This window comes from Pholcus phalangioides, unplaced genomic scaffold (genome assembly GCF_987345545.1).
Source record: "Pholcus phalangioides strain wild (caught in Gottingen) unplaced genomic scaffold, Ppha-v1.0 ptg000015l_1, whole genome shotgun sequence".
Taxonomy (NCBI): Eukaryota; Metazoa; Arthropoda; class Arachnida; order Araneae; family Pholcidae; genus Pholcus; species Pholcus phalangioides.
Genome location: NW_028301608.1, coordinates 57,846,268 through 57,990,446, shown reverse-complemented (window position 1 = coordinate 57,990,446; position 144,179 = coordinate 57,846,268). Strand labels below are relative to the sequence as shown.

Sequence of the window (144,179 nt, the reverse complement as noted above, 5' to 3'; positions counted from 1 at the left end):
GCGTTTTTGTAGTCTTGAGATGCGTCAGAGAAATTAAGACTAATTCACTTGTAAATTATTAATCGAACAGCCGCAATGCTTGAAATGATCAGTTTTTATCTATATTATAAAGTTCTATTTGCAACAAGGTTTTTTGAATTAGTATCGAGCTAGTATTATTTGTTTATTAGATATTCAGTTTTGGTTTCTTGTATTAGGCCAAGCATTCAGGTTGCCCAAATTCAATTTCTTTCTAAACGAGTTCAAATACCGCACAAATTAAGCACAAATCGGTATTTCTTACCGCAAGGGGTTCTTAACCTTTTTCAGCCGCGACCCAAAATCATGAACATGGCCATTTTCGCGATAAATCGGTCTATCTAATTTTCGAAATCAGTTAAACTAGCCCATGACTCTGGGCCAAAAGGGGGAATGACGACAACAGGGTGCCCAAAATTATTGGAAGTTTTCATTAATTCTGAGATAAATTCTTTCATATTAATTCTGAACTTTCATTATTTTTAAAATTTCATTAATTGTGAAATTTCATCAATTCTTGAATTGTTCTCATCAGTTTTTCAATTACTTTTCATTAATTCTTCCATTATGTTATCTTTTGTCATAGATTCCAAATTCTCACCAATTCCGAGTTTTCAGAAATTTTGGTTCAGTTTGTTCCTTATATTTGGGACAATATTTGGCACACACCGCGACATCTGTCTCTCCCTAAAATACTTCATATAAAATCACGGCTCAACAGGGCTTGAAACATGTGTGGGTCCCACCCAAGTAGCCGAAATCGTCAAGACTATCTGAAACAACCAGCACAACAAATAGATTTATAACCGTATTATAAAGTGTATTTGTATGACCCATCTCAGAAGTCCCTGCAACCCAGATAGATTTTTGTAAGTCCTTAGTATCAAAATGTGCGATGTGTAAGCTTTCCGCTTCTGGGACTCTGTGATGCGTTGCTACATTTCCCGCGTTGGCCTATCAGATAGAAATTCCTTGGAATATGAACAGGGCCGTCCGATCGGCCAGCGCATGCGACACAATTCTGGGTTGCGGTCCATATGTTAAGGACTCCTGACACACTGGATATACAACCATTAGACATTTCTCTTTCCGCAATTATTTTTACAAACATCGGCCCAAAACATAAATGACTCCATTATTGTCAGACCGTGTAAGAGTAGACATTTTGTCAATATTTCTCGTGCTGGCTTCATATCTCTCGTGCTGGCTTCATAGCTCTCGTGATTTAATTTGATCTTGAAATTCTATAAGGAGAACTAATATTGGCTTTCAGTGATGTGATTGTGCCTAAGTCCTGATTGTACATAAGTCCTGATGTGATTGTACATAAGTTCTAAAGAATGGGATGAAATTCCATACGTTGCCAATTAAAATTTCTTGTGCAGGCTAATTTCAGCTGCAATGGTACAATTGTTCTATCGTTTCATCTATGTGGCGTACAAATCGCAAACTGGGTCATCAATTTCAATCAAATAATCATAATAGTTGTATTTTTTATTTGATAGGTGACAGCAGTAGTTTCAGTTCCATGATGTTTCTTAAATTTGATGTATATACAGGGTGATCACTTAATTCCGCTTGCCGCGTTCTACAGGCGAACCGTTTATATTTTAGAAGCATACTTCCAGTTAGAAAAAGTATCCAAACAACGTGTAGAACTTATATACGTTATTCTTGTTGCACGGGGTTGTGTAGTTATTAAAATATAAAAATTAACTTTTCCTATGGATACTCTGTCCTCAAAAACCGAATTAGAAAGTCGTTGCCCTCTCTACTGAGGCCAACAAAAAGAAAGAAAAAAGAGTTCCATATTTCTTAGTGCAATATTCTGAGAGATATATGAATTCAAAACCAGAGGGGGAAAAAGGTAGAGAAAACCCAGCATAAACTAACGAGCAATGCTTCTTTCTCTGATTTATGCTGTTAAAACTAAAAATGCAGAACAGCTTTGAGAGTATCAGTAACAAGAAAGTTTTTTTTTCTTTTAAAGCTCTCCAGGTTTTTGGATTTTTATGGTTTCCGTGGCATTTGATCATGCGGAACCCCTAAAAAAAAGTTGTTACGGAACCCCAGGTTATCCGGGAAACACCAGTTTGAAACCCAAGTTTTAGGACAAGGTGACCAAATAGAAAGTTAATTTTTTAATTTTACTTTAATGATTATACATCCCTTTGAAATATGAATGATGTATCTGGGGTCTACACGTTGTTTGAATACTTTTTCTAATTGGAAATATGCTTCTAGTATCAACTATTCGCCTGTAAAATTCGGCAAAGGAACCACCCTGTATATTCGCAAAGCGCAAATAATGTTTTTCACTGGATTCCATATTATCCTACGATATACTGAATTTTCTTTGAATAGACTGGCCACCAGGTTCATTTGTATCGCGACCAATAGCTAAAGAATCCCTGCTTGTAAGTGGATTCGTACGACCCATATAGGAAGCCCCTGCGATTCAAATTTGATTCGGTGATCCATAGCTCGAGAGACCCTGATTGTAAGTGGGTTTCCACTACCCATCTCGGAAGCCCCTGCGAATCAGGTTTGGGTCAGAAACCAAAGCTCAAGAGCCCTTGGTTCTTAATGGGTTGTAGCGACCTAGCTTGGAAGCCTATGCGATCCAAGTTTGGATCGTGACGATTAAGTTAAGGAGTCGTGCATAAGTCCTTAATCTCAAACAATTAAACTTGGCCGTCTTTCTCTGAACATCTGATGTTCGCTTATGCATTGTTGTAAGAAAAATGCATGGAATTAAATTTAGAGTAACACGTATTGAGTTACGGATAAGCATAAATATTCGAATGTGTTTCACCGAGTTATTTTCATGGAACATTTCAAAGCGTTATTAGAAATCATATCAAGCCTTCTGTGTATTTCCGTTGGCCCTAACACTAAGTAAATCTCAACGCTTCAATATCTTTTCTCACAGATCTTTCATATAAGAATAATAGACTTTTCGAATTTAATCAATGGGATTTCATTTAGATTTCTGACGTCTGAAAACGAGATAAAAATTTTCATTTAACCCGGAGCGGAATTCCAGTAACGTTTCATTTCGGTGAATCTTCATCTAAAAAGCCAGAAATACTTCAACGTTAAAGGGTATTGGAAGCGTAATAAATACTTTTATTAGCATAAAAATCTATAGCTTCAAGTTTGGAAGGTAAGATTATGAAGAATGCTCGGGTATAGCCGATAGCTGTCAGGCTCGGAGTACTTTATCTTACGTCATGTCGATCGATATTTTTGATCACTTTGTTTTCCTGAGAAGAATACTCTGATGTAAAGATAAAAGCTTAGTTAATAAAAAACTGATAAGAAGGGGAATCATTCAATATATGTTCTCCTTAGTGAAAGATAAATTAGCCGAAATCTTTCTGAAGAATTTAAATAACAGATTTGTAGAATGATTTATTTGGATGACGTTAATAAAGATCTTATGTAGAGAAAGACGGCTAAATGCAATATATACGTAAAACTGGCGGTGTGAGAAGAGACATGTTTTGGATCGGAAAATTAATCTCTGCCCTCACGGGGACTCAAACCCTGGTCTCTCGTACGCCGGACGAGTTCTCTACTTCTAAGCTATGAAAGCAGATAGAATATTTCTTCCTTGGGGTATATGTATGTGCTGAATGGCCACGTGCGATGGACGAAAGCCACATTCTGCCACTAGCTCACAACTGACATCAATTCCAGCTGATGGCTGCGTATATTTAGAGGAAGACCTCTTTTTTGTAAACAGAAAAACCACTGAAAACTGGTGACTATTTGCAAGCTATTAGTCGGCGGCGGCAGCAGCAACGCACGAAGCCATTCATCACATATATCCGCTCCAAGAAAGGAATATTCTATCTGCTTTCACAGTTTAGAGCAGTGTTGGCCAAAGTCGGCAATATCTCCCCATGGTGAGCGATGGCATTGTCCGGAATTGGGGAGGGCAATAGAAGCTACAGGCAGGGGCGTCGGAAGTGTTTCGAACCTGTGTGTGCTCGTCTTGAGTTCCATGTAGGAAATTTCGATTTCTGAATCAATTCTGTATGTGCTCGGACCTGTTTTACAAATTTTCGTGGGTGCTCGAGCACCCACAGCACCTCCGGCTCCGACGCCACTGGCTACAGGTATAACTCCTATGGCAAGAGCGATCCTATGACTACGCTTAACTTGGGGGGCTATGGCAGAAAAATAATTTCTGCAGAAGGGGCGATGGATCATGAAGTTTGGGAAACAGTGGCTTGGAGGTAGAACATTCGTCCGGCATACGAGAGACCGGGGTTTGAGTCCCCGTGAGAGCAGAGATGAATTTTTCGTTCCAAAACATCATTATCTCCTCACATAGTCAGTTTTCCGTATATATTGAACAAAGATCTTGAAGTTACGAATTCACAATATGTAACTGGTTCCCGGTACAACGAATCCTCCATCAAAGGAACACGGAACGTCGTCATTTTAGCTGTGGAAAGGAACCAAGCGTGACAATGACCATGCAGATGGAGGAGATAGATTCCAAAATCAGGCTTTGGCTACTATTAAATTATGAAGCCCGAGAGAAATCTAGGTGATGATGTCGACCGCTAACATGGGTTCGCTTCACAAGTAGGAAAAACGGAAGATCTAACATGCGGTACTCATCTCTCATTTTCATTAGATTTTTTTAGATAGCCGTAAACAGAAAAAGAGGAACCATTATTTAAGGTTGGCTTGAGAAAATTTTTTTTTTCATGTGTTTAGACGAGATCACTTTTTGGAGCCTCTTTGGTGTACAAAGCAAACCAAAGAAATGATCCAGACACTCACAGAATCGTTTACGGCAGCGAGTGCGCAATCATTTCGGTTCACAGATCAAATATGCAATACTGATACCGCTCGCGGACCAGAAATCGGTATATATGTTACCGTAAATGTTATAAATCCGGTTATTATCATAATAGCTGATCATTTTGATAAGTTTGATAAATTTTCCTCAAAATTTATCGCTTTTACCGGCAATTATGCATAGTACCCTTGCGTCATAGGAAAATTTATCAAATTTTCTTAAATTAATCACTTTAACCACCTATTATACCTATTTACCACATAATTCTATTGATCTTTGTTGTAGAGATAATCAATTTTGAAATAAGGGCTTATTCGCTGATCACCCTGCATATACATATTATACTTAAAAAAGAGAAAGGAATTACGAATTATAATAATTAGTTAAGATTGCTTAAAGCGCGATTTTCGTTTAAAATTTAATTCATTTATTTTATATATTTTGTGTATACAGTCAAACTCCGTTTTAACAGCACTGAAGATTTCACGAAATTTTGTCGTTAAAATCGATGTGTCTTTATAACCAAGAGTTACGTATCCAATAATTTTTTAAAGATAAATCAAATGCAGATACTGTGCACGAGATTGCTATTTCATTATCATTAGGATAATAATATTTTATCGAGAAAAATACGGAAAATCAGTATTTCTCGCCAAAAATGTTGCTAATTGTCACTGTAATTGACAATTACCGATTATAAACAGTCCATGGTGGGAAATGAAGTGCTAAAGCAAGTCTGTGTTATGCAAATCAAACTATAAAATATGCGACACATGTTACTCTTTTCTCTTTTTTTCCGTATATAATATTAATTTAATCCCTTTTATTGTTGGACTCTGAACGATCTCAAAGAATTTTATCCATAAAAAAGTGAAGATAAAAAAAAGATCTCAATTAATTTCCCGTTTTCCTGTTTCCGGTTGATACGAATACAAATGCAAAGGCTACAATAGACAAAATGCCCAATGAGATGGCTGAAAAAAGATAATCAGGGAAAATATAAATTTCGAATATATATCTTAACTATATCAAAAATACAGCCACCCGATAAGAGCAATAAAGCAACCAATAATTATGATGAAATATAAATATACTACCCATGAAAAATTATGATTGTCTCTTATAAGAGTGAAGAAAAAAACCGGAAAATGAAAAAAAAAATAGAAAGAGTAGCTCTTTTGGAATTGAGTGACATTATTTAAAAAAAAATGAGTATATGATAAAATATATATAAAAAAAATTTAATGAAAAGAGAAATGGAACTCTGACGAAATAAAGAAGCATATCTGGATGAAAAGAATCAGTTTAATTAACTGTACACGCGAAGCTGATGATGAAAATGAAGAAACTCCAGTCGCTCATAACTAAGCAAATATTTATGCAGAAAACTAGATCGAATCTCTTCTCTGGAATTTGAAAACAAAATCTGTAAAAACAAAATCTTGGAGAATATATTCCGTAAAAATGTAAGAATATATAAAATCCGTGCTTTAGATGAACATATGCTAGAACTTGATGATGTAGATAAAAAGAAAAGCAAGCAAAACTTCCTAACTTGATTTTTTTCACTTTTCCTGAATATTATGAATAAATTTAACGGGATATATATATAAATACAGGGCAAAAATACCCTTTTTTTCTCCTTACATTCCTCTGAAAGAAAATTTTCTTGACGTTCTTTACTAGTTTAAGCTTTTTTGAGTTAATATATATATTTTTTTTTTCCATCATTGTGGGGCGTTAAGTGCCAAGTTTCGGTCCCAGGACATTAAATTAAAAAGATTAAGCAACCTAAATCATATCTCATTAATATTCAATAGCGTTTCAAAAGTGGTTATTTTAGTATATTTTTATTTTTCTATTTTTTTTGGTTGGAATTACCTATAAAGGAGAAAGAAATTGTTAATTATAATTATCGATTGGGATTTTGCCTTCGAGTAGAATGTTTCTTTCTTCGAAATTTAATTTATTCCTTTAAAATGTTTTGCGTATACTTTGTATGTTCTACGAGATTTTTATTGTTTACATTTTTATACTGTGTTTAATTATCCTGAAGAATATGAATAAATTGAAATTTATATCATTTTATTTGTTTGAAATAATCTCATAGTGCTGTCAGCGTTGCTCTTAGCGTATACGATTTACGGTAAATTTACCACCACGCAATTCACCGACGAACAGTTCACCAACAAATAAAACATCGCTAGGAAAATTCAGTGACGACAGTTCGTCACCAGTGTGTGATCGAGTGATTGAGCTAACGAATCAGTGAGTGGGTGATGACATGAGTGACAGTATGGGTGACCGAGTGAGTGAGTGGCCGTGCGAGTGATCAAAGGAGTCACTTTTTAAGTTAGTGAGTAGGTGAGTGCCCGTATGAGAGTACTTGAGTGAGTGCATGAATAACAGAGTCAGTGAGTAACCATAAGTGTGATCGAATGAATGGGTGAGCGATAGTGAGTAACCATAAGTGTGATCGAGTGAATGGGTGAGCGATAGTGAGTAACCATAAGTGTGATCGAGTGAATGGGTGAGCGATAGTGAGTAACCATAAGTGTGATCGAGTGAATGGGTGAGCGATAGTGAGTAACCATAAGTGTGATCGAGTGAATGGGTGAGCGATAGTGAGTGAGTGAGTAACCGTATGGGTGAGCGATAGAATGAGTGACCGTATGGGTAACCGAGTGTGCAGGTGACTTTGTGAGTAAACAGGTGAATGGGTGGATGACAGTGTCAATAAACTGGTGAATTAATGAGTGAGCGATTGAGCGAGTCAGTGACCGTGTGAGTGAGCAGGTGAGAGGGTAAGTGACAGAGTGAGTGTGTGACCGTATAAGTGACAGAGTGAGTGTGAGACCGTATAAGTGACAGAGTGAGTGTGTGACCGTATAAGTGACAGAGTGAGTGTGTGACCGTATAAGTGACAGAGTGAGTGTGTGACCGTATAAGTGACAGAGTGAGTGTGTGACCGTATAAGTGACTCGCTCACCTGCTCACTCACTCGATCATTTGCTGACCTGTCCACTCTCTTGATCATTTGCTTACCTACACTCACTCACTTGCTCATATATTCATTCACTAACTTATCTGTTCACTCACACTGATTTGCTAACTCATTTGCTCACTGACGTACTCATTTGCTATTTCACTCACTTGCTCATTCACGTGCTCGTTTGGTGTTCCACTCACTTGCTCATTCACGTGCTCATTTTCTCACCTGCTCACTTACCAACTCCTAGGCTCACTTGATCTCATCCACTCACTCACTATATCACTTCATCTATGAATTTTCCGGCGGTGAATTTTTCCGCACACACGAGTGTATTTGGTTCTCTTTTTGAATATCAATGTTTTGAAAATGTTTCGGATACTCGAATTTCCCCGGGTGTGTTAATGACATTTTAGCATTTCTGTGATGTCATCTACTTTCTGGTTTCAAGAAAATTGGTATCGCGCGATAAGTACTGCTTCTCTTAGACCGAGTTTTAAACCAAGTTTGTATGCATTCCGCATGGGTTACTTTGTTGAAAATAGCATTTTTAAATGAGTGCGAGAGATCCCATAGAAATTAAGAAGTACCGACTTGTTAAAGCATTTATAACTCAGGAGTGTGGATGGACGGCAAACTCGTTTAAACATAATTATCCGAAGCCGCTCGCAAACATAGTTTCACAAGGAACGAGGGTAGACAACATCCATTTTCGTAAACAGGGATATCGTTTACCCCCTTTTATCCAATGTGGTTGTAAATACAGAACTCGAGGTAGAAGACGCGGACGTGAGAAAAGGATGCGCCTCGTTTACCACTAAAAATCACTGCTTTCCAAATGAAGATTCACGCAAATGAGATAGGTGATGATGAAGATCGTGGAACATTCGAGAGAGAGAGAGAATGTTCTCGACGAAAGAAGAAGAGGATGAAATGTTTTTGGGAAAATTAGTACGGGATGTGGCTGCTTTTCGAGCTTCGACGGTCAATGTTGCATTGAGAGAGAAAGAGAGCAAAGGCAAAAATCAATTAGAAATTCATCTGTAAATTTTTAGTATGGGTTTCCCCGAACCTTCGGTGCGGAAATGGTAATTAAGAACTTTTAACGATGAAATTTTCAAGTGGAGTTTTAATAATTTACAGACGCGTTTATTGAGAGAAAGCAAATTACGTTTCGAAGTAGGATGAGTGTTTTACAAAACCCTGCGTGAAAACTCGAATAGTGTTTACTGAATTTTCTCAGTGCCGCTGTTTTTATGATTGTCGCTTCATACGTACTCTTTAAATTTTTAATGCTCTCCTATGTTTTTCCTACTTAAAGAGTCATTCTCCACGCTAACTTATTTTGTTGGCTTGGTTCCGGCTACGTTGGGAAATGCTCTAAAATTTATAATTTATTGTTTTAGCGCTGCAGTTAAGCAAACATTCGCGTTAAAAATTGTAAGTTTTTGAAAATATTATGCCTTTGAAGTCATTAACTTTGAATACATTTTTTTACCGTATTGATTCCTGTTCAAATTATTTGAATGAAACCAACTCAGCAATTTATAGAATAGTTTCTATTAATCGATATATTTTTAAAATTTTATTTCGTAACGGAAAATATTTGAAATTTTTTTTATTGTCAATCATTACAAAACTTTTTCATTGCGAATTGTGTTAATTTTTGGATTAAGGTCAAAATATAGACACTACTTCACCACACACCAACTCTGGCCACTTCGCTGCACTGCAACTTACTGCCAGTATAGGGTGGACCAACCCTATATCCCTTTAAAATCGTTGATACTGGTACAGTACCAACATTAGTTGGTACAAGTGGTTAACAGTACCACACACATTTTATTCATTGATATGGATTCATTCATTTTCTTACAACCAACTTCATACTTTACATACAATCGACTTCAAGCTTCATACAATCAAAACTTCTTACTTTAGATACCATCAACTTTATACTTTTTATAAAATAAACTTCATGATTTACATATATAATAAAGTTCATACTTTACATACATTGATCGGGTGAATTCTGGATTGGGTGTACAAAGTTGCGAAAACATGTCTAATGATCAAACTAGTCATTGAGAAACTTTACACAAAAAAAAAGAAGTACTTTTACTCGTCCTTGTGGCAAGTTCTTGGATCTAATTACGCTAAATACAAATACAATGCCACAACAGGAAAAATACCCAATGATGTGGCTGTTTCATCTCTAATCATTTGAATATCAGCTGGAGAAAAAAAACTCATGCCGAATTATGCAGCAAACTGACTTTTAGAGCTTTACTCTTTTTATATCAATGAGTATAGCTGCTTTCTTCACGTTGCTTTCGACTTGATACATGGTAAGAAAATATAATAGCATTGGTAAGCTCTTATTTGAAACCATTCATAATATCTGCCTTTGTTCCCAACCGAATTTTTTCTTGATTAAGAAAATTAAAATAATTAATTTTATCTCACTTCATCCCCATTTTGATTTAAGGTACCGATACAATTTATCTCAACTGTTCGTCTCCCTCCTGGAATTCAAAAATTTCTGTGCAGGTAAAGCAAAACAATAATTTTTTTCTAAAAATAAAATTAATTTTATAAAAAATTATTATTTTCGTAATTATTAAATTTAAATATAATTTTAATGTACAATAAATTAATATTTTTTTGTTTAATTCAAAAAAATTATAGAAAAAACTACTATAATAAAACAATATATTTAATATTTTAATAAATTTAACGGAGAAAGTCGAAATCTTCATCACTAGATTCTTAGCTTACAAATAAAGGGATAAATACATTTTTCAACATAACTAAGATGTCCATTGGTTACTTTATATCAGCGTTTCTCAACCTTTCTGAACCTTAGTATCAGTAAAATATCTGAAACAACTCGTCCGTACCAACCCGTCCAACCCGTCCACTAATGTCCCGTATTACGGGACATTAGTGGACGGTCGAGTTGTTTCAGATATTGACCGAGGTTGGGAATGTTGACAGGAATGTCCCGTATTACGGGACATTCCTGTATTTATGGTTGTTCCAATTTTTTTTATATACAATTGTCCCGTGTCTTCAACGATGTCTATTTGAATTAGTAATATTCACTAAAATCGAAAATAAAAAGAGTTTCCCTAACTTAATAAATTGTATTATGATTTTCATGTGGCTATAAATACAACAAATATTCATCTGGTGTATCTGACGGGATGAACTTTTTTCCCGTACACAGCATTTCAATTCACTGTGATTTCCAGTCACCCTCCATTTCCCCTTGCATTCACTGAACAAAGAATAATGCGTGTATTTATAGCACTTTGCCTGCCATTAGTAATTTTTCAGATATTTCAGCAACAGTTGATGTTTTTGCCAACTTATGGCAACGTTGATGGCAGCGTTTTTGTCCTGAATATTGCCGTATTAAATATGTCATCGGTGATTTTTGTCCTGAATATTGCCGTATTAAATATGTCATCGGTAATTTTTGTCCTGAATATTGCCGTATTAAATATGTCATCGGTAATTTTCTGCACACGAGGGCTAATTAGACCGGGACCTACACTTTATTGCGGATTCCAAAAACGACACTTTTTTATACTCACAGAGAGGTTGGTGAGCTAACTCCTCGGTGTGGGACTCCCCGCGGTAGTAACCCTTTTTTGTCGTCATGTCGCCGTTTCTGTTGTACCGCGGTGTCAGGAAAGTGTCTGACAGGAAGGAATCGAGAGTCGAACTTGCGACACCTCTAAACTTCCTTTGGTACTTCAGGCGAGTATCTTATCGATCTCTGGGCTACCGCACCCTACATTCCATTTCCATTTCCATGCATTTATTTCAATGAAATAGTCATCAGAATGTTTCTAACGAAATTATAATTGTGGTTTGTGATTTGCAGCAGCTCTTTATCTCCCCTTTTAATAATTTTAGCGGTGATTAGGAAATTTTTCGTAAAAATTGTATATTTCAAATGTGTTTGTTCCGTGTGTAGAAAGAATCTTAACTTCGTGCATTTTTTATCGGTGAGGTAAATAAACTTTAGTATGAAGGTATAATTTTAAATTCAACCCAGAGGGATATAAACGTACAATAACTGAATAATTTTCCGTTCAGTTAGAATCAAATCATCAAGTCTGTTTGCGCTCGTTTATGCCATCGTCGCGGACCATAGGTTGAGAAACGCTGCTTTATATGAGGAAAATTCGATCGAAAATTGAGTTAAAATAAATAACAAGATATACAGAAGACTGGATGTTGTGAAAATATTTATTATTAGAGATGTTAATTTTTTAAGGAAGGAAAAAACTCATCTCTGCCTCTAACGGGAGTCGAACCCGGGTCCCTCGATTGCCGGACGAGTGCTCTGACCACTAAGCTACAGAGGAGATAGAGATTTTCCTTCGCTAGAGCGTATATATGCCGAACGGAACCGTGCAATGGACGGTGAAACCGATCAGCTAATAGCTCATGGACGACGAGCCACCAGATGGCTATATATATGACATGAATGTCGCTCTCCACTTGTTAATACAAGATAAAAAAAAAAAAAAATTAACATCTCTAATAATAAATATCTTCACAACATCCAGTCTTCTGTATATCTTGTATTAACAAGTGGAGAGCGACATTCATGTCATAAAATAAATAAATTCACTCTCTGATAAATATACCTTAGAAAACATGGAGATCTTACACGTAACCCTTCAGATCCTTTGTGAAGAAATTATTCATTTTGTTCAATTTTTTTTCAACCGAGATGATACAAGGTATATTCATCCTCCCGTGCAAAATTTTTTCCCAGAACTTTACTGCTAAATGTAATAATATCACACTTTCGCCGGAGGCACTTTTTGCTGGAAGCCGTCATAGAGAACCCCTGAAAGTTCAACTTTAAGCCTTGCCCTAGGATGAAAGCCCAGAAAGTTCATATTCACCATATTTCTAACTCAAAACTTACATAATCCTTTAAGTCAGTGCTTATCTCTCTGTAGTGAAAAGGAAAACAATCTGCGGAGAAAAATCTAACTCACATAATTTGTGGCACCAGAGTCTGAATGAATGAACGCCAGAACTTTGCCACTGGACTTATCTCGTTGTCGAGATCTCTTCCAGCCTAGCTTCGTGACCGAGTCCGAAAAAATATTATTTATTTATTTTGCGTCAAAAAAAAAACATACAAAATTTTTACAACATATTTTTCCCGGACAATTGGGTACTGTCACGATTAACAAATAATGTGGCACCAGAGTGCAGTAGAATCTCGGAAATGCGGCACATAGACCAGGGGTTCGCCGGATTACCGAAAACGCCAGATTATTGAAAAATCTTTGAAAAAATAACGCATTCAAATTATTAAAACTACTGTATATCTGATTTTTACAAACAAAATCCATATAAAGCCAAAAATGAACTGAACTTTAAATATGAATTAATAATATTTTAATGATTTATTTTGTTAAACGAGATTATTAATGTTTTATGCTTTCGCTTTTCACTGCAAGGACATTGTACACTCAAAAGATTCAGAGATGCAGACTAGACACTATCCCAGATAAAGGACACCTTCAAAGAATCGAATCGAAGCAAAGATTGAACTGATGACCGTAGAGTGTCTTCTCCTTTGGGTTCCGGGGCAGACTTTTTCTTCGACGGGGGCGCATGAATGGGTAATGATTATGCAAAATAAATGTTAATGCTTTTTGTGGGGTACTAGGGCAGTGCCCCGGTCGCCTCAACCTGATCGAAGTGTATAGGATGAAAAGTGTGGGTAGTATATAGTGCCATGAGGCCACAAACACACGTCTTCCTCTTTGTCTGTCTATAGCAACTAAGTTATAGTTAACTAGTATTATTAACTAAGTTATAGAATATGTTTTTTCTGTAAAAATGTGGTTCAGCGAGAGAGCAAAACAACTGGCAGAGAACGTCGGATTACTGGACGGACCGGAGTAACACACGGCCTACTACCATGTACTGTATTTGATTGTAAAACAAACAAAAAAAATATTAAACAATTATGCAATTAAAGAAAAAAATCTAAAAAAAATAAAATTGATGGGATCAAATTTCGAAAATACACAAAACCTATTATTCTACTTAATGAGAAAAGTTTCAACTTACTCACATTGTGCATCTTTAAATTAATCACAGAAATTAATGATAATTTAGACTCCAAAAATCTTTAAAAAAAATTTATCCAATCTCAAAAATAAATAATAAAGAAATAAATACATAAAAACAAAAACACTAAAGGTAATTTAGATAACGAAATCATACAATTCAGGGTTTGCGTGTTGTTTTAAAATAAACTTAAATTGGAAAATTCCTTACTAAATTGGACCAATGCTAGCAAAACGGGGAGAAAGAGAAGAAAGAAAATTTGCGTACACACACACACAATATGTGTGTTTAAAAGATTCGAAACAGATGTTCAAAAGTTGTTTTTTTTCGTGAAAAAGTATAAAATTTTTCTTCGATACAATTTTTCTTTTCTCGCTCGTGTTTTAGGAGTGGTTTTATCGTTCTCGCTATTTTCCATGTCGGTTTTTCGTGGGAGACTGACAGCTGGTAAAATGGCCCCTCTTTTCCTTTTCAAGTAACACGGCTGGTTTTGATTAGAAAAATACTGGCATGAAAGCAGCAGTTGCCAAAGAGGAGAGACAGAGAGAAAAAAAAAATTAACGATGATCGGTGGAAAGGAATTTATAAAATTCCTTTTTTTCGCCTTAAAAAACGTGTACATACATACACATCCATCCACGTATATACATTTTGGTATCAAGAAGCTCACTCGTAAATTTTCTTTTCTTAAGAAGAAAAACCCCTAAAATCCATTAGAAGGAGAAGAAATAAAATAGGCAATATAGCACCTTGATGTAAGAGGTGGCTTTTGTAAAGCTTGTTACTTAGAAAAATCTTTAGATATTTTTTGAAAGAGACGTCCAACACTTGGACATTAAATATGTATGTGTTTCGTTGGCGTATACACCTGTCTTTTTTTCCCCTTTAACAATACCTTGGAGTAAAAAAAAAATTAATTGAAAATTTAATCCCAGTTTCTTTTTCTATTTAACGTTGAATGAAAAAAAAATGAAGATTGTGATTATAGTATGGTTAGTGGATACGTGAGCCATTAACGTTGACATTGAGTTTAAAATGTTTTTTCTACGATGTTGCCATTGAATGAAATACAAGGTTCGTGAAGAAAAGGTGTTTTTATTTTACTTTCAATGTATTTTTCTTGAAGTATTATAAATTTTTAAATTTGTAATTAGTTTAAGGTTTTCTGACTCTTGGCGAGCATGGGAGGTTTTTTTTTTCCCATTGAAAACTTATATGTGGACAAGGAAATGAATGGCGCGCTTCCTAATTTTTTTGGCTAAATTAGGCCGTTATTTTCAGGAGTCCGAGAAAAGGATTTCTCAAACACGTGTACGGATTATCTGGATGCATTGGGATAACCATTCCTCAACGTTAACTCCAGATGATGAAGATTTTTCTAAAAATTGATTATATGAATTTAAAAGTCAGCTCTGTTACAAAAACGGTAGTTAAGGGAGTAATGAATATATGGCAACAAAATAAGCACAGAATTCATGAAACGATGTAAAGTAATGTGATTCCAATAAGTCCCGACAGGACGGGCTTTTTATCTCTCTCCCTCTATCAGTGAAAACAACGCTTCTTCATTAGAAAATTTATTTGGCCATATTCAGTTGAAAATGTGAATTCATAGCACAATGATGTGGACGGTATTGCGAGTATTAACTCAACATGGCCAGTCACCTCGATCACTCATACGGTCTCTCACTCATGTGGTAACTAACCCACTCACTCAATCGCTTACTGGCTTGATAACTCACCAAATCACCTGGATCATTCATATGATAACTCACCCAATCACCTCGATCACTCATATGGTAACTCACCCAATCACCTCGATCACTCATATGGTAACTCACCTACGCACTCACTTGATCTTTCATAGTGCCACTCACTCGAACATTCATATTGTCACTCAGTCGAACATTCACATTGTCACTCACTCGAACATTCATATTGTCACTCACTCGAACATTCATATTGTCACTAACTCGAACATTCATACGTTCACTCATACGATCACTCTCACTAATTCTCTCTCACTAGTTCAATCTCTCGATCACTTATTAGTGTCCACGTGTGTGCTTTTTGGACTTATGGAAAATTATGAATGAGAAAGGAAGCGTTGTCCGATAGTTTATTCTGTTCTTTCTCAACTTTCCTCCGATATGTGAATTGAGATATCTCAGCGAATATTGCACTTAGAGACGTGAGCATTTTTTGTTGGCTTCAGGAGAGACAGGACAACAACTTCCCAATTGCGTTTTTTTGGACAGGGTGCCCATATAAAAAGTTGGATTTTTATTTTAATTTTTTGACACTATTTTCACTCTCAAAACTAGTACAGAGTGATTTCTGAACATATTTTGAGCATTTTTAAAACAGGGTGTCCCATCAAGACCACCCAAACTCTGCACAGCAAGATTCCTCGCTTGTAATACATAAAACATTTCCAAAGAACTGTACCTGTACGACCCATAGTTTCCGAGAAAAATACGATAGAAAAGTACGACGTCATATCCGTTGCTATATCAAACGACGGCGTGACGTCATGACACAGCGTGCGCATGCGTGCCTCGATATGAGCGGTGGACATTTTGCCCTTGCACCGAATGTTTTTCCTTTCACCGGATATGACGTCATACTTTCATTTCGCATTTTTCTCGAAAACTATGGGTCGCACAGGTACAGTTCTTTGGGCATTTTTTCTATGCATTCCAAGCGAGGAATCTAGCTGTGCAGAGTTCGGGCGGTCTTGATGGGACACCCTGTATATATATATATAATAAATAGGACTTACGGGACACCCTGTATAAGAAAAATATTACAAAGTTATTTTATATATAAGATAAATTCAAACGACTTTTTTTGTTGATAGTTCAAACCAACTGCATGCGTAGGTAAGTAGAGCTCTGTTCTATTTTGAAATTTTACGTTATAACACCATCGAAGAGAAAAATGAGCCTTTAATTAAATTTTTGTTTGTCGTTAGCTCAGCTGCTCCCGTTGGACGGTAAAGGAAAAGCTCAATAACTGTGTTACTTACATTACCTTGTTAATTATGATAAACCTTCCGCAAACAGTTTCGCAAACACCGTAATTTTGTGTGACTGCGAATGTCTCTCCCATTATCATTTTCGAAAAGCGTTTCTCCACAAACTAATCACGGAGATTATCGAAAAATGAATACTTTATAGATTGTTACAAAAATGCAAATATTTCAAATTATTCAGAAAATTATCCAATATTTACTCATACTTAGTACGAGGAATAATATATGAACTTTGTTTTTCTTAAAATTTGAGTTAGGAGTTGCTATTGAAGTTTACACTGTTTCTCTCCCGAAGATTACACAGAATTATTGCAATTTCGAGTATTGAGTGAGTATAATGTATGTGTTTGTTTAGTGGATCATAACAAGTTAGTTGCACTATGAAAGTGCCTTTCTGGGTACATGGAAATGAAAATTCACAGTCGATCCATCATCCGTGCAAAGCAAAAAGGGTTGGGGAGGGGGGGAATTGTTTAGAACAAGGTTGTTCAATATTTGACAGAGTGCAGACCACTACATTTGTTTGAAAACGTGTCGTGGGCTATTTCGTTTATTTAAAACGTGTGGCGGGCCATTCAAGGTATATGGAACAGCGCCGTAGGTCGTTTAAGTGATCTCTAAATGTGCCGCGGGTAACTTAAAGATACATATACATAAGTTGGGTATCATATGATCAGATGAATGTTCAGTAATTTGTACGGTGTGGTGAACGACGAACTAATCCTTTCTGAGCAGTTTAAACTGGATCATCGGGAGTCGGTTTTTCAACGAGCACAAAGGAAAGAAAAGGAACACTAAGGAAGTTCGGGTATACAAGAACGGATTAGAACTTCTTCGGGGTGAGGGGTCTTACCTGCATGTTCTGCTCGATAATGTATACGCGTCTTAAGAGATATGGACCTGCATGGTGGGCCACTTAGGTGCTCTAGAACAGTTATCCGGTTACTCAAATGATCACTAATTATGCCGTGCGTGATCTAGGAATTTGCAACATGTGGTTCATTTTCAAAAAAAAATTAGGTTTAGGGTAGCGGGCCACGTGAGAGGACACCGAGAGCTACATTTGGCCCACGGGTTATGGATTGACCATGTATGCCTTTAAGAAGTCAACAAAAAAAGACTAATAATGCCCATAAAATTACTCGATATCTTTAAAAATGAAACAGTATTGAAGAAAAAAAACTGTCTTTAAGAATATCAACACCCATGGAACCGAATGTATTTGAGAGAGTCAATTGAAAATGTGAACTGCAACCAACCATGTCTTTTGATTTATTCTTAACGGGTGCGTATATGTGGTAAAGAAATAAGTTATTTTATAGCTTGAATAAAGATCTTTAGATAACTCTCTTATATTACCAACCCTGTAGCAGAGATGCGGATAAATTGATTTTTATAAAGAGTTTAAAAAAGCTTTCAATCACATCTAACGTACGATATGGGATAATATTTTGTACCCACGTAACTTCATTGTTACAGTCTCTTGAAAAATACATGTATTTAAAATATATTTATAGGCCTTTGATTTAATCTATGTAAATTTTCCTGGAAACATTCTTGAATAGCTCTTGCAGAATGAAAAATAAGGTTTAATTATTTTCAGCACAGGCTTAAACTATTCTTCTTTGTAAACTAGCACAGGGGAAAAAAAAGTAAGAAGACCAGCAGCGAAGAAAGTTTACTACGAAAGCCATTTTTCCTGTCTTCGAAACTAAAAGAAGATAATATATGTAAACAGCATTCTCAAATTGAGTTTAAAGTTTCAAAGACGCTCCAAAACTCGCTTTTGTTGTTAGCGACGAGACAAGAGTTGTCAGCGCTTCTATTGTCCTGGTTTCCGAGATAAGTTGGAGGCAGCTCTAGTGTCTTTTGGAAGGCATCTTTCACTCATGACCATACACTACATACATAGAGACTGAGGAGAAAGATATTTTCCGCCATGGTAAAGCCAGTAATGGTGGTAGCAGTAGTAGTAGTCGTAGTGGTTGTAGCACAGCTCTGGGATCTTCTTCCGACTTCATTAAAATTTCAACGATTATTAACGCGACCGTGAATCTTGAATTTTTAAACTTCGCCTCGCTTATGTTTTGAGAGCATTAAAATTACATTCGCCATCTCTCTCGCGCACCCTCCATGTATCTCTGTTCGGCGTGTCTTTACTAGCACGTCTGTCTCTCACGGGCATCCTAATTACTGTCACCGAGATCAACATGTGAGTGTCGGAGGAAGAGTGTGACTATACCGTATGAACAAGATGTATGAGCATGTAGGATCGATGGGAGGAACTTTTTTTTTTCTGCGTTTTTGTAGTCTTGAGATGCGTCAGAGAAATTAAGACTAATTCACTTGTAAATTATTAATCGAACAGCCGCAATGCTTGAAATGATCAGTTTTTATCTATATTATAAAGTTCTATTTGCAACAAGGTTTTTTGAATTAGTATCGAGCTAGTATTATTTGTTTATTAGATATTCAGTTTTGGTTTCTTGTATTAGGCCAAGCATTCAGGTTGCCCAAATTCAATTTCTTTCTAAACGAGTTCAAATACCGCACAAATTAAGCACAAATCGGTATTTCTTACCGCAAGGGGTTCTTAACCTTTTTCAGCCGCGACCCAAAATCATGAACATGGCCATTTTCGCGATAAATCGGTCTATCTAATTTTCGAAATCAGTTAAACTAGCCCATGACTCTGGGCCAAAAGGGGGAATGACGACAACAGGGTGCCCAAAATTATTGGAAGTTTTCATTAATTCTGAGATAAATTCTTTCATATTAATTCTGAACTTTCATTATTTTTAAAATTTCATTAATTGTGAAATTTCATCAATTCTTGAATTGTTCTCATCAGTTTTTCAATTACTTTTCATTAATTCTTCCATTATGTTATCTTTTGTCATAGATTCCAAATTCTCACCAATTCCGAGTTTTCAGAAATTTTGGTTCAGTTTGTTCCTTATATTTGGGACAATATTTGGCACACACCGCGACATCTGTCTCTCCCTAAAATACTTCATATAAAATCACGGCTCAACAGGGCTTGAAACATGTGTGGGTCCCACCCAAGTAGCCGAAATCGTCAAGACTATCTGAAACAACCAGCACAACAAATAGATTTATAACCGTATTATAAAGTGTATTTGTATGACCCATCTCAGAAGTCCCTGCAACCCAGATAGATTTTTGTAAGTCCTTAGTATCAAAATGTGCGATGTGTAAGCTTTCCGCTTCTGGGACTCTGTGATGCGTTGCTACATTTCCCGCGTTGGCCTATCAGATAGAAATTCCTTGGAATATGAACAGGGCCGTCCGATCGGCCAGCGCATGCGACACAATTCTGGGTTGCGGTCCATATGTTAAGGACTCCTGACACACTGGATATACAACCATTAGACATTTCTCTTTCCGCAATTATTTTTACAAACATCGGCCCAAAACATAAATGACTCCATTATTGTCAGACCGTGTAAGAGTAGACATTTTGTCAATATTTCTCGTGCTGGCTTCATATCTCTCGTGCTGGCTTCATAGCTCTCGTGATTTAATTTGATCTTGAAATTCTATAAGGAGAACTAATATTGGCTTTCAGTGATGTGATTGTGCCTAAGTCCTGATTGTACATAAGTCCTGATGTGATTGTACATAAGTTCTAAAGAATGGGATGAAATTCCATACGTTGCCAATTAAAATTTCTTGTGCAGGCTAATTTCAGCTGCAATGGTACAATTGTTCTATCGTTTCATCTATGTGGCGTACAAATCGCAAACTGGGTCATCAATTTCAATCAAATAATCATAATAGTTGTATTTTTTATTTGATAGGTGACAGCAGTAGTTTCAGTTCCATGATGTTTCTTAAATTTGATGTATATACAGGGTGATCACTTAATTCCGCTTGCCGCGTTCTACAGGCGAACCGTTTATATTTTAGAAGCATACTTCCAGTTAGAAAAAGTATCCAAACAACGTGTAGAACTTATATACGTTATTCTTGTTGCACGGGGTTGTGTAGTTATTAAAATATAAAAATTAACTTTTCCTATGGATACTCTGTCCTCAAAAACCGAATTAGAAAGTCGTTGCCCTCTCTACTGAGGCCAACAAAAAGAAAGAAAAAAGAGTTCCATATTTCTTAGTGCAATATTCTGAGAGATATATGAATTCAAAACCAGAGGGGGAAAAAGGTAGAGAAAACCCAGCATAAACTAACGAGCAATGCTTCTTTCTCTGATTTATGCTGTTAAAACTAAAAATGCAGAACAGCTTTGAGAGTATCAGTAACAAGAAAGTTTTTTTTTCTTTTAAAGCTCTCCAGGTTTTTGGATTTTTATGGTTTCCGTGGCATTTGATCATGCGGAACCCCTAAAAAAAAGTTGTTACGGAACCCCAGGTTATCCGGGAAACACCAGTTTGAAACCCAAGTTTTAGGACAAGGTGACCAAATAGAAAGTTAATTTTTTAATTTTACTTTAATGATTATACATCCCTTTGAAATATGAATGATGTATCTGGGGTCTACACGTTGTTTGAATACTTTTTCTAATTGGAAATATGCTTCTAGTATCAACTATTCGCCTGTAAAATTCGGCAAAGGAACCACCCTGTATATTCGCAAAGCGCAAATAATGTTTTTCACTGGATTCCATATTATCCTACGATATACTGAATTTTCTTTGAATAGACTGGCCACCAGGTTCATTTGTATCGCGACCAATAGCTAAAGAATCCCTGCTTGTAAGTGGATTCGTACGACCCATATAGGAAGCCCCTGCGATTCAAATTTGATTCGGTGATCCATAGCTCGAGAGACCCTGATTGTAAGTGGGTTTCCACTACCCATCTCGGAAGCCCCTGCGAATCAGGTTTGGGTCAGAAACCAAAGCTCAAGAGCCCTTGGTTCTTAATGGGTTGTAGCGACCTAGCTTGGAAGCCTATGCGATCCAAGTTTGGATCGTGACGATTAAGTTAAGGAGTCGTGCATAAGTCCTTAATCTCAAACAATTAAACTTGGCCGTCTTTCTCTGAACATCTGATGTTCGCTTATGCATTGTTGTAAGAAAAATGCATGGAATTAAATTTAGAGTAACACGTATTGAGTTACGGATAAGCATAAATATTCGAATGTGTTTCACCGAGTTATTTTCATGGAACATTTCAAAGCGTTATTAGAAATCATATCAAGCCTTCTGTGTATTTCCGTTGGCCCTAACACTAAGTAAATCTCAACGCTTCAATATCTTTTCTCACAGATCTTTCATATAAGAATAATAGACTTTTCGAATTTAATCAATGGGATTTCATTTAGATTTCTGACGTCTGAAAACGAGATAAAAATTTTCATTTAACCCGGAGCGGAATTCCAGTAACGTTTCATTTCGGTGAATCTTCATCTAAAAAGCCAGAAATACTTCAACGTTAAAGGGTATTGGAAGCGTAATAAATACTTTTATTAGCATAAAAATCTATAGCTTCAAGTTTGGAAGGTAAGATTATGAAGAATGCTCGGGTATAGCCGATAGCTGTCAGGCTCGGAGTACTTTATCTTACGTCATGTCGATCGATATTTTTGATCACTTTGTTTTCCTGAGAAGAATACTCTGATGTAAAGATAAAAGCTTAGTTAATAAAAAACTGATAAGAAGGGGAATCATTCAATATATGTTCTCCTTAGTGAAAGATAAATTAGCCGAAATCTTTCTGAAGAATTTAAATAACAGATTTGTAGAATGATTTATTTGGATGACGTTAATAAAGATCTTATGTAGAGAAAGACGGCTAAATGCAATATATACGTAAAACTGGCGGTGTGAGAAGAGACATGTTTTGGATCGGAAAATTAATCTCTGCCCTCACGGGGACTCAAACCCTGGTCTCTCGTACGCCGGACGAGTTCTCTACTTCTAAGCTATGAAAGCAGATAGAATATTTCTTCCTTGGGGTATATGTATGTGCTGAATGGCCACGTGCGATGGACGAAAGCCACATTCTGCCACTAGCTCACAACTGACATCAATTCCAGCTGATGGCTGCGTATATTTAGAGGAAGACCTCTTTTTTGTAAACAGAAAAACCACTGAAAACTGGTGACTATTTGCAAGCTATTAGTCGGCGGCGGCAGCAGCAACGCACGAAGCCATTCATCACATATATCCGCTCCAAGAAAGGAATATTCTATCTGCTTTCACAGTTTAGAGCAGTGTTGGCCAAAGTCGGCAATATCTCCCCATGGTGAGCGATGGCATTGTCCGGAATTGGGGAGGGCAATAGAAGCTACAGGCAGGGGCGTCGGAAGTGTTTCGAACCTGTGTGTGCTCGTCTTGAGTTCCATGTAGGAAATTTCGATTTCTGAATCAATTCTGTATGTGCTCGGACCTGTTTTACAAATTTTCGTGGGTGCTCGAGCACCCACAGCACCTCCGGCTCCGACGCCACTGGCTACAGGTATAACTCCTATGGCAAGAGTGATCCTATGACTACGCTTAACTTGGGGGGCTATGGCAGAAAAATAATTTCTGCAGAAGGGGCGATGGATCATGAAGTTTGGGAAACAGTGGCTTGGAGGTAGAACATTCGTCCGGCATACGAGAGACCGGGGTTTGAGTCCCCGTGAGAGCAGAGATGAATTTTTCGTTCCAAAACATCATTATCTCCTCACATAGTCAGTTTTCCGTATATATTGAACAAAGATCTTGAAGTTACGAATTCACAATATGTAACTGGTTCCCGGTACAACGAATCCTCCATCAAAGGAACACGGAACGTCGTCATTTTAGCTGTGGAAAGGAACCAAGCGTGACAATGACCATGCAGATGGAGGAGATAGATTCCAAAATCAGGCTTTGGCTACTATTAAATTATGAAGCCCGAGAGAAATCTAGGTGATGATGTCGACCGCTAACATGGGTTCGCTTCACAAGTAGGAAAAACGGAAGATCTAACATGCGGTACTCATCTCTCATTTTCATTAGATTTTTTTAGATAGCCGTAAACAGAAAAAGAGGAACCATTATTTAAGGTTGGCTTGAGAAAATTTTTTTTTTCATGTGTTTAGACGAGATCACTTTTTGGAGCCTCTTTGGTGTACAAAGCAAACCAAAGAAATGATCCAGACACTCACAGAATCGTTTACGGCAGCGAGTGCGCAATCATTTCGGTTCACAGATCAAATATGCAATACTGATACCGCTCGCGGACCAGAAATCGGTATATATGTTACCGTAAATGTTATAAATCCGGTTATTATCATAATAGCTGATCATTTTGATAAGTTTGATAAATTTTCCTCAAAATTTATCGCTTTTACCGGCAATTATGCATAGTACCCTTGCGTCATAGGAAAATTTATCAAATTTTCTTAAATTAATCACTTTAACCACCTATTATGCATAGTAAAAATTATCGATAATAATTATCGTTATCAGAAATAAACGAAGTTGCCAACTTTACACTGAAAGATTGCCAATGGTTGGAAAAGAAACGCTTTTGCAAATTACAATGAATTAATATTTAATTCACACAAAAATTCATTTGGCAAATATATGAGATAAATATATCACAACTATTATGGTATATTTATCTCATATATTTGTGAAAATTATTTTTTTTCATAAATTAAATATTAATTTATTTGCGATTTGCAAAAGCGTTCCATTTCCCACCATTGTCAATTTTTTAGTGAAAAGTGGAAACTTCATTTACCTCTGACAAATATTTTTGCGATAATTGGTGATGTCGAGCTTGTTCTCATGATTTTATCCTGATTTTATTCTGATCTGTAATTATCTTGATTTTATTCTGATCTGTAATTATCTTGATTTTATTCTGATCGGTAATTATCTTGATTTTATTCTGATCGGTAATTATCTTGATTTTATTCTGATCGTCATTATCTCATTATTTAATTCTGATTTGTAATTATCCTGATTTTATCTTGATCTGTAATTATCCTGATTTTATCTTGATCTGTAATTATCCTGATTTTATCTTGATCTGTAATTATCCTGATTTTATCTTGATCTGTAATTATCCTGATTTTATCTTGATCTGTAATTATCCTGATTTTATCTTGATCTGTAATTATCCTTATGTACTGCATTTTAATTGGGAAACATTGTCAGCGTACGTATTTGTCGTGTTGTGTGCATTGATGCCTTGTGCTGTAGTGGTGGGTTGGTAAGATACGGCGTTAGAGATGGGAAGAGTTCAGGTTACATGGGTTCCATGGGTTCAAACCCACCCACCTCCAAGTAATTACACTATTATGGCCGCTGTGGTGGTCGAGTGGTTATAGTGCCGGACTCGTGATGCGAGGATCCGGGTTCGAACCCCACAGTGGTGGTCGGCTGAAGTTGGTTTTCTGTGGTTCCCAACTTCAAGGCGCAAATGCGAGCCGATCTCCCCGTTAAAAAGTCTCGCCACAGAGAGCAACAGTCCTACAACGGTAAATCATTCAACCATAACACTTCACTCATAGTTAGTAAAACTGGGGGCAGATGACAGCACTACACATAACAAGCATTACACAGAAAACAAAACTTTACGTCAGGTTGCACTACACGTACACGCACATTCCCGCATGTATCGATTCGTTGGGGGGGGGGGTGTAGCAGTAGTAGGTCGGGGATCCATGATGCAGCCACCTCGTTGGGCAATTTGCCTGTTGTGGCGTTGTATTTGTATTTACCAGAATAATTTTTGTAGACTGGAGGTTGTGCAACCCTGGTTTACACCATTCATTTGTCTAGGCGTAAAAAAAATAGTTTTCTCTACAAATTACTTCATCTAGTACATTCATAATTTGAATTTTAGAGATAAATCATTTATTTATAAACATTTTATTATTCACTATTTTTCCTTATCCCATATTTGACACCCTTATAGCTGTTCTCCCTGCAGCCGCACTGATCACACAGCCTAGAGCCGCACATGCCAGTTTCGAGAGCTAAATGGGCAGTATAGATGTTTGAAAATTAGCTTGATTATTGATATTCTAATTTGTTATAAATCTGGTCTCGGTATTTTTTTCTGGAAGACATGCTTGGTAGTTAGAGAATTTATGTTGGATAGGCCTATCTCTATACGGACATGTCTAACATGCATCTTGCATTTTCCACTGATTTCGCTTCAAAACCCAAATAATCATCTTGAGACGTAACTGAGAAAAGCCATTCAGAGGTCGAACTAGTTTTCCTTAATCGAAGTAGATATGTAATTACATGCGTGGCAATGGGAATTCCAATGCCTTAAACATGTTAAACGTGTCTTGAAATATCTCTAGGGACGTTTCTTAGCTTGTGCGTGTGGGTGCTAAAAAATATACAGCAAAAAAAATGACTGAAATTTCATTTTATGATAAGAAGCTTTCAACAAGAACATCTTTCGGATGTTACTTAATGAACGGCTCTTGATGGTTTTCTTACGTGACGTGTAAGGGTCACGATCTGCGTAATATGCGAGAAGGAAAAATACAGTCGAGAAAGTTTTTTTGCACACAAAATGTTGAAAAATCTTTCCTTAGCATCAAGAAGAGATTGAAGAGGAAAAAAAATGGGAATTTTTCTTCGTAAAGTTTTTTTATCAGAGAGGAGAAAAAAGTAATTTGAAAGAAATTCGTAAAATTTCATTTCTTTCATTTCAGGTTCTTAATGGGCGTAATAATTATAACGTAAAAGAAACATTAGTTTCGAAGCATATGTCTTAATCTTCATAATGTTAGCAAATAAAAAAATATCAATTATTAAACAAAAAATTTTAAAAATTTTGTCTCACCACGTAAGTTTTATTTTTCCATGTAATTCTAATGGTATTTTGTTTGGATTATGAAGAAAAAAAACTAAAGTTTTAATTATTAAAAGTAATATTCAACATATTTTTTCCAGTTTATTTCGATTATATTATCGTTTATTCAGATGATATAGTTAGCGTTATCGAAGGATAAAAGTTGAATAATTTTTATTCATGGCTGTGGAAGCACGACATCTATATAAATGTTTGGAATTGACTTCAGTTTGATCAATTCAGGAGAGAATGAGATGCAATTTCTCAATTATTTGTGTTAATTGAATTAGAGAGGCCTAATATTTTGTTTATAATGTGCAGTATACGTTTTTGTCTTCCTTCCAGACAATTGGCGTGGATTTTTCAGTATCGTATGGATTAAGTATGGAAATATAAGTGATGAACAGTATTTTATTGTGAGACCGTAAAGCCTGTTCAATTTTTTAGTATTAAGTATATAAACAAGAAGAAGAAGTGGGGAAGGAAATACAAGATTTTTTTGAAAAAAATTAACGAATAAACTAGCAAGATTGCTTTTTGAATTGAATACATTTGCGTTGAAATACATTTAAAAATACTAATAAATACAGTAAAAAATAGAAAAAAGTTTAAAAATACATTGAATAAAAAAATAAAACCCTTTAAAATGCTGCATTGATTGATTAACTAAGTGATGGAGCAAAAAGCAATGTAAAAATGTCCAATACCAATAATTAATAATTGATACTGTGTGATCGTTTCAGCTCTCATCACTATTTGAAACACAGAAACTATATATTGATTGACTCCTGGTGAGAAATGGAGCTTCATACGATTTAATTAAAATTAGAAAATGTTATCCCAAATACCGTTGAAAGTTTCCTTCTCGTGATAACAGGTATTTCTCCCTCCCGTCCTATGCATCAACTGCCAGTCGGAGGAGTCAGCTTTTGTTCAAAGTCAGATAAAAGAAGGAGCGCGAGAGACGATGTTTTTCTTTTCCCATCGAGGTAGTATAGTATTGTATATATAGCCTACAGCATAAATAACTGCTAAACCACACATGCACCTCGTTGGAACTTCTAACGAATTGATGCATGTTGGAATGTGAGTGTACGTGTTGTGAACCTAACGTGAATATTGTTTCTGTATAATTCTTGTCATATGTAGTGCTGTCATCTGCTATCAATTTTTCTAACTATGCGTAAAGTCTAATGATTAAATAGTTGTTCACTTGTAGGCCTGTTGGTTTATGTGGCGAGACTGTTTAAACGGGAGATCGGCTCGCGTTCGCACCTAGAGACATCATAAAGAACAACAAAATTCTGCCTTGTTTTTTTTATAATAATTATTTTTTGTTGAAGGGGGGGGGGAGATTTATCAGCTCGCAATCGGAAAAAAGTATTCTTCTTGAAAATAGGTTCCAATTTCTAGAAGGTTCAGTTATTTCCACTATGACAGTTATAATCAGGATCAGGAAAATTTTAGAAACCACTCAAAGGGTTAACCTGAAATAACTTCCGAACAGAAAGAGCTACAGTTGTGAAACTTAGATAATGGTAAAGTAATCACGCTCCTTCATATGCAATAAACGACCCCACTTAATGATAACCAACTAGAAAAAATTTCACTTTTTATGTTGTACGGAAACTTCACCCCTTGACATGAATAGATAGATTAGGACCAAACATCGCCCTTGGGGCGATTGCCTTTACTTGCATCTCCCTAAATTCACCAAGATATCGGTGATTGTAATAATTCCAGATTTTTGCTAATTTTCAATACCTGAGAAGATGGGTATGGAGTCAGTGTAAAGCATCATGGTTCTGGAAGAAATGCGGATATGATTGCAAAAGGTGGAAACAATCACGGATTGTAATTTTCATTATCTCAAAGTATTTTTATTCAAATACAACAGGAAAAAATTTCTTTCTGGTATAACAGAAAGAGTCACGCAATTTACTAATCGAAATTTTTGGGAATGAGGGCTTTTACAAATTTTAATTTTCATATTTCCTGAGGATATTACTTAACAGGATGCTGTTTGTTGCATCTATCGGGTGTGTAGTTACTTCTCTATACCGTGATGAAAGTTTCAGAACTTCAGCGTTTCCCGTTTATATCTTATTTTTGGTAAAAACGCGACTTTTGTAAGTTCCTTAAACATCCCATCAACAAATGGTATGGTAATTTCAAATCAATATGTATATTCCAAAGATGATTTTTCAACATATCCCATAATTTGAAAACCTCATAAGCACGTGACTTTTATTTGCGTTTCTAGAACAATTATTTCATGGGAAATAAATTACCGTTTGAAAAATTTTATTGAAATGGAATATCTCATCAAAGAAGACGACTTTCCCGTTGAGGATTACATCAATTCACATATTATCGACTTCCGCTGAAAATGAAAGTCTTTCCAATAATTTCTTAACCTATAATCACTGTCATAGAATAAGGAGCAATAATAAACGAATATATATATATATATAAAGTCGTTGATCTTAAAATATGACGATTTTCTTGGAAAAATTTCATGCCGAGAAAATTTTCAGACCGGAGGCTTTTGGGAAATTTACCGAAACCGAACATCAATAAACTCCTATTAGTGGCAGCATGAGACTCTCGAGGATTCCAATGGAGAGAAAATGGCAATTTATCCATAAAGTCTCGCCTTTTCAAAATCGCACCCCTTAAATTTCCTGTCATCGCATTCCTTTTAAATCTAGCCTCTCGTTCTTCCAATTTTTCCTTTTATTTTGCAGGCAAAGACAGAGAAATCCGGACATTCCATTTACTGGGATGTAAAAATGTCAATTGGAGGCAACCGCTTTCTCTCTCTCACACACTCCCCCACATTCTGGCACATACTACATCACTCACGCAGCCCTCGTACTTACCGGAGACCCGTCATTTGCTGCCATGACTAATGCATTTGTAATTTAAGCGAAAGCGCTAATTGCTTAATTTCCATTATCGGCTCGTTTTCGGCAGCAACGCTTCGATAGTTTAGCAATTTTTTATTCCTCTCTTCTCTCACCCTTTCACTCTTTTCTGCTCTCCCTTTTATATAAGGTTTTCCTTTTCCAAGACATTTCGCTTCTCGCGTCTTCTGACGTCTTGAGAAATTGAGTTTCCCGTCTCGATCAAAGGCGAAAAGACTTAAAATAATGTATATATATAAGTACACACTCTTGCACATACATTCATATAAAGTGTATATAAAATGAAGTGAGAAGAAAATGTAAAAAAGGAGAAGAAAGATTTGCGGCGGGAGAGAGAGAGAGAGCGGCCCACCGCACATCGTTTCTGATAGTGATTCAATCAAGTCAGGTGCCATGTAGTTCCCAAAGCCCCTGCTCCTGCTATCCATGTCGCGGCCGTGACTCCTGGAAACAGCATTGCTGTGACACAGAATTCCCATTACCTGCCACGCGTATAAAGTATTGCGTGGGAGAGGGATCTTGTATAAAATGCGTTGTGTGATGTGAAGATGGAAGGAAGCTAAGAAGGAAGGAATATGAACTACTATGCAAACACTCGTGTACGTCGTCGCGTGATGACAGTCTGATGTCGAAATCTGAACCAGTGCTTAAAGTTCATGACAAATTACTAGTATTTACAAATATACAAGACCACAACAGGCAAAATTCCCAATGAGGTGGCTGAGAACTAATGGGAACTTTATTTTTCATGACTCTTGATTTGTAAGGATTGTAGAAACATATTTTCTAATCAAAGTGCTTAACGTAATATATATACATATTTAGAACTAAAATTAAAGTAAAAATTTTGATTAAATAATCTAAATATATATGTGTGTGCTACATGAGTTATTTGCATGAAGTTGTTCACATTGCGCACAAACTGTATATGATATATACTGTAAAATTGTGCACAAGAAATGTGTTATTTGTAAATTTAAGCATTGCGTGTGTGTGCGTGCGTGCGAGTCGCGATGATAATTGTTTATGATAGGTGCCAAAATGTATGAAAAATGCCAATGTGATGGGGCATGATATTTTGTGTGATGTGTATTTTATTAAAGTAGACCTTACGAATGAATTATTTATTGGAAAAATTGCTTGTATTTTTTTTTTAAATTTTAGTTCCATTGAGCTCGAACGAAGTTTCTTAAACTTCTGTCTTTCACGGAGGCTATGTGCAAATAAGAAGATCATGGGTAGATTAAAAGAATAATATTCAGCATATAGTAATGCAAAAACAAATATATCGTTTCTTATTCAGGCTCATTGACTCCGCGAAACCTCTTCTAGGGACACCCTCCCTCCCTCTCCCCGAGATATCCTGTGGTTCAGCTGGTTCATAGTTTCTTGGAAAGGTTCATTGTATAAATATCTTAAAGTGTTCATAGTTTTTAATTCAGAAATGAATGAGCAAAGAATATGTTGGATATATCGTCCAAATCACAGAAAATCTCAAACAATCATGAACCTACACGTGGAAAATTTTTAGATGTGCATGACTGGTATATCTTAGTGCTCTATGGTTCAACCCTATAAAAGTTTTCAACTCAAATTATACGTCGTCACAGTAATTTAGAGGGTATTAGAGTGAAATTAGAATGAATTTCTTAATTAGTTCCAATAGCCAATTAAGCGGTTAATACAGTTTGCCTTTATTTTACTATTATGTGTAAACAGATAATACTTTGCTAAGCAAAGTTGAAAGTTGTTAACTTGAACTTTATTTCAAATCTAATCACTTTACTGCGACTTCATAAATCTTTGAACACGTAAAATCTTCAGCAGCTCTTAAAAAAATGATACCAACAAGGAATGCTAATTCTCCCTAGATCAAAAAAAGTATTGAACTTCTACAGCTGTAAGTTGCATTGAACCGATGTACTTTCTGAAATATCAAAAAAATGAGAAGATAAATTGTTATATGATGTTTGATCATGCATTTTTCATGTACATTCGAATTTACCCCGGATTATAGAGTGCTAAATATTACAAAGCAGTCTAATAATATACTAAGTTTTGATTCAAAGAAAATTAACTAAATATAATTGAATTTGGTAATTTGAATGCCACTTCTTGGAAAATGCAAGTGATTAAAAATAAAAATACCTTAGAATACAATTAAACAACACTCCCAATTTTATAATTGGTCCCAGAAAGAGTTCGCTTCGGATATCGAATGCTGTTTGAAATTTCGGCTCTCACTCTACTTTTACAGAAGCATAAAAGGCTTTCAATTCGCTCTCGCTGCTTTATTTCCATCGCGGGACAGAGCTCGGAAATTCCCGGCTGATAAATTGAAAACAATATATTGGAATCTCAGAGCTTGGCATTCCCGTTTCGAATTCCTATAAAACGCTGCTGATAATTAACGGATGTTTGCCGTATTCAATCGATTCCACCGTAAATAAATATTACAATCATGAGTGAATGAGCGAATGCATGTTTTGAATATGCATGTTGAAAATAACCTCCGCATACATTTTCACAGCTTTCTCTTTTCGAAGCATTGGCGAAACAGGTCGAATTTCGAGAAGCGCATTCACGCAACGAATCGAAGAGCACAAACACACACACACACATTACACATACACAGCGAGAGAAAGATCCCGAAGATTTGCATAATGCAAATTTCAGGAAACGTTGTCTAAGAATCTCAGCTGTTGGATTATTAATGAGACAATAAGGGACTAGAACTTGCGCTAGCAAAAGGGAAGTAGAGCAAATTTTCTCCCTTTGAACATTGGCTGCAGCTACTTAAAGTTAAAAGGCAAGGACGGATTTTCGGGAAGGGGTACGTTTCGTTAATCAACTTCAGCACGGCTTGTATCAACCAGGAGCCCTTTCCCTGATGTGCATCTGTTACACCGTATTAAGCCTGTAAGATAGGGCATATGCGGTAGAGAGTATGAGCAACATTTTGGAAATAATCATCTCTCCCTTCTGCCATCTACTCAATCGCTAAAAATTAAATCGGTCTGCATTATCTCATCATGATCGAGAATGAGGGAGATCTACGAGCGAAGACGTTCACTTCTAAGAGAGAGAGAGAGACACGTCATGCATGACGCTGCTATTAAACGAATTATTCTTAACATTACACACTTGTCATAAAAATATAATGAGCGATGGATAAAGCGGAACAACTGGGTGCGGGATAAAATGGTGAACTGCCTGGTAGGAAATACACTTACAAAGCATGTTCAAGCCGCTACATCTCATTCCGAAATCGAAAAGTAAGCGCAACGGAGGCTATCGTATCTCCGAACTTCATTTTTGAGTTAAAAGATGATTTAATAACACTTTATATCTGCGCTAAACATGTGCAATCAATTAATCAGCTGATTATGCTCTATCACAGAGATTCCAAAATACCTTTAGTCATGGACCCCCAGGAAATATTGGTGTCTGTCATGGGACCTATGATACAGGCTCTTCGTGTGAGCGGGTGGCGGTTTCATAGTGAACGGGGGGGGGGGGGGTGGATTTTCCACCTCCCTTCTCCTTCTTCTGTCAATGCTAGTAATACACATTTTTTGGGGAACGGGGGGGGGGCTTCGCCTTGCCCCTGTATCCACCTATGGCCAAATACCCCATTTATAGCGGCAGAAATTGGAGTCACTAACGGCGAGAATGGTCTCTAAGGATGGAGGACATTTTATCCAGTACTAGTGTATATGATGCGATAGTAACGCCATCTAATAGACTGTAAAATAACTAAAACAACGTATCACGCCTCTCTATGAAGAGCTGTCCCCCACAAGAACAATTTTGGTCAAATCATAACAATCTTACCGTTGCTATTACCGTCAATCTATCAACGTTGCAGCTTTGCCTTTTGCACGTTAATTTAATTGATACTTTTCTTTTTTTAAGTGATTTATTTATATTATAATTATACATTTCTCTATACAAATAAAATAAAATAAAAATTAATAAATTAAAAAAAAGATAACTTGGAAAAATATATAGGCTATATAGTGCATTTGAATTCTATTGTTCACAAGTCATCCTATTATACAGTCGAATCCCGTTATAACGAATTCCAAGAGAGCGGAGAAATCACTTCGTTATAATGAAATTTCGTTATAAAGGAATTCCAGGTTTTGCATTGTGCCTATGTAAACTAATCTGGGGGAATTAAAAAAAGTGTTCGTTAAAACGAGATTTTCACTACAACGGTATTCGTTAAAACGGAATTTGACTGCATCCCACTTTATCTACTTTGCCACTCTAGTATATTGTACTCTTGTATCCGTATATGTTATTTCTATATCTTATATATGTTGTATGCGAAATATGGTTTCTACCAACGAGATTTTTGAAATATTGAATACTTTAATTTTTTTCCCTAATTGCGATCTTTCGGAGCACATACTGCATTTGCTTTTTTGACATGAAGTTGGACTTGATTTTTGTTTACTGTACACACCCCTTACACATATATGTACAAACTTGTCTTCTTCACAACGCCTCAGAAAGGCTGTTTGTAAGTCGTCCGACAGCCTCATTGGGAAACGACGAAATAAATTTGTCTTTTTTGTTTAGTTACAATTATTGTGTTACTCCAACATGAAAGAAGCCAAGGCTCTTCTGAGGTCGGCGTTCTGTGTAACCTTCAACGGTTAACCAATTATTTTAAAGTATAAAAACAACTACTAAACTTTTCTGGGAAACCACAGATTTACCATGAATTGAATAAGGGAGCCGCGGGTAACAAAAGTTTGCGATCCACTGGTATACGGTGTTAGCTTTATTTATTGGAAAACACAGGAACTAACTGCTGGAGTTTTCTTCGTCTAACATCAAACGGAGTAAATATATATTTCGTAACAAGAAAGTGGACTCAAAAGTGACGGAGATGGAGCCAAATCCACCCTTCTTGCTGAAAGCCCATTAATTGTTGAAATCAATACTAATAATTACAACAAAACAAGAGTTGATGAATTACGTAAGAATAAACTCCGTATCATAACTTTTTGTCATAATATCTTTGACAATTTTCATTGACATATTTCCGAGGATTTTTTGTTGTTGTAAACTTTAATGAGAACCATCATTTGGTTCATTTACAAGTTAACCCTGTATACGGCATTGGGACATAGGCATACTGTATTTAGCGCATTTTTCAAAAAATGCTGATGGTATTTTAGACTCCTTTTTTACTTGTAATGACTTGTGTGTATTCGTAATCTGTGCATGTAAAATTTTCTGTGTGTGAGTGTTCTCTACATTAATCCACAATTTTAAATCTATGTCAACCAAATTTTGGATCCGACTTGAACGAAAGTTCATCAGAAACATTTGACTTTCAGATTTCTCATTTTTTTCTCGTAGAAAGCTTTGATGAGTACACGTACATGCAGATAAGTCAATTGTCGCGTAAGATGCATTTTATGAGCTGAATTTCAGTCGGAAAAGTTTTGCAGACGGCGATGTCGTAAATTTGATAATTAGTGGCAACGATGATAAGGATGCATACATTAAGCAAAAGCTGTTGAGGGGGGATAAATATTTTAAACACTGTATTAAATTTTTAGAGCTCAAAGGCTGAATACATATAATATTCACGTGCAAAAAACCCAAGAAAATCCTTCAATGTTTTTCTGACCCTGATAAAAACAAAACGCTAAGAGAAAAAAAATGAATAAAAATGCAATATATAAAAGTGAAACACCCAAAACAAGATCACGCAATGGACATTGAAATTTCTTATTTGCATGCTCACACAGAAACTCATATCGGAGATTCGAATGCTGTGGAGACGTAATACTCACATACACGCGCATTCGCTTTGAACATAGACGTTAAAATGAGTACAGACTGCATGTATATGCAAAAGTGTTTCGTGCGACATTTTGTGAGCTCTCCACGTTTTGTCTTTCTTTTTTGTTCTAATGGGGAAAAAATATTCGGCCAGTACCGAACCTTTTGATATGTTTCTTATGCTTTATTTATTTATTTTTTTCATTTTGGTGAATATGATAAACAGAAGGAAGGAATTTGAATAAAGACAATCGAGAGAGCGAAAAAGCGCCCTGAAGCCTTTCTTATAACCGGGAATTTACGTGACATCAAAATTCATCGTATCACTCTAGCAATAATATATGCACGTTCCTGCATGGTATAGAAATAAAAAGATGAAAAATGCATAGAGATATCTCATGGAGTGTGCACAAGTCCTTTTTCTGTTTCTGCTTAGATTTATATGCACATGCAAGAACAGCAAACTAAAATCTAAAATTCAGAAATCGGAGAAGGAAAATTAAAATCAATGGTAAAAACAGAAGAATGAAAGTATATACTGAATTCGGGACATGAATAGGTGTCGACCAAATTTTTAACACGTTTGAAACAGACTGGACCAATATGTATGGTTATGCGATAACTGTGATTATGTAATATTTATGGCAGTTATATCCTCTTAATGCAGCAATCTTATGAAAATATTATTAATATTATAATTATAATTATTAATATAAAAATATTATAATTATTAATATTAAAATATTATAATTATTAATATTAAAATATTATAATTATTAATATTAAAATATTATAATTATGAAAATTTGATATAAAATGAACCAATCCAAATAAATTAATGCTATAAATGGTGAATTATTTTTTACTGTATGACAATTTATGACTTTTACTGATTCCTGTCTGAGTTTAGTTTGCCTATTAGCTATATCTATTTCAGACCCTGATGCCACAAATGTGTGGATTGCTTTTTTTTACTTTAATTTTTTGTTTATTTTGACCTGAGGGAATTAAGCCCTGGCTTAAAGGATTGTGTAAGATTTGAGTGAATATGAACTTTTGGAGGCCTTTCATCACAGGGCAGCACTTAAAGTTGAACTTTCATGTGTTTATTTAAAATGGCTTCCAGGTGAAAAAGATGACATCCAAGTGCCTCCGGAAAAAGCGTGATTTATAAAAAAAATATTTAACCTTAAAATTCTAGGAAAAAAGTTGTGGGAAGATTATTATACCCTGCGACGTCTTGGCTGAAAAATAATTTGATTGGATTGAATTATTTCTTCGCAAAAAAAATTCAAAATTTTAAAACATTTATGTTTTTAATGCATTTTTGAATATTAAAATGTGAAAATGCTCTCTGAAACATTTTAAAAATTCCTAAATATGAATGCTCGGATCTTAACACTAGAAACACCGTTGGGGGTCATTTTGACCCTTTTCTAATTTCCCCTGCGTTATCTTAACACACAATGCAAAGTCGTAGCTGATGTTTTCTGATTTTCCTTTTTTACTTCAAAGAATATTGTGACAAATTTTTATATTTCTATGTTAATTATCAAAGCAAATAATTACAGTAATATCTAGAACAGATAACAGGAGTCATTTTGTCCCCATAAGAAAAATGATTGATTTCGAAGTAAATATCTGTGGATGATTTGTGAAACAAGTATAGCGCATTACCTGTGTTTAAAGAAACAATAACACGCAGTCAGTACCATGAAATCATGCGTGCACTTCAGACTTGGCGTCTGAAGTGCCAGAGCTGAACGTCTGGCTACTAACAGATTTGCTCTGGCTTCAGACATTTGGTACAAGCTGACGAGAAAACCTTTCATTAGCCCATAGTCCCCGACCAACAATAACCCATGATGAGAAATTGTTGCCATGTAAATAATGATGCAAATTTATCCAACACCTCTCAAATAAGTTTGCCATCTAGTTCTGGTTAACAACTGTTGTGAAATCCACAAAATATGTTCTGAATGGCTATCAGTATTTTGACAAAGATAAAAAGTGACCAATCAGTGAACAACTCTGGGAGAGTGTGATATTGCTGCTACACTCACAGTCCGGACGCACCATCACAACTGACAACTATTTTACTTCTGTAAAACATGTAGATGAACCTTCTGTGACGAAAAACAAAAATTGACGGGATACGTCAATGCCACAATATTTTCTGTTGCACTGAGAAATATAAACAACACCCTCGCGATATATCGGTACAAGAGCAAAAAGAATGTCGTAATTTTTAGCACCTTGCACAGGAATGTGTCTGCAGAAGACAGCACAAAAAAAAAGTCAAACACAGGCATTTATTACGAGTGAACTAAATGTGGCATAGATGTAGTAGACGCGAGATGCCGAGGAAATACACAAGATGCGAAACTCGCAGGAGCCTGTTGAAGTATTTTACGTTGTCTTTGGCATTGCCACACTCAATGCTTGCGTACTTTTAAGAAATCCTGAGGCTCCACAGTTTCACGCTTAGAATTTCTTCTTGTGCTGGTGCTTCGTGCAACAAATGTCCTCCAATTCTCCTACACATCAAAAAACGAAAGAAATGTGCCTTTAACTGTGCAAGAGACGTAATAAGGCGAAGAATGACAGTGCGGAGGATGCTAGAAACCGTTTTGTAGAAAATGTGCTACTGCCACTGTCAAGCGTGCATATTGTTCAACTTTTTCTCATGCTTAACGGACTATATAACATTCATAGGTTCATTCATAGTTCATGTTCATGAGCATATATCAATATGTTCGGCCGTCATCATGACTTAATAAGCCGAAATTATATGATGAGTATAATTTCGCTTTCAGACATGTATTAATTTATAATTATGTGTTGAGTAATATCTCGCCCTTTTTTGCTCTATTATAATTTGCACTCTCACAAAAGTCGTGAAACAAGTTAAGTATTATACAGTCAGACCTGGATATAACGTAATACCCAGGAACCAAATAAAAATGATTTCATAAACGAGGTGATTTAAAAACGATTAAATCTTTTTGCCAATTATGCTAGCAGAACTGCCGAAAAACTGACGTTATCGGCAGGGTGACGTTAAAAGAGGTGAACGTTATAACGGGGCCGCACTGTATATGACCATTTCAATATCATTCATCAATCAAACCACAGTTACAATCCAAGGGGTCAATTAGGGGGCCGCTGTGGTGGTCGAGTGGTTATAGTGCCGGACTCGTGATGCGAGGATCCGGGTTCGAACCCCACAGTGGTGGTCGGCTGAAGGTGGTTTTCTGTGGTTCCCAACTTCAAGGCGCAAATGCGAGCCGATCTCCCCGTTAAAAAGTCTCGCCACAGAGAGCAACAGTCCTACAACGGTAAATCATACAACCATAACACTTCACTCATAGTTAGTAAAACTGGGGGCAGATGACAGCACTACACATAACAAGCATTACACAAAAACAAACTTTACGTCAGGTTGCACTACACGTACACGCACATTCCCGCATGTACCGATTCGTTGGGGGATTCCGCGGGGGGGGGGGTGGTGGTGCATGTGTGGTGTAGCAGTAGTAGGTAGGGGCTCGGGGATCCATGATGTTCTTAAGTCAGCCACCTCGTTGGGCAATTTGCCTGTTGTGGCGTTGTATTTGTACTTGTACTTGTACTAATCTTGACCCCCTAACGACGGTTTTAGATTAGTCCAAAATCCGGCTGTTGTACTGACACTATTATCTCTAAAGGTCACTTTGGAAGAAGGAAATATTGTAGTAGTTCATTGGGGTAGTGGAGAAATATTTTCTAGTCCTGGTTATATATATACTGTATATATATGAGTGCGACAGAAACTGGTGCTATTGTGGATTACACGGAGCCCACAGAAAAACTAGCTGGGAAGTGGCAAACAGAAATCGTCTAATATCGCACAAGTGATCGAGCCTCCAAAATTATAAAAAAGAAATTTTTTTTCTGTGAATATTATATAGACAAGAAGTGAAAGTTGTTTTTGTATTTATAAAAAAACTGATACACAAATATTATACTTAGGTACCAGTCCTATGTATGACTTCTCATAAGATTCGTAAGCATATTTGTTTTTTCTGACGAAGAAGTGCATCTAAGAATAAATAAAGTATATTTTTGTATTGATATGCGAGATATTTTTCTTTGAACTACCAAACAATGGCCTTAAAAAAACCTGAGTACTTACTATTTTTTATTATCTAGAAAAAAATTAAGCAAAAGTTCTATTAAAGTGGGCCAAAGTAGCCCGAGTTTACGGAACCGTGAATGCATTCTTTAATTAGACATATACGCGAATCCTATTAGGCTTTATGAACTCATTTTCACGCATGAATAATGCACATACCTGAATATACTTCACCAGATAAATTTATATATCCGAGGAAAAAAAATTCATCACATCATCTATCATCTTATGATCCTCTTTCGTATGTTTTCAAATTTCTCGAGATATTCTAATAATACACACTTCAAAGACAGGTATTACACAGAAAAAACGATGAGTATCTTTATAAACGTGTTCCCATCTCCAGCAAAGTAAGCGTAAAGTACAGAATACGCAATAATAACAAAAAAATAAAATAAAATATAAGAAGAGGATTCTTACAATAGTGGTATGTTATGTATATATGTAGCGCATAAATTTTTTTTTTCTCTCATTTTACGTCGTCTTCGAAAGAGATCTAACGCTATATTTATATTTTTTTATTATGAAACTGAGAATTGCGCGCATGAAACCTTACAGTAAACGCGCTTTGTAATGCTAGAAGCAAGTTTCTTTTTTGTTATTTGGTTTCTTATGGTTTTTTTTTCCATCTTCGAAGTGAGGGAATTTCGTAAAAGATTGAAGTTACAATGCAAGCGTGAGCTTGTTTCACGAATCCCAGAGGATAATATCTTGGAAAAGAAGAAAGAAATGATGATAAAAGAAGATAAAAATAAAATAAAAAATGAAAGAAAGAGAAGCACATGAAATTCTTTTAGCTCAGCTAAGAAAACAATTCCACCTTCGTCCTGTTGACAAGTAGCGAAATACTAAGAACTAAAGGGAAATAAAATAGAAAAAAGAACTGAATGTGGAAGAAAATATAAAGATATATCAGATCAGACGAAAAAAACATAAATCTTCTTTTTTTTTTTTTTTTTGAGAATTCGAATTCACACGTGAAGTATCTGCAGATATATACGGAATACATTGCTGTTAAATTGGAAGAGAATTTTTCACTTGGATATGTTTCTTCGTGAGCAAAACAAAGAAAGGAAATAACGTATAAAACTCGTGTTTCTTTTGAGAAACAATATCCGTTAAATCAGGAAACATATGCGATGTTTATATGATACATTTGGCATATCGAAAATGCAATAATAATTTTCTAAAGAAATTTGAAGGAAAACGTTAAATTGCGTAGGCTGTATAACTTTCGAATATCATGTAATATCCAGATCACGCAGTAAGAACTTCGAGCCTAGGAAATGTGGTCATACACGAATGTGTAGGAACATACTTCTGGAATAGGATAGTGTTAGTTTCTACTCAATAGTGAAAACTTGAAATTCTAAAAATAGTAAACTTGAGTGAGTCGAAATAATATGCTAGGCAAGGATCTTCAACCTTTCAAAAAACGCGGACCATATTAAATTGTGTGGGAAGACCGCGGGCCACCAACTCATACTGATGTATTAATAATTGTAAGAAGAATCCAGATTTACGAGGGCTTACTCGTATGATTTACATTGCCATTTTTATGGAAGGGACCAATAGGGCCCCAAGTTGTATTGGGGCAAAAATAATTGAAGATTCTAATTTGTTTTGAAGTTATTTATTTTATTAATTATCAATTTAGATTAGTTCTAGAATTTCTTTTTTTCCCAAATTTTGTAAAACTTTCTGGTTAATTTATCTGTTTATAATTAATTTTCATCTGAACTCATATTAAATGATTTTTTAATTATTTAGTTCAATAATTCTGAAAACTTATTTCCCTCTCAATACATTTTGAAATCATTTCTTTCAATCATTATGCAATTATATATTTATTAATTGTGAACTAATTTCTAACACAAGTTTATTTCTTTCATTAATTTTTTTTCTCAAGTTTTTTTTTCTTTTCTTAATTCTTAAATTATTCATTTGGAAAATTCAAAAATTATTTCTTCAGTTGATTCTGAATTTTCATCAATTCGTTCTGAATTATTCCTTTCATAAATTCTATAATTATTTTCCCCCATTAATTCCAAAATTATTTATTTCATTAATTCGGGAAAAAAATATTTATTTCATTAACTCGAGAATTTATCGTCTTTCAAAGTTTTAAACTATTTCTAAAAAATGGTCGGCGTGATACGACAAAACGCCCCGAGGATCGAAAGGCCCGCGGACCATACGTTGGAGATCCCTCCGCTAGAACAATATAACAGAGCTGTGAACATTATTAAAGGAAAAAGGTAAGTTGAAATAATATTCATTTCTTATCTTTAATTTTATAACTTGTGTTCAATTGAAATTTTCCTTCGATTTGAATATCATCTCATTAGATATTTCTCTCCCTTATTTAAAGAATGTGGCACTTGAGATCTGAAGAGCTCGACCTTATACATATAATAATCCATACTCACTTTTTTGCATATATGGAAAAGGTATGTTCGTATACCACCCTTTTGTTGTGAATTGGAACAAAATCTGAAACAAGTGGGAAACAGAAGCTACAAGGCCAAGCGTACAGCCAACGCAAAATAAATACACTAGCATAATTATTCAAGGTGATTTAAAGCAATTAGACAAAATTTCAAAAGATGCTAATGCACATCTAAAAAGCATTTTATAGAAAGGAAACCTAATGTGACACTTGAAGGTGCTATCGGTTGCTTCAGGGTAAAACCAATTTGATGAGACCCAAACCCAGTGTTTCCAAACCTTTTTGATGTCACGGATTTCCTGTAGCGAAAGACAATGCTCCGCGGACCCTCTTTACCGTCAGTGGTCAAATTCGACAACACCCTCGAATGAAATGCAAATTGTATTGGCTTTTTTTAATTTGCATACTACAAAAACGAAAATAAATTATGAATACCATTAGGATATACTATTTTGCTGTAAGCGAGGTTTTCCGTTTTTCAAAAAATCCTAGTTGCGGTATGCGATTCCCCTTTGAGGCAATACATGAGGACCCATCTCCACACCGGGACCATGGAAAATGGATCAAAATACGTTGACCAGACATTTGCATCATTTGCTATCAAAGAAAGCATTTTTGCAAAATGTCTTAGGAACACTTGCATCATCGTCGATGAAAAATTGTAATAAAACAAAAGTGTTAAAAATTTTTCTATATGCCCATATCGGGTAGTGGTCGAAAATAACACTTGCCTCAGGCATACAAGGAAAAGATTTGTCCAGCCCTGATTCACAATAGTGACACAGGAATCAAAAGTCACACAAATGATTCTGAAACACATCAGGCAGTTCACGTACACTCACAGCTGCAGCATCGAAGTTTTGAAGACAATTTCCTTATAAAATTCAAGGGTAGTCTCATACAGACGTGGCTCTTTAGATATCCCACGAGCGTAGGCCTAAATAGAGAGTTATTTAAGTCATATGATCATATTAAACCAAGAGATTCGATATTCTTTCTTAATCCTTGGCCTTTACGTTTCGACTAAGCATTTTACGACGAAAAACGCTTATAAAAGTGCATTAAACGATTCTTTTATTGTGAATAATACATATCACCAGGTAAAACACTGAAGACTCAGTATTTGGTGAGACAATTTTATTATTTAGTCTAGTAGTTTTCAATTAAACAATAACATTCTAGTTTATTCTCCTATGACCGAAAAAACGTAAGATCTCACCGTTTCTATTTGACTTTTTCCCCTCAAAAGACTAAATTAAGATATTTCGTTACGTTTTACAAAAGGCAGCAACTAGTAACACTATAAATAATAAGTATATATGTTTTCCTATCTAGAATATTGTCGATGAAATTCTAAAAATCAAAAAATACTTCCAATTTTGTTGATGCAAATAAAGCACGGACATAAATTAGATGGCATAAATATATCTCAGCTGCAGAATGTTCCCATAAAAGAAAAAAAAAAATCTGAAGTAAAAGGTTTCCATGTAAAAATTGCGAAGAAAAGTAATTGGTATGGTGGAGGGCGGGGGGGGGGGGGTTTACCCAAGAGAGGATATTGGGTCTTTTTAACGAGCCAAATTAAACGCGGGGCTGTTTGTAACGATGCCAGTGTCATCAATAAACTCAAAGGAACTTTCTCCAAGACATAATCCGTGACTTCATTACATCGGGGTAATTACTTCTTCGACGGTCGGTAGAATTGGTTGGAACATTTTAAACCGACTAATTAACATCATCTCGGATCATTTGATGCAATATCTATATATCGAGCGATTATCATACGAATTATGGATCCATTCATCAATATTAAGATTTCTTTTCTCGAAGAAAAGTCAATCGAGTAAATGTAAAGAATACTCAGATCACGTAAATGAGCTGTCATAAACACGAACAACCTTCATTTGACATTAAATGACTTTGAATATATATATATATATATATTAATATTTCCGTATTCTGAATTCTTAATATCAAAATTTGAAGAAAAAAAGGGCATTCCAGAAATTAGAAAATTTAAATAATCATTTGGTTTATATTTTCAAACAAATTGAAATTTTGGTAGAGGGTTTTGACTAAAAGTATAATGATGCATCACTGTTGAAAAGTTTTGGTTAGTTCTTGATGTACAGATTTAATAATAAAAAAAAAGAGGTAAATAATAGTACTGTATGTAATCTTTAAAGTCTCTCTAATAGAATATGGAAGAGTTTGGAGGATTGATTTTATTTGATAGCAATCAAGGGGGGTTTGTAATGTACCTAGATCGCAGTTTTTAATTTTCAAATTATAATATACTACAAACACTTTTTTGCATCTAACGCATACACTGAGTTTGAATTTTTATTCTACCTGCATCAGAAGTATTGTGAAAAATATTCCAATATAATGTTTCCTTTAAAATGCTCTGTTCTCTAAACTATGTTTTTTGTTGTCAGAAAAGAAATACATTTTTAAGGGATTTTTCTTGTTAAAATGGTTTAGTATATACCACGAGATATGGAAGAATATTTGCGATTATTGAAAAAATCGAATTCTATTGGAGTTGAAGTGAATACATAAATGAGTAAAAATAACCAACAATTAAAATTTTAGGAAAATTGAGCTTCTAAAGTGAATAGAAAATGTTTTAAATGTTCCTTAAAGCAAGTGGTTTTTCCAATAGTAAATCACAAGCAGTAGCTTCAAAGTGTTTAATACACAATTGAACAATTGAATTAACAATAAAACAAAATACTTCTGGATTCGATTATTTTGTAGAAGAATCTAAAAAACCTAAAAAACTTTGTTTTGAGAATTTATGCAAAAACAACTCATCTTCTGACTATGAAAATAACATGCATCACATCTGAACTGTGATTATGGTACATTTAAATCAAATGCTTTAAGCAGTGTTTGTCAATACGCATCTAGATGCGTGATTCGTGCATCAAAATACAATTTTACTCCAAATTTCGTTGAGGATTGAAAGTACTCCTTCAAATGATAGGTAATTTTTTTAACAGAGGTTTTTCTCTGTTTTTCGTAAGCACTGAAGATATATATACTGTGTGTGTGTGTATATATATATATATATATATATATATATATATATATATATATATATATATATATATATATATATATATATATATATATATATATATATATATATATATATATATATATATATATATATATATATATATATATATATATATATATATATATATATATATATATATATATATATGTATATATATATATGTATGTATAGAGTCGAATCTGTTTATAGCGATCTATGAGACCGGAGAATTCACTTCGTTATAACGAAATTTCGTTGTAAAGGAATTCCAGGTTTTTGTATTGTTCCTATGAAAACGTATCTGAACGGGGGGATTAGAAAAATATTCATTAAAACGAGATTTTTCGCTATAACGGTATTCGTTGAATCGGGATTCTACTGTATATATGTGTATATGTGTATTTATATATTTTTCAACGGACTTATTTCTCTGATACGCAATTTCTATATGGTTTGTAATTTTCAAGGTTTCTATATTTTCCAAATGATGTTCAATATTCACCGAAAATAATATTTTAATAACAAATTTCACAAGAAAAAGTGTGTTTTCTAATAAACTGTAAAAACAAAAATTGTTCCTCTCGAACACTGTTTTTTCCTCAAAAATGCAGAATATTTTAAATGAGGAAACGCAAATATCATACGACTGAAGATTTTATTCTTTCTCTTTCAGCAATACCTAATGCACGATGCCTCATTTATATTTCATATGCGATGAGCAAACAAACATAGATAATTACAAAATGATGAGAACTAAGGAAATGTAAATGTCGTATTTCTCGTTACAGAAAAATTGATCGAGAAACAAAAAGCGAATGATGCACAAAAAAGCTCATTCCTTGTATCCGTTCCATCTATTAAATATTCCTAAGGGAGGTTGAAATATATCGGCTTAATTATCTCATCATAAATTTTGTATGATGTTTTGGAAATCCGAATAATATTTCGTGATTTTATATGATGACAAGAAAAAAGAATAGAGAAAAATTATTTATATTTTTATTAAATATTTTCATGAGGAACGGTTCATTTATTCAAAAATTGAGTGATTATACTTAGAATTTTGAATATTATATTTCCCAGAATAGGAAATAAAATTAGAATTTGCTGTGTTAATTTCAATGTTTTGCGCCCATTCGGAATAAAATTATTGCAAAAAACATATACAACTATATCACGTTAAATTTCAAAATATAAAAATAATTATAATATAATAGAATTAATACTTAATTAACTAATAATATCAATAATAATGTTAATAATGATACTATTCATAGGAATTGCTGTACACAATAGTTGATTTCTCGAATATTTAGTAAGTTTGGTTGTGAAATTGTGTTTCGGGTAGTAGACAATAAAATTATAGAGTGCTCCGCAGCTCGTTGAACTTACCCTCATTAGGGTTTAATTGATTTTCTTATCATTTAAAAATCACACATTGATGTTTTAAAACATATTTTCTACTATAGCACATTCACGTTATCATTTAAGTCAATATTTGCATTTGAAAATCAAATATATTTGTGTAATGCTGAATATTTCTTGAAACACGTTCTCATACTATGAAGGGTCAAATACTTAATAAAAGTACATAAAATGCTTATGAATGGTTTAACGTCGAGTGGGGGAAAAAAAGCCAATAATAAGTAGAAAAAACACTTATTTGACAGAATGATTACTGCTCAGCCCGGGGTGTCAACGACTCCTGTAATAATTTCTCTTCGTCTACTTTCTGACATTGAACTGTTCTGCGCAGGCTGTATTGTAATCATGTTGTCAAGTAAATGGTTTTTCTACTTATTATTGGCCTTTGTCCCAATCGAAGCAATACCCTTCATAATTCTTTTAGCGGATTTTCACCGACTGAACGTGGTTTGCGATAGGGTGTTCTACAGCCTGTATTGTCCTATTCTCTAAGAATCTATCAAGAAAGTGCACACTTCTCGAAAAACAAGAATTTTCGTTTCCCGGTGCGAATATGTAAACACAAAACAAGAAACACTATTAATATTGATAGTTGATCATAAAACTTGAATTTGCCAGTATTGATTAAGCGCCGCTGTGCCAGTCGAGTGGTCCTAGTGACGGACTCGCATCGCGAGGACCCAGGTTCTAACCACACCGTCCCCACGAGGTGGGTGACTGAAGTTGATTTTCTGTGCGTCCCAACTGGGAAGCGTTAATGCCAGCCGATCTCCCCATTAATCTCTTGTATCCCCATTGAAGTATTCCTGATATCCTCATTAAAAAGTCTCGCTACAACAAAGCAACAGGCCCACAACGGTACAAATCTTTAATCATTACACTTCACTAATAGTTCGAAAAATAGATAACAGAAATAAAACAGCATCACACATACACAAACTGCACATTAAGTTCTCAACGCGCGTACACTCACATTCCAACGTGCACCAATTCGTTAGAAGTTCCGCAGAGGAATATGAACGAGGTGAATGCATGGTTTAGTATTATTGACCAAGCTTCTTTTAAATTCTGATAAAGCTTTGACAATTTTGTAGAATACATACTAATTCCGGTGCTACTGTATATTTTTTATGAGTACAGAAAAACTTCACTGTCAAAGTTTAAGAAGTTTCACAATTAGAATCCCAAAAAATTGTAACTATTCCCAGATAAAAAAAATCTATGAAATATTTAGTAAATTTAGAATAAAATGATCCGTGAATTAAGCTGTTCCGTAAAATAATAATAATAAAAAAGAATTACAATAGAAATGGAATAACATGATGGTAATCTTTGTTATATTTCGTTTCAAGAAATAAATTCAGAATAGTTTTAGTTAAACTAAGAATATCGGAATTTTCCGGATTACTGCTGTCTTTTCGAAAAGAAAGAACCTAGAGCATAGTAAAATACGAGTTTTGTATTCTGAAAATGTTCGAGATTTCTGGTGGGGGGTTTTTTCATTCTCGTGTGCTAAAGCTGAGAGAGAGAGAGGAGAAAGAGATATTGTGCTGAAAAGTCGGGGCCACTTACGATGAAAAGAGAATCATCGCCGAAAAACGGGAGTCCTCTCAAAGTCCTGCTCAAAGGAATGCATCTCTAGCGTGTATACGTGCATTCTCTGAAGGCACGAAATGAATACGTATATGGACGTAGATGTATAGTATTTCCTCTTGCATAGATAAAAAAAAATCCATTTTTTTGTCGTTTTTTTTTTCATCTCCAATACTTGTATTCACAAATAAAAAAAGAAGAAAAAAAGTGCTTTCAACATATGGAATATTTCGATTGCACCAAAATCTTAACTAATCTCACATTTGATATTCAAAATAATCAATTTCAAGCGTATTTTTAGGAAATTTCCATTTTTTTTTAGTATATAAGCTCTTTCAATGGTTATTTGGCGTTTATCTTTCTGTTATTTTTGTTTCCGAAGAAGAAAATAGAAGAAAAGGAAACATTTTTTCTAATAATTTTCAGACCCTCCAGCTGATCTCCCATTCGAAAACGTCTATCTACAGAGAGCAGACAGACTTGGAACACGATCCACAAAACGCATTTCCCAGTTTCACTTTAAAATATAGTACATACATGACAGCACTAGAGTCGAACACGAGACAAACATATCTCTTACAATATAAATACGTTAAGAACGCATGAGTGCACTAAGTATGATGATTACAAATACCGAAGCTGTATTTTCAACGGCTACCAAATGTTTTTTTGGAAGTTTTCTACTACTTCACCTCCCACCAACTGCGGTCATATCGCCGCGTGGTAATGTCTCACCCAGGCATCTTCAACCCATTGAGAGCAACTACGGTGCTCTCTGAAGCACCCAGAGTACTCAATGCTCTTGTCCGATTTCGTGCTCGTGAGCACTTGATTAAAGTTCCGGATAAACACCTTGTAAAAATTGCATTGAATTGAACGATTGAAATCATGCAGGTTTTACGCATTGGTATCTCAAACTTGGCATAAGGGTGCTCTTCTTTTGATGATGGCTATAAGCAGTGCCTGCGACTACAGAAAAGTAGACCTCTGGTCTAAACGATGGAGTTGAGTGGAAAATGAAGGCGCCATCTATCGGTCGTCCCATGATCGATAGGCAAAGAACTGGATTTCGATGTTCTTCTCCTGGGCCGAACCCTGACAGTCCCAGCATGGTGGCAGACGATCATCTTATCACTCCTGCGCTTTATAATATTTTCTTCTGTGCATTATATAATAAATAAGAGGCACTGTATTGATATATCTATATGTCGGAGGTGAAAGGCACCATGTATCGAAAGGGAAAAAAAATTTACAGGACAGCCATTTAATTATTTTTCCAGTATGGCTTTCTAGAGCTCGCTTGTTTTATGAAATATTATAACTCGTTATTTATTGAAATAATACTTAGGGGTCATTCAAGTATAACGTCAGCATCGGGGGGAGGGGTTTCGGATTTGCTGACTTTTGATGACTGGGGGGGGGGGATTTGAAGGTTGCTTACGTCATCAACCACTCCTTTTTGAAGATATGAAATATTCTAAACTGCCGACGAAATTTTGCTGACAAGAGGGGGAGGGGGTCAGAGTTTTGCTGACTTTCGCTGACGGGGGGGGGGGGGTCAAAAATGACTGAAAATCACCGTAATACTTGAATGGCCCGTTAGTGCCCTCTACTTATTAATAGTGTAACCAAACTGCTGTAAATAAATAGCGTTATCTCAATATTGACGAAAATGGGCACATGGTGCGTTTTATCTCAGATACATATATATGTATTATTGAAAGAAGTGCGAATGAATAAACAACACATCAGAAGAAAACAGACAGAAATGCGACATCTTTTATTTTGAAACCATTTCGATGAAGCACATTCATTTGTGCCGACATACCAATTATTAGATCATAATACTGTTTAAGCGATCAAGCTTATTTACGGCGACATGCTGAAATACAACCGTTAATTTTTTTTTATTACCAGGAGTCTTCTCAGTTTTGAGATCGTAAAAAAAAATCAATATTATTTTATTATCGTGCTGAAAAAATTCTCATCGCACACACACACCATACATGACACATTACACATTATTTTTATGTTCGAGGTTTTCCTTGAGAGCAGATTGTGAGAAAATAGCTTTGAAGTGCATCGTGCTTTTAACGGTTATCATCATTAATCATCACAGAGGGTATTGATTATACAGTAATATGTATGAATAAGGTCATAAATTTCACGTTGCGTGCAATTTTGATGTTACTTAAAAAAAAAGAAGGCGACCATGCACATTAATAGAAGACTAGTTTCTGAATCGAAAAGCTATTCATGAATATTAAATCGGGACTAAGGAAAACAATAAAACAAATGAAGTTTATAGTTGTATAATTAATTAATAAATTGAATACCGGTAAATTGGGACGCATTTCATCGAATTTTATTACCACTTTCTGTCACCATATTGTTAAAGGGGGTTCATGACTTATAATAAATACCTAGTTGTTCATACACGCGAATTTATAGGGCTACCAGATGTTTTCAAGGCGAAAGCGGAGAGCTTCGTCAATTGCCACCTGTGACCATTGCGGCAAGCGAGAGGTTGCTAATGCCAGGCCGAATGACGAACATTCTGCCGAGGTGGCATGAAAAACTCACAACCTTTGCTATTTTACTGTCTGCAAAAAATATTTCGATTTGAATTAATTATGGAATAGTTTTTCCATTCAAAATCCATTCTTCTATCTGATGTTTAGAAAAGTACAGAAATTTGGCTTTCTTTCGTGAAAATACAGTTTGCAGTAACGGACATGACCTTTAAAATGCGGTTCTTCCGTCTTCCACGTCTGGCAACCCTATAACTTATGAAAGAATTGATGTAATTTATAAACCACAAATATTTCGAAAAGTACGTAAACTATAAACATTATTATCGTTTTTTTTTTAAATTAGGGAAATGAACACATAAATAATATCTCTTCGCTGAGCAATTTGGCAGATTTCAATCTTACATATGTACATATCTCCGTTTATAATTTAAATAAGAGCACACATAAACCAATACATATATAAAAGCTCACATTTACGCATATACGTCCAGATTAAGTTTCCAAGCTCAACAAACAAGCATCAGCAGGCACATATGTAGACATACATTGAAATAAAGTTTTTACACATAATTTGGGATTTACAGTGCATTTACATACATACATGTAATATATTATAGGTGATATAATGGTTGGGTGATTGATTCTTCTTTTGAAAGTAATCTGTGCTGGGATAGAAATGCATATGTGACGCAACATTTATGTCATTCCAAGTAGAAAATGTTTAATCACTGCTTAGAAAATCTGTTGCCATCAGCATGACATTCTGCAGGTTCTCAATCACAATATTTATCGTATAAATATAGCATAAATTGTGCTGAAAATACAATGTTCTTGAGTTCTTGAAGTGTTTTGTGTTTCACTTTCTGATTCGGATACCACAAGTTTCTCATTAAGTCACACAAAGGAAAAGAAAAACTAAGAAATATAAAAAATTTCAAATAAACATACAACAGCGGATATTCCCTTTGAATAAAGCTAAAACCTAAATTACACGAATGAAGTAAAAAAAATCGAAGAAACATAAAAGTAGTTTCCCCTCAAATAATGATGTATAAATAAAACAAAGTACGTTTCTGAAATTCAGAATTTCCTTCAATTATCGTAACGAGGAAGAAAATCATCCATCGCACTACAACAAACATTTTCGATTCTTGAAAGCACCGAGTTCTATTTCCGTCGTGAACTCAACAGAACTTGTTGAACGATGATTTAAATTTTTTCATGTAGTTTCGAAAATACAAAAACATTATTTTTTTTTGGCTCCGGGATAGTCGGGATGTCTTCATTTCCAGGACGATATTCAGGGTTTGCTTCAGGTGAAATTCGTCGTGTTTTTTTTTTCCGAATCTGGTGGAGTTATTATATGGATAACATCAGGTTTGGAAATTGAAACCATCATTTTTGGTCATAAATAGAACCTTTAAAAAAAGAAGGAAAACAATTTTTTTTTCAGCATAGTAAAACAAATTTCACATGATATGATATTTATTTAAAAATTCAAATAGAGCCAATCAGTTTTCAATTGTATGTAACGGATTGAATTTAAACCTATGTAAATAACCACCTCAATGTAGGTGCCTCAATTTTCGTCTGGTCAGGGATTGTCCTCTTTACATTAATTTACTTCTTTTAATAACTCCTTTCTCCGTTAGCCGACGTTTTCTGCTGTCCATCTTTTAGAGACGTGTTACTATTACACCAAATTAAATAATGGTTCCTTTACATCGTCATTACTTCCCTCCCGTATACAGGGTGTAACTAAATTGATGCTCGGAACTCTCACGGGTGATAGAACCCGCAAAACGCACAACTTTCACCGTACAATGTGGGGTCAGAAAGAAAGCGTCTAGCCGCGAGACGGTGCCTGCGTGGTGAAAATGCAGAATACAATAAAGACGAATAATAAAGGACAAAGAATCTTTATTATCGAAAAATTTAGAACAAATGCTCAAATAAGCGACCTACAGCTGCAATACAGGTGTCACATCCGCACCGAATAGCAGTAGAATGGCTAGTTTTGCAAAAGGCCAATGTTTCGTCCACTCCAGAGAAAGTGCTTTCTTGCGGCTGGTCGCTTGCTTTCCTGCAAGTGAGTTCTTTCACCCACTTGCAGTTTTGACCATCAGTATAGTTACACCCTGTATATCAGTGTCTTTCAGATACCATACCGTCGACCAAAGACATTCATATCTTTTGCACGCATATTTTAAAAAAGTCATTATTGAGGTTAATTTATGTATAAATTGCGGTACTAACCGTTCTGATGTCTGCCAGGAGCATCAAGGGGATGAGGCGGATGCCCTGCACGTCGGCACTGCAGGACACGTCCGAGGACTGGTCTTGGTTCATGACGAATGCCGTAGTCACCATAGAACGAATTGCTTCCCCTTGGCAACTGGGGATGGTTAAGCTCAAGTTTATCACTTCCCAAAGATTTACTTTCAGAGTCAGATAGTGGCAGCTGTGTGATGACAGAGATTGAAAGGGTAAATACAAATCTTAAGAGAAATACTTTTGCACATAAAAATCCATTTAACACACATGAATAGCGATACAATATCGTTGGTGGTGTATCAGAAACTATATAAAAAATATATAGCACTGCTTTTCTACCATTTAGATTACTTTAAATATAAGGCAATCAAAAAGATTTCTTGCTGTTTTTGACCACAAAAAAGAAAGAAGTATTTTTTAAGAATCTTACCGGTAATCTTCCCCTACCGTTGACATTACCTTTTACCAGTTACATAATATCCAGTGGTAAAAATCGTGATCTTGGACGCAAAGGAGTCTGTGCCGTACGTCAGCACAATTTCGAAGGATTTACATCGAATGTGGTTGTTCAGGGGAATGAAAGAGGTGATAATTTAGTGTCAGTAGTTCTAAGATAGACACTGTGTCGTCCAGAGAGATTCTGCTTTCCATTCAGACAGATTCTTCTTTCCATCCAGACAGATTCTTCTTTCCATCCAGACAGATCCTTCTACCTTGCGTCATTAGATTATTATATTTCCATTCCCTTTAAACCTGTTCCACCACAACCGTTTTTAGAAATATTTCCAAATAAATTTATATACACTTATTCGCCTCCAAAAACCCGCGATTTTCTCCATTAGGTCATTACGTCCCAAGGGAAAGAAACGCGCAGAATTTCGATGGGGGGATGACAGTCGACGAGGTCGAAGAAAGCCCCAAAATATTTCGTTCTACCCGAATTTCGTATTAACCGACAGAGTAGAGATTTAGCATGTCCAACGAGGGAAAATATTTAGTTCGTCTCAAGTGAGTACACCCCTCACAGTTTTGAAAAACCACTGGTGACTCTTTTGTAAATCAGATATGATAACTGATTTTTATACAAGCCTGGAATATATTGTAATATACAGTTGAACCGTTCTTATTTAGCTGTCCCGAATCCGTCTTCGAATTGCCAAAAAATCTCGTGCCATACTTCATGCTATGGGTTATTGGTGCTATAAAACAGTTCAACTATTTTTTATGGTAATTTATTACCATCAAAACTTACCTTACTTTTAAATTGTATTCATGTGATGCAATATATCTCTATATGAAATACCAAACACACATTTTATATAGGGTGATTCCCGTTCTTAGTGTATGGGTTCCCCTAAAGCATTTATGCTGCCAGAATTGTGCTTGATTCGTGCCTTTCTTCCACTAGTAGGTGTTGAAGTTATAGCAAGAAATTATACACGCAGTGGAACCTTTCTGTCTGTTTTCTGTCCCAACACACTGACGGACGGTCGCCTTGTTCAAAAAAAAAAAAAGTATATTGAAGGCCATGGAATATATCCAGTGAATAATTAGTTGCATTGTACGAGTACATAGGGTGATTACTTAATTCCCCTTGGAAAGTTGGGGAAGAGCAGCATAAATAAGGGAAAGAAGCGTCGTCCGTTCGGGAAATATGAATGGCATATCTGAGTTCTAAACGTTATTTGGATAAGTTTTGTGATTAACGTGTCTCTAGCATCAATGGTTCGCCAGCAAAATGCGGCAAGAGAAGTTATGGAATCGCCCTGTATACTCGTACAGCGCAACTAATGTTTTTCACTGGATTCCATATTATCCTACGATGTACTGGATTTCCTTTGAACGGGCTGGCCTCTCCAGGTTAAATTGTGCCAGGAAAAAGACAAAAAGTTTCTACTGCGTATGTTATTTCTCACTATCCTTCAACATCTACTTATGGAAGAAATGCACGAAACAAGCACAATTCTGACAACATAAATACGTTAGGGAAACACATACACTCAGAACACATATTCAAGCATGTACCAATTCGTTAGAAATTCCACGTAGGAATGTGCACGAGGTGCATATTCGGTTAAGTAGTAATGGTAGTAGAACAAAGGATTTTTTCGCTGTGGGTATTTGCTTTTTATAGAGAGCAGTTCATCACTCTGGAGCGACTCTCTCTCTTCAGCATCTCCCAAAGACAAAGAACATATTTTCAAAACTGTAACATGAAGGGAAATGTATTCCTTAGAGGTTATCGATGTGTAAAGTATATTTTGAATTTCAACGAGTTTTGGAGACGGTATTTATTCCCTTGCTTATTTGCGAGAAATTCCAGCAAAGTGGGAAGGCAACATGATGAGTATCGAAAATGCTGCGCATCAATAACGAGTAATAACTTTGCATATACTTTCGATGGAGTTTACTTCCTGTTTACTGACAATCTGTTAAATGGATTAGTTCTCAGTAGGACTCACCATTGAGAAAGGGATCTCGGCTGATGTCTCGGTGGAATTGAGAGACGCCTTCCTGGAGCTGTTTGAGATGAGATCTTTCTGAATGGTATTGTTTTGGTCCTCTTTCAAGATCGAATACAAAGAGTTTCCTCCACTCTGAACATTAGACAAATTCACGACATCCGTAGCAGCGTAATATCTCTCGGATGGCGGCCTCTTCAGAGGTTTGGGTAACGTCTGCGGAAACGGTGGTTTGGCCGCCGATGAGAAATGGAGAGGCGAAACGCTGTTTGACGTCGTCTGTGCCACATCAGGAACGGCATATTCCCTGGACGTCGCAGTGCCTTGTGTTCAGAAAAAAGAAAGAACGTGTACACATTAGTAGATTAGATTTTGTGTGAGCTTTCAAGATTTTCACACGAGCAAAGAACGAAGGTTATGTTTGATATAAAAAGTCGCGATAACATCTGGTTTTCTTCTTCCGTAGGATTACGGCAGCTATATCGTTTCCAAAAATCGATCGATCAATCGATTGACAGAAAAATTAGGAATATGCTCTTAAGAAAAATGATGTTATAAATGGAAAAGTCGCAAAAACGTTTGATTTTTTTTTTCGTTATTTCCTATTATAGAAATCGATTAGGATTGGTGTCATAGCTTTATATTGAGTTTCAATATATGATGGCAATGTTTACGATCGGTTCAAGTAGCAAAATTGAAAACTCTGTATTTAAAAGTTGTAGAGAATTTACCATTGCTGCTATATGTTCCTTGGTAATTCATTTTACAGTCCTGAGGCTCCTGATAAACAAGCTTGTCTGGATCCTGATCTTTGAGCAACACATTTTGTACATACATGGATCCGTTTTGTTGGAATGGCACCGGAGAACAATGAGCATATGTAAGTCCCAAGTCCTAAAAAAATGTAATCAAAATTATATTTTGTATTTCAATCTCGGATTTGAAAACTTTATATTTTGCACTTTTGACACATTGAAAGTAAATTTAGATTTCGACAATGTTTCATTACTTTCATGTTTATGGTAACTCTGCTGTCGACAGGCTTGAGAATGACATGGGGTGTTGTCTTCCGCCTCTTGTTCCTCATGGCAATGACGAAAATCACAACGGCAAGCAGTAAAATCACAGCTGCAAGAACTCCAATCACTAGTCCAACGTATTCGTTAGCAAGAGAACCATCTTTTATAGCTGTACTAACTGCAATAAAGTCAAAATATTTCTTTTAGATTGCATTGCGAATCACACACGTATTGATTGTATTTATCACCGAGAAATGCAAGCACCAAAAAAGACAAGGTTGGATCTGTACATACATATTGTCTTAGAACTCCACCACCAAAATGAAGCGGTGATGTTACACGTCAAAGCAAACAGTTTTCAATAGAAGCCAGGGACACAACACGTGTCCCAACATACAATATACTTCCAGTATTTCACTTGGTAAGTCACCAAAATATGGCAAACTTGCCCACAGCATCAGATAAGTTTCTTCCTTCCAGTAGCAAGCAATGCCGGGGGGAAATATATTGTCCACTTTTTTTTTTCTTTGCAATGGTATTTTGTGCATGTGGCGAGGGAATATTTCCTCTCTCTCACTCCTAGGAATGTTCTACGGCAGCGTTTCTCAACCTATGGTCCGCAGCCAAAGTTGGTCCACCACGATGGCATAGGTGGTCCGCAGGCAGACTTGCCAATTTGATTCTAACTGAATGAAAAATTATTGAATTGTTGTAATTCGTATTACTACTAGCCATATAAGGTTTAAATAAAAATTGCACCTTCATACCTTAGGGATTTACCATACCTCATCAGGAAAGTTCAGGGAATTGTGATCCTAAATACGGGATATCACTGATTGTACGAAGCACTTTTTTGCCAAAAGATGTACTTTATGGCAAATTTGCCAATTTCTTCAAAAATGGATGAAGGGTGGGGAAAGTAAAGGGCTGCTACACACAAATCACAGTAAATAAAAATATATTTAACGAAAAAAATCGAAATTAATTGATGGCTATATTCCATTGAGAAAAATAAGGGGAATTGGGATCTTGAATGCGGTAAAATACGGGACGTCGCTAAGTGTGATCAGAAACGTTGCCAAATTCACGTAAGTAAGTACCGTAAGTCGGCAAAATCCCTAAAAATTGAAGGGAAGAAACTTTGTAACTGATAAATATGTAAGGTGAATGAATATTTTTATTTATAGCCATAATTACTATAATAATTATGAAAACATTGTTTATTAACGATTTTCGTAAACATTAAAAAGTTAAATAAGAATTGTTGAAAAAACTTGACAAATGCATGAAAAAATTCGGAACAACTGAAAATACCAAATGCCCCGTAATACGGGACACAATGGTCCGTCATTTAGGTAGTTTACTTGGGGTTAGAAAGGTTGAGGAAAGCTGCTCTATGGATCTCCTCTCTTTTTTTTGGTCCCAGTGGCTTCAATTGCAAATTCACATACGCTGACCAAAACGATTATTTGCGACACCAAGTTCCATCGCTAAATTGCTTGTCTTGTGTGCACACCTCTAATTTTTGAAGGTAGATTTGGTACACACTTGTAAATATTAACCATTCTTTATTTATTGTTGTTCTGAATTCTACCAAATCCAAAGTTGAGAATATTTTATTTAGTGATATAGAAAATGGTCAAGCCTCTCCTTACCTATGGGAGCTACTGTTGGCGGGTCCTCTTCGCTGAAATTTCCAACCGCCAGCACTGATAAAAAATTGAATAAAAACGAATATACACACATATTTTATCAGGTCTTACTCATATTTACTTTCAAATATTTTGTATAAATTATTCAAAACATGAAAAAAATATTGCTTTTTCTTTTTTTCCATTTCGTGATTTATTGACGTGGTTGAGAAATCCTCACCCGAAATAAAAGAGACTTCGCTGATCAGAATCCACTTGAATTTGAAAAGTAGTTCTACTTTGACGAAGCGGCCAATCCGGTGGTGAAGGTATATAGTGACGTTTCTAGCTTTCTGAATGAACAAGTCTGGCATGTACGAGAAATCGATCGGTGGATCGTTGTAGTATTCCCCTCCGATGCTCAGCCATACTTTTGCGGAAGAGAAGACTTGTACGTCTCTGGTGAACATGTTGTTACAATAGAATAGCACGGATGAGAAGTTCCTGACTGTGTCGAATTCGAATATTATTTGGATCGGTCCAGAGTTTCCAGATTCGTTCTTCCAACCGACCCATTCGTAACCTGCAACCGCAATAGGAAATTCGTAAACCACGAATCTTTGAGTGATCACTTTATTTGCAAACATTTCTGCAAATACCGTTTCAAATCTGTAATTAAAATGTATGACTGAAGTTTTAGAAGGTCATGCAATTTTACCTTTGCCCATTCCAGCAGATTCCAACCGGAAATTGTCTTCACCTCTCTGGCCATCAACTAACTGGCCAAGTCCTCCGTGTAGATGACTGCCATCTCTAACGCCATCATATGTCTTGTCGGAGAGATCTACATCGACACCTCTGCGTTCTCCTTGTGGTAATGAGTAGGATATCAAACCCTCTGAAATGATAATAGCATAAAATACTATAAGCATAAAATATTTCATGATGCTTCCAGGAATGTCATCGTGTGATCTAATCGAAATCCTGCACCTTCAACTCATTCTTAGTTACTACGCTCTAGATATATTTTCAACACTTCGTTGGCACAGCTGATACTTCATAGCATCTACCCCGCAATAAGGAAGGCACCTGTATGGTTGTCTCTTTGTGGTTTTGTATAGCTTATAAATTCTGGTAATAAATCGAATTCACCGGAGCATTTTTATTAACGTAAGGGGTCATTATAACAATGAAGTGCCGTTGTTTCCTGATGCAGTCCTATGTCGAGGTAAACTCAACACAGGATCGCACAAAAGGGTAAATTTCTCAATGAGTATGCAGGTATAGGCCTACTTGGAGCATGGGATGTTGGGAACCCCTGGTTAGTCTATGCTACAAAAAAACAAGGCACTTACCAGTCCACGGGCAACCGTAGATTTCTACCCTCATGCAAACTGTCCGCTGATATAGGCTGTAAGGTATGAATCTTATTTTACTCGCTATGATTATTGGATCCAGTTCCCTTTTCACCACACTATAGACATTGGTGTTTCCTTCTAGTACCTAAAAATATTAAATAATTTCATCACGGAATCGGAAAAAAAAATTTAATTTCTTATACATAGAAACAATTTGTGTGGTAAAAATGGTTATAGAATTTTGCCGCTTAAGTTGGTGTTGCTCGTCATAAAAGAAGAGTGAAGTTGTTCACGGCGACTGCTTCATGAGAAAGATAGTTCCGGAAATTCTTCTCTGGACAAATGAAAATGATTATAACGTGAATCTGTTAACGTCATCAGTGAAGATATCCGAATGAGATCTAAACGAAACGTCCGTCTGGAATATCAAAATCCAATTGGCCATTGCTTCTCATCTCGTAACTATCATCAATGTTGTATAAATTGGTTATTTGTTACACATCCCATAAATGTGGCATATTTCGCCTTCTGTGTCGTTTATGTTTCGTGTAAATCACGAATACCTATCCACGTTATGTCAGTTAATTTCGCAGACTATATTTATTGCATACGCCCATCATATCATAATGAAAAAACAGCGTGGAAATGTAACCCGTATTTTGCGGGACAGTTCCGTATTGCAGCTTCCCTGACCTTTTTTTTCCCGTTTTTCACAGAAGCTGCTCGAGCATTTCATAATTTATATTATATTTCTCAACGTCCTAAAGTATTTTGTTCTACAATATCACCCTATGGGTAACTCATATGTAGAAAAAATGTAAGATTTTTTATCTTCAATGTAGTTTATATATTTTTGGTCACGTACTACTCCTTCATTTCGTAATAGAATAATAATAAACGATAGCAACAGAATTACAATACATTAGTAATGGATTTTCTTCATACCAGCATATTTATTATTGTCATTCGCAAAACAGATCCGATATCCAATTATTTACAAATCTTTACATTGCGTGGTCTTATACTGATATTGTCAAGAGTATCAAATAAACTTGAGCCAGAATTCAATTAAAAAATATTGCTCCAGGAATTACACGGATTTAAAATTAGATATTCATAAAGGATTTCTACGAATCTCGTATTGTTATTATACTCTTGCATTTCGTTTAAATGAATATGTTTGTGATTATTTTTTTTTTAAATAGAAAAGTCTTCGGAAATAATTTGAAAGAAACGTTTGATTATATGTAAGGGGGAAAGAATTTCAAAATATATATGACTAATTGGATTTTTTTTCCCCACTAAAAAAGAGTCGAATATCAAAAGAAGAACCAGTCAATGCCGGAAAAGAATGAATAGATAATATAATATATCTATTCAAAACGGAGGCTACCAAACGTGTATTCATTTAAATAGTTTACGGTCCCACGATTCTTCGAAATAAAATTAAAAGAAATATTTATAAATATATTTACCAGAAATATATAATTTATTTTTCTCATTATAGAAATAAATTAATAATTTTATCGAAATGAGATCCGTTTCAACGGTTATTCTCTTTCTGCCGAAGATTCGACGGGAAGAGGATTGGAATTTTTCGAAGTCTCTTGGAATTCAGAATGAAACTGATGTTTTAATAGCTTCCTTCCTTCAAGCCACAATCATAAATATTGGCTCAATCTCGTTTAGATAAGCTCTCCTTAAAACCCGGCGATAAAGTGTGAGAGACGAAAAAAAATATTGAGAGAGGGTCTAATCTACTTTACGGTCTTTAGAGTTCAAACGCTAGAGGAAAAGAAAAAGTGCAGGAAAAGAGAAATTAAAAGGCATAAAATGAAAAGATTGAATATCGTGATATGATACATCTATTAAAATGGACGGTTTATCTAACTCAATGCATTGACGTGGCAGATTCATTATTTGAAACGGTGAAAAGTTTATGAGATTAAAATATAATTAATATTCTCTTTGAAAGCTCTTAAAGACAGTAACTGAGACTGTTTGCGTATCTGTTCTTGATAGACGAAATTTATGAAGTGTGTAGAAAATTTTTAAGAACATCGTAGACAGTTTGAAGTATAGACTTATTTCAGTCTATGCAAAATTAGAAATTTTCATGAATTTTTAAGCCCACCTCGATGTTTATTCTGTAATGCAATATGCAGTAGGATATGGTTTCGTCCATCTTGAATTTTTTTAACCGTCATATATAAATTGGTTATCCAATTTCACTTTAACCTAGTGTATTCGTACACTATTAGTATTAGAGGTAACTTCAAATCTCAAATACGTTTTAAATTGTGTATTGCACCATCTTGGAGGCCTTTCAAAACAAAATAAGAAAAATATTCTTGAAGCAGTTATGAAATTTATTTTTTTATACGGTCCCTGGGGCTTTGAGTTGTATTTATTACCTCTTTTCATCCTTCGGTATTTGAAGTGAATGAGTAATGAAACAGTGAAATATGTGAATTTTAAGCTTTTTCTTCATCTGCATCTGGGCGATTTTTACTTGGTAGCAGAGAATAACCGCTTGACATTTGAAAATTAGATGATGAAATAACATTATTAGCTCAGACTTTTCAGGATTGAGAAATATGAGGTTGTTTAATTCCTACTCAATTCAGTCCCACTCTAAAAGAAGTCCTCACATTCATTTATATATATATAATCAGACGAATCATGTTTTAAAACTGATTTTATCCGTAAGTCGCTGTTGCCAGTTGGTGCGAAGTACCGAGCACTGAGCTCTCATCTTGGTTTCGACCACTTAGGTAGAGCTTTGATCAGTCAATGGCAAAATGTGGTCGCTTATTAACAACCATCAGTAGAAACAATGATGAGTTATATACTATCTTCAAACCTAATATTGTACACTATGCTATTCTTGACTAGCACTGCTGAAACAATAAAATAACCAATATTATGATATTCAATTTTTACACGTTCTAATGTAAAAACGTCTTTCTACAGAGAACATACACACCTTTAACACGATATTGACTTAATATAAAAATTCAAGTATTTTTCATCTTTAGTTCAAATTATGGAAAACACAGATGGCAGCACCAGCAACAATACGAAACAAGATCAGAAATGACAACATAAATACGTTAGGGGCTGCAAATCCACTCACAACACACATTCCGGCACGTGGTGATTCGTTAGAAATTCCGCAGTGAAGTGTCTTCGAGGTGCATCTACGGTTAAGCAGTAGTAATTTTTACACGTCCTCAAAATGTCAGATCATAGATGGAATAAAACTTTCTATTCTCTCGAGGAATCGCAATAAGTTCTTTGTTTTATCCGAAGCATTTGAAAGTGATGTTGACACATATTTGAATTTGTTAATTTCGACAATCTTATGTTTATCCTGAAATGATTTCAACACCATTGCTTTTCTAAAAGCAAATTATTCAGGATTTCTTGAAGAATTGAATTTTTTTATATCAGCTCATGCAAGAGGTTCCTAAAGACATTTTTAACATGAGGTAACTATTCAGAGATTTTCTCTATGATATTATTATAGCTATACTGAACGGCTTAAGTCAAATTTGAGCTTCAAAAATTTTAAGAGTTTTTGAAAAACAATTGCGAAGCATTTATGTTAATGAGTTCAAATGATAATTTGTATTCTGAAGACATGTTTTTTTTCTGTCTCTTTGATGAGCCCTGGTGCGTCGATTGCGCAATCTAAAAGATCTGAAAAAACTAGACTGACACAATCAATATCAAACTTGATTCTTTTGGGAGGTCTCGCGTCGGGGATTGACCACGTCATTAGGTTGGAAGAGGAGGATGGAGAAAGGAAAGAGGCCCACAAGTTCGATCAGAGAGTATAGCAGCAGCTCGTGCCTTTCTATTTATCGAGCACGGGGAATATCAGGAATGCTTTCTGGGAGAAGCAATCTCCAACGCATTCCACCAGCTATAAAACCCCATTCCAACAGTCATTAGGCAGTGCAATTCTCTGCTAACCCTCCCAAATAATTTGCTAGGACGTAGAACACGGAAAGAGGGTGGAGGACAACCATATCGGCGAGAGTTTCCATTGCTACTATGTTCAGAGAGGATGGGAACCCTGTAGTTTCACACGTGTAACACTCTATGCACTTCGACAAGTTCTGCGGAACATTTCCGATCGGGATACAATAGCAGGGGTTATCGTTACTTGGAGAAAGAGGGAGGACGGCTAACGAGAAATCCATGCGATTGCTGAGGACTTTGCACATAGACTTCACATGTGTGATTTCTATAAAATCTTTTATATGTTCCTCTATAGACATCTGATCCTTTAACACAACCGATCCCAAACCTATCAATCCGACATTAAGTGATGTCATTTATATTATAATTGTTTTGTGTATGCAATTTTTCCGATTTGAATGTGTATTCTAAGAGTATAGGTCACACTGAGAAGTGAAATATCATTTGAAGATTCGATCTCCATGTTTAAATCCCATCAATAAAATCAATTCTACTCGTCCGGATAGAAGCAGAACTAATACGATAACTCTTATACCGATGTTATCGCATAATACGAAGATTTGCGTATTGAATTGCAACAACATAACGCATAGATATTTGAAGAGGAGAATTGATCACTTACTTGTTGTCCTAAACGGTTTTTGAATCGGTGCCACGATGACAAACCAGGTCTCCAATATTCTAACATGTAATCTTCGGCAAACTCGAGACCCTGTCCGTTACCAAATCTACCCTGAGTGGCAACGGCTGTGATTACGTGAGGAGAATTCAGAGAAATTTCAAGGTATTCGATGACATCTTTAGATATTGACTGCTTCGGGCACCACGCTCCACCGATGAGATCCAATTCCAGCCTTGAAGGAAGCAATTCACGCAAACACATAATTATCCATTATTGTTAAGAAGAACATTAGCAACGCTTCAGTGAACGTAAAACGCATCTGTACAATCAGGGTAATGTAAAGCGATGCTTTTTAATTGAATTATGAGTATGAAATGGGGCTGTGTTTACTAGTTCGTTTCTAGAGAAACTGTATGCGAGATAAGGTTTAAATATGAAAAAACATATTATATATACAGGTAATATACAGGTTGATTCCATAATTATTTCCCTTGCCGCATTTTACTGGCGAGACATACTTACTTCCAATCATAAAAAGCATCCAAATAACGTGAAAAACTCAGATATTCGTGTTGCAAGGGCTTGTGTATAATCATTAGACTATAAAAATTAACTTTCAATACGAGCACCGTGTCTTGAAAATATCAAATCAGAAAGTTGTTGCCCTGCCTCTCTTGAGGCAAAAAAAAAGTTCCTGTGCAATATTCCCTGAGATATTTGAATTAAAACATATATATTTTCTAATTGAGTTTTTGAGGACAAGGTGCCCGCATAAAAATTTGATTTATATATTTTAATTACTACGCAAACTCTTTGAATAGCCGACGGGGTAATTTTCATTTATTATTATTGCATGACGGGCAGATTTTTATATATATGCATGTGGGGGGGGGGGGCATCTGGTGGGCCTATGTCATTCACGGGCTATTAGTTGATTGTTGACGCCGTTCACGTACGGTGCCTATCAACATATATATATATATATATATATATATATGTTTCAAGGTTGAAATATTCTGTCTGCTTCCATAGCTTAGAGGGTGGAACACTCGTCCGGCAAGCGAGAGACCGGGGTTCGAGTCCCCGTGGGGGCAGTGGTGAATTTTCTTCCTTGTAATCTTCATCTCCACAAATAACCAGTCTTTCGATGAATCTTGTGCAGATTTTTGAAGCTGTGAAATTGTAATTTGTTGTTTTAATTTTCTGATACGCAAAATGTATATATAAACAATTAAATTTTGGATTTTTATGGGGAAGATGCGTGAAATTTAGTTTTCACTGCAAGGGGTTTGTGATGCATGGACTTCCACTAAAGAGGCGCCGTGGCATCAAAAATGTTGAGAAACACTGATTCAGATATTTTAACTTAGGCTTAGCGTATTCAGGGGAATAGCCATCTAAAATTTGAATGGATCTGCTTGTTTCTACAGAAAACATGTTTATTTGTTTGTCTGCCCTCTTCATAGCAATACACATATATCACTTAGGCCTATCTTTTGTCACAAATTTCATTCATCTCAGTTGACGCTTTTCGTTCATAGTCAAAATCTCACAACACTTGTCTATTAAAAAAATCGGATGTTTTGCAATTCCTCATTGACAAAAATCGCAGATCTATCATCTGAGGTAGAAAACTTGCAACGAGTTGCAATGTTTCGTTATCGACAAAAGATTTTCATCGTGCATCTTGGTTATTGTATATCGTAGCTGCTCTGATTATAGAAATCGTACCAATATATATATATATATATATATATATATATATATATGCATACCAACTATCTGTAGTAGAAATTTCTCAAAATTAGTCGAGAGAGAAATTCCGTAAACCAGGACAATTTTTTTCACTTGCAATCATTCAAGAAGATTGATACCAAACTTATTGAGCCATGTGATTGAAAAAAAGATCTACGAACGTTTTTAATTTATAGGGATAAATTATTTCTTTCGTTCATTTTTAAAAGAATTTCTGCAACGAGAAGCAACCTCACTGTTCATGTGGCTTCTTATACTGCATGTCGGTGTGGACGGCGTGATAAAGTCGATAGACCGTCTTGCGATTTTCTGTTAGACCAGGGACATGCAACGCATGACCCACAGGCAGCATTTGGCCCTCGGAATAAATAATTACAAAATCATTTATACGTAGATTTATAAGTGATGATTAATCAGAACCTTTTTCAGGAATAATGATTTCATAACTAATGAAAAAGCAGATAATTAATGAAAAAAATAAATATTTTCAGGATACATTTTATGATCTATTTTAGGTTTCCTCCATAACTCGGGGGTCCCGTTGGTCCTTCTGTAAGATTTGAAATCTGGATTCCATCTTATAATTCTAAATAGGCATCTTTCACCAATGAGTAGGGCTCAAATTTATATTTCTCTTTACATATTTTTTTTTTTTACTTTTTGCATATTTTGCTATTTTTACGTGATAAAGCATATTTTGTATATTTCGTGATTTTCGATACAAAGTGAATTTTTTCCCGTACTATTCCAATGCCGCTTCACACAGGTTTTCGCGGTTCTCGCCTCTGACGAGAGCTGTTAGGGCTACGACTTTTATACACCAAAAATGGAACGTCATTGTTGATTGGTGTAAAATCTTGAAATTCAGGTTTTTCAACTAATCAGCAATGACATTGAGTTGTTATAGAATGAAAATACTAACCTTTCAATGACACATTCCGTGGCTGTAAATAGATTAATCATCTGAATCTCTGTCGTTGATGGTAACTCGTGGGAAAAAGTGGTAAATTGGGTGGGGGGGGGGGTTAAAATTTGGGGGAATGTTCAAGAGTTTATATCAAATAAAAATAATTATTTTATTATTATTATTAATTTTGCGCTTTTCAAAGTTTAATACACTAGTTGGCTAGGTATTTTTACCTATAGGTGGCAGCATGTTAATCTTAATTTGTAGGAAAAACTTCCTCAAAAGGAAAATTTTGGTTAGATTAGTTAGTGCAAAAACGAACAGTTTCTGTTCATACCAAATAAGTAATGGTTCAAAATAGTTTAGACTGCATCAATACTTCACATTACCATATTATTTTGATAAAACTAATGTTATGTGAGATAGGATGGGAAAAAATGTTAGGACATACTTTCGTTTTAGAAGAGACATATTTAAAGTTTTTAAGAGCATAAATGCATATTTTACTGAGAAGTTTTTAGAGCATAAAAAATCCTAGCCCTAGAAATGAGTTAGGGGCGCACGGGCTTCGTGGGAAGTTTCCATGCAGCTCGCGATGTCTAAAAGGTAGAATACTTCAACGCTAGATTGTCTTAAAAAATGAATTGTAGACCAAACAGATGTTTTCCCTCTTAAAATAAAATCTGCGATTTATTGTCTATAGACAGGCGAGCGATTTTGTCTATGAATATACACGTAGCTTCACAGACTCTTTATTTTTTCATAAAAATCATTTGGCTTAGAATTATTTTGAGCTTTATATTTATGCATAGCTATAACATTGCTAAATAAGTAATATCGGTTTGAATTTTTCCGTACAAATACTGCAGATCTTGGCACAGGAAAATAGTCATTCAAAAGACTGCACGTAGATCATTATAAACTGATGAAAATTCTTCTCTGGAGGGTTTTATTCCCCTCCATCCTGAAACTCAACGGAAGTGTTTCAAAACGATGAAGTGGTCTAGTAGGGCTGAGAGAGACCTCGATCTCAACTGTGAGAGACGCTAGCCGGGGAGTGATGCACTTCTTACTTTGAAGAATGACTCCCGGAGGGTCATATATTGCTCGGATAGGAGAAGTGGCAGCTCAAGAGGATTCGTCAAAACCATTTGAAGCTCCTGCTGGTCAGACAAATTCTGATGTAGAGTTCAATCCTGGAGGGAGTAAGGAGGAGTTTTCTCCCTTGCAAGTGAACATATTACGTACTTCCCGCGAACCATGGGTTCCCATTAAATAAAAATTTGTTATTCCCCTCATCTAAAACCATGTACATCGCGTGTTACTCTTTCGAACTTAAGTGGGACAGAAGTCACGTTTTTCCTGTCTCTTATCAGGCTTGTGCTTGAAGTCATCGATTGCATGCGAGAGATAACGATGCCATTCTGTGCATATTAGAGATTTTTTTCTCCCCTCTCAGCTCAGTAAAAACTAGTCTCTTTCATAGATTACCAAGGCCTTAATAATTCATGAAATATATATATATATATATATTTATATATCCTTGTGCTTAGGTTCTTGAGTGTCAGGTTGGGGAAGGTGCATGTAATGAGCGAAAATAAAATTTGCAATTCTACAAGTCTATTCGGTTTATTGTTTTTTAACATGGTAGGCGGCATGTCCGTACTCTGATATATGCTAAAAAATTATCTAGATTGTCCCCCTCTAATTTTTGGTTAACAAAGGTGATCAAACCTTTAAATTCCTTAGAATAAGATTCGTTATTTTGATGAACAGTTATCCGGGGATGCGCGACATTTTCTGTCCACGGGCTAATTATGTCGTATATATATATATATTTATTTAAACGAGCTTATACCGTGAGTATTCTGGCATCAGGCTCAGTAACCAAGACGAAGTTTGAACTACACACATTCTGCGTAAAACTTTTGTGTAAAAAAAGAATACCTAAGACACAGTGGCCTGATGGGAAGAAAAGGAGCCTAACACTTGATGTTCCAATGGTTTGGAGGGAACCCATAAACCACTTTAATAACTGTCATTTTTGTATAGTGAATATCACTGGCATAGCCCGGAATAACCGCAGAAAGTGGATATATCCTTATTCGGTCTCTGCAATACCCATTGCTCACTCAACCAAAATGAAAGAAGAATATATACCATAGCGGGTGTTGGACAAGGTGAGAATTCATAAACGTCAATGGGAACTTTGTGCGGACTTAAAATGATTAACTTTCTCCTTGGTCAGCAAGGAGGCTTTACGAACTATCCTTGCTTGTTCTGACTATGTGATAGCAGAGACAAACCATGAAACTGGATAAGAAAAAGAGTGACCTACGAGAGTGAACATGGCTGTTGTAGAAGGAAATGGCATCCGTGAATCCTTAATTCGACGAAACAGAATCATCTTGCCTTCGCTGCATTAAACTAGGGTTAATGAAACAGTTTATGAAAGCTTTGATCAAGAGAGCCCTTGCTTTGCATACATAGGGCAAAAAATGCCTGGAATAAGTACAGAAAAACTTGAAGCTGGATTTTTTGATGGTCCTGAAATCAAAAACTCTTTCTAGACGATTCTCATTTCATGGATTCAGAACGAATAAAATCAGTTAAAAAAGCCCCGGCACGAAATTATGTGTTTCCCTGTGTTGTTATTTGAATTATAACTATGAATGGTAACTGAAATACAAAACTGCATACGCAAAAATATATCAAATCACCTCGCATTTTGGGGTCCAACACTTGCGGGAAAATGAGATGAGCTGGCATTGATGTCTTCGTCTTTAATTTTACCTGACTTCATCCCAAGTGCCTCAACGCAGGATTCTGAAAAGGAAAAGGAGTGAAAGATATGAATTTTTATGTAAATATAATAAATTATGTTTCACCATATTTATATGTTATCATATGCATATGCACCAATATATGACATTAACTCTTTGACTACTAACGGTACCTTGAAATACCGCTTTCTTTTTAATTACAGTAAAATTCCTTTCATATATTGTTTGGTGCTGGTTTACGATTACCAGATGACAGCACATGTATGAGACTGTTAGTTTTCTAATATGTAAATTAGTAATACAAGTCAGTTAGATGTTTCGTCCGTGTGTTCTGCTCTACACTTTTGTGTGATGCAGTGAAACCATGATTCTCACAAAATACTCCCTAATAGACGTATAAAAACAATGTTATTTTTTGGCCTGGTGAGAAATTAATAAATATTAACAGAACTGTATTATTAAACATATTTTTGTGAATTCGTATTTTTCATTTTTGTTGTAAGCGTACAGCGCTAACGGAACCACGTTAAATAATTCGTTGTGTACTAAATAGCTTTTGAAAAAAAATTTTTTTAAAGCTTCAATTAGAAATAAAATGACCTACCAAAAACTTTATATTTCATATGGTTGGCAAAGGGTTCAACAATTCTAAATTTGACATTCATCTTACTCACAATCGATGTTTAACTGATGAAAATGTAATGCATAGATTGTCTGTATACCGCTAAGAGAATACAGATAGATGTCGAAGGTATGTTGATTCTAGAAATTATGTTTTTATTTGAAATAGGGGAAAAGTACGATATAAAAATTATGAAAAGTATTAGCCATTACGTCTCACGTACATATCTACGAAAAATAAATTTTATTCGAGAAGTATTTGATTTATTGCTACGTTTTAAAAAACCCACTTGATGCATATTTCATGCAATCATTTTTAGGACTTTTAATTTCGCATTTGATATATCCATAATACAATTGTGTTATCTAATTATTAATGATAATCTTCATGTGTTTGAGAGTAAAAATATTTTTTCTTAATTATGCCAGTTTAAAAAAGTACAGCTACTTGGAAATCGGGAAGAAAGTGTGCCGCTACTACGGGGCTGTAAAGTTTTTGCTTAAGCCATTAACCCGTTTTTTTCCTTCAAAAAATCGAAGTCGTCTTTAATGGGTTTATTCCCAAGTTCCATAAATGTTTTTTTTTTACTCCAAATCCATGCTTTCTTTTTATAAATATTATACTAAAAAATCATTTTTTATTTCATATTTTAATTTTTGAAAATTTAAATTTTTAATTAAATTTCAAATAAGAATGTATCGATGAAATTTCAATCATTTAGTTAATTTTATGAAAAAAATGGACTCTTTTCTTAATTTTGGTTCAAGTACTATGTGGTTAAATTGATGTCATGCCGCTACATCATGCGCAGCTGTTTTTAACGGTTTTTTTAATTTTCAGAACAAAAAATTAATCTCATTTAAAAGAACAATCCCCTAACTTTTTGTCTTAAATAATAAATATTTTAAATTTTACATCAATTTTGGCTATGCATACATCCATGTTGTTGGCAATACATAAAAAGAGGTTGCCAATATCTTCATATTTATGTTAGTACTGTGTTGAATTTCCATGTTATTTACTGATAATACATTAATAACAAAAGCCTGCATGTTTATATATATCTGAACAACACATGAGTAAAATAGAGATCGTATTACAGAGAGTATATATTACGTTATATATATATTACTAGAGTATGTATTATAGAGAGCGAGAAATTTATATGAATTCGTATATATCCATATTTTCATTTCAACAGGGATTGAGCATATTTTCAATTTTTAAATTAAAATTGGATTTTTCTATTCCTTGTTTTAAAAGATCTGTGTATAGATATTCAAATATTTACACATAAATTTGTTGTTAAATTCCCTTAAGAAATTGTTTAATTCCCTTTTCTGATGGTTATTTTGGCAATACATCGTTTATAGAAAACAACAACATTGCTTTTACTATGAATAAATGCTCTGTGAAAAACACATTTCCTTCGATTCACAAAACTCAGGTTTAATGCTCTCATCTTTTTCCCTTTCGGTTTACATTCGCTGAAGCAACGCCAGATATATAAATAATGCCAGCATTAAATTCAGGAAGCATAGCAATTTGACGATCTCTCTTTCGCTCTTATTTCGATCAGTAAAAGAATCCTTTTTTTTTATGGCGAGTTTTCATCAGGTGTACATGTACAACACCTCACGGCAAGAATGATAACCAGAAACACAGATAAAAAGCTTTTCGTTGCGGTGGGGAGAGGGAAAAGCTGAATAATTTATTTTGTTGAGGAGCAGAAAAGATTCAAAGTCCTTGTGGTTTTTCCTCCTCTTTTCTGGAAACCAAAAGGAGAAAATCACGTCCTTCATTTCCAAACATCCTCTCTCTCTCTCTCTTTCTCTTGTTCACCTGCTGACTCCACATTTCCTTGTAACATCCACCTTCGGAGAGTGTTCGTGGATACAGAACAGTGTCATGTTACAGGAGCGTATTTCCGAACGAAATTTCATTCGAGGTGTGTAAACGCTAAGCCACTGTTTGCTTTTCCTGGAACGCGCTTGAAATATTCATTTTCTTTTGTTATTTAGTGATTTTGATTCTTTTAAAAAATACAAACTAAAGAAGTAGATGTGACCTGGGAGCGACCGTCAAACACGAGGATATCATTGCTTATGCTGGTGTCTTTCATTATTGATGAAATGTTGGTCTATACTGATCAAAAGAATGAAAAGTTATGTATTTTGTTGTGTGTGAAAAGTTTTTTTTTTTTTTAATCCTCTTATGATGTAGGAAATTTCAACATCCGTCAACCAAACTTTTCTGAGAATTATTATGAATTATGAAATTTTTTCTCAACAGCAATGCTGTGTTCCATTGTTCAGAATTTTAACCCATTGTCATCCGTCATTACTTTCAATGCCCGTCTTCATACGACGATACCTTGAATCACGAGAACAGCTCGTTTTTCCTTAAACTTATTCATATCATAAAAAATTCTTATTAAGAAACAGACTTTGTGATTCAAAGCAATGGAAACTCTCCAAAGGAAACTCCTCCTTCTTTCTTATTGCTCATGTAAAAATCAAACATGTTACTATACACCGTGTTCCAGAGCTGTACAACTTTTTCACTCTATAGGTCAAATACGTATGACAGCTACAGTTCGCTCGCGGGATACAAACCTGGATTTATATTTGTAACCATCTCTTTTCATTGGAGCAGCATAAGACCCCTTGATGGGTCGCATTTGATTCTCGTACCTCCTCATTTGATCATTTTTGTCGCACCACGGTCATTTTCTGCACACGAGGGCTTATTAGACCGGGACCTACAATTTATTGCCGATTCCGAACGGCAGGCTTGTTCGTACCTCCTCCTAATCTATCATGGTCCACCACTATGTCTCAATATATAGATATACGCACGCAGTTGAAGAAGATCTGAGCGAAACTGGAGTCTGTGTGGGTATGGGTTTTGGACCTAACGTGAAGTTTGTTTTGGTATAATGTTTCGGTATGTTATGTTCAGTGCTGTCATCTGCCGTCAATTTTTCTAACTGTGAGTGAAGTGTAATAATTGAATAATTGTACCGTTGCAGACCTGTTGCTATTTGTTGCGAGACTTTTCCTCGCATTCACACCTCAAAGATGAAAACCACAGAAAACCAATTTCAGCCGACAACTACCAACACCATCTATAGCACAAGGACTCCGCGAAGCTTTGACGTCACTGCAGAAGTTCATTTTACGTGTTCATGTAGTCATTTGATCTCGGCTAAAGTTGGTTTTCTGCGGTTTTCCAGCTTCGAGGCACGTACGTGAGCCGGTCTTCCATTAGAAAAAAGTCTCTCCGCAGAGAGCAGGCAGGCCTACAACACGATACTGGCAAAATATGACAACCCAAACATTTCCATCTCTACTTCAGCAAATGGAAGCCAGCATGAACACGAAACAAGTGCAACTAAGCAACATAATGCGTTAGGGCCAAGCATGCACTCAGAACACACATTCTCCTGCATGTGCCGATTCGTTAGAAGTTCCGTAGAGGAATGTGTACGAGTTGCATCTTCGGTTAAGTAGTACTAGTCATTTCACACCTGCAGCCATTGGATATAGCAGGCCGATGAATGCGATACCTTTTCGTTTTTTTTGCAGTATATCCGGTGACTATGGGTGGAATGCACTTCTTCGGTGACCTCACGAACTTCGCACACAGTCTTTTTGCTATAGATCGAGTTGCCACCACTGTGGCAACGGTGAGATCGATTCCGGGTCCCCGTGATGCGAGTCGTCACTATGACCACTCGACCACCACAGCGGTAAAGATTCTCATACCAGGTATTGTATAACCGTGGAGTATACCATACACAATATAAGTATACATTTACTGTAACATTTCAGTAAATATTTTACTGAAAGAACGTACCCAGTACGTAGTACAATCTGGCAATCAAGACATTTGGTCAGGCCGTAATTTGGGGGGGGGGGGGGGGTCAGAGGGGGGGGGTCCGTTGCCCCCCCCCCGACTTTGAAAATACTCTAAAAATTACATATGTATATACAGATATATATATATATATATACATTAGCCCCCCCCCCCCCCCCCGGAAAAAGTTGAAATGACGTTGATTTTTGGGGCCCAACTGGCATCTTCTGTCGATATTTTAATATTTTAGAAAAATACTAACAGATATTTTAAATTTTTGATCGTCTTGGGAGTGCGGAGCATGGGTCCTCAGTGCTCCCATACCACTGCATACGTCTCGATCTCAAAGAATGCTATATGTCAGAGGAGCCAAAATTAGTGTTTGGTTAGGGCCGGAACATATGAGGAACAAGCCCTGCTGACAATCGCTGTCGACCCAATTTATATTCAAAGCGTAAGAACTACAGTGTTTTTTGTGTCGAATGAGCTCTTTCTCAATCGTTTTTAGCTTAGAAATATAATATTCTGCCGAAGTTGAGGCCTTTTTATCGAATAATTTCCTATTTTACTAAATAATTTTTTTTCATTAATTTTAACTTCAATTAGTCACGTGCGGAGACACTGGAAACTGCGACGTATTACTGTCCTTCTTTCGTACTTAATCGTAATGTGCTTTTAGATAAGCTTGAAATATATCTTTTAAGATGAAACATCTAAGACTATCGGTTCTTAGTTGCACAGTCGAATCTCGTTATAACGAACTCCAAGAAACCGGGGAAATCACTTCGTTATAAAAAAAGTTTCATTATAAAGGAATTTCAGGTTTTTTGCATTTTTCCCATGAAAACTTATCTGGCTGATTAGAAAAGTGTTCGTAAAAACAAGATTTTCGCTATAACGATATTCGTTACAACGGGATTCTACTGTATAAATATGAGAATCAACATTACTTATTTTTAACGCTATGAATGCGATTTTTTGGGGATTAATTTTCAAAATCTTCTGCCACATTTTTTATTACGAAGTTCCTTGAAAAGTTGATTTAGTTTTACTACTAGCAAATTTAAGCCGTCATATATATTTGTTTAACAACGACAAACCATACGAAACTGTACGTGGTTAACTTAGCAAAAAAATAAAGAAAGAAGAAATGAAGTAACTTAAAAGTTTTCTTCACGAAGATAAATACACGGGAAGAGAAATGCGCTCGGAATTTCCAGCAAAAAAGAAGGAGCTTAGATACTAAAGACATAAAAAGTTGAAAAGTTTGTTTTCACGTAGGTTTGAATTTATTATGATAACAATCCTATAAAAAATTCATTTCAAAAAGAGTAATAATAACTCAAGTTTTATTTTACATAAAATGGTGAAAAAATAAACATGAAACGTTAGAAATACGATGGTTTAAAACAAAAAAAAAAAAAATATGAAGTCAAGTCAAACAGATGAACTTAGAATTAAGTGACATGAATAAAAGTTACTCGTGATTCGGTAAACAATAAGGATTAATCTTCTTGACTTGGAACTAAACTGTTTGTTTTCAAATGTTGGGTCTCGTAAACGCCTCCATATCCGGTAGGGATGTTACGGGCATGTTGAGCTAGTATTCCCTAATACTATGTGTAATGTCGAGTCAAAGCAGAGGTGGAAACCCAACGAGAAAAATAGGCGTTCTCCTGTCGCATTTGTCAAAGAAGTAATGCATAGCAGAATGGGTCCCAAATAATAATAATACCAAAAGAACGAAGCCCCATCTGCAACAGGCTATACCTACCCTTTAGCAGAGCACAAAATCCCCACTAAGTATCAATTCTCCCCCTATCTCAAGAGTGAGTCATGGCTTGTGTTAGGGTGCAAACATCCCTAAATTGGCTTGATCCTGTTATATAAGCTTTCTAATGTCCAGGGGAAATCTGTTGATTATTCTTACAGGAATGAAAGGATGGTGATATATGGAATTTAATGGCAGACAGCACTTCATGGTGCAACTGAGTTTCAATACCTAACCCCTACTCCACTTTTTAGAAAAAGGGGGAGATTTATTCAATTAAAACACGCAGTAGTTTGGTGCACCTAAGTGCTTAGAGAGAACTCTATAAAGTGCACGAACGCGTTATTGATGGACTGGGATCTACAGCTAAATGATACCTAGTCGTAAAACCTTAATGCATTTCAGTAAGTTTCTAAATCAGTCGTTAAATTCTAAAATGACAAGATGCCATTTTGGTAATATGATAGGGAACAAAAACTGATTAACAAAACCTGAATGTTACATGAAACTGATGCAACAACTTCCTCGCATTAGCCGGCATGCCGTATAAATCAAGCTTTTTGAATGTTTGTGTCAGGTCCATGCCGGTAAGAGCGAGGTTGAATAAGAATCATGTAATTAAAGTGATTCTCAATTGGGGGAGTTCCTGGACCCCCAGGAGTCCACGGCCTTCTTATTGGGTGTCCATGACCCAAATGCTGAATTATAAAAAAATAATATCAAGTTTAAAAAATTAATAATACATATAAACTACTTTAAAAGAAAAGTTTTAACTAAATTCATGACTCTCTGCAATAGTAATATTGTTATGATTTGACAAAAAGATTGTAATTTGGCAACATATCTTGATAGGTGTATTGAACATTGTTTTAGTTATTTTGCAGTCCAGAGGATGGCATAACAACCGCATAATATTTATTCCCCACTACCAGTATTCGCCCCAATACGCATCAAAATTCAATTACACTCCTCCAAATTTTGTTGAGGGGTGAAAATACTTCAAATTTTAAGTATTTTTTAATACTTAAAATATTATTAATTTAGTTCATCAGTGAGTTATTTCTCACTGATGGAAAAAAAAAACCCCTTGTTTTACAAAAATACCCCTTAACATTTCGTAGAGTAAAAATTACATTACTTTTCAAAATTATATTTTCGGCTTACACTGCCCACTACCATATACCAATTCCGGCCTTATCGCAATTTACTGCCATTAATGAGCAAAAGTAGTTGGGAACAGCTGATATACTACAGTATATCGAAAGTAACAACTCATATTAAGAACTGAATAGATAAGCGAATAAGAATAACATATCATCTAAACAAAAGTGTTCTTTGTGAAAATTTGATAAAGATAAAAAAACTGAGCATTCACTTATTATTTTAACGTGATTAACGTCAAAACATCAGGAAATACAGATGCATACATACTACATTCTGCACGTTTTTATTTTCTACATGTTCAAAGATTGAAGAAACATGCTGTCGCTTTATAAGTAAATTAGTCTTTCCAATGCAATTCTCATGTTTTCTCCCCGCTTGTTCCACTCTCACACGCATAGCCAAGAAATACAAAAACGTTTCACAGTCTACTCATATTTACATTCAATTTATGTAATATACGTAAATTGACATTCGGAGTTTTAATAAATAAATATTCGAGGTAGCAAAAGAAAAAAATAAGACTATAGAGGGAAAAGTGGTTCGTGAAACAGAAACTATCTATCCAAAATGCAGAGAAAAGACTGGGTTCGGATCAACCAATTCAATTGATTATTATTAGAGTCCAGATATTTAGAAATTTTCCAGAATCTGTAACTCGAAGTTCCAGGCATGTCAGAAAATACAGGTGTTCTTGGCATGCTGGTCTCTCTCTCTCTCTCTCTCTAGCAGTTTCTGGTATGCCGGATAATACGGGGGAATACCGCAATACGAATTCACTAGAAATGAAAATTTTTGAAATAAATGTTTTTGAAGTTATTAGAACAGTAGTGGCCGCAGAAACACAAGAACTCCACCAACAAAGGCGCACGTGAATATATCAGCGGTAACACTCAAGGAAATAAGAATCATGTCTGAATGAAACTCCAGACATGATCATGAATCACTTCTGTTTCAGTCCCCGGAATAGCTCCTCTAAAAGGCCTTGTTTGAAAAGGAGCCACCGACCTCCTGCTGCTAGAAATCCTTCAACTGTAGATTAATTATTTTGCGTCATTGTGTTCTGTGCGTAACTACGACTGGAAAGATGCCAGCGTTTTAGTTGGACATCTTTCCTGAAATTCCACCAGAAACAGATGCTCTTGTTTTCAGCCGATATTGTTTGATGATCGAAAAGTTAGATGAATGTACCTATTTTTCCAACATACGAAGAAGTGGCAGTATCAAATATCAAGTTTAATTTTGAGTGCATTTTAATAGCGAATATATATAACTGTGTGTATGTAGTACCAACATCAAATTAATTTTAAAATAAGCCGAATTTATCAAAGCTTAATTGTGCTTATATATTTATTATTTTATTTTGTAAAATCTGACCCTTGCAACTGTTTTGTGTGATTGTTTTGCTGGACTTCAGTTCATTCGGACATTATAAAACCAAATTTGGTGCAATAATTTTATGAGAACAGTTGAAAACCAATTTTATGCAAGCGTTGTTTGCCAGCCAGTTATGCAAGATTATCGTTTACTTCTAATTTGTTTTCCTACTTATTGTACCAAACACCTTATGATTGTTTGAAATCTTACTTATTGATGTTCATCGTTAAGAACTCCTTTTCGCCCTTTCACAGTTCGAAACCCTTTTTTAAAACATTGTTTAAAACCCATTCTTGCATTGTCATTGTTTCTTTTCACATCTCTTTTCTTACTGTTCAGAAACTGAAACACGTCTCTTGCTATCTATTGTTTAAAGCGTTTAAAGTTTGTAAAACTAATTGTTAAAGTACTTTTGCCCTCCCATTGTTTGAAATATTTTTTTCGCTCTTCTGTTTGAAACTCGAACATGCTCTATTATTGCTGTTTGAAAAAAAAAAAAAAACTTATTTTGCTATTATTTGAGAGAATGAATTTTTTCCATACATTATTTAAATAAATATACTCAATACATATCATTGTTTAAAACTCATTCTGCTCAACACGCACCATTGTTTAAAACTTATTCTGCTCAACACACACCATTGTTTAAAACTCAATCTGCTCAACACACATCAGTAATTTAAACCAATTCTACCCAAACATTGTTCAATAGTATTATCTGTCTAGCCCCTGGATTAAATTTAAAACCATAATAAAGATATTGAACATGCCACTGGCGCCATTTTTAGACCATTGATATTGAAAAAAAGTTCATTATTTATATCTGCATGAACGTCGCTGAAAAATTCTCTTTTTTTCCTTTTCTTTTTTTAATTTCATATTCAAACATTGTTAGCATTTTTTTTCCCCGAGAATTGTGCGGATCCGTTCATACTGAATCATAGTTCAAAACCTATCATGTCGGAATCATTGATCATGAACCACTGTCACCCTAGACCTGATTATCAATTACTCTTATTTTCTAGTTTTACAACTGTTCTAACTGCTACCAAAGATGAATAATTAAAATATTAAAAACAGTATTTTCTCAATGTTTAACTTCTACTATAGGTTGATTCTGAATTCATGAGGCAAACTTTAAGAAGTTATTTAAGGCACCTATATATAAAAAAATCATTTTTGATCATAGAATATGTGGTCAAATCGCAATAGCAAAGGCGGTAGAGGGTGTTTCTAAAAACAACAACACTTCATAATGATTATATTTTTCTGACAGATTTGCTGGAGTAAGTGCAATCAAATATTCGAAGGGGCATATGCTCCTTCGGATTGGATTGGAGTTTATTTTTTATCGGCACAGGGACCATCAAAGTCAAACAACAGTCAAGCGGTCTGCAGATGACCCGATGCTGACAATCGAACCGATACGTAGAAGCTAGACAATATAAAAACATGGATGACTTTGATTAGCTGACTCACTGCGACTTGAAATTTTATATTCCAAGATTATCGACAATCATTCGATTAACTGATGATTGCTAGATTCTTTATGGGATGGACTATACACCATCATCTTATAATCTTGTTTATAACTTTGATTGCCCATTGGCGTTTGTTGTTTAGATTTTAATTTCTGTTATGTGTGATTCCAGACTTACGATCGTTTTTATATATATGTTTTGCCTTCGTCTAAGGCGAAAATGTTTTGTTGTTTATAATAAAACTTTCCGGATAAACCCATCCTTTGAGAACGCTTCGATATCTCTCCGAGATGGGAAGTGGGGTGTGCCCGGTCTTCAAAGGTCAAAGGTAAAGCGGTATTGTACTTGTGGTAGAATGTGCGGTAGAACCCAGGTTGCACCCCGAGAAAGCCTACAACATTACAATACCCTGCGCCCTCGAATAGTTGATTGCGCTTATTGCAACAAATCTATGACCGAAAATGCTTGTTTAGAAGTCTTATATCACCTCTTAAAGTTTGCCGCACGAATTCAGAATCACCCTGTATATCTCACAGTGTCAATTTCTTATGGTTTTCAGAAAACCGTGTTGGAATTTACATTTAACCATCATGTTTATATGCACCATTGCAACTACTACATAAAACCATCAAAACTATCACATATTGAATTTATTCAAAGATAGATAGCTTGATAGAAACCGTATATGAAAATTCCTTGAAAGAAATATGTTTTCCCATCCACATACATGTACATATAACCTCAACATACTTCAGATACCTCGAATTTATCATCTTCTGTTCACAATATGGCTTCCTTTTAAGAACAAAAGTTTGAAAAATAAAATGATTCTATTCGCTGTTCAAGAGGGAAGAAGGAAAAAAATGTGGGTTATTTAATTTGACAACCTCCGGTAAAGTTTTTTTTTTGTGTTATAAAAACTGGAAAAAAAGGGGAAGATTGAGTGTTTTCCGCTAAAGTCCGATATCTTCCATCGGCAAACAGCCGCCATCGATTGCACCCTCGGGACATAAACAATTTTCAATGCGTCGGGTAGACTCAGCATCACCATCATCGAAACGAGTCATTGGCCCAAGAGTGGCAAGAAAAATACACCAACTAATCACAATATGCATTTAAATTCCTTATTCTGGCAGTTTTATCGCTTCGAATTCAATTGTTTCTCGAGGTGGAAAAACTAGTACATTTTTTTTTTTTTACTTGTTTTATATAATAGAACATTTATTGGGTTCCGTTTTCATTAGTTGGTTATTTTAAACGTATAACATCCAATCATTTGATAGATTAAATTTCTAAAAATATTTGATGTCACCGTCATTAAATATTTTACTCGTATAATTTATGTGTTAATAGATACAATTGAAATGTTGTATAGATGGAATAGAAGAATTTATTTTCGTATCTTATGATGAATGAAGATGCAGGGTGAACAGCAATATCTTTTTACGTTGAAATGCCTTTTGTTTTACTTTATGTAATACTTTAAATAACTAAAAGTATTTAAATAACTGTGGACCTCAGGCATGCATTCATGTTGCAAGGGGTTGTATAGTTATTGAAATTTAAAAAAAAAATCACTTTTTATATGAACACCTTGTCCTCAAAAACCCAACTAGGAAGTTATTGGCCTGTGTCTTCTGAAGTCAACAAAGAAAATTCCACGTTTCTGAATGCAATATTCATGGAGATATTTGAATTAAAAAAATTGTGAAGAGCAGCATAAAAAAGGAAAACAAGCGTTGTGTGTCCGTTGGTTTTTGTTCTTCTTCTTCTCCAATTTTCTCCTCCATTTTTTGAATTCAAATATCTCAGCAAATATTGCACTCAGAAATGTGTATTCCCACCAGAAGAGACAGGGCAAAATTTTTTTAGTTGGGGGTTTTGCGGACAGGGTGTCCATATAAAATGTTATTTTTTTTTATATTTTGTTTTAATAGTTATACAACACTTGGCAACGTGAATGACAGATCTGAGTTCTACATGTTATTTGTATATTTTTTATATTTGGAAGTATGCGTCTAGGATAAACGATTCTTCAGTAAAATGCAGTAAGGGTAATTATGGAATCTCCCTCTATATATACATCGGTATAGTAGTCACTTTGTCCAATCTGATGATTCAAAAAAATAGAACGTAGAATTATAATTTAAGCGAGATTAAACGGTAATTTTTTTTTCTACTGTACCGATTTAAGTGGTGACTGTGATATTCGGGAAAACATTCGTAGAAATATAACAGTGATTAAAATTCTTAATATTTGTGACTTTTTACCACTTTCTCCGTATTCCATTTAAATACTTAGTGATTTTAGCACTAAGAAAAGCAAGAGAAATCAAGAATTCAATAGCAAATATCTCCACTATTTTTTAATAATTGCGTGGTAAAGATTTTTAGACGTAATAAAAAAAAAAGGTGCAAAGTTTTCTTAGTCGTAGCTGTCTTCGTTCGCAAGTTTTTTTTTTTCACCAGCCGAAATGACTTCTGTATGCACCCTATACTTGAAGTCCATCGAACAAGTGAGATATTAAAGGGATATGGTTCATTATTAATATAAAAAAATCACGAATTTTCAAGAGTGTCTTTTAAACTAAAAATTGTGTTAATAAGATATGAAATTTTCTCACTGTTGCGAGCATTATTTGATGAATATGAACATTTGCTTTAAGATTTAGTGCATTATATCGTCTTTAAAACACATAATATTGATTTGAGAAACTTTCTCTCTCTCTATCAGCATTGCTTTAATTTTATTTGGTATAAACTTATTGGAAATCAATTTCTATTTTGATTGGAGGTACTTCCTAAGAGTGTTTTTCGCATATGAGGCAATTAACTGATCCAATTACACGATGTTCAGTTATTGAAGATTCATAAAAGTTATATACAGCTTCACATGAGTCAAAGAGTGTTCAGTAATGACTACATCAAAGGGTTAGAAATAAAGATCATCGGTTCGCACAGTATGGTGTAAAAAAATGGGGGAGAGCAGGGAAATATACTCAATTTATATGGAATGTACGAGTGCCAATGTGAAACTATTAGAAGAAGAACCTTCAAACGGAATTTCAATGAGACCCAGCTTTCCGGTTTTTTTTTCCTTGGTAGACGGAAGTCCCAGTTGAATTAGAGTTGGGATTTCCCACGAACTGCAATTTTGTACCACCCCATGCGAGGAATGTATGCAATAGACATTTTTTTTTCTTCGGCATACAAGTATTGCTGTCTTTTCAACCCTCCCTCGCTTTTTGAAAAGATGAGCAGGGCTGAAATAAATGACGATGCTAAGAGCGGGGGGATATGGTTTGGGTCTGAATCCCAAAGGATACATTTGTTTTAAAATTTTATCACCTACGTTATGTGTAATGTGTTTCTATGCAGCTATTTTCCCCTTCCAGGAAAAAAAATGATAAAAACTTTACATCTCCCCAAATTGTATGACAACCACTCCGTGTCCATAAATATTATCGCACCAGCAATAGCTCGTTTTCCTATCCATGCAATGGAGCCGATGGAATAGTGTCCTAAAGTAAACAGAAGGGGGACAGATAGATCATTCGATTATAAGACGTTCCTGTCATACGCCGTTGTAGAGATCTCATGAAGCCACACTGGAAGTATAAACGCGCTGAAACTCTCCAGCAAGATGAGCATTATCCAGAAGGTTGATGAATGAGAATCATTTGAAAATACATCATCTGCCAAAAACCGAGCCAAATCTTCACTACTTTCGTATTCAGTTCAATTTTTTGTATCCGGAAACATTTGCAGGTGAGAATTTTGCTGATTTGGGGTGTAATGGGGTATCATTGCCATAGTTATGTCTGAAGAAAAACTTCAACATGAATACAGATGAATGGGCCCACTATCAGCTAAAGTTTGACACCGGATTTTGCCAATAACATCAGCAATTTTATGCACTGAGGCATCTGATTCACTAATTAGCTTCTAAGAAATTTATCCACGTTAAGTGGGACATTGAGGCTGTTGGGAAACAAAAATAGGTTACGTTACCACAATCTATACAAAACCAAATCAACTAAATGTCACCGATTTTCGAACCAAATTCCCAGCTTATGTATTTCTAACATCGCTGCTTTTTTGTTTTGCTTTATGCCATCAGTTTTTTTCCTGAAGTAAAAATCACCGATGTAAAGAATGTTTTAAAAAATACGGACATTTTACTTATTTTATAGAAGTAGGCCTACTGCCTTATGCGTTTTAAGTTAGGCCAAGGTGTACTATCCGCGATGTCCAACTTAGCGCGTTTGTGGTTAGAGAGTTGGTGCATAAAGGACCTAGAACGCGAGTTGTATTCTTCTACAACTACTAAAAAAGAAAAAAAAGCAGGATTGCTCTCGCGCGTCTTAACTACTGCAAATGCTGGGGACTCTGGTTCCCCCTCACTCCACATGGTTCCACGGCTGGGAAGGGGTGGTGCGTTCTTCTGACGACATGAAATGAAAATAAAATACAAAAATTCGGAAACCTATATGATACGTTATAGTATTTGTCGTAATAATATTACAAAAACATGGTACCATAATCCGCATTTCAATAATATAGTCCAAGGTTGTATTAATGATTTACCAACAATTACAACTCATTAATTGCTGCTACTGCACACACACACACATATACACTTCGTCCATATTTCTCTATGGAGAAAATTTTAATTGGATTGGATTTTGGTTTTATTGGACCAACCAGGTCCAACTACACCAAAACGAATAACGAATTAAAAAGAGGATTTCAACAGTCTGACAAGGTTACTGATTGAACCTGAAGATTCTGTTGTCTTCAGTTCATCAGGCGCAATCAGTTCCCTTGTCAGATCCCTGTCATTCTCCTCTTTTGAAGGGTCTGACAAGGAAACTGACTGGGCCTGAAGACAGCAAACACATCCGGGTTCATACCTACATAAGTGATATCGAAAACTGTTGAATACCTAGCCGGTAGCTCAGGAATCAATCTCACTCTTATTTCTCTTGAAAAGAAACTTGATGAGAATCTCGACTTATGAACTTAAAAAAAAAACCCATTTTAAATCAAAGTTATATCGGAGTTTTATTGTTAATCGTATTTTTTTCTTTACTGTTATGGAAAATTGCGGTGTAGCGATGTTCACGTGAGAAAACCCAAACTCGTATCATTAGGTCTAAGTCAATAAGTACACTCACTCGCCAATGACTGAATTCCATGGAGCTTTAGTCCCAAGTGCGTCAGAGGAAAAAAAAAGAGCCGGAGAAAAAGAAAAACAATCCATCTTCGAGTAAAAGTTACGGGCAAGGAAACGAAAAAAATAAAATAACTTAAGTAGGGGGGAAAAAAAGTAGAAGTGTTTCGTGGGAGATTCCGAAGAATTGCTAAAGCTAAGGTCTAAGAATAAATGACAGTTTGAGTGAGTTGCGCCCGCCGAAGAAGGTTTCGGTCCAGTGCTCGGAGCCGGGAAAACACGGGAAAACCTTTAGAAGGAGGCACTCCAGGCAACAAAATAAAAGAATATCGTTCGTTATACCGGGGTTGAGAGTAAAGAAAGAGATCAATGCTTCGGCGCATCAGTAGTGTACAGAGACTTGAGGTTTGATTTATGTTCGTACAGCCACTTACCACAAATGACATATAGACCAAACAAGCTTTATTAGTGGTCCTCTTTTCTCCACATCATTCCGATGAGTTCTTATTTATTTTTTTTTCTAAATTTTTATGGTTTCTTTATTTGTTTTTCTGAATTTGAAGTTCGAAAGAGAAATTCTTATAATAGGCGATATTATTGCGACAATTCTTCTAGAAGTTTCAACAATTATTATTAAAGATTAGTTTTCAGCAAATGTTATCAACAATTACCTTAACAGTTAATTTTAACAATTTATGAGTTTGTGGTTATTTTCAACATTCACTATCAACAGTTATTTTCAACATTCACTATCAGCAGTTATTTTCAACATTCACTATCAGCAGTTATTTTCAACATTCACTATCAACAGTTATTCTTAACAATAGTCTGCTTATACAGTCAGTTTCAACAAATGGTGTGCCTACAGTCAGTTTCAACAAATGGTGTGCCTACAGTTATTTTCAAGGACTTATATCAACAGTTACTTTCACAATAAATGTCAACATGCAATTTTAACGATTTGTGTCTCAACAGCTAGTTTTGAAAATTAGGGTGCGTACAATAATTTTCAAAAATTAATAGCAACCGTTATTTTCACCAATTAATATTAACAGTAGCTTTAGTCAATTAATATCAACATTTAGTTTTAACAATTAATATCAACATTTAGTTTTAACAATTAATATCAACATTTAGTTTTAACAATTAATATCAACATTTAGTTTTAACAATTAATATCAACATTTAGTTTCAACAATTAATATCAACATTTAGTTTTAACAATTAATATCAACATTTAGTTTTAACAACTAATATCAATTTACAATATATATATCATTTTAACAATTGATGTCAACAGTTGGTTTCAGCTGCTCGTGTCTAGCAATTATATGCTTATAGGCGTGAGATCAAATGGATTAATTATTTTATCGAAATTGCCATAAATGACTCAGCCAAAAAAATAGGCACATAACAACAATTATCAGATTGTGTATCCAATAGAGAGGGAATAGGTGGTCATGGTGTTTGTTGTTGATGTGCCTTGGCAAACCGTTTGGGAATCTCACTCTTGTAGAAATAAAGACACTTTCACATATGATAATAATTATTGTGGCTTCAAAAGAGAAGGATGACAAGGGCCTGACAAGGAAACTGGCTGGACTTGAAGACACTAAGGACAACAAACACACCCGGGTTCATATCTACATGAGATACAGTATAATCACAAAGGCCACAACAGACACAATGCGCAACGAGGTGGCTGAAAATACAGTAACCCAAAATGCGACCAATTAACACGAAAATGATAATGACACACTAAAATAAAACTAATAAAAGCTAATGATTATGATACAATAAAATGCACTGCCTATAAAAAAATATTATTGTAAAACCTAAGTATGGATTGTTTCTCGATTTATTCCAGTATCAAAACAGTACTTCTTTTTGAACATGTCAATTGTGGTAGAACTCCCGACAATCGGGAGATAAGCTATTCCATTTATTCACAACCCTGTTAGGGAAAAAATTCCTACGTCATCACAACCTGGAAATGTCCCTCACGAATCGTTACTACTATTGCTCCTAAACCACATGCACTTTGTACACATTCCTCTGAGGAATTTCTAACAAATACAAAGATATAGAACCCATTTGCATACCTTATATATAGCCGGTAGCTCAGAATTCAATCTTACTTACTTTTTTACATGTTTATACTACGAAAGCACCAAAAAAAAAAAAAAAAAAAAATATATATATATATATATATATATATATATACGTGTGAGCCCATGAAAAATACTTATTTTGGAAGATCACCAGAAATCTTGGCCTAATATTTCTCTTCAAAGATTAAATTAATGTTAATTAAATGAAATCAAATATTTTTTGTCCTTATTATCATGCCTCAAATTGCATACTATTTCACCCAATTACTTTTAATACATTTTGCGTGCATTTAAAAAATAACCTTTTTGGTGTGTGCAAACCCCCCCCCCCCCCACCCCCATTCACAATTCCATCATAACTCCTTCACTTCCATCATAATTAGCAGAACTCACTGCAAGTATCGAGGCGATCATTATTCGATGTCCCTCCCTGATTGGATCGATACTGTGAAATCGAAACTAGTCTGTGAAATCAAAGTTAAATGCCGGAGGTATGTACGTAAATAATCTAAACTACGGAAATCATATCTGGGAATTCACTACGTTGTTTAAATTAAAGGAACCTTCTAATTAAACTTCAACTCGACGCAGTTGCAGCGAAGTTAATCAGCTGAACCATTTCACATCTAAGAGTCATTTCGTAACCAGGAATAACGAACGCAGTCTCATTCCGAAGGAAACGAAATGATTAACAATATCCTGTCAGATACAAAAGGAAACGAACCATCCACGCAACATATAACCTGGATGTTATTAAATACGCAGGAATTTCCAAAATTACTATTCTGTTCGGTTTGGCTCGTAAGAATCTTTGAAATGGATAACTATAATTTGGTTGTCATTGTTTTTCGTTTGGCAGATCTTACCAAGTTGTGAGGTTTCAATATATTTTCGCCATACTGATGACCGTGGGAATGGTCCTGTGATTTTTCTTGTCTCGACTTATGGTAGTCTCAAATATTTCAGCAGCAGGGAGAGGGGGGAGAAAAATAATTTACAATTCCTTTTCCATCTTGATTTTTGCAGATTCTTGTCGGTTGTCGTAAACGTTCTTTTATCAAAACTAGCAAATCGATGTGCGTTGTCATGGATTCTTACTCCGGTAGCGGGGATTTCGGGAATGACTCTCCCTCACAGAAAGAGAATGAGAGAGAGAGAGAGAGAGAGAGAAGAAAGGTATTCCTGAGTTTACGAGTCTTCTCAACCAGTTATTAAGCTCATAAAGCAAAAGGGGTGGCGGCGCCCGACGTTGGTTGTCGAGACCTCATCTATCTCCGGGAATTCCGCAAAAAGGAAAACTCCCTCCTCCAAACTCATCCGAACATTATGTCGGCCGTCACGCCAAAATTAACAAATGACAGCAAACTTTTGGTGGAAGCGAAATTAGTATAAGCATCCTTTTGAGAGAGTGAAGGAGCATTTCTCCTTTTCTAACGGAGCAACCCCACAACTAATCTGTACCTTACCATAATCCAAGTATTTCTCATTTATTTTCACTCTGACGTTGAACTTCCTTTCGTTTGTTTAACAAGAACAGTCACACTTATAATAGTCGTGCTTTCAGAAGACCAAAACTATTTGAACTAAACAGTCCAGGTGATAGTTAATATATCGTCTGTACGAAAATGTTCTTGGATTGCATTTTACGTGATCGTGTTTGTGGTTTAATATATAAAACGCAGATGGTAATGAATGATATAAAATGTCATCTAGACTTGGTAATTTGTACATTCCATTGTTTTAATTCCATGATGGCTATTGCTGTTTATTTTCCTTGCGATTTTTCTGACTCGTACTTCTCATTCGTGCAGAGAAAGGGAGACAACGTCACCCAATACTGTTCCGAAAAATGTGAATTTTCGCATTAAAGTAGGGCTTGACAAATCAGAAAAATATTTAGGTGCTAGCCAATTTAGGAGCCAAACATAGGAAATTTTACTCAAGGAAATATGGTCCTAAATAATTTTTTTCGACTCTTCCCGGAACACCTTCCTATGTTAAAACATGCAATGTGCTCTCTAAAATCAGAAAATAAAGCATAAAGTATTTTGGTAAGATTTCGGTATAGTTGTTAACAGTAAAATCATGCAAATGATTACTGACTGTGCATCCCATACAACTGTGTTTTTAGTGGTATCGATACTTCAAAGAGGATCACCATTCACCAGAAGACGAGGAATGTCCGAGTTAAAGTGTCAACGGGAAAAAAAATTGAACCAATAGGCAGGAATTTTGACAAAGATCAACGTGATACATAGCTAAAGATAGTAATGTGAGTTATTAGTCATTTACCACAGTTCTTTCATAGTTTTGTCCTCATATGGTGTAGTCTGTGAATGTTCCATAGTGCGTATGGACTGAGGCAGGGCCTATGTTGAAAAGTGGCAAGGAAAAATAGCTTTTTTCAGCGTATAAAAATGTACGAAAAATACATATTTATACACCGTGTTTCCCCGAAAATAAGCCTTAGTTAAAATCGTCAATCAGACTCATTTAGCACGACGTTGCAATACACGATGGGTTTTATTGAACCATAAAAAAATTGTGATTTTATTATTATTTATTATCGAACAAAAAAAATGTTAACGAACGTTTTCATATACAAATTAATACAGTAAAATCCCTATTTTGTGGACACTGGCGAGGAAAAGACATTCGTCCGTAAAACAGTGGTGACTGCTAATCAGGGATTTGAAATACATGCTTTTATTATACGGGGAAATTATTATTTTGCCGTTAAATAAAGGTGACCGTATCTAAGAGGGGTTTTATTGCAATTAAAATAAATTACAACATAAACTATATAATTAAAAATTGTCGTTAATACCCAACCAAGCATCCTTGGACAAGAGATGAACGCCTACGTAAACAGGTAAATTTGATACTTTGGCTTTTATCAAAGCAAAGTGAAGAAAATTTCTGGAGAAACCGCGAGATACCCAGACTTTGTCGGAGGAAGGAACGTAAGCACTTCAACCCCCAAGGGGGACCTAGACATCTCTGACAAAACCAGAATTTATTTATATGTCAAAGATTACATATAGTGCATTGCAATTAAAATTATGTAAATCGAAGAATCAAATGAATCAATTGAAAGTTAAAGTGCAATGGGCACAATAATAAAAAAATGTATAGAAAGTTGTATAAAATCATTTCTCGCAAAAGGCGCAATTAGAAGTTTGATCGATCAAGGATTGTGTGACAGAAGGGAGAAGCAACCGATACCGCTAGGACAGTTCAATTCACCCAGTCTAATTCACTCTTGAGCACTGTTGGAGATCTTGAAAATTTCCTCGGGGCTTCATTAGATTACGGATTCATCCGCATAATCACTTGCTAACAGTTATTTACTGCCACGTTGTTTCTAACAATAAATAAAAAAAACAATATATGTATGATGTATTTTGGCTACCCAATGAATGCAGTTTTCATAAATAACTATAGTTTTCGTAAATAATCGGTGTAGTTCAATGCTGAGGACCGAATGAACACATCGCCTCGGTTGGTTCTGAAACTTGAGTAAACTGAACGTCTTGTTTACTTCAAACGAAGACGAAGACACCCAAAGGTTTTATGAATTTCACCGTTTGTGTAATTTTTTGTTGATTTTTGGGTCACCATCATTCAAAAATGTATTCAAAAAGAAAGAGATATTCGGCCGAAAAAAATGTTTTAGGGTAATTTTTCAAGATGCTCCTAATTTAAGCCCTACCCCGAAAATAAGCCCTAGTGCATTTTTTGGAGCAAAAATTAATATAGGAGCGGGTCTTACATTCGGGAAAACACTGTATTTATACATTTCTAGCTGGGAATTTTTTTATGCAGACGGATGCACAAAAAATTAATAAATATTAGCGGTATGGAAATGGAGTATGCAAATCTTTATCGCTATGAATATTTTGCGTCTTTCCAAATGCTTCTTTATGGATAATATCTAAGTTTAAATTCGGGAAATGTTTTGGAGTTGGATACCAAGATTCCACGAACTTTGAAAAACACATTCCATTCTCCACGAGTCAAACTTTCCATGGATGTCTCAGAATATTTGAAATTCTTTTACTCCACATCACATCCAGTAGTTCAGTCTCCGTTCTTAGACGATATGCGGAAGTCCGTGATCTTAATCTCGGATGAAGGAATGTCCGATATGCAACATAAAGTGTGGTTTGGCAGCAGCATCAGTGAAGAGAATAGAACGGGAGTGGGAGGGAGGTTCAGCGTGCAGGAAGTAGCGTTGTGATATGCACATATAGAATTACAGATCAAAAATTTGGATAACGTTTATTTTCGTATGCTTTCTTACGATCATGACCCCTGCTTTGGAAACCCTCAAGCATAGTTCAGAAGTTCTTCCTTGACATTGAAGATATCAGTACAATCTCTTCTTCAGTCACAGAAACACATGTTGGATAAATCTTTCATGTTATGCCAGTTCCGTAGATTTTTTTACATCAGAATACACATAAAGTATCGCTATCAGTAGAACAGAATCGCTATCAGTGAGAATATGTATATTTTTGTTTGTTGTTCTCTTTGAGTTTTTATTATTAGCATTTCAAATGAAACCTTAAAATATACACGGCGATTTAGAAGTCATGAGCAAAACTTGGAAGAGTGATAGAACATAGCGGTGAGGTCGTTGGCCAGGTCGGGAAGCAACTGATGAGCTGCCAGATGGCGTTGTCATTGGACTCATAAAGCACTAGTTACTGCACGATGATGTTTCCATCATGTATTGTAGAAGGGATGGAAAGGTAGACATTCATTTTTCATGTATTTAGCTGCGACGGTGATTATCTGCAATCTAAAAACTAGGCAGGTAATGTTTTCGGATAGCATTTTCAATCGAAAAAACTTTGAGAATTTCATTTTAACGGTGTCTCTATTAAACGAGCTTCTTGCTGTATCTTCACACTTCTGACTCATCCAGTATCTGCATGACGCTAACAAAAGAACTTCACACAGACATCGGTGAAGTCTCTCAAAAGTTTTTCAAACTGTGCACTGGCCGTATCGGAAAAGACTCTAGATCCGGGCTTTTGGCTTCCAAAGCACTATGGTTCGCAGCACCATATATTAAATGTATGTCCACCTTTTTTTGATTCATGAAACCACTATAGCCTTCGACAATCCACGAGAGAAATGACGATAAGGGGCAAAACCAGCGCTTTAAGCGTTCAGCGACAACACCATCTAACGGTTCACCATTTGTTACAAACACGCATTGTACCGCGAATATCGCTTGTCAGATGTATATTATGATTCTTTTTTTTGCCCATGAGTTCTGAATCACTATGTATATATAGTGTTAGTAACAAAATACAATCTTGTGGGAGATCTATTTCTTTGTGAAGAACGATGTATTTCTTAATGTGACTTAAGGATAAAATTAATTTACAATATAGAAGTCAGGTTAATAAAATTTTGAGGGTAAATATAATTTACCTCACTCTAACAAAACACTTATTACATTCCTAAAAAAATAGAAGTTTTTTAAGAATCTCTGTTAAAATAAATAAAAGTGATTAGTATTATAAACTTACCTAAGTTTAATGCATAGCTTTGAGTTTGAAATGAGACGAAGCACACCATAAGAAAAAGTAAGACGAATGAGCGCGATCCATAAAGTTTCAACATGTTCAACATGTTCACCACTAGGTCCTTTCCGAAGAAAAACAATTACCGACCCACGAATACTTCATTTTTCAAATGGTAACAGTCTGTAGATATCTCGCTAGTGTCGATTCTCAAATAACTGCTTTGCTTCATGAGCCATAAAATCGTAGATAGGTCTCTGACCTCCATTTCATCTGAAATGAAAGGATTTAAGAAATGTGAAAATTTGTCAACTGGACAATTTTTGAATCATTCCATGTTTCAAACAAATATTTTCCACCACGTGCTTTGGAATATCAAAACCATATACATATTATAATATATGTAAATATATAGATTTTTTTCACATTTTTTTAAATTCAAAAATTTAAATGAAAAACACAATAAAATAATCTTTGCATTTTTTTATCAAAAGAATACCGACTCTGAGAAAATTTTCCACGAAACTGCTCTGTGATATTTCCCGTAAAATAGCACTTCAAGTATGCATAAAATCAACATCACACTTTACTTACAGCCAAACTAAAAATAATAGACAAATAAACAATATATAAAAGTCATTTTTGTCCGAAAAATTCATTCCATTTTTAAAATTACATAATCCATTTCAAAGGAAGAACGACTTCGGAATAAAGTGAATTCACTGCACTAATTTACATTAAAATCTGAATATAATATCCAAATTATAACATAAACGCTTCGCACATTTGCATATAATATGCGTCGAAAACTCCCGATGAATAATACATAGGGATATGTTACGTTGGGTTAAAGAATAGCATTTGCATGAAATTAGCATTTGCCGCTCATCTTTTGGTAAAACAGACACTTTCATATGCAGATATGGTAACTAAGGCTCAATATGTATACATATATATATGCATATACCTGAGCAACACGGTAAAGATCGACTGGTTAAGAGAGCGAGAAAACTTCTTTTCCGCTGGCGGAAAAATATAAAAAAAAACAAAATTCTGGTGATGTGCTAACAAGTCAATCTGAAAGGAATTTCCGAAACATTATATTTCCGAGACATCGATCATTTCCTCCTCGAATTCCTAAGAAATGGAATTTGATAGAAATTTCGAAGCTTCTCCAGAAGAAATCCGATTTTTCATTTGAAATAAAATATAATATTACTATGTGAATATTTTTTTTTATGAAAGGAAACTTATGAATTTTCAATATAAGCTCGAGAATTTGCATATAAACATTAATATTTTATATCATCAATATTTTTGGGGGAAATTGAAGATGTGCATTAGTTATTTATGTAATTTCGAGAAAACAATGTGTTTTATTTTTAAAGTAAAGATTTTTTTTTACAGTTTTCGAACAAAAAATTGAATCTCCCATTATAAGCAAAAATGCTCATCCTAAAAATTTTCAGAAGAAAATTTTTCTATTTTATTATTTATAGCTGGAATACCTTACTTGAAATGAAGCATCATACCTCCTTGCATGATGCAGTGTATATCTTATTCTACTTCGATTGTCAAGAACAATGAATTATTGCTTATGAGGATGAAGAAAACAACTATCTGATGATTAAAATGTATGTATTCACGTATCGTTTTTACTTGGATTTCATATTGAACAGTGGTATTTCATGTGAAGAAAATTTTGTTGTTTTATGAATAAGCAATTGACCTTTAAGGGGTCTCACCACCATTAAAGCCACCCTAAACTGGATCGCAGCTTGAAAAATTGAGCATGCGTGAAAAGAAATGAATAAGCTGTAGTCTCAAACGTGGAAGCTGTTGTTATGTTTATCGAAGAAGCAATTACATACCAGAAGATTCTTACGAAATTTAACGGAATCCTCGCGTATTCCCAAGAAATCCGTATAATCTGTCCTGGGAGTTTGAAAGTGTTAGTAGACACATCCATGCCCGAACCGGGATTCACACCCAGACCTGCACAGTCACAGACCAGTCCCCCCCTAATTGCTAGACTACTAGATCGCAATACGTCTATACGACTTGCTATTCAATTCCCTTTTATGGCTATTATTAATATGCAATTTTGGCTTTTTTAAAATAAGTTGAAAAGCTAATTGAAAAAAAAAAACTGTTTTTGTCTTTTACATTTTTTTCTTCAAAATTTGGCAAAACGTTTTAATGAATTGTTCTTCCCTATTTTGTTACATACTGTATTTTCAAAACTGTCGGTCATCCAGACGACTGTATCAGATCTAAGCGCAGCATGATAACAACATGAAATACAATAATGGGAATAAATCCGCGAAATATTAAGTGTATAAATAGTGTTTTCCTCAATCAAAACGAATTAACGCCCTAATCGAAAAAAAAAAAAAATTGCAACGTGAATTCCACGTGATACATTTCTACAAGCGGGGAAAAAAATTAAGGTGTCAAAAAGTCAGTATAAAATTCATGTTTTTTTAAGAATCGAAAAATTCAATTTTTATTATCATTTTAATTTTCCTGAATAATCAGACGTGCTTTTTTTTTCTGTCTTTCACTTTCAGAAATGCTCCTTGGGTTGCCAAGAACCACTGCTTTAGAATCAAGATAGACCTTCACGGTGAGAGATTTTTGCAGATTTAAAGACACAAAGATTAATGACATGAATGTAATTTTTAAAAGCCTATCTTCAAAGGAGTTCCTTCAAGAAGAGGTTCAGAATTCTAAAATGCATCGAGGCCAGGAGGGAACACTTAGTTTTGTATAAACATGCAAACGTTTCCAATCTGGTTTACGGAAATTTCGCCCTTGTTACGTTTCGTCCGCGGTACATTTCACCCCGGACATTTCGCCCCTGACATTTTGCCTGCCCTGACAGGGTGAGTGACGAAGTGAGTCAGCAAATGACCAAGTAAGTGACTGTATGATTGGGCAAGTGAGTGGCTGAGTGACCATATGTGTAACCGAGTAAGTTATTGATCATATGAGTAACCAAGTGAATGCGTTAGTGCCCGTAAGAGTTACCAAGTGTGTGACCATATAACTGACCAAATGAGTGACCATATAACTGACCAAATGAGTGACCATATAACTGACAAAGTGAGTGACCATATAACTGACCAAGTGAGTGACCATATAACTGACCAAGTGAGTGACCGAATGAGTGACCGAATGAGCGACCAAGTGAGTGGGTGAGTGACGGTATAAGTGAACAAATGAGTTGATGAGTGACCATGTGAGTGACCGTATGAGTGACCGAATGAGCGACCAAGTGAGTGGGTGAGTGACGGTATAAGTGAACAAATGAGTTGATGAGTGACCATATGAGTGATCAAGTGAGTGACCATATGAGTGACCACTTGAGTGATCAAGTAGGTGACCACTTGAGTGATCAAGTGAGTGACCGTATGAGTGATCAAGTTAGTGACCGTATGAGTGATCAAGCTAGTGATCAAATTAGTGACCGTATGAGTGATCAAGCTAGTGATCAAATTAGTGACCGTATGAGTGATAAAGCTAGTGATCAAATTAGTGACCATATGAATGAACAATTGAAGAGTTTGTGCGACTGTATGAGTGAGTGAGATCACTAATACAATCACTAAATTGATCACGTAAACAACTCGCTTGGTCACTCATACGGTCATTCAATCTTTCACTCATATGGTCAGGTACATCGAATATTCACTCATGTGGTCAGGGCAAGCGAAATGTCGGAGGCAAAATTTTCGGATCACTCTGAATAGTAACTATCAAATGGATTTTTCTGATAGAAAAAGCCCCTTCGCCTATGCACATGTGAGACATTATTAAAAATATAGTTTTAAGGCACTTGCAACTTATTAATTTCTGTAAATTAAGGAGGTTTCGAAAGAAATCGATGTGGGTTTTTAATTTCTTCTTCAAGTACATAATATACCCGATCAAAGGCAAACTTGGCGTTGATGACTATCCGTACAAGCGTATTGATATAAGCACTTCAATTTCTGAATAGCTCGGATCTAAGTCGTTTCAAAATTCTTATTTTTATGTTGTCCCCCCTCGTAAGTCTCTAATAGCCCCAAAGCCGGAGTACTTTGAAATACTAAACGATAATGTGCGCATCTCCCGTTACCAAAAGGAGGGTAGGAAGGGGGGGGGGTCATCAACCTGATGCAAGTAGCAAAATCCGAAAAGGTACCCACTTCCCCCTATGAAATCGCTGGTATCCTCTTACACGAGTACCCTGTGGACATCGCTGCAGTTTCATCTCGCTTTACCCTCAATTAAGAAAACTCGCTTTCGGCCACGCTATCTTCCAGCTCTTATTATGGCATATTTATCGCCCGCTCCGATTTACACTAGTACTAACTTACAATATGCGCTGCTGCTAGCTCCTGACTAATCGCTTAGTAACATTACACTCTCTACTAAACGCTTTGTAACATAAAATCACCAAGCGATACCGGGCATGAATTTAAGCTGCTGAGTTGCGTGAAACGAGCTAGTATCATATACTATGTATGCAGCTTTATATCCCTCTGTACAGAGAGTGAAGGATAATCATTGCAATTGAGTTAACAATTGTAATTTATTTTATTTTAGTTTTCTTTTTGATGTAACAGTCTTTATTCCATGCGAAATGCAGTGAAATTTGGCCGCAACGGTACTCGATATAACGGTAAATCCCTCTATAACGATATTTTTTCAAACCTTGTTTCGAAATTGCCTGTAGTTTAATTTTGAACTTCTCTCGATACAACAATATCCTTTACTACGGTAAATCCTTCTATAACGGTAATTTTGAGATTTTTTTTTTAAACCGCTACAACGATATTTTTTGATAACTTGCTCAAAATTGCTTTAAATTTTAGTATTTCAACCTCGTCACTAATTTTCGTTCTTCTTAATGTGTTTCATTACATCGGTATTTTCCACCATAGGATCACCGAAAGCGCTAAAAAAGTAGTTGATATTGCTATTGTGGTAAACAACTTTATGGGAACAATGTATCTAACTATTTTAATATTTTTATGCTATAATAGGCCTACTTCACGCATACTTGTTGAACAATTCATTTTCTATTTATATGACAGTCAATAACTCACGAATTATGTTATTTTGTAAGATGGCATCAAATAATACCGTGCACTGTCTTATTGAAAAACAAGATGGTGTTGGAAATCTTGCACATTGACGCATGATATAATTTCAAACTCATAAATGAAATTTGAAGGGAGTTTTCTTTAGAATATAGTATTTAATGATTTGTTCTTATACTTTAAAACAATATCCCTGCTTTCATATCGATTATTTTCATTTACATCCTTATGACATATTTTAAAGCTAGAGTTTTCAAGCTATATATCCATCTGGTAGGGGCTAGACAATATGGCTGCTATTTGAGCTATATAGCTTCGGATTGATCAAAAGGGCCATATGACGAAAACCTTAGCTTTAAAAAAATATTATTATGGGTGTGAATGAAAATAATCGATATTGAACCAAATATATTCTTTCAAAGTCTGAAAATAATCATTAAATAGTAAATTTTACAGAAAAAGGTCTTCATCTACAGTTTATGGGCTTAAAATTATATTGTGCGTGATTGTTTAATTCAGCAAAAGCGATATGAAATATTTCTAGCATCGTCTTACACTTTCAACGACGAAATTAATTATTCGATGCCCATCCGATAATATGATAATTGAAAGGAGAAACAGCATAAAGGCATAAAAGAAGAAAGGGTACATTCGGGTACCTCGGACATTACATCTGCTGTCACATAAATAGAAGAGGAATTGTCCAGCAAGTATGTGACGTTCGAGTGGACACCTATTACCCATCCGTCATCCAGGAAGAAATAACCGGAGTAAACAGAAATTCATCAAGACCAAAAATGCTGCAGTTAATCGGTGTCTTCGGGGTGGTCGGAAAAATAAACAGAAGACATGCCACGTACGTGATGCATGTAGTATTCCCGTAGTAACGGTATCGAGGCTATATTATTATTATTAGAAACTTCGGCGTTCGAGGTTTAGTGATGTTCCAGTTCCCTCTCATAAATGACTGAGCACTGTAATAACCTCGTGTTGTCATAAGATAGGAGACAGAGAGAGAGAGAGAGAGCACTGTTTGTTTCTAGTGCTGCGTAGGAGCAGTTAATACATCTTTACGACCACAAAGCCCACGTTATCCAACAGGCAATAAAAATACCTCCTCGCTCATATCTATAAAGTATTACGATGCAGATAAAGTTTGATATTTCGTTTCGAGTGTGCATGGAGACGTCGGTCGTCCGTTTTCAGATATGGCATCGCGTGCGGCAATATTTATGAGGACGATCTAAAAATACGGCTATAATAACACGGAATATATTTATAAATATTTGGGTGCTTCGATATTTTAGTTATAGCATGACCTACATTAGATATAACCACGTCGTTTTTGAATAAAAAAACATATGGGACTGTATTGAAGATGCATTTATTGAAAAGCTTATAAGCGGATGAAAAACTACACGAAAGTGATCCGAAATTCCCCATGAAGTAGAAATTCAGAGAGAAATATTTAGAAAATGCACTAAATTGTATGCGTAACATGCTTCATAACCGTTAAAGTCTTTCTACACTTTTAAGTGTTTGAATATGAAATGTTTTCCTAAAAATTTGTCTGTTCTAATTTTGTTTAAGCAAATTATAGTGAATTATATACAGTGTAATTAATTAATTATCCTTGCCGCATTTTACTGACGAAACCGTTGATCCTAGAGGCATATTTACTTCATGTTGCAAGGGGGGCATATAAATATTGAAATTGAAAAACAACTAACTTTTTTATACGGACACCCTGTGCCCAAAATCCCAATTAAAAAATTGTTGCCCTTTCCCTCCTGATGTCAAAAAAAAAAAAAAATCCTCGTTTCCAAGTGCAATATTCGCAGAGATATTGGAATTCAAAAATCGGAGAAAATTTAGGAACAAACAGTAAAACTTAACGGAAAACGCTTTTTCCCCCTTATTTTTATGCTGTGTTTCCATAATTTTCCTCCGCTTTTAGCATTCTCATATCACAGAATATTGCACTTAGAAACGAGATTTTTTTTGGCCTCAATAGAGAGACAAGGTAAAACAACTTTCTAATTGGGTTTTCAGGACAGGGTGTCCAGTTAAAAAAGTTAGGTTTTTTATTTTATTTTGATAAATATAGAACTTCTTGAAATATGAATGACGTATCTGAGCTCTACACGTTATTTAGATATCTTTTCTTATTAGAAGTGTTCCTATAGTGACGGTTTGCTAATAAAATGTGGCAAAGGTGAATTAAATAACCACCCTGTATAACACAAGGAATTTATAGTTGATATATGATTCTTGGTTTTTGGTACATTTTACTTGCTGATATATATGCAAATCTAAAAAAAATCCCACTGCTTCGAAAAATCGCAAAAACATCAAGAATTTCAGTCACTGATATCTCAGAAAATTTAATTTCATTGCTACGAGGCAAATATCTTTTTATATGATAGGAAGAGGCACAAATTTTTCTAATTGACAATATTTTTATAAGTAGCTGTATAATAATTTTAAAATGTAATAATCCCCGTAATTATTTTTGTGGGGGGAGGGGGGTAGAACTACCACTAAACCATTCTGCTCTTTTGTATCATAATCTTTCAAATTTTACTTGAATTAACGGGTAACTTTCTTTGTCTGATACTCGGCTTATACTGATAAAATCATCTGGAACCAAAATGTCTCCCATGGAGACAATGTTGTAGTTCTCCCCCATAATGTTATAATTTCTAAACCTTTTCTCCCGCTCAATGGAATATGGAAATTTGCACGGCAACTATAAATACACATCAACTACTATACATATAATATTTTTTATCGAATGCAGCATTCAGAAAAATTAAGTAAAATATATAAAAAGTTGCATATGTATGCAGTGACATAAAGTTATATATATATATATACAGTGAATTATGTAAAAAATACAGAATTGGTGTCCTGTATTATCAGTTAATCAGTTATCTTCAGTGCATTTAATTACAGTGGGATCTCGTTATAACGAACTCCAAGAGACCGGAGGAATCATTACGTCGTTATGAAGGAATTCAAGGATTTTGCATTGTTACCATGTAAACTTATCCTACATGGATAAGAGGGAGACTAGAAAAGTGTTCGTTAAAACGAGATTTTAGCTATAACGGTATTCGTTAAAGCGGGATTCGACTGTATTTAGATTTTGTTCTTTGTTTTGCACTTAGAAAGTGCTTTTCAAATTATAAGAAAAAAATGCGCACAAACGTTTTGGCTTAATGCAATGTCTTAAAATGGAATAAAAATTACCCGAAAAGAAAGAAGTTCTCTTTGTGAAACAGATTGAAAGTTTTGAATACAATAATAACAATAATGATAATTAGGAAAAAGCAAATTGCTAAAGAGCATGGAATTTCTCAAGCTCGGGCATTACAAGGTTATTATTAATCATTACAAAAAATGCGGACGAAATTAAAGAAGCTTTTTGGAAGCTCTCTTGATCAGGAAACGGAAGAGAAAATCTAATTTCGACGGGGTGTCGGCTAATTTGTATTGCAATGATTTTATGCTGAAAAGACAAAAATGGGTCAATCAACTTCTCCATGATTAGACAAAAAACAAGAAATCGCAAAAGATTTCGAAAATTGGGGAAATATAAAAACATATAATAGGGCAATTATAATTTCAGTTTGAAATTTCATTTCCGTTGACTTTCTCTCCCTATTAGCATTGGGCTAATTTACTTTCAGATTTCTCCTGACATCCTATGCATATCAGTCTATACAGGTTGTCCTCTAAGTTCCAATGGAACCGTTATCTATCTCATCAACCGTTCGTTGTAAAGGTATGATTTCTATTTCAAAAATGCTCAAAATGCGTTCAAAAATAATTACCCTCACTAGTTTTAAAAGTGTAAATAGACTGTGTTACAAAGTTATATTTTTATACTGCATCCCCTGTCCTCTAACTTCCTATTAGGAAGTTGTTGCTCTGTTTCTCGTGAGCCTAACCACAGAAATGTTTTTTTAGTACAATATTCACTGAGATATTTGGATTTGAAAATCGGAGAAAAGTTGGGAAAGAACAGAAACACTAACAGAGAACTCTTCTTTCCCCTATGTTGTTGTTGTCAAACCTTTTCCGATTTTTTGAATTCAAATATCTCAGCGAACATTGCATTAAAAACATAAGGTTTTGTTGTTGGGCTCAGAAGAGACAGGACAATAAGTTTCTCATTGGAAAGTAGAGGACAGGGAAACCGTATAATTTTTTTTTAATTTTTATTTTGTGACACACTGTATTTTCACTCTGAAAACTGAACTGGTACAGGGTAATTTTTGAGTATTTTTTTTTTATTTGAATCGCACACCTCTGTATACGATGGAAGAGTTGATGAGATAAAGGTTGAATTGGCACTTCCAGGACACCCTGTGTATGTACAGTATATTTGTTAAATACAAAATGTATGCAGAGTGTTCTGTTAATGGACCGACAAACTCAGAGGGTTGTTGGTAGGCATCAAGAGGAACAAAAATTGCAATGGAACATGGTGTCGCAAACCACGTTGAGAGGGTGAAAATCGCGAAAAACACATGCAGGTTATGAGTCCAGAGTAGACGAAAGGTGGATGTGAGTTGATCGCTGAATGCGTTCGTGGATTCGCTCACCATATCTGACGTAAGCAGCGTCGCGAAACGCATGCGCTGCGGACGACGTAAATTAGCGCTATTGCGGTAGTGCAACGCGTGTAGCAGTTGTTTGTCTGTTTCAATGAGTTTGACGTTTCAATGATGGCTGACTACAAGAACGAGGAATACACTGGCATGCATCTGATTCACGGACGAGCAGATGGCGATGGACGCTTAGCACAGCGGGTGTACCAACAGCAATATTCTGTGGACACACCGGAGGATCTCATAGCGCGGATTGTCGTCGCTGCAGCAGACATCAGAAGCATACCTGGTATCTTACCGATTCCTGGAGCGCGTCCGGGAATCGTTTTTACGTCATTGTAGAGTATGCAATGACGTCAGCGGCTGCCACTTTTCCAACAACTCTTGTAATAATTAATAATATAAATCTTTTTGCAGTTATTATTGTACTTTCCAGCGTGACGTCGTACCCTGCGTGCGTTTTTCGCGATTTTCACCCCCTCAACGTGGTTACGTGGTTGGCGACACAGTGTTCTATTGCAATTTTTGTTCCTCTTGATGTCTACTAACAATCCTCTGAGTTTGTTGGTGCATTAACAGAACACCCTGTATACTACGGTATGAAACACTGCAATCTAATTGTTCCCCGCATGATCGGGTATTATGTATCGAAGTCATTGATATCTGTTTAAACGAGGCCGACTATATATTTACAACTTTGTATCGGTCTTGTTAAATCCTGTTATTTTTTATTGGGATTGACTATTCAAAACTTTTATTTCAGTTTATATGTAACCATGTTGCATATCATGATACTAGATCAGTGAAGTATCACCTGACTGTACAGTTCGATTATCCACATTCATCAATCAAACCAACTAATAATTTCTTACAAGGGTTCACCTGAAAAGGCAAACTGACCATTCAAGTACACATACCCGTATCTCATCGAATATGTTTGTCGTTATATGAGGGTGACTAGGATATGTTCTGTTCTCTCATGTCTGATTCGAACAATAGATAGATTCGAAGCAACATATTCACGAAACTACTTATTCATGGTTATCCGGTTCATGAATACGCTTTCAGTACGTACGTTGCGTTACCTGCGTTAACTTTAATTATTCATTAATCTTGAAGCAAATCAGCGATGCGTTTTGTAATAGGGTTCAGTCACGTGATGATTCAACAAGTGCCGATTCCCTAGTTAGTTTCTATCTCCGTTTAGTAGATGGCGCTGCGAATCGGAGGAGTTCGTTCATTGAAAGCGGAAAAACGGGAATATAATAAATATGATCATTATGTAAATCATGAGTAAACACAATGATAAGTTCTGAATGTTCTATAAGCGAGAAAAATATTTTCATCCAATATGTGTGTGTGATGGATCGATTCCATAGAAAAATATACAAACATTCATTATAGATTTTGACAAATAATTAAAGATAAATTTCATTCCATGGAATTTAAATTTTAGAGCTGCTTAAAGAACAAGAATTGGAAGCCATTAAATGTATATCATCCGGTAAGTTTTCTGCAAGCAAATATGCTTAGAGCTTCCAAATACGAAATATTTGTCGGTAAATACAGAAAAAAATTTAATTTCCTATAATATATTTTTTTAATTTGTCAATTCAAGTAACACAAATTGAGTAACATGAGCTATAAGAATGTGAAAAAAAATCGCAGAAGTTATTTGCATTTGTAATTCATATAATTATTTATAATTTATACAATGATAATTATTATATAAATTATATATGATTAAATACATAGATTGCAAATAAAAAAAAATATGTATAAATATTTCTGTATTTTTTTTCTAAATTTCAAAGTATTAGTAAAAAGAGATTTTCTTAGGCTTTTTAGGGGTTTTCACTTTAAACAAAAGAAAATAAGAATACAAGAGAAATGTTTCAAATTTTGATTATTCTTACGTGATATAAAATATCACGTAAATACAAAGAATTCAGTGAGTAAAGAAGTGGAACAAAAAAATTACGGACATCGAAACGACTGAGATAACGTAATTTCTACATCCCTACGTAACATCAACAAAATTCTGTCAATTATTTTCTATTAACCACTATGAAAAAATGAAATATTAAAATTACAAAATTACAATTTATCCTCTCTCCTAAGTGATATTGTGTGTCAAATACATTCAAATTTCAAATATTATAGATTCATCATGTGTTTTTTTCAATACATATCAAAAGGATTTAAGCACACATCTTTACTGAATGGATGGATTTTTGACTGAAATAATTCTATGACTTAGTGCACACATGTCGCCAGTGACATTTTGCTAATTTTTCAGGATTTCATTTTCAATGTTTAGTGTTGCATAAAAATACATTCACATAGCACATCAGTGAATGCTTAAACTCAGCTTTCCTGTCTACTTATCACTTACCACTTTTGTGCATCACAATATCTGGTATTATGGCTTTCAACTCATACACTTACTCCATTTTTTGCAAAAAAAATTCACTTAACACATTTGCGCACTAAACCATCGAATTTATAATATCCCATAAAGGAAGCAAGTGAAATATCTCCACGTGATTCTAGTGTTTTTAAAAATGTGAAAATGAAAGCCAATAAATTAATTTTGAGAGGTGAATGAGAGAAATATTTATTAGCGTTTAGGACACCGCGGGACGAGGAAAATAATTAACGCAAATATCATTCAAACAGCTTCGGATTAAAATACTGAAATATATTTTTCATTAATATAAAATTTAGATACCGTTATTTTTGTTTGTCTAATCGAATATCTTGCACAAAAATCGGGATTGAAGAAACAAATTTGAAACCACGACGTACCGGATTAAAGAAGTGAATACTGAGATATATTATACGTGTGCATCTATATATAAAATTAATTTACCTTCAATGTTTTCATATTTGTCTAATCGAATTTCTTGTAGAAAATTGAACATAAAACGTACAAAAACCCCGTCGCCAATCAAAAAATTAAATGCACCTTAAAACGATAAAAATAACGAGTAACAGAAACCATATCAGAATCATAAACTAACTCACCTGTGAATGAACAAGAAGAAGGCGTGTTAAACCGAAGAAGAAAAAGAAGCAAAAAAAAAAACGAAGAAGATAAAAAAAGAGAAGAAAGAGAATCAGTTTGGGCCAGCGTTTAGAATATCATGATAAATATCCCTGTCAGTTTGGTGGCATTATCTTCTTTCAACGTTGTCATCGGTAATGATAACTGCTCTCTGCACGACGGAAATGCTGCGATAAAATCCGACAGGAAAAATCATTGATTAAATGGTGGATGAGAGAGGAAAACAACTTGTTGGAGCGGCGGGATTTTTGCCGCTGGTGTTCCGGAGAGAGAGTCTCTTTGCTTGCCTCGTCTATATTCTTCTAGCACACGGTAGCCCCCAACCGACAGGCACATCGGGATGCTGATGCTTCCCTGGGATGGTGATCGCGATCTTTTTCGTGTAACGCCCCTCCACGAGACACACCACGCGCACACACTCTATGTTCCACTAAACGCTTTCCGTGCAATCAAACATCTCGTGGGTGGCAATGCACTCAAAACAGAACCAAATTTGGCCGTGCAAAACAGAGATTACTCGCCAAATAAATGCCGCCAATGTGTTGCAGATTCGGCCAAAATGATCCAGGTGAAACCGATTTCGGTGTTATATCAGATTATATTGGATAGAAATTTGGTTTTCCCCCGTATTTATGGTTTTATTTCCTGAATAGTTCCTTCTAGATTAACAAATAAGGAATTTTATTTTAATCATTATTTTGTAGATTTTTTCTTTTCACCAAAAAAGGAAAAGAATATCCTTTTCGATTATACATGGAGTTGGGATTCAATTAATTTTAGGTATAATAAAATCAAACGTAATTTAAAATTTAATGGAATTTTTAATGTATATAAAAACTGTAATATATATGTGTTACGGAATGAATGCTATAAATCGGTATCGTCTTGGTAAATTTGATGAATTTATCAATTTTACCGGGGAATATGCAGAGCCTTAGAAGTGTGCGACAGATGCCGTTGCACTGGGTACCGCGTTTTGTGGGGGGGAGGGGGGGGTTTCTCGCACTTACGATAAAATAAATGTAAATCATAATAATACGAATATCATAATAATGCGAAATAATAATTTCTTAAATAAATTCTGCATTATCATCCAAATTCCGGGATTATTTCTCTCATAAGTTCTCAAATTCCATCAAAAAACTATGGGATTATTTTTTTCATAAATTCTGAATTTACCTTTCATCATTTTTGGAATTCGAACTTCTAAGATGGTTTCCTTCATTTCTTCTCTGAATTTTCATCAAATCTAAAATTATTTCATTTTTTCTCAATTTTCCGCGATCGTGGACTTATTTCTTTCAATTATTCTAAATCATCATGTATGTTGAATTGTTCTGAATTTCTGAAATTTGTCAGTTAATTTCCTTATTTTTGATTCATTGATTCTGGATCTTCATTAGTTCTCACACAATTTTTTCCATAAGGTCCTAATTGTATTTGCTTTTGGAACAATTTCTTCCATCAATTTAAAAAATCTTTCACCTCGAAATTTTCTTTTTGTCAATTTATATTTGATTGTGTCAAAATTTTTCAGCATTCCTGTTTAATTTGTAACAATGCAAGATTTTTTAAATTCCGATTTCCATCTCCAACGGAATATGTAAAATCGGAGCTAAGGAGCCCTGCTATTATTTTCGCAACGGGCCCCGCGTATAGTAAGGGCGCCCTAGGAATATTAATAACACCCAGCGTCGTTGGTAAATTTGATAAATAGCCTACTTGAAATTTACCTCCATTACCTGTGATTATGAATCACAAGTTATGAATTACCAAGTGTAATTGATGAATTTGATACATACGGAAAAAAATTACAAATGAGTCTACTGTGTGAGATAAATATAGTCGGACCCCGATATAACGATAACAAATTTTAGGATCGTATCCCGATATAATAAGAACAGATTTTATGATCGTGTCCCGATATAATGATATAACACAACACATGTATGAATTATATACTGTATAGTATGTCATATAGTTCGAGTTATCATGTTTTCCAACGACGAGACGCTTGGGTAGTATGATGAATCACCGGCAAAATAATAAGTTTTTAATACTTATAAAATTTACCAACGATGATCGGGCACTGTGCAAAATCGTCGGTAAAAGTGATAAATTTTGAGAATTTTTTCAAACTTACCACAATGCTTGTTAACTATTATGCATAATAACTGGTTATTATCATAATAACAGCATCTTGCACATTTATCGTAACATACGAAATGTATTTCTTGGCATAACGATTACATCCAGATAAAAAAAAACAATCAATAAATATCTACAATAAAACCTCCCAAAACATCAATAAAAGTAAAATTTGCGATCTATATAACATGTTTAAATGATGAAGCGTTCTGTAATTGATTACGGTAGTTATATTATATTAGATTCATTATATTAGAATATATATGATTATATCTCATACTGTAATAATATAGTAAATTACTAATCGAAGGGTCGCAATTAGAGGGGGGAATCTGTCTGTTGCCCACAGGGACGCAAATTTCACCTTTTAAACTCTACTTCGGCATTATTAGGGAGCGCAAAATGTGTGCTTGCTCCGGCTGACCGAGCATCTTGTTGTGTCCCTATTCTTGTTGTTCATCCTGAAATTTAGGCTTGCAGTGCTGAGACAGAGCGCAGCAGAAACGACCTGGAGAAAAAAACTGACGTGAACCAAACGGTGCACCAACAACCCTCCAAATAGTTCATTACTAGACCATACATGCTCAACCCATGACGTGGGGGCCAAATGTGGCCCACGGCTAGAGTTATCAGATTCATATATTGAGAAAGGAGGATGCCTGCGCGGGCACCCTTAGTGACGTGAAACCGGCCACTACAATAATTTTTTACCGACTAAAACAAAACCGCAAAAAAAAAAAAAAACCTCTAGGAATTTCGGTGGCTATTGGCCAGAAAAAAAAAAAGAAACACTTATGCTAATGGAGATATACGTTTTATAGTGGAAATTTTTTTTCCCAAAAGAAAAAAAAAAATTCGGGAAACACGAAAAGAAGACAAAAGGGCGAATTTTTCGAAACGTAAGCAGTTCGCTTGACATGACATCGTAAAGCAGGACGGCTGGTAACCCAAGATGTGGCCCACGATCTCAACTATAATTTTGTAAGAACTAAAGTGACACATTCTAAGATCACTTAAGTGATCCACAGCACATTTACATATCACTTAAGTGACCCACAGCACATTTACATATCACTTAAGTGACCCACAGCACATTTACATATCACTTAAGTGACCCACAGCACATTTACATATCACTTAAGTGACCCACAGCACATTTACATATCACTTAAGTGACCCACAGCACATTTACATATCACTTAAGTGACCCACAGCACATTTACATATCACTTAAGTGACTCACAGCACATTTACATATCACTTAAGTGACCTGGGGCGCTGTTCCATATCACTTAGGTGACCCGCGGCACATTCCCACTCCAATTAAGTGGTGCGCAACATATTTTCAGATCACTTAAGTGGCCCGTAGCATATTTACAGGTAGGTAGATACACAGATACATAGATCACTGTAGTGACACGCGGTGCATTTAAAAATCTCTTAAGTGGCCTTCTTTTCCTCTACACTGCCTTCAATATACCCATCTAGCATTGTTATCCAGGAAAATAAAGCATTCATATCTCCCCCCCCCATTAAAATTCGAGAAGAGAAAAAACTCACTTAAAAATCAGCTCGAAAAAGTATTTTTCTCATAGCGATATGCATATTTTTTCGAAGGTTATCTTTAATTTTAATTCTATGGGACGCGTTCGGTTCCAATGTACCCATTGTTAGAAGGTGGCCGTTCGAGTAGGTTTTACTGTATATAGATAAATAAATAAACACCTGTTTTTGAATGTAATTTCTGCATACGCCCATTCCGTATCTCTCCGGTATAAAATTGAACTTTTTATGTAATTATGATTCTCTGGTATTTTCCAAAAAAAAAAAAAAAAAATATATATATATATATATTTGGAAAATACCGGAGAATCATATGTTTATTTAATTATTTTGTTTATATATATACATATTTGTTTATACATACATTTTGTTTATATATATATATACAATGAAATGAACAAAATAATTAAAAAAATTAATAAATGAAAACTGGAAAATGCTTGATAATAACTATTTTTAAAATATTCTAAAAAATTCTTTTAATTTCCGATATGTAATTGAATTAGTTGATACACCTAAACATCACATTCTGGTGTTTGAATTGTCACCGATCTGTTGGTAAAAACGACATACCAATTCCTTCGTAGAATAATGTCCTCTGTTTTTTAAGAAATTGTTCACCCACTGTCGTGTATGTGTTAATATTCTTCTCGATTTTACCAGAAGTAGATGAGTGAGAAACTGTACCCCTTTTATCGACTGCATTATGCGAAATAGAGCAAGAAGAAAATAACAATAAATTAAGTATAAATATAATGATCATAATAAATAATTATGTAAATTATTCGGTAGGCATTTTAGTTTTAATTAAAGACAAAGAAAGCTTTTAAAACAATTTGCCCCTAACAACTTATTTAACATGTTATTTTAAACTACCGTAGGTATAGTAAAGGTTAAACAGTGATCATTACTTGTTTGAACTTGCATAGACTTTTCCTTCTACCCCTTTTTATAAATTAATCTTTATTTTAAATAATCTCATCGACTTGTGAAATAAGGTAAAGGACTGGTCTGGTTTTTCTTACTATATTGCAATGAGTGCATTTACAAAAAACAAAAAAAAATGTGAATTTTTGAAGAATCTTTTAATTATTATTTCTCTTTATATTTGTTACCGTACGCATGTTTTTTATATTTTTTGTTGAAAAATTTTGAGCTTCCATTTTTAATCAGCTTTCACGTTTTTTTGTTTCAGTGCTGAGCTATATTGATTTCTATAGACATTCTATGTCAGGGAAGCAATATTTCTGGATATATTATGAACTCGGAAATAAAAATTATCTGATTTCCGCCAGGACGCAAACTCAAGCCCTCTTGCAAACCGGGTAAGCATGCAACCATCTACACCACTGGAGGCACGACCTCACCATCCTCATTTCACGCAGTTATGCGTTAGGCACTTTTGTAGAGGCATGATTGCTTGAGGCAATAATACAACTATAAATATTTTTTATGGGCATTGTATAATATTGTATAGGCTACATATATATATTTTATAATTTTAAGCCATCTCGCTGGGCATTTTGCCTGTTGTGGCCTTGTATTTGTATTTGGCCGAGGTAAAGTCGCAAATAAAAGTCATCTGGTCTCCATCGGAACTCGAACCCAGACCCTATTGCAAACCGGGCAGGCATGCTACTACCCTATACATAATAATAGGTGACATAATATCCAGAAAATATCTGTTCCCTTGGTACGTTGGGCTGAGATGAAAAAAAAACCGCTTATTCTATATCAGCCTAAAATATTTAATAGCTGGTAATACTTCGCATTCCCAAATAAAAACAATTATGTCACAAATGAATAACAATTTTTTTTACTGTACACATAACTCCTCGCGATTGATGTTTAGAAATGTATATCGTTTTCTGTCACACGTAGCATGAGATAACACGAGAAAGAAAAACAAAGTGCAAATTAAATCATTCCACATTTTGCAGAACACTCTTTTTTCGCAAAATTAATACGTAGAAACAACATTAATTCGGTTAACAAAGTGATAGTCTATTAAAAACCCATCACGAATAAATTTCATTTAAAGAAAACGAATTTCCAAGCCCCTCGCTATCCGACTCTCGTAATAACCGAACAAGCTCAAGAAACAGAATTAACACGTGTGAGAATATGCGAGAATGTCTGATGAAATGAGAAGAAACACAAAAGGAAAAGCTCAAAAACAAAACAGCAGGAAAAAATAAAATAAAGGAAAATAAAAGAAGAGCCCTCGTTTAATTACAAGTTGGTACCGTCCGTTGCCTCGGCCCCGTGTGTTCATCAGCTGAGAATTAGAATTAGAGGTAACAGCAGTGGGAGTGAAACATGCATGTACGAACATCCATGGACGAGAACCGAGAGAGAAGAAGAAGTTTATTTAAATTTCACTCAGCGTTCGTGAGAATTCTTTCTAATTACTAGGGCTATTCTTCTTTAATTGGCTTAGAAGGAGATTAAATAATTAATTACTTTTCCAGAGAGTGGTGTCATAGATCCAAGAATGTCTTGTTTGAAAGGGGGGCAAAAACAAAGCAAAAAAAAAAAAAAAAGGAGAGGAAATCTGGAGTAGAATATTCAGTATATGAGAGGGTAGAAATACAGGAGAAGACAAAAGAGAATTAATCTTTCCGCAGCTTCCTTTATTTTTGTTCTTCTTCATACTCAAACTATTCAAAGACGAAGAAGTTCCACACAAAGTTTCTTCTTATTCCCTCTGTTTTGCTTATTGTATATGTGAGAGGAAAGAGGTTAATTTTCCTTTTCTCTATATAATTTATATTCTCTCAACAATCTTTTCGAGTCACGTTCCAACTGCAATAGTGAGGTTCCGTGGATTTATACTAATCAGAAACTGGTATGCGTATGTATATAAAACAAGAGAAATATATTCTTCATCATTATTATTATTTTTTTTTGGATGTCTAAGTGATGATTAAATTATAATGAACGTAATTGCCGATCTAAATCAGTTCCTTGAGCTGTGTAATTGGGTCGAATTCCCTGTGCTCATTTGTGGAGATGTATATTGCTACTAATTTCGAGGATATTTACTCAAGTCCCTTATTAGATGCACGTTCATAAGTAGAAAATGCGCTAATGATTGGAAAAAGAAAGTTTCATTTTCAAACAATTATTTTTTGCACGATTTCCATCAAACATTTCGAAGATAATAAAGGGTTTCTGAGTTTTCAAAAATATTGAAACATTTTTTTTTCTTCAAATAATCACCATTCTATTTGTCGTAGGTACTGTATTTACCGTTTTCGTTCCGTTCACGTTTTGAAAATACTCATTAACAAGTACTATTAAGGTCGATCCGATGCCAAAATAAAGAGAGACATGGCAATAACCGGACCAATCGGAATTACCGTAATTCTATGCCAAAAACTTGCAGATAAAAAAATATGAGATAAAAGAACATCTCATCCACATTTGAATTATTTAGTGTGTATAACATCTGTTGCTTTTTGTTTTTTGTTACAGTGATGTATAAAAATTATTTTAATGAAAAAATTCGCACAAATATTAGATTCATAAATAACAAGTGACTTAAAAGAGAGAGTTTAAGAATCGTCATTTATGACCAACAGCCCATTCCATTTCTTAAGACTGAGGATGAAGGTAACAACCAGGACTCTGCACTTACGGATTATATGTAACCATGGATTACAGGAAGAAAACTGAGTTAACTGTTCCATTGATCTGAACACCGATATGTATCTCTTCTTGAAGAATGTCTTGGGCTGTGAGAGCAACCACAGCCGCACAATGTTCAAATTGAGTTTTGAACTATTTTGGAACAGGGTGCTGTGCGGTAGAGAGGTAAACATGTGAAAGACAGAGTCTCGAGTTCGGACTGTACGGTGAGAGTTCCAGTACTTCCCAGTGATAATTTTGATGGGATTTGTTGCTTGTGGGTGTGCATTATCCTGAATACTCAACCTAAAGAAGAATTTAATCATTTAAATATTTTATAAATGAAAATATTATTTATTCTATGATGCTTGCGTTGCAATGCCATATCTCGATTCTTTCGGTTGACAACAGCCGCATGTTCAAGGAGCTCAATGAGAAGTAGTCCTCTGTCTTCGAAGAAGATGACCAAGCTGAATTTGCGAAGATCAATCAGTTGTTACGAAAATGTTAATGCTTCTCATATCAGAGACTCCTTCCTACGAACGTAACGAATGCGATGCTGGTGCAATTCTTTCAGTGAAAAAACTTCAAATATGAAATATTTCTTTCTCAGTAAAATGTGCCGATCATTTTTCTACAGCCTCCGCCTTTTTCTATTTGATCACGACTAAGAGAATTCACGTGCATTCAGAACTGCGTATTCCTTAACTTCCTTAAAAAAAGACTACTTTAAACGTGTTTGATCAATATTGAGGAATAAATTGAATTGAATTCAATTCACTTTATTGTTTCAATTTCTTACATAAATACAAGATGAGACAAAAGAAACTGCGAAGGAGTCAAGAAACCCATACTGGTTGATACATTGCAAGTTTATGATAACTAATAATGATCACAGTTACTAATAGTGAACAAAATATCAACAAACTAAGACAGAAAAAAAAACACACACACACACACACAAAATTCAAGCACGGATTCAAACATCAATTCACGTTTTATTTTAATAGAATGCAACCGGATAATTAGTCAAATATTCATTCAAATGAATTAAAAACACACGGAAAATATATTTGAATATATTTATTTTCAAGGAAAAATCGAGCAATCATTAGCGATGTTTAAATTTGCTTTTCTCGATGCTCTTCACCTAATCACAAATCAATGAAGAAATCCAACGCTGGAAATATTTCCAAAGTATACATTTTCGGGGGGTACTTATTCAGTTAAAACCCGATCTAATTAACTTTTAATCAATTTTATTAGTCTCGACAATATTTTCACTACTTCTTGAGCATTTTTCTCAAATTATATTTAGATTACCTACTTCTTCTTTGGTGTTTGAAATACTGTCTTGTCAGTCCTCTCCTTCCTTTTCAACATAGTATTATACGTTCCTATGAAAAACCTAGCATAGGGGAATTCAGTTCCTCCTCGCCTAAATTCAAGGAAACTTGAAGATAAGTTCTTAGGAAAGTTATAAAATATGTGAAGGAGGTATCGCAAATACACATAGGAGAACGGACGGTAGGATAGTAGGTTGGGCGGTTAATCCCTTCATTAAACATCCGCAAGACACTTGACAGGGGAATTTGACGTTTTCCGTAAATAATGTTATCACATCGAGACGCCTGCAGGCAACGACACACAGAACGACGGAAAGTGAAACTGGAAGTTTGTGAGGCGATACATAGGCTAGGGTGGCTAGGCACGCAAGGGAAGCGAGGACACTTCTTAAATCCGAATCCTTAAAATATTGATTTAATTCCGTACGAGACACTGCTGTTGAGATTATAATACGCCGAGATTGTCTTCCCCCCCAACATATGGCTCAGAGTCTCCCTTTCCTTAGAAACGCGCTTAGAAGTGTTAAATCTCCTGAAACGCGTCAACAACAGGTTGGCGATCGATTATCAGGCGTTTTAATTTACATAAAGTTGTTTTTAATAGAGCACAGGAAGTATTGGGGAAAGGAAAAAATTATCAAGCTCCGTGAAGAATTTGAAATTTAAACTATTTAAAATACTTTGATAAGGCAAAATCGCCTATATTTAATGAAAATGGGTTTGTGTAAAATTCTAGCAATCAAATAAAATCAAATTGAAATAGTATCAATCGAGTGTGTGTGTGTGAATTTTTTGTGTATGAAACCATAATTTTTAAAAGCTATTCGTTTACTTTTGGGATGTAATTTTCTTAGTAATTTAGTCCATTGGGCTGCTTTCAAATTCTTATACCGGGGAGCTTTCAATTTTTTTGGACGGAGAGCAGGGTCGTCATTTCAACTTTTTCCGGGGAGAACAAAATTTTTCTGGGGGGGGGGGGCAAAGAACATGTACTGAATGTATATATATATATATATATATATATATATATATATATATATATATATAAACTGATATATATATATATATATATATATATGACATTTTTAGTGTATTTTCAAAAACCAGGGGGGCAACGACCCCACACAACCCCCCAAATGATGGGCCTGGCGGACGGTGGAAAAAAACTACATGCATTTAAGAGCTGTGATGTGGTTTATATTGTTAACTTCAAAATTCAGATTGACTGTCAAGAAAATATTTTCTTAGTCTTTCAGCTTTTGCTGAACTTTAAAGCGAAATTTCTTTCTGAGGAGTATTTAAAATTATATCCTTTGTCCAAGTAACAATTAATAAATTAATATGCCACGAAAGTTCAAACGATTAAGTTCTGGGTAAACTGATATTGGAGTTCTACATAAGGGACCGTTCAAGTATTACGTAAGCAAATTTTTAGATATTTTTGACCCCCCCCCCCCCCTTGTCAGCAAAGAGGTTTGCTTTCATAAGCAAACCTTCATAAGCAAACCTCTAACCCTGTCATTTTCGTCATCACTGCCCCCTACCTATTAAAGCATATTGGTGGGATCAGAAACGTACGCGAACGGGGGGGGGGGGGCATAGCGGGCTCGTGCACCTCCCTCTCCACAGACGGAAAAAAAAAATTTGTAATGCTAAAAATATTTTTTAAAAAAAATCAGAATTTCGAAAGAAAATACCTTTATCTAATCTATTTCTGTTAATTTCAATGCTATTTGAAGGGTGACAACTCAGAATTTTTCTTTAAGAAATTCATTGCAACCCACCCTTTGAGCCATATATGGTAAACACTCGACCCGCAGACCAAATGTGGTCCTGAAGGTTATCTGATCTGGCTTGCTCACCTCAAACCTAATTTTGTAAAAATAAACTAAGCGGCACATTTACAAATCGCTTAAATAACTAGTGGCACAATTCCAGAGCATTTAAGTGGTTCGCGGCACATTTTCAGATCACTTTCACATTCAAAGATCACCTATGTAACCCGCGACACAATTGAAGAACATACATTGAGTGACACGTGGCACAGTTTTAAAACACTTAAGCGGCCCCCCAGTGTGGTTCTACATATCTCTCAAGTTACCTGCGGAACTTTCCCAGATTACTTAAGTGATCCGTGGCATAATTAAGAATCACTTGAGTGATGCGTGGCACATTTCCAGATCACTTAAGCGTCCCGGAAACATTTCCAGAGCACTTGAAGGATGCGTGAGATATTTAGAGATCATTAACGCGGCTCTGTAGGGCATAGTTATCCAACGTGAAAGCTCGCGCGAAAACTTTGCGCCGCGTGAACCGAACTGGATCATTTCGTGTCGGCAGAAATGTGTTACATAATCACGTAACGCATTTATGTTTTCCAAGCGTGGCGCATCAGCGCAGGGCGGCTATATAGTATATGACCCTGACCTCAGCTATTCTATCGGCTTTCTGCTCCGGTTTGAAGGGAAGGGAAATTGAACACAACACGAAAATAAAGAGAAGATCGCTGAAACGCGCGGCACACACGACGCTCAACTCCTCCAGAAGCAGTCCGACCAACCACGCCCGACGTAAAGCGCCGTCGTGAGTCGTATTGCGCTCTGTAGGAAAACAGTCGTACTGCTTTTCTTATTGGTGAATGGACGGCGTGTCGCACCGGGTGATTCACGTTGCGCGCAGCACAGAAAACCTGCTTCTAGCAAAGGCCGGCTTTAGGTGACAGAGCCCGAGCCACGTCTGGTTTTACAGGAGGGGGAGGAGGGGGGGGGGGAGACGGAACCCACTTTTCTTTTAACCTTCAGAAAATAACTTTCGGGTATCTTTATGTTAGGGTTTATTCAAGTATTACGTCAGCATCTATGGTGGATTTCCGATTTGCTGACTTTTGATGACAGGGGGGTTTGGATGATGAATATGAACAAAAACTATTTATTCTTAAGCTTCAAAAGAGTAAAACAAGATGAGCTGAAGATTCAAAAAATAAGAACACAACGAAACTACAGCCAAATCGCTGGATCACTTCCCTTGTGATGAAAGAGATCACAAACTGATATCGTGGCCTCAGAGAAGCGAAAAATTCCAACTTGAGCAAAAACACGAAAGTGAAAGGACGGTCAGTTTTTAGCAATTGACCATTTTGTTTTCCTGGAGCATGCCAAATGTTTGCTTGTCATGGGATGTTATATGACCAACACTGATTAGAGATTGAGAGCGATTATGTGTTGTTACTAGGGGTGGGAATATTGATATTTTCAGTGAACTCACCCACATACAATGATGGTCACTCGTGGGAAATTTCTGTTACGCTTAAACAAAAGGGTAATTGGAAGAAAAAAAACGCAGGTCAATGTCAATGCCTTTGTCGAGATCTTCTTCCGAGAATGATCATTTCTATACATTGAATCGATGTAATTATTGTGGATAAACAAAAATGTATTACTATAATAGTTTTTCATTGCATATTGTCACCTCAAAAGCCCTAAACTTTGATGATCGACTGATTGACTGATTGTTGACAGAGGTACGGTATCAGAGGCCGCAACCAGATGCTTGGTCAGTCGTGGCAAACACACATTAAGGAGGGCGCTGCCCCTTTTAATGTCGGGGAGAAGTTAAAGAGTGAAATTTTCGCCCCCTGTGGTCCGGCGCCCGGGTCACCAAAACTCCCAAGTTCCTCTCTGGTTACAGCCTTACTTAGACTAGTTTAAAAAAAACCACCCTTTTAAAGCACTGAATAGGAAATCAGCAATGTCGACAGCTTACTGCGACGCCCTTAACAATGGTTGGCAATGCCCCTGAGAGACTTTGAGAAACACTGATATCCAGTATTTCGGTTCTTCTCTTTTAGACAACGTTTAGAGACTATTATCTGCTTTGCTTAGATATGGAAAACAAAAAAAAACAAAAAAACAAAAAAAAAACTTTTCAAAAAGTGAAAAGTTACGTTTTATCGGGTTTTTTTTTTCGAATCTTTAGAAGAACAATTTAAGAATACTCAGGATTTAAGGAACGGTTATGAAATGCAAATTAGTTATTTAAGTAATTTATAATATTGTTTTGAAAAATTAAATATTGTTGCCAGTTTTTCCTCAACAATTATTATTATATAACAAACACAAAATGCAACTAAAACCATTGAATTTTTGTGATATTTTCTGGGAGGTCTATGGGGGGGAGGGGGGGGGCATTTTCAAAGAAGTTTCAATTGCACGATTCTCACCCTTATACGACGTTTTGACGTGGCCACTTGAACGTTGTGTAAACGAGATTCCATTTGTGGTAACGAGTTTGTAGCATGGAAGAATCTGGTGGGGGCACAGAATCCAAAGGAACAATTTAATACTTCCGAATCTTTGAAGGAAGACCCTCATAAAAATCGTCATGTAGGTCTCTAGAACTTTGGGAATACCAATTCCCAGGAAGTCATCTTGACTGTTGTTGTCTGAAGGACTTTTGTGCAGGAAAAGGAAGAAAGAAAGAAAAGAGCCAACACGAATATTGTTTGTCTTCTACTGGTCCATTATCCAATATTTTCTCGGAATTATTTTAGAGTACCCGTTCTCAACAGAAATAAAAATAAAAAATTGCTTCAGGTGAAACAGTAAGAAGAAAATTTTTTCAAGCTACCAGGGTTCCGGGATTTTGGGGTTCCCTCCCTTTTGATTCCGCGGAACCCTAAAAAAGCTCTCATGGAACCCAAGGGTTCCGCGGAACACCGGTTGGAAAACCCTGCTGTAGGGAACTTATCAATAGGTAGAATGTTAGTTCAGGTGCCGAATAACTATCGAAAGGTTTTTCCGTTTTTGGTGCTCCGAATAAGATGGCATTAAGAATATTTCATATCTTCATAAAGGGTGGTTGATTATGAAAGCATCATCCAACCCCCCTCCCCCCCCATCGATGCTGACGTAATACTTAAATGACCCCTAACCATTGAAACGATATCTAAATTCTTGGTAACCTTTGAAAAGATATCCGAGTTCTATAGGTAAGTGTTAAAGTGTCATCACAAAGTTCTATGTAAACCTTGAAGCGGAGTTGTACGTAACTGTTCAAATGACATTCCAACTTCTAAGGCAACCTTTGAAAAGATAGAGTTCTAGGTAAAATCTAAAATGATATCCAAGTTCTATGTAAAATCTAAAATGATATCCAAGTTCTATGTAAAATCTAAAATGATACCCAAGTTCTAGGTAACACTTAAAACATCAAAGTTATAGGTAAATCTTGAAATTATATCGGAGGTCTACGTAATGGTTTAAATGGTATCCAAGTTAAAAGTAGTCATTGAAATGTCGACCAACTTCTAGGTAATCTTCGAAAATTTTGCAATTATCAGAGTTCAAGGTAACCTTTAAACAATATTTAAGTTCCACGTAACTCTTGAGGAGATATATCCAAGTTTTAGGTAGCTCAGATTTTAGGTAAGTTGCGTATACAGAGTTACACATCGATAAATAGTAGTCGACTAGGGTACACCATAATGCCATCCATTATTAAAAAAAAGGTTACGAAGCTTGGGGTGTCCAGTCTCAAATATGTTATGCGTTGAAGGATGTCAACAAATCAACAACCCATTTGATGCGTAAACGCGTGAATTTTAATGTTTATAGAAGATAAAAAAAAATGTGTTATTCCATGAATATAACAAATATATCCAAAATGTCTAATTAATCCTCATGAACTAAACTTGCTAAAGAAAGTAGCAATAAAAAATTATAAGATAAAATAAACATATCCTTTTGCAGAAAAGAAAGAAACTCAAAATAATTATATCAACAAATAATAAAAAAATATTTTTTCCTACACACCGTAGGTATATTTATTTACCTACATTTCTACCGATATTTCTAAATACAGTTCCATTGTACTCACAAATGCACCTATAGACATGGTAAATCTAATAAATACAATAATAAGGAAAAAAAAATAATTGTACTATCAACTTTTACAAAAGAAGAAAAATCCGCTTTTTTTTCATTTTTTTTACGAAATGAATCCAACGGGAAAAAGTCAAAAGAAGTGTTTACTCACACATACGTAAGGAATAGTTTGTTGTTGTTTAAAAGATGAATAAGTGTTTATCTTATATTCTGAGACGTTGTCAGCATTTTATGTTCTGTATATGAAATGTCATTCGTTCCAAATAAAATAAAATCTCATAATAAAAGAAAAGGAACTGAAAAAAAACTTTTTTCCCCTTGAAAGAAAGATGTGAAAAAATTTGGAAAATAAGTGTAAAAAGAAAGGATGCCCTCTAGTGGAGAAAAAATAAAGAGCGTTGTGAAGAGAGAGAAAGAGAAGTTGAACTAAAGTAATAAAAACAGACCGAGAGTCTCCCATCTCTTCACGGTTCATAAAATGGCTAAACATCCAGCCCATATACTGTACTCATATCTATCTATCCCTGCGGGACGTAGATAGCATTTTAGGCGCCAAAAAAAACACTTTTTTTTTCTTTTATGCCATCATATAGAAATGATTTTTTTCCCTCTCTCACACAGTATTTAACTGATTTTTGTCAGTGGAAGAACAGTATTAATACTGTTTGTCACTGGAATATAAAAAATATAGTGGAAGTTGAAAAACAAATGAGTTCACTTAAGAATAATTTCTCGATTTGGCTATATTATGAAAATTCATGGAAAACAAGAGGATCCTTAAAATTAATTTTTTGTATTGATGATGAAACCAAAAATATTGACGAATTTTCTCATTGTTGATGTAAAATTCTTCAATTTTCTATATTAAAAAGTAATATTTAAATAACAAAGAAAACAAGGAATTTAATTCTTTGAATATGATTTCGATTCATTTGCCGATGAGTATATTGAATACATGTGAGATGAGAATTATGTGTGTGATGATTTCAGTGTATAAGAATTGAGATGATATGGGTAGTGGAAATGATAATAATTATCTTACTTTATATAACTTGTATTGGTTGTGACTTGATTATCTTTCTACGATTTCCCTGCGGTTATGCAAAGCCAAATTTAATTATAATGTATTCCAGACAGAGAAAAAATTGTAATAATTTAAAATTTGTTACAAAATACGTTCGAACCTCGAACTTTCACTCGTATATCGGGGTGCCGTACTTTAAGAGCTCATACCTCCCCGTTCATCATCGCTCTGCCAATTAAATGCTGAAATGCATTGAACCTATGTTTGGTATAAGACAATAGAGATGATGGCAAATTAAGAGCCATCTCGCACCACATCTAAGATGACGAAAATTTTAAAAATGTGACTAGAAATACATTTTTATCGCAGGAAATTTACCAACATTAAATCCCCATTTTCACCAGCCTCCTCCACAGGAACTAAAGGATATCGTATATTGATGACTAGTTGTTACTCGCGGCTTCACTCGCGATGATTTGGTAACCTGAAAATTACTCGGCGATGATTTCCCCGTATAACATTTGTACGCCTCATGATCCACTTGGGTTTGGAATCCTGACTTGGTTGGTATATCTGCATTATAAAATATAACACTGGTCAAATTTCTTATTTGTATTTTCAGTGGTTTCGCTTTCGCGTCTCGGCTTGATTTCCCTATGTGACCTTTGAACGCTATTGTGTATTGCCTATTGTGGTTTTTGTGTTTGTATTTTTAGTTACTTGTGTAAAGTAGCATAACATAATTGAAATTTAATAGAAATTGATTAAAAAAAAACTTCATTTCATAAAATGAGAAAATTAATATTTCATTGACTCAGTTTGAAAGTAAAAAAATTTTAAAACTAAAAAATATTTTCTTTTATAGTCCGTCTTATGAAACTTAAATCTTTTTCGTCATTTTAAGGTATTAATAATGAATTTTTTCTTTAAGTTTGCAAAAAAAGTAAAAATGTTCTATTTTAGCATAAGATAACAAATTTTTTTAACCAAGTATATATGTATCGAAATCGAGAGTGATCAATTGAAAATCAGTTATTTAAATAATGTTTTTAATGGTATTTCTACTATAACATAGTTCTTCAAAATTTTGAAAAATTCGAGACCCCTTAAGGTAAAATATAGTTGACGATTCATTAAAAAATATATTCTTTACTTCCCACCTAGTTGTAAAAAGCAAATATTGTCATTTTAGTTACCAAAATATTGTCGAAGAAAAAACATTCTCAAAGCACAGCTTAAAATTCTCATTTCTGACGTAATTTTGCTCATATTGATTTACATCAAGTGTAAAGATAGAAAAAAATAGTTATAGAAAACACAAAAATATTGGCTGGTTTTTTTTTCATAGTTTTGTATGTTTGCTGCAAGAATATTTCAATTCACAATAGATTATAAACACAATAATCATCGTGTTTTAATAGTAAATTAATATTTAACAGTCTGAATCAAACTTTCGAACGAATAGTTCTAACTTATTCATGTTTGTATAAACACAATCTTACAACAGAAAACATTGTATGGCGTTTCTTGATATAAATAATGGAATGATAATCTAATATGCCGAGGACAAAAGTAATAGCAAAAGTACTTTCAATTGCAATCCTAGAACTTGGATAAAAGTATTTTCTTGGATAATGCCTTAAAAAACATCCAATAAGTAAAATTTCCCTTCGTGTTTTTCTTCAAAGATCCTAAAAATAATAATAATAACCTTAAGGAAAAGCCTAGTTCAAAGAGATTTTTTTCTGGGATATTTTTCAAAATTTTCCGTTCAAAAAGAGAAAAACGAGGAGAACAGGGAAGAAAATAAATACTTTTTGAACTTTTCCTGAAGAAAAAACATAGAAATGCATCTTGTAAGCACCAAAGAAACAGGATGATCAAAAGTATACACGATGTTGATTTAATATACTTGAAAATATTCCGCAACGTCAAACAGCTGCTTTTCATTTTTAGTTTTGACTCCAAAAGAAGCTTATTCAGATGAAAGTGTAGCATAAGTTACAGATTACTGATAAAAATTCAATGAAAGAAAAAAGAAGGTATGCAATAATATACGGTCAGTAATACGGCTCGTAATAATTATTATTTCGGCAACAATACAATAAATAAAAGTGGAAACAAGCAAATAAGGAAACTCAATTTAACAAAAAAAAACTTATAACGCGCCGAGTGATACAAAAGTCACCAAAATTCTAAAAAAAAACCAACAATCAACAACTGATAAACAGGTGAGCACTAATTCATTTGCCTCGCATATTTTGTTCTTTTATGAATACCATTCAGTGGTTTAAATCGATTAACGCTCATACTGGAAGTAGCTCCACGCGGTATTTGCAGAAATGCAAAAACAGAAGTGGGATTCGGTTTTAATGGTAAAAAGAAATTATTTTTGGAATAGTTTCATATTTAGCAGACAACATGGAAAATTCAGTGAAAGAGAAATGAACGAGTAAAATGCCTGAAACGATTCGACGGACCACTGACATATAAAATGAGTAAGTTGATGACCTCATGACAGTGTTTTACGCCATTCCAGACACTTCCACTAAAGTTTATTCGTATTAGTAACCTTCACTAAAACACCGTTACGATAATTTTTAGAAATTTTAAATTCGTTTACTATTATTATTATTATTTTTTTAATTGCATTATTAGAAGTATGACACCAGCATTTGTCGTGTTGAACTTTTTTCTTCTTCTTCTATGAACTGCATTTCATTTTACTGCAATTTCCAGAAGCACTTCATTTTCCGTTGATTGTCATTTTTGCAACAATTTCAGCGGCAGTTGGTGATTTTGGTGGCAACGTTTTGTTTCCCTGTTTACCATCTATCAGATTTTTGTGGACCATAGGTTGAGAAACGCAAATCTAATACATAATTTATCATCAAAAACCCTTTCGACAGTCAAATCAGAATAATAAGGGATATACGAGTGACTGTGAGCTCGGTAAAATGAAAATATCCGGTTATACATGTGATGTTTTATGGCACATTGCATTTCACACTTATTTGTTAAGATGCATCGCACAAAAAATGGCGACGAATATGAAATAAAGTAAGAAACTTTACTCTCACTCTCTTTCTTTGGGCAGTTATTTTCCTCCCTTATAAAATTTCGTTCAGCTCTTCCAAGAAAGAGAACTCAGAGATTTGTTGGTCTTTAAGGATTACCAAAAAATATAATAAAAAAAGGAAGAAGCCCAAGATGAAAAAAAAAAAAAAAAATTTCCTGAGGAATCGAGCAAAGCCAAAAATTTCTAAAGGGGAAACTTGTTCAACGAAAGTTGCTTCTAGATTACTTTCTCCCCAATTTTTATTTATTTATTTATTTTTTGTGTTTTTCGTCCTTTCTTTGGGCGCGAACCATCATTTCTTTTGCACCAGTAGAAGATTAAGGAAGTTTGTTGTGGTGATTTCCGCTCTGGAACTGTGGGGAGAGCAAAAAACCTTAATACGCTGCTGTCTATTGATGAATTCAAAGACCACATCTTCTTCATCTGAAGCCTATGTGTGATCTTTGTCTCTTTCAAGAGAAAAGAATTGTCTCGATCATATCGATCAAGTTTCTAAATAAAACGTGAACATCGTTGAGTTATTTATTTGATGTTGACTCGAGATTTGAAGAAGAAACGAAAAAGAAATGAATATGTACTCAAACAAAAGGACAGTCTTGAATTTTGACACCAGTTTCTTCAAGATTAATTCGAAATATAAGAAATGGGGGCGGGATTATATTCTCATGTATTTTTTGCACGTGATCTCATAGATTATTAATTATTTTTTTGTTGTGTCAGTTTTAGGTTAATTCTTAAAAAAATTCTGCATATTTCTCCTTTGAGTACTTGCTATCCACATCTAGCTCTCTTCTATTTGTATACCGTGTTGCAACTTATTTATTTAATTTGAATCTAATCAACTGTTTGTTTTTAAAAATCTATGGTAATACACCTTTTCATAGATCAACTTCGAAAAATCAGAAGTTTACGAGAGAAATACCAATATTAATTATTAATTCCAAAATTGGAATGAGCAAAGATGATTTCAGACGATTTTAATGACATTCATGGTATTAATAGTTCGATTATAGATTGATAGATTCATGATGGTTCAAATGATCATCCTGCCACTGTTGTTGTCGAGTGGTCATAGTGACAGACTCGTATCGGCGGACCCGGGTTCGAGTCCCACAGTGGTGGTCGGCTGATGTTGGTTTTTTGCGGTTCCCAGCTTCGTGGCACAAATGCGAGCCGATCTCCCCGTTAAAAAGTCTCGGAGAGCAACAGACCTACAAACAGTACAAGTATTCAATCATTACACACACACACACTTCTGAAATATAGAGAATAGCACTGGAAATTCAGACTAAACACTAGATACTCACTCAGACTGTTAGAGACGCACACTTTGACTTCCGGCAAAACTCAATAGTATGTATTTATATATTGTATTGCATATGCAATGAAGTGATTAAATCTGCAGTAAATATTTAGATAATACGAATATAGGCGTACGAAAATTTTTCTCGAGGGGGGTTTTTCAGATTTTTTTTCCATCCGAGGGGGAGTTTTTACGTTTTTTCCTGCAAAATAACACTATAATCTTGTCTCAAGGGGAGGAGGAGGGGTTAGAACCCCAAAACACCCCTTTGCTGCGTACGCCAGTGAATGCGAATGTATTGGTTATATTTACGGCTCGGTTAGGAATCAAGCAAACACATCAGATCAGTGGTTCATTTGTTGTCGTTAAACTCACTGAGACTTATTTAGATAATTCATAGATTATATCAAAATTCAATATTTTTCGGATTTATACTTAGAAAAAAATTCAATTGATAAGCAAATTATCCATATAATACCATTCGCATAAATATGTGTGTATGGTGTTAATATCATACAGAAAGAAAGAGAGAGATCACGTCGTCACAATTATTTGGAGCGAGAGCAAACATCAGAGTGGAGATGGGATTTATGGGATTCAATGGAACGAATTGACAAGATTCGCGAAAACTTGGAAATCGGCATCGCGAGATCTCATATATTTAAATCTCTCACATGAATAAATCCAAACATTTTCTCTTCGAAATGCCGATGAATATTTCAACCAGGACAGGTCGCGTCAGCTTTCTGCATTATGCAAATGACTCTCCCCCCCCCCTCCACGCTATACTCTATTCACGTCGATACGTGGTGTAGGAGGTAGCTCTACTACGCTTTTAGATAATATAACAGTAATTGAATATCCGTTGAGGATGTGCATATCTCGATCTGGCTTTGAATATGGGCCGTCTCGCGTTACTCTACCGACTTGATGATAATGCAACGAAAACGCTCTGCATTAGTCAATTCGATCGGGGGTATCATCACATTCATGAGAACTCTTTTGAAATATCTCCAATGTCGCATCACTTAAAGCGTGGGTTGCTATTTATCCTGTGAGTTTTGTGGTGATATGTGTGTCTTCCCTTTCCCCCTCGAATTCCCATTCCTTGTATTAGAGAATCATTCCTCGGAGAAGTCTAGGTAGTATAATTTGAATTCTAGTCAATGGTAGATGTATCGCTAAACACATCTCAATATCTATCATCAAAGCAAATAAATATGGCCTAAGATCATATTCATTAGCTCTATGATGGACCGATTGATACTGAATAGTGTACGGTTGCTGGATATTCATATCACAAGGGAGGTTTTAGCTCTTTTAAGAGTGAATGTTTTTGGAGACATCCCAATTGAGATTTCAAGGGGTATATCTCTGTAACTTTCTTAGGAAATCTTATAGAACACCTTTGTTCAAAGATATCTTAGAAGATATAAATTTACCAGGAAACACGGTTTTCAAATCTTTAAATGCTCAATTTTTTTTTTCTTGTTGATAATTTTTTTTATAGTTAACGATACGTATCAAAAGCAGAAAATATCATTGAAAAATTATGCAGGGCCTTATTGAAGACGTGCAAAGCCCCAAAAATTACACATAAAATAAATGTATTGAACTAATATTACTTTCCAAATATAGAACTGCCTTTTTTTTCAAAGGAAACGACCTCGCTTTATGTGCAAGGGCGGTTATAAATTTTTATCTTGAAATTGACTGTTGTTATGAAAGTTTGACGAATACTTTCCACTTATGCAAAGCTATGCATTTAAGGGTTAACCTTTTGGCTGTACAAATATACGGAGATATGCTTCTCCCCCTAAGCAACGCAAGCGACAAAATTTAGTTTTATTTTCTGAAGGGTAGATGGCATGGCAATCAAACTGAGACGTCGCATAGATTCAATGGAATCGAAATAAAGGGGGGGGGGGAAGGCGAACCAGCCATCCGACTCTAAGTAAAAGGTCCAGGTAGGTTCTAACCCCGTTGACTGCACAGTTGTGGACGGCTAGAAGTGGTTTTCTGTGGTTTTACCAATTTCGCAGCGCAAATGCGATTCCAGTCTCCCATTAAAAAGAGTCTCTCCGCAAAAAGCAGGCAGATCTTCAACACGATAATTACATGACCTGAAAATCCAAGCACTTGACATCTTCACAACACTTTACCGGGATAGTGTACGACAGGGGTGTACAACAGCTGGTCCATGAGTTGATTGTGTGGGGCGCGCAATTGTTTGTTCTTATATATATATATGTTCTTATATTGGGTTGCTGTATTTTAGGGATATTTGGCACCATATTTTTAGCCACTTAGTTGGGAAATTTGTCTGTTGTGTCCTTTGTGTTTGTACAGTTTTTATATTTGCAAAAGAGTGACGTCCGTATTATAATAATACCCGATTATGGCCACTGGATGAATCTAGGCCGACTCACCATCCACCATTAATGCGTAGTGTGCTGTCAGTTTTATCACCACAGCCAACAGCTGTTGCCCTATGCGGTTTTTTTAGAGATTAAACGTCACATTCACGTAACATAGAACAAGAAACTGTTTTTTCCATCCATGATGACAACGCTGAGAATTTTTAAGGCATCTTATAACTGATCGCTGTTTGTATCCTGCTCATTCAGAACGATTAGCTGCTACTTGAAAAGGCAAACCGGTATTTAATTGAAAAATGGCGGACGATATGTGTCCGCTCTCCTTTATTAGAGGTAGCTTAATACTAAGCTATATTGAACGTGCTGTATTGACAAGCGTTGAACGTAGAATGTTGTCACGTACCTACACACATTCAAATAGAGCCAGAGTTCAGAATTCATGAGTTACGAGTTATATACGTACACACTCAGACGTATTGCTGGGTAGGTTGACAGTAGATTTAGTGTCACAGATTATAATTTCAAGGGAGGAGGAAATTAAACGGTGCTTATGATCTTAGTATCCGCCGTCCGTCGTGGTGCGCGTGTACCCATGTACATACATACACACACCCATATGCCTACGTTGCCCTGATGCTGAGTGGAGCTGCATATTAAATGCAGCAGAATTGCCTGCTGATTCACAGATGTTACGCTCTGGAGATGGTTTGTACTGGGCGCATTCCGAGTTTTCCTAGATAACGAGAAATATTAAAGCATCTAATTTCTCAGCTCCCGTGGACTGTTTGCCACACCAGCAGCTGCTTCTAGGATGTTGTGACGATAGCCTTGACGAACAATACGCTAAACCAATTAATCCACGACAACGCTTATAGCGGTATATTATAATTTGCCACATTAAACGAATGCATAGAAATGCCTTGTTTTAACATTGGTTTCGAGGTAACATCGGCTAAATCGGGTGATATGTGTGTTTGAGAAATTAAACTCTCAACGATTCTAAATAAGGTATATAATGTATTATATAGTGTAAAATGTGTGGCTGAATATCTGTGTTAAGTTTATTTCGTACCGAATGTAACTGATGATACACGTGTAGTGTGTAGATAAAGGATTGGAGATGTAATGTTATTTATTTTCGAACATAACTGGCGTTTCAAGAGAACTTTGTATTATTATTTTGATGACATTTTTTAAAATAACTTTTAGGGCAATTTAAAGTAAATTTTCAATACAAGATATACAGAAGACTGGATGTTGTGAAGATATTTATTATTTGAGATGTTAATTTTTTAAGGAAGGAAAAAACTCATCTCTGCCTCTACCTTCACAAAGTCATCTTTATATTTGTTGTTCGCATCTTTTTCGGGCTCTTTTAAATTTTTGATATTAATTTCTTAATTGTCTCATGTACAGTTTTCAATCCTCTTCACAATTCGTAATATAATTTTATTTTATTTACCGATTACATGTCTTAGAGGAAGTAGAGAAATGCAACCAATAAAAGCACTGAGGGGAAAAAGACAAATTAAGAAAGTGATAAAAGCAATAAATAAATAACGTATAAACAAATAAAAATAAAAATCCAATGTGTACATACAATTAAAAACAAAATGTGCGCAATAAAACCGCAGTGTACATAATAAAAGCTCAATACCAGAAATAAAATCAAAATGTAGACAGTAAAAATTAAAAATAAATGATAATAAAATACAAATAAACACAAACAAAATCAAAATTCAAAACAAATTGAAGAAAAAAATTGTTGAAAAGTGTAGACTTATAAAAAGGCGATAAGTCAAGGTTAGATTTTTCTGTAGAATTCTCGATACGATGAAGAACAAACAAATAGTTGGTAGTTAGTATACAAATGTAGCTGGTCACGATGATAATTCCGTATAACATGGATGATTACGGCTGCTCCACAGAAACCTTTGTAGTATTGTTCTGCAAAATTCTTGATAGTAACGAGACTTCCAGAAAATCCTTAATGTATATTGACCATGACACTCACGAGGGTGGAGCTGATGGTGTTCCAGTTTTTGGTCACGGACGATTCTTGTAATTTTTGTTTTACACCGCGAATTCACTATGAATGGGCCCGTGAAAAATCTGGCTAGGTGTCCCATACTGGGGCACTTCAACGGTCAGTGGTGCCATGACATAGACTGTTCCACAGAATCCTTGATGTTACAAAACTATTCCGCGAAACCGTTGATGGTTACGACACAGTTCTTCGGAACCCAGCAAAATATGAATATTTCTTCAATATCGATATGGTATTTGTAGGGTAAAACTTTCGAAATCAATGAGCAATACAATTATTATACTACGGAATCCTTGTAAGTCTCTTGTGAATCTCCAGGGCTCCACGGAACACCAGTCGGAAACAAATAACTTATGGCGAACAGTCATTGGTACAAAGTGCAGTAAGAAAAAAGCTCAGATAAAATGCAATTCTCCTTTGAAATGAGAAGAAATTCAAGTTAATTTTCAGTTAATTCTGGAGAGCAGAAGGAAGAGTGAAAAATCAGTCTCCTACCTGGATAAGGAGTCGTGGTAGGTCTGATTAAATATAGGACAGGGGAAACATAATCAAGAAAGTAAATTGGAATTTAAACACAATTGAAAAATATTTTAAATCTGAATCTAAAAAAATAAGCTACTTTGTCAATCTTTAGTCTGTGCTGTTATTTTCTTATTAGATGCTTGTGTGGAAATTCCCTGATGTCCACTAAAAATTAATGGAAAAAAAAAAAATTATGAGTATATATACGTTCATTTCCCAAACCAAATACCAGAATTTTCTGAATAATTGATGAAGTGAGGAAAAGGAAAATTAATGTGTGGGAAAAGTGAAGGAATTTTCGATTCTGCCTCTTCCGACCCTTCTGCCATAACATGCGCTTATTTCGTCGAGAACGAACGCACTTTATTAAATGAAGAGATCATTTGCATGACATTGAGTAATTATCCGCGTTCCTAGGACCGAGACTGTAGTATGGATGGATGTGATCGGAAATCACTGGAAGCAGAACAACTACGAGTACAGAAATGCATACATGCATACACGTTTGCACTCGCATGTGCCAAAGCAATTGCCAAGGCGACATATGCAAGTTAGTATGCTAATGAACACAGAGAAGATAATTGTGTAAGCTAATAGTCGAGAATATTTTGCTTACGCAAGTTCTTCTTTCTGTTTACCCAACAGATTACGGACCGGGAATTTCACGTCTCTCTTTCCATTCCTTTTTTTCTTTATTTTTCTTTACTCCTTCTAATGGTTTTTTACGTTATGTTGATGAGCATCTTAACTAGCATGAATCAGCAGCCAAATTTTTCGTATGGTAATCAGTAATTTAAAAACAAACAAATTGTATACCCTTATCTATGATATGCTAAGGAAATATATTGATAGAGCCAATTCCGAAAGAATTCCATTTCTGTAGTAGTGTATATATAAATGGTATTGGGAATCACTGAGAGCAGAAAATATTACGGATGCACAAGAGCATAAATATGAACGAAGCATTTATGTTGCAGGAAGTTTTCTTCAATTTGAAGAATTCCGAGCTCCTGATGAAGTCAAATATTCAATCAACATACTTTTATTATACATATTTTATTGTTTTAAATATGTCTGACAGAATATAATATTTTCTTATTCATGAACGATATCATCAATTGAAATAAATATGGTATCTGGATGCTACGTCGAGGTGAACATGGAAAAAGAATGTCGTTCTATTTACCGGGAATCGAACCCAGGACCTTTTGCAAATCGGACAACTACATGAGGCATGCAAGAGGTCCTGGGTTTGATTCCTGGTGGAGAGAACGGAACGTTTTTTCACAACTTCACCTCGACATAACATCCAGATAGCCAATTGATTTCATGTGTGTTTTGGCTGAGCAAAATATAATCTCATGAATTGTTCGTTTTTCATGTGTTCAACATTTTAAAGATTATCATCTTCTTTGACGTTGTAAGTTTTCCTTTATGTATCGTTGTTAGGCGATATATAAGGCGATTATGCATAATCACCCGACCATTGTTTAAGTTTGATGATTTTCTGTTTTCTTCTGGTTGTGAAGTTATCCCATTTACCTGTGACTATGCGTAATTCCGAACTCGTTTCTGTAAATATGATGAATCGTTAACGAATTATTTTGCGATTTTTACCCTCTCAACATTGTTTGCGACATCATGTTCCATTGCAGTTTTTGTTCCTCTTGATGTTTATTAACAACCCTCTGAGTTTGTCGGTCCATTAACAGAACATCCTGTATAGAAAAAAAGTAAAACCATCTCCTCCATAGAAACAGCAAATTTATTCAATTTTTGTATTAAATTCAAGTCCCGACATCAGAAGCTTTTCCAATGTAAAAATAATCTTTAATTTTGGCATATGAGCGCTTAAATACCTCTAGCTATGATAGTTAAAAAAAAATCTTAAATTTTTCTAAAAATCCATCTTAATTATGTAACTAATTCAACATTTTTCTCCAGCGATTGTAATTGAAATAGATATCAGAAAATCACACTCGTATTAAAACAATTACCAAATCGGCACAGAAAAAGAAAAACTTTCACAAAAATGAACGTGAAATAAATAAAAAATTCAAATAATATGTACAGAAATCACTCCCCTCTCTAATCCTTAAAAGACGGTCAGGGCATTAGCATCTAAATGAGGCATAATTCGACTATTTGCCGCAATGATTATTTTTTTTATTTTTAGTGATTCTACCTCACCCTTTTCCTCTTTTTTTTTTCGTGGACACCGACTCCCGAGTTGTTTTATTTTTTTCCCCTTCTATTCCATAGAAAACATAAAATTTTAAAATGCTGGCAAAATAATACCAATCTTTTGAAAGAGAGAAGGGAGAAGCCCGGTGTGTTCGTAATTAGGCAAGCCACCCTTTGCCTAGAATTTAATGGGTTTTTCTGGTAATGGAATTCAGCGAGAATTTCGTGTGGGGAATAACACGTGAAGAAGAAGAAGAAGCTCGACTCTCCCTCTTCAAGAAGCGTGTGCACTTGACGAGTAATGGTTAAACTAATTAGTTTAAACGCGGCCACATCATAAAACTGGGCAGGAAATGACGCATATAAAACGTAAATGCCACACTATTCTAGAAGTAAGGTTAGAGTTCATTTAAACCCCACGAGAAGAAGGTGGGAGTAAGTTTTTTCGTAAAAAAAAAATGAATATTAAATAAAAAATTCCGTATCAAGGAATACATGTACTTTTTTTTTTCATATTACATAAATGAGAAAACTTTTTAAAATTATTTTTTTTAAGGTTCGTGAAAGTGGTTCCGGAAGAAATATAATTAAAATTCAGACAAAATGAAGAAAAAAATAATAATTTTAAATATTTTTTGGCGCTTTCTAAGAGTCACATTTACCGTTTGTTCGTGATATTTTGCAAAAAAGAGATCCATTCATAAATGGTTTCGAGGCTTCATTTCCTGTGGATCGTTGTCACGTAAATTCTGCGTTTACTCTCTCCCTTTTTCTCTCTTTTTATCATCCATTATTTTTACATTCCCTTTGCAGTAAATTACCTGATAGTTTTAGTTAATTGCTTTAGAAATTCCAACATGGGCTGGTGTAACGGTTTAAATGACTTGTGCACTCTTTGATTTAGTGTTATGATATGAATTCCTTAGAGAGAGAAAAAAAAAGAGCATGGTGGCTGTCCAAATAAAATTATTATCGAGGCACGTACCATCTATTTCAACTAATTTTTTTTTTCCTGAATATCGTCGGTATTTCTGGCATGACGTAAGAAAATTGCATCTTAAATGCGGGGAAGAAAATTTTGCTAATTTTTATAGCGGCTGTGAATTTTGTTACATTTGAAGCGTTTATTTCAGAAACCCCCATAAAAGAAGAAAAATTCGAAATGGAGTTAATTTTGGTTTCTTGTAGTTGATTGATTGACACTTCGTTTGGTGCAGAAACTCAAAAACGGAAAAAACGGTGAATTTTCCTAGCGGTGAATTTTTCGGCTGTGAATTGTTCTCGATGAATTGCTGGCGGTGAATTTTCCGGACACGGCAGCAGTAACGTCATTGGCGGTTTTATGAAATTTAAATTGGGTTAAACAGGTTGTTTCTGATTATTCTGCGTTTTGAAAGTTTGTTTTAAGGGTTCTAGTGATCAAATGATCTAGTGATTATTTTCCGTTCTCTGTTTTCAAAGTTTGAAAAAAGTGTCTAGTGAATAGCAGTCAGATGTGGAAACACTGAAGGAAACGAGGGGGGGGGGGGATCTGTCAATAATCCGTCGTAGAAACGTAATATGATATACAAATCACGAGTTTATGGCGAAGAATATGCCACTTACAGAAGTAAGACAATCACTCAGAGAATTCCTCTTGGCAAAATAAATTGCAAATGTTCCGCCAAGTGTTTTAAACTTGGCACCAAAGACGTTCTGAGCGTAATTTGGAATAATTTATATTCAATGCGTGGAAAGCAAAATAAACAACTTTTCAAGATAGTATTTTTGAAAAGTGGTGGCCATGCTTATACAAGAAAACCGTCAGCTCTGATGAAACGTCAGTAAAGAGCATTTGAAAGGAGAAAATAAACTCATTTAAAAAATATCTACGTACGAACATTCTGTTTTCAGCCATGGTTTACTATGAGAAAAGGGAAAGCCAAGACGTTCATTAATGGCTTGGCTACGTCAAGGACCCGTGGTTATATTCAGCAAGCAAAAAGCTTGCTGCCCATACCAAGACTATACTGAATTTTAAAACATGATTTTGAGCTGACCGACATATTAAGTTGAAATAAGAGAAGATTAGGACTATGTATGTGAAGTAGCGAATGATTATTTTAAACATCGAAGTAGTGTGCATATGATTATTTTAATTCGAAAAAAATATATTATTCACCAAAATAACATTCAATTAATTAAAAACTCAACTTTGTCGATTTTTACAATTAACTGAATACATCAATATCATAAAAATGGGAAAAAATTGTTGTAAATTTATTTCATTGCAGAAACCCCATAACTCTCTGCGGAGGCTAGAAAATTTTTTTATTCCCTTTCCCTGAACCTTAATGAATATATCACGTTTCCATTTTAATTACAGAACCATCTTTTACATGCATGATTTTTTCGTAAAAAAATAACTGCTTTTAGTCAAGTTAGAAGGTTTTTCTTGAATATCTCAAAATTAGAAATTCTGCACTTAAGGGGATTCTAATATAAGCGCTGCATTTACACTTTTCACCGGGATTGTTTTCTAAGAATTCTCAATTCACATTATTGATTTCGAAAATTTCGATTTTTATTGATCAAAAAATTCATAATTTTCTTTCTCATGAAATGCATCAAAGTATACAGGGTGTTTCACGGAAAACGTCAGAAAAGGATCAACAACCTACGGTTGATTCTAAAATTAAAATAAAATCTGGAAAAAAAAAACCATCAGCAAACACATAAAAAATTATAATTGGAGATAACATTGAAACTAAAATGTTTGTACAATTTTTGTACTCCAATCAAAAAAAAATGTTTAACTAGTAATCTTTTTTTTTTCTATTGCTTTTTCCTGGAATTTAGAGATATCAGTGAGATTTGAAATCTTGATTTTCAGACGGCTATTTTAGCATCCAGGAATTTCAACCTAACAGCAGTTATCTAACAAAATTTATGCAAATGGCTACAGTTTTAAATGAGAAATAAATTCGACTTGTTGAGGATTTCTCGATTAAAGGCCGTGTTTCGAATATAGAATTTCATATTCACCTCGGATATTATTTAATGAGGGATGCGCTCTTTCACAGCTGAATTCATTTTATGTTTTGTTGATACACCTCATTTTAATTTTAAAACGATCTTTAGATTTAGAACATAAGATACTTAGAAAGCTGTGCGGCACACCCAGAATAACAGTGATTTTGCATGTGATATAAATATAAATCAAGTTTTAATACAGAAATAAAAATTTCAAACATACATATTGAACAAAATGGTATCGCTCATGACAGACTTGCATATTTAATTTACTCTCGAACGAAATTAATTCACCGTGACAATCTGAGTAAAATTCGAATCCTTTTTTATGCGATCGTCGTAACCGACTCAAATATAGCGTTCATTGCAGCAAATATATATCTTGCATGCAATATTTAAAAATATGCTTAATATTATTATAATGAACTGAAGAAGAGAAAAAAATAAAATATATTCGAATTCTATATACAGTATAAGAATAAAATGATTAGCTAGGGACATTTCCAGGTGTTCGTTTTACGCAGGTTTTTTCCTTTTTTTTCTGTTGTCTTTTGAGGAAGGTGCACTCTAACCCCTACGTTACAAATACAGTTTAACCCGCTGATAACGAACACGGATATTACGAATTTTCACATATAATGAAGTTTTTCCATGTTCTGGGAATTTCTTATTGCATGTCTATGTTATTTTGATTGATTATAACGAACACCGATTTCAGAAAAGTGCGTCTATAACGAATTTTCAATTGGTTTTCACTCAGGAATCGTAAATAAGTAATTTCTTTGTAATCTTATCTAAATCCTCGTATCTGAACATTTACCTTTCTACAAGGTGTCGTGCCTTGTGCGACCGTGCCCTGAGCGGTCAAGATGAATATCGTCGTGCCCTGAGCGACCAAATCCTTCTCCATTCTTTACTTGGACAAATCCTTTCTTTTGTGATATCTTGGTGAATGGAGTAATCTTTCGATTAGATTTCCTTTCTTCATTTGTATTGAAACTTCCCTCATATCACCAATATAGGTGGAACTATAGGAATACAGTAGATACTGTTTACACGACCTTCTTTATCTCATTTGGGATTTTCACATTTATACGACGCATAGTGAGGTATTTTACCCGAAAACCTGGCTAAAATTATTTTTACATTTTCAGTGCACTATTTTGAGCTGATATGTCGACTAATTTATCGTTAAAATACTGAAAGATGTCAATGCTTAGCTACAGCTGATAATGTTCCTTTTTTTTTTCGTGGAAGATATTCTATTAGGGCATTTATGGTATTTTACCGATTCTCCCATTGAGTCCATTTTAATTGAACAAAACCATATTAGAAAAAAACAAACATTTATTGATTTCAAAGACCTTAACCTCCAAAACACCTTTGCTACATTTTTCTCTTCTTTTGCTAGATTTGGACGTTGGTAGTAGTGGTGTTATTGTCATGTGCGAATAAATCTGGGAATGCCCAAGCGCAAAGAGTGTTATTTTTTCTTTCAAAATTTAAGCTATACAGATTATAAAGCAAAATATGGGCAAGAAGTGAAGTATCAAAGGACTTCGGAATTGCTCGCAGTTCGTTATCCCCGATTTTGAGGAGTAAAGAGGAATCGAAGAAATATTCCACTTCAAGAGAGACAAGAGTCCGATGGTGATGTGTTCACTTGTACTAAGAAGTGATTCAGAAAGAGAGCTCATACTGAAACAGGGACAGCTCTTTTTAAGTTTTTGAAAAAGTGATAAGAAAATGCGTATGTCTCACTGAACGGGACCTAAATGTTCAACGTCCACTATCATATCAAGAAAAAAATTATAATAAAACTAGCAGTGATTAAAGTTTTCGTTCACGTATTCAGTTATCTAAGATTTCAATCGAATTTTCACCTTTTTTTTAACTAAAATTTTAATTTAATTTGATATGATAATCTATGTTTTTAAAATGCTTATATTATTGAAAAATGCCTATGTTCTTGTAAATCATGTTTCCTTTTTTTTAAACGTATCATTTTCCAAGCCTGAACGGATATAACGAAGTTCGCGTTTAACGAACAAATTCGCTGTTTTTTCCGACTTTGTTATAAGCGAGCCGACTGTGATACCTCGGATAACGAAGATAATTCGTTTCTAAATCATGTTCATTTGCCGAAAAATTCGTATGCCGAAGAACTGAGACGGAAACGTGTCTTCGACGATGTAAAAAACGACGATAATAATAATGATAAAAAGAATTAGAATATTTATGTGTTCGCCATCTATACGTAATTTTAAGAATTCCATGTTAAAAAATTTCCTTGGGGAAAAAAACCAGATCATCTCAGGATGATGGGAGGATGTTGAGATTTAAGTTTGGGTTGATTTATTTGTCTATGACAATCATATTTTTTCATTTTTGTCTTGCACACTTTTTTTCTTAACGTTATTTCTTCTTTTTTTAATATTATACGTATGTTATATGTTTCTATAAACATTCCAACAGTATTATATAATACACATATTACATGTAATATATATTTTCTTATATCTTTATTAGTTTTTTCTACTATTTTTTTGTTACTATATTTTTCTTTCTAGCTACTTACTACTACCTTGTTATGTAATTTGCAGTTGTGGCTTAATAATATGTATTTGTATTTGTAAATGGGCAGCAGAACATGTTAATAGTTTATTTCGTTGCGTTGAATATAAATGGCAGGGACCGAATAAGATGACTGACGTTAATTGTTTTCACTGCCAACATGCTGATAAAATTTTCGGACCAAAGCACGAATAACACAGTAGTGCTAATGACATCCTGTTTACCAGTATGTCAGTCATTGATATCAAATAGGATAGCTATTATTAGTCATGATAAGCCAAAACAAACTCGAAGCAAACACCTCATTCTAATTACAAATGCTTATGAAAAAAAGATAAGCGTAAATTAAAAAAAAAAGAAGAAAAAAGCGGAAAAATATACACCTAGACAGGGCCGCAGTTAGGGGGAAGCAGGTGGGTCTCCGATGCCCCGTTCGCCGGCACAAAGGGGGAGCCAAAATGTGCTCTTGCCCAGGCTGACCAAGCATTCAGGTGCGGCTTTGTTTCTGAAACAATTAGGGAATTTCCAGGATTTTTTTACTTCAGAAATCATACATTATGTATTGCATGATTAAACTGTAACGCGATTGGCACATTGCTATTTCCGACAAAATATTTTGTTATTTCCTTATCAAAAATAACTGAAATTAAAAAAAAAGGGAAATATGAGTGAAAAATTAAATTTAAAAGAAATAAGAGCCAATAATATGTGCAATTTAACTTTTCTTGGTTGAAAACGAATGAAATTCTCATCAAGTGGTGGGTGAGAAATTTTTAAATACACTTGGCCAGAGGTCTTCAATCTTTCAGACACATTTCGGGAAAAATTAAACTATCCACGAAGCTCGCGGATCAACACGTCATACCGCGTTATTATCGTTTATTAAGCAAGAGTTCCCAAATCTATTTAACTCTTTTATTTACTCTGAATTTATTTCTTTCGGTTGAATTTTTATTTATTTTCACATAACATTTCCTTTCGCGAATTAACTAATTCATTCTTTTATTAGTTATTTATTTTATTACATCTGAAATTTGCTTGATAATTCTTAAATTTTTTTCATCGGTTTTAAATTTTCATTAGTAGTGAAATTGTTTCTTTCAAAAATTTTTATTTTTTCATGAATTAATTATCCTAACAGTTCTGAAAATTTCTCTTAAAAATTCTGAAAGTTGCTCTTAGCAATTCTGAAAACTGCTCTTAACAATTCTGAAAATTGCTCTTGTCAATTCTGAAAATTGCTCTTAACAATTATGAAAATGTTTCTTAAACTCTGAAAACTGCCCTTAACAATTCTGAAATTATTCCCAATTAATTATTAATTATTTAATTCTGAATAATTTCGATCCTAGTTCTGCAATTATTTATTTGAGCAATTCTGTAACTATTAAACTATTTTTTCATTGATCAGTTATGAAATTATTATTATTTCAATAATTCTAAAATTATTTCTTTCACCAAGGTGTTTTTTTTAGCATTTCTGTAAATTCCGTAATTATATATGTATACCTTTTTGGATGCCGAATTCGTCCTCTCGAGATATGTAGCCTATATTGAATCATAGGTTTGAAAAATTGTTTTTGGTTTCGGATCCTTTGAATTCGTTATGACGGCAATTTTAATGTATCAAATGCACAGCATTGCTGTTGAATCTGGAAAGTATTTCACAGTTTTAAATATAGCAGTGCAGATTTCAGTTGCCAGATCTCTTAAATTTTTTTTGGAATTTAATCGTTTTTCTATGCAAAATAGCTATTTTCTAAAAATGGTAGGTAGCCCACATCTCGAAGGGCCGCATTTCATCCGCGGGGGCCGTGGGTTGAAGACCACTGCAGTAAGCTATATAAAAATACGAAATTTATACTCACTCAACTGCAAAATACCGACAGATTATGAAGCTAACACGATGGGGTGAAAATCAAACATTACGCTCCATTTACACCTGACAACTTCAGTCTAACCTTAAGGGGGGAAATATTCTAGGTTTTAAAACTTGTTTTTTGCAGATTTTAGTGTGGATTATACAGGTAATCGAAGAATGTACTAGATAGGGTAGACTGGGGGCACAGAAGAATGAAGGTGGGGACATACAAAAAAGACTAGTGCGTTCTGGAATAAAACAGCCGGATCGAATCTTGGGGCCTGTAGGGATATCGGGAGACTCACAGAAGTTAGGCAACGGTCTGCTCTGGTAAAGGAACAATGGTTTCCGATCCCGTTTTTACGAAACAAACCCTAGGGGTAACGTTCTGATGAAAAAAGCGGGGGGGGGGGAAGAAGGGAAAAAGAAATCCGTGATACGAAAAAGCCCATAAAGGTACAATACTGTGAAAGTGAGGGGCTCTGTACAGAGATACACGTCTGTAAGAGGAAATCCCTGAGGTGTGCGCTGAGCTTGATCTTGTTTAATAAGGATTATCGCTATACCTAAATCACTTCAAGATTAACCTAATTTTTCAAGGTTGTTACGCGCGTTTTTTTTTAGTATCAGAAGTTTGTTACAATTCACATATTCATTGCCCTAAATCTTTTATTGATGTTTAGTTTGAAGGAAAAAAAAATTTCGTATTATCCCCAAAAAAATTACTCTATAAAATGAAAATGCACTTTCAAAGTGAATGCAGTACTTAAATACAAGAATTTGTTGAGATGCGTTTATGCGTTTTGGATGTCCGCAAATAATAATAATAATGAGAAAATTCAGCATTTAGCAAAAAATGTATTATATATACATTATACAACAGGAATTATTATACAAATACAAATACAAATACAACGCCACAACAGGCAAAATGCCCAACGAGGTGGCTGATAAAAAGATGCCCATAAAAATATGGTTGTCATATGTTTCAAAAATACAGCAACCCAATTAAAAATGCAATTAACACAAATTACAAACAATATATACACATGATAAAATATTATACAATGCCCATAAAGAATACTTATGGTTGTCTTATTCTAAGAATGGATAGCTTCTCGATTTACCCCAACATGTTTATCGTATTTCTTTTTAAACGTGTCAATTGTGTTACAATTTACAATTACAACTACAATTACAATTACAATTACAACATTACATTACATTATTAATACAACAGGAATTTTTTTCTGAAATCAAAATTTTCTCATATTTAAGTCAAAATGCATAAAAGAAGCAATGTTTATAAACATGAAGGTCTGACGAATCCCAGGATGCTCATAGACATTACATGGGGTCCTATAAAAAATATACTAATTAAGAAAAGTGCCAAATAGTTTATTCTTGATGTTCTAAAAATCTCTCCCACACTGAAGGGTTCCATAAAATATGGATATTGTTTTAAGGATAGTCCAGTAGAATATTTCAATATCTTTTCGTTTGCGTATCCCTTGGAATTGGTGCGATACTTGATCACCAATACATGCATATGAGGCTTGCATACCACTAGAATTGCGTAAAATGTGAGAGTACCCTTTCAAATGTTTTTGAAATAATGTTACGCCACTAAAAATGCTAGGTAGGAGTGTGTACTCCTTGAATCTCTCAGGAAGCTTCCTGCTTAATTTTCGAAAATCTTCAATAGTCCATCTCGTACCCCACTGGTTGAGCTATGATATCCTAGAACAAAGTATTATTTCAATTGTTTCTGTAACACAGATATTTGCTCGATGGGTTTCTTATTAGAACGTGGATATATTTTCGAGTGTTCCATGAGCGCTGTTTCATGGGTTCCTTAGAACACAGAGTTTCAGAAGGCCAAAAATGTTAGGAAACGTTTGTATAGGTGATATAATACAGAGTGCATAGCTACCATATGCACCACATTTTGCTACTACTACTTCACCAAACACCAACTCGGGCCACATCGCTCCATTGCAATTTACTGTCATTATTGAGTCGGGGTGGATATAAAGGTGTCACCTATCCGTGGTGACCTTAAGGTAAGATAAGATATCTCATCCATATTCTTCCCCGGATTTGAACCCGGGACCGTGACTGCAACCTTTTCATGGTGGTAGACGAGCATCTTAATACTACGTTAATCGGACATCGCATTTTGCAGGCGAACCTTGATCCCATAGGCATACTTACGATTATAAAAAGTATCTAAACGTGTAGAAATCAGTTGCATAATTCATGTTGTACGTGGTTTCATAGTTATTAAAATAAAGGAATTAACTTTTTATACGGACACTGTGAGCTCAAGAACCCAAATAAAAAAGTTGCCCATCTCTCTTCACATCAATAAAATTCACGTTTTCAAGTGCAACTGTCGGAGAGATATTTGAATTTAAAAAAAAACTTAAAAAGTTGGGAACATAGAGAATAAATGGGAGTAAAACGCGTCTTATTCTGTTTTTTCCCCAACTTTTCTCCCGTTTCTGAATTCAAATATTTCATCGAATTAGAAACGCGGAATCTTTTTGTTCACATGGGAAGAGACAGGTCAGAGCATTCGTCCTTGTCAGAAAATTTCCTGACGAAGGGGTACAACAGAAACAGTTACATGACCACAGGAAAAGATTGCTACCGCAGGGAGTCCCGCACCGAGGGGTTAGCGTACCAGCCTCTCGGTGAGTATAAAAAAAAGGCTGCCGATCTGATTTATTCGGCAATAAATTGTAGGTGCCGGTCTAATTAACACTCCTGTTCAGAAAATAACCGCGGCGTGACAGAAATGATCAAATGAGGCACACTAACAACTTTCTAATTGGATATTTGGGCACAGGGCGAGTATAAAAAGTTTTATTTTAATAACTATGCAACGCCATGGAACATGAATGATGCATCAGATTTCTACACGTGGACACTTATTTCTAATCGGAAGTATGCCTCTAGGATCAACGGTTCGCCAGTAAAATGAGTAAAGAGCAATTATGGAATCACCCTGTATATATATACGAGAATATATTTCCCATAGGTAATAGAAAATATATTTCGCTATTTGTTATCGAAATAAATAAGTTGGATCGATAACTATAACAATAATAATAATAATAATAAATTCTATGGATGCGAATTAAATATTACTGAAGTTATGGTCACCTGAACATAATGGAGACCGATAATGTTGGGAAAATAATCACATACAGGTGTTAAAAATATTATGATTCATAAAATTCCATTCCGGGGGACACCAAAATAAAAAAATCTGGTAAAAACAACAAAAAACAGGTAATGAAGTGAAAGAAAGAAGATGTTTTTGACCGGGAAATTTATAAATAAATAAATAGAGGTTTTTTCGATAATAAAAAAAAAAACCATTGTTAGGAATTTTTTTTGTTCTGATCGAACTTTTAAATAAAAATTATTCGAAAAAATTGGGAGAGAAAAATAGCTTTAAAAAAAGGAGGAGAGGTGCTTGCTTTTTCCGGTTCTTCTTTCCACACTCGGCTTCTTAATTTATCCTCTTACTATTTGATTTTTTTTGGTATCTCAAGACTTGAAAAAAAAATTTTTTTTTTCTTTCTTTCTAACCTTACCTGAATTATTTTTTGCTATGCACTGAAAATATTTAGCCCCGTCTCTTCCCGACATTTTCTTCTGCTTCCGACTCTGAAGTACAGTGTACAGGAGATTTCTGCTCATCCTCGCTCCGTTCGCTTCACCCAGCACTGTCCAAAAGGGGAGGTTTTTGTGACAAATAATCCACGTGAACACCAGTAAGAACCCGCTTTTTTTCCCCGAGGGGATAACACAGATTTTAAATCCTTGGGAAAACCCCTATTACTTTTTTTTTTGTCCCGTCTCTCCTATTCATTTTTTTTATATATATTTTTTTCTCATTCTTTCTACTTCTTGCTATATTTCGGAGTCGGTAAAAAAAAATAAAAAAAATAGTTTTTATTTCTCTTTCCTCCATATTTTCGATTGATTGATTCGAAAAAATTCCAGAAAAAAGTTTAGAATAAGGAATGATTAGTGGCAACACGATCCTCCCTCTGGATAGCGATTGCTGCTCTCTCGTGAAATGCGGCGAATTGGGGGTAGAATTTTTTTATGAACCCTCAACTGCGTCATTTTGATATGCAATAATTTGAAATGAACGCGGAAATTTTATGTAGAAAATAGTATGTGTGTGAAAGGTTCCGAAATGAAGCTGGTGTATGTGTGTATATGAGAT

At 35.0% G+C, this 144,179-nt stretch overlaps 1 protein-coding gene across 2 annotated transcripts; it reads right to left on the bottom strand.

The window, feature by feature from the left end:
* Positions 1-49,952: 49,952 nt before the first annotated feature.
* Positions 49,953-105,812, bottom strand: LOC149076295 (discoidin domain-containing receptor 2-like). Of its 2 annotated transcripts, none has more exons than XM_089243853.1 (13): positions 105,341-105,812; positions 92,617-92,883; positions 69,457-69,562; positions 64,075-64,306; positions 59,463-59,610; positions 58,826-59,005; positions 58,349-58,690; positions 58,132-58,185; positions 56,467-56,654; positions 56,189-56,351; positions 55,458-55,780; positions 52,978-53,182; positions 49,953-52,139 (listed from the first exon to the last, which is right to left on the bottom strand). In XM_089243853.1, the coding sequence occupies exons 2-13, from the start codon at positions 92,717-92,719 to the stop codon at positions 52,117-52,119; spliced, it is 2,067 nt and encodes a 688-aa protein (XP_089099979.1). In that variant the 5' UTR covers positions 92,720-92,883; positions 105,341-105,812; the 3' UTR covers positions 49,953-52,116. The 2 variants fall into 2 exon arrangements, with proteins under 2 accessions (XP_089099979.1, XP_089099980.1); XM_089243854.1 differs by having other exon boundaries at positions 105,186-105,348.
* Positions 105,813-144,179: the final 38,367 nt, after the last annotated feature.

Excerpts from the sequence above, each read along its gene's own strand:
- LOC149076295 (XM_089243853.1), bottom strand. The coding sequence starts at position 92,719 with ATGTTGAACATGTTGAAACTTTATGGATCGCGCTCATTCGTCTTACTT. Across the intron at positions 58,691-58,825 it reads ATCTGCTGGAATGGGCAAAG|GTTACGAATGGGTCGGTTGG; the intron begins GTAAAATTGCAT and ends TTGCGGTTGCAG. Across the intron at positions 55,781-56,188 it reads AGGAACATATAGCAGCAATG|GCACTGCGACGTCCAGGGAA; the intron begins GTAAATTCTCTA and ends TCTGAACACAAG.